Source organism: Onychostruthus taczanowskii, unplaced genomic scaffold (assembly GCF_017590055.1).
Source record: "Onychostruthus taczanowskii isolate IOZ18803 unplaced genomic scaffold, ASM1759005v1 scaffold35, whole genome shotgun sequence".
Taxonomy (NCBI): Eukaryota; Metazoa; Chordata; class Aves; order Passeriformes; family Passeridae; genus Onychostruthus; species Onychostruthus taczanowskii.
The window spans coordinates 2,279,426-2,423,604 of record NW_024500905.1 but is presented as its reverse complement, the minus strand read 5'-3'; the positions used below and the strand labels follow the sequence as shown (position 1 = coordinate 2,423,604).

General features: G+C 38.2%; 1 protein-coding gene across 1 annotated transcript; it reads left to right on the top strand.

The window, feature by feature from the left end:
- The first annotated feature begins 43,699 nt into the window (after positions 1-43,699).
- Positions 43,700-131,342, top strand: LGR5 (leucine rich repeat containing G protein-coupled receptor 5). Its single transcript, XM_041411275.1, has 18 exons — positions 43,700-43,917; positions 82,161-82,232; positions 94,509-94,580; positions 96,148-96,219; positions 106,840-107,055; positions 109,410-109,481; positions 111,836-111,904; positions 114,244-114,315; positions 115,131-115,202; positions 115,309-115,377; positions 115,508-115,579; positions 118,550-118,615; positions 118,812-118,883; positions 119,754-119,825; positions 121,712-121,837; positions 126,737-126,882; positions 128,543-128,626; positions 130,252-131,342. The coding sequence occupies exons 1-18, from the start codon at positions 43,700-43,702 to the stop codon at positions 131,340-131,342; spliced, it is 2,733 nt and encodes a 910-aa protein (XP_041267209.1).
- Positions 131,343-144,179: the final 12,837 nt, after the last annotated feature.

Sequence of the window (144,179 nt, the reverse complement as noted above, 5' to 3'; positions counted from 1 at the left end):
TTTCCCTAGTACAGCAAAATTATAATTGCTTGGTGAGAAATCAGAGCTGTGAATAGCTAGTTATTGTTGGCATCACACCCAAGCACCACCACATTTTTTCCCACCTACTGTGTAGCATGGCTCGCAAGTCCCTGAAAATTAATGACCTACTCAGAAACAGATATTTGGGCATTATTTTGTGAAGGCTGGAATGGTCTTTACTGCTAATATTGAGGGATAAGCAGGTATACAGAACCAAGAGAACTCCAGGAAAGACTATGTAAGTGGAACCATCAATCCACTCCATCTTTCCTTGTCCCCAGCATAGAGTCAGTCACTGACTCATGACTTCCAATGTGAGTTACTAAACTCCAGTATAAAGCTAATATTATAGTAAAACTTAAATCAAATTTCTGGTGAAAAGTGGGGGGAAAGAAGCCTAAAGGGCCTTTTTTAAGTTATGTTTGCTCACTTTTGTGTGTTTTTCTCTTACTATATCCAGAATATTTTTTTTTTTCACACAAACAGATCCTGAGAGTAGAAAATGCTCTTTAGCAAGGCATCAAAATTCTCTTTTTCTGGCAGAGCTATGTTCAGGAACTTGTGCTGGTTATAGTACAATGCATTAATATTGCACAATATTGCACAATGGTATTAACCTGTCCAACATTCTTTGTGTGAATAGAATGGCTGCCTTTGGTTACAAAACTCTTCACAGGAACTGTAGTGGCACAGAAATTGAGCAGACAGATCTCTCTAAAAAGAGAGTGAAATAAAGAAATTACCTTCTTTCGAGGGAAATTGTTCCTATTAACATCTCTACATTGAACATTTGCAGAAAAACTGCATTAGACGGTAGTATCATGGAAAGAACTTAACTGGAAATTTAAGTATTCGGGTCTCATATCCTGGTAAAAATATTTCAAATTCATTGTAACAGAGGGTCTATGCAAATCAGAATCTGTTAATTTACCTAATACACCTCCTTACCTCTGTAAAGCTGTAAATTACTCTATTGGGTACCAGGAAGAGGGGACCCAGGTCTGAAAATTAAATACAGAAACATGTGAAAGTATATGCACACCCTGAAACATTTTCAAATTTTCTGAAATCTAATGAGTTCAAATAATTATGGGCTTGAGAAGCAAATTATCAATCTGTTTTCTATCAGGAGGACAATTGCATCAAGAAGACTCACTTGGAGCCCAATGCTGAGTAATAACCACCCATGCAGTTTCCATTTTTGACTTTTTGCTTTTGGGGGGGTGTGTGAAATAAGCTGCAGATGACAGTCAAAAGCACAGACTTTGGTAGCTTCTTTGCAATGAATGTATTTTCCTGGACACTTGCTGTTCTGGATTTTTACAGTGCAAAAGTAAAAAGAAACAGTTGTGCAGTTTAACTGAGACTTCATTTGAAGGAATTGCATGATGGTTTCATTACTGAGATGGCAAGTACAGCTCAATCTAGTCAATATGGAATTTCCTTTTTCCATTCTCTGGATATAACAGGATACAACAGGCAGTGAAATAGGCACTTAGTCACTGGAGTTTTTTACAAATCTTTTAAATTCCCTTATTGCCCAATCTTGAAGCTGTTGTGAACTTGCCAACATTTTTCTTGACATAATTCCTGCAAAAGCAGGTCCTTAAATGTGAATTATAATTAAAATAAATTTCAGCTTCTATCTGTGGACTGCCAACCATAAATACTAGAAATAGTATATATATATATATATATAATGTGACATTTCTTTAAAGACATCATCTAATAGGCTAACTAAATCTGATAACTGTCGACCTGGTCCATGACATTACATCATTTTACTCCCCAGAAGTCCTACCACCACAAGAAAGTGCCATTGACAAGATGTGTTTTCCTCTACCCAACACAGGCTTTAAGTACTGCAGGAACTAACTTTTTAGTACTCTCTGAGGGGTATTAAGAAGTCTGGTCATAATTTCCAAGAAAATGCAGAAGCAATGAAATTTGCAGCCATAGGCTTAACTCTGGCTGCATAGAGATAATTATATGGAATTTGATTTAGAGTCTTGGAGTTACCTTCTTAGTGACTGAACATCTACTGTGCATAGTCAGGTCCACACACCTGTGTCTTAGGAATGGATATCTGTCTCACCTTTCCCCTTCTCTGAAGAAATCTCACTTTTTATGCCTGGCTTTTTACAAGTTCTTTCACATCCTCTCTTTGGAGTTAAGTCCACTGAGGTTTTTGTCTTTGTACTTAGCTCTTTCCTGACCTTATGTAAATTTACATTCGGATGAACTCCAAACTACTAGTTTTATGAATAATAAATACTGATGATGAATAACAGGATGAAAAAGAAATATAAACACTTAAGAAAAGACTGCAAAATTACTATACAGAAATTTTCTATTGGTTATTTTGCAACCTTTTCTAATGCTGTGGAAACAGAACAGACCAAAGCCAACCAGGGGGAAAAAAATGGTTATTTTTCCAAGTAAAACAAGCAGAATTTGATTGGTAACATTCAAACATGAGCAATATCAATGGTATTGTATGAAATTAATGATTTGTATCAGAAATAATGTGGCCAGTAGAACTAGGCAAGTGATCATGTCCCTGTACTCAGCACTGGTGAGGTTGCAGTTTGAGTCCTGTGTTCAGTTTTGGTCCTCACGCTGCAGGAAAGGAATTGAGGTGCTGGAGCCAGTCCAGAGAAGGGCAACAGAGCTGATAAAGCGTCTGCAGTCCAAGTCTGCTGATGAGTAGGTGAGGAAGCTGTGTGAAGAGTTTAGTGTGAAGAAAACGAGGCTCAGGGAAGACCTTATTGCCCTCTACACCTACCTAAAAGGAGCTTGTGTGAGGTGGGAATCAGTCTCTACTCCCAGATAAGAAGCGACAGGATGAGAAGAAATGGCCCCATATTGCACAAGGGGGGGTTTACATTAGATATTAGGAAAAATTGCTTCATGGAAATGGTTTTCAAGCATTGGAACAGGTTTTCCAAGGAAATGGTTGAGTCACCATTCCTGCAAGTGCTCAAAAAACATGTGGATATGGCACTTGAGGACATGGTTTAGTGGTGAACATGGTGGTGGTGTTAGATGACCTTATAGGTCTTTTCTAACCTTAAGAATTCTAAAATTCTATTTTTCTTTCTTTCCTGAAAAAAGACAGTCATCTCTTGAAGTTATTGGGAAATTGCATTGTGTGAGCTGGTACTGGATCCACAATGAAATATAATTACCAAATATAATTTTTTTCAAAATAGGTGATATAGACTTTCATTAATGATGTCACCAGTGTCTAGAGCTTGATTTCTTATTAAAGCTTCCATCCAATTTCTTCAGTACTGTTCCATGCCTTTCATCCTTGATGATTTGACTATCTTTTAAACATCCTATTTCCTCTGAGGATGAAAAAAATAGGGAAAAGAATCCTCATGCAAGAAGAAACAAGACCTCATTTCTGTTTGTTCCAGATTGTTCCCCCTTTTATATCCCTGTGCTGTACTGCACTTTCTCAGGAACTTTTATAAGTTCACTTAACAGTCTATTAAAATCTGTACATTCAATGAAATTGTACAAACACATTGCATCCATTACTTGCTCTTTTCACACCCATGTCAATGATCAGCAAGAGCTTCATCAGGATTGCAAAAGTCTCTAAATCAAAAGCAGTATTTAATGCTTATACACTTTTTAGGCCATTCTTTTTACCCATGGCAAGTTTATGTATGTTTGATTCTAAAGACAGATAATGTACGTGAGGATTCAGACAGGCTTTGCACACTCCAAATACATTCTGAAAAATAGAGTATGGAATGTTTTCCTCTTTCACTTGCCTGCAATCCCCTCTTCTTCATACATTTTTTATTAGTGCTGTAATTTAAATATAAAATGAGCTTACCATTCACCTAGGCTAATCAGATGTGACTACATATAAATGATATTTGGGATTTATGCCCTGCATGAGGACATTCACTAACTCCCTGAGGTCATAATTTTACTGTTGAGGCTTATGATTAGGAAGACTAATCAGTCTTGTGATGCAGAGTTCAGGATTTCACTATTATGAGAATAAGTTTTTTCTCCAACTGTTGAAAGAAACTAGAAGTACAGCTGACTGTTTTATATCCATTTGATGGATTATCTCATATTTATTTTTCCTTACTCTACTTTAGGAACCAAAAGTGAGTTCTAAGAAAAGAAAGAAGAAAAAAATGTTAAAGATTTTATGAAGTGTAGAAAGTGCTCCAGCCTCTTTAATCGTGTGACATGCGCATAAGACAAGAGCATAAGCCCACAAAATTTCACAATGGTAGCACACAAGAATCTTCAACAGGAGGTGAAGTGGGACAGTTGCCTTGCCTGGCTACATTCTCAGGTGACCTACATTTAGAAATACTTGAAAAATCAAATTCTTTTCAAGATCCCTGAAGTCCATAGATTTCATCCATGTAGTCAGATGCACAGTTTTGGAAAGAAGAAGCAAACAGCTTGCATTTTCTTTCCATACTCAGTGGTTGGTCTCAATTTGCCTAACAAATATATTTTCCTTTGTTATCATGAGCCCAGTGTCCTCTTTCTCCAACTTTTCCAGTGGAAAATATATTTATTGCATAATGCCCTGTGGGTAAAGGGCCTGAATTGATAGTGCATTTTACATCCTATTATTTTAATGGCTTTTAAGCATAGAAAGACCCCATGGCAGTGAAGTTCTGAAGTCATGCTGACTTTTAAGCAGATATCTGGTATTACAGCTTAGCACAACACATAACTATGCACTGAAGCATATATTGGACTGGTTCCTAGCAGTGACATGCTATACATGCTTGAAGTGCAGTCTGCTCACATGCCTTGCTAAACCTCATTTACTTATCTTTAGGGAAAAAAATACTATTTCAGGGTGCCACCTGAAGCCTCACTGGCAAAGAAAAGTAAGGTATTTAGCATATGTGAGCAAACATGGCATATCTTCTCAGGGAGTAGAATGCATTAAAAAGTCCCACTTATATTAACTTAACAAATAGGAACCCTAGCCATGGATCATGTCTGTAGTGCAACAGAAACAGGTTCTCTTCTCCAAAGACCTTACTGTAAAAGAATGAGAAAAGTGATAGAGATTTAAAAAAGGCTTGAAAATATTTCCGATGGTGATAAGAAGTGAAATCAATCTTCGCCTGCCGCACAGTTGTAGCTGCTCCCCAGCAGTCTACCCACTGATGGTTTTTGCAGGCATCGTTTTGAAGAGAGCTGTGAAAGAGAAAACACTAAGTGGCTTGGCTTTGCAAGCTTTACAGGGTGCTCTTCCCAATTGTATCCTGCAGCATCACTTGACAAACTTTGATTAGAAACTTTAACAACTGCAAAAGCCCTTTGCAGTGAAATTACATAGGATGACCATCAGGTACTCTGTTTCTTGGTTAGCTATTAGTGCTGATAGCCAGCTCTATACAAGACTTAAATTTATTACAATCATGAGGGAAATCATCAGAGAGGAAGAAATAATTTATAAAATTCACATTGCCACTGGGTAATTTTTTGTGTTTTTCCTGAATCTTTCAGTAACTTCCCTAACATTTTCCTCATTTGATCATTTTTATTAACCTTTCATTCCCTCTGTAGACTCAAGTAAAAAAATCTTAAGTTCTACTTCTAATCAAGTAAACAATTTAGCATTTATTTTGTTTTCAGTATTTTTAAGTGTAACTCAGCATGGGGTTTCTTGTACAAAAATTTACAGAAGCTGTCTATAGAACTTTTATTCTTCAATATTCAAATAATTTAGCAGAAAAAAATTGTTTCCTTCTGGGCCTGTTAATACAGGCTGAATTCAGTGGGAGAAAGCAAGCAGCTAAAATTTACTTCGATATATGAAATATTTACAGTAAAAAAACAGCACTCTTTGTTAGTTCCAGAAGTAAAAATAAAAGTTTTCTTCATCCACATTTTTAATTACAAACTGGTATCTTATTCTAAAAAATATTTTAAAACTGCAGTCATCTGTATTTGAAATATCTCTAAGTTTATATTATGAAACACAGCTTGGCAGATTGTTTTCTTTGATATATATGACTTACAAATATGCCACACCAGCTCCGTGCTCCTTGTTTTAAAATTATTTCTAGTTTTATAGCTCGTACTTACAATGTTATGCCAATAGAAATGGCTTTCACCAAAGGGTTTAATCCTTTCCATGCTTAGCATAAAAGTCAGTAAAAGATGGAAAAGCTCAATGGTTCCTCACATTTATGTACGTAAAGTCATTGAATATGCAAGTGTTACTCACTTGAAAGGTGTTCCATAAAATTAGTGTACAGAAAGGATGCATAACAGGTCCCTGTTTTGTTCCTCTGTCAGTCAGATCTGTAGTCTGTGGTGTCATGTCCAGCAGCTTTATTTGATTTGAATGTGATTCATGCACATGTAAATATGAAGTTTGATAATTCCAGGGTTTATTCTGAAGTGTTCAATTGGATTTTGCTTCAATAAGAAAGATGGCAGATAAAAATCAAGAATATCAAGAGTTGGCACAAGAACTGCATATGCAAAACTACAAGTACGATTGAAAGGCTGGATTCAAGCTCTTTTGAGCAGCAAAGCAGTTTAATCTGGAGGAATCTTGATCACATAATGGCAACTAATTTGAAAACTCATTCACTCCTAAGGATTATGGTAGAGGAAATTATTTGGGGCCAAGGGATATTAGAGTGTGTGAGATTTTATCACCATCAGTACATATTATCCTCATATTAGTAAGAGCAGCAGGATTTAGCAAAATAAAAAGATCTCTTACAACAATTTCTTAGCAAAATGTGGTACTTTTTAAAGGGAAAAAAGAAAAAAGCTTTGGGTACCCAGGCAGTTTTGGAGATAGTAATCCCCATCCCAAACTCAACTCCCAAAGTACATGGAAAGATGGAATGCAGAAGCTGACAGAAAAGATTTAGAAGTTCAAACACAAAAGTAAATGAAGCAGTGCAAGAAAAGCAAAGCAATTTCCACTGACTGATCACCACAGCCTAATTAGAGCACCAGCATTGTATCCAGCTCCCTCACCTAACAGCCACTGAGGCATAACGACATAAAAGAAATCATCGAGAGAGCAGGAAAGCAACATGCAGTGGAAAGTTCCATGGAGTGTTCCTGCTGCAGATGGCTTACAGGGATGCTCAGAAGTGGACACTTCACATGTATTTTCTCATAAATACATTGCTCAGAAGATCTGAATTAGAGAAAATGACATCTGTATTGAATGACTTTGACAGTAATGAACTGTTTAGTATTTTTACCTTTAACATAGAAAAATATTTCCAAATAAGTTTTTGGACACCAGCTCAAAACCTTTTTAATTGTCTAACTAAGGTATATGTCTCACAGTGCAAAATGCCAGTTTTTTTGAAGTTAAGTCTTTGTTGTGACTGTTTCCCATTTTAATGACATGGAAAAGTTTGATTGTTTTTCCAAGAATCTGTTGCTTGGCATAAGAGATAGTAAGTTACTCAATCATGCATTACATTTCTAAAAATGAGGGGTGTAACTCACATCATGACTTATAGCTCCAATTTGGTGTCCTAAAGAGTAGCATATTTTATTAGTCTAACCTTGTAATGGTCATTCATGGTGATAGAATGTGACATATTTAGGAGAAATGTATCAGTGCTGAACCACAGACGCAGACAGTGGCATTTGGCTTACAGGCATTTGGTTAGCTGTGCCTCCTTGTCCACTGTGTAACAGGAGCACCTCGTTCTCACTTCCATGTGACAATCTTTTGTTCTCCATTTGCCCTTTTAATGCTTGTCTTCCCCTTTTTTTGGTATAACTGTTGTATCTTTTGTCTGAGTTGATGTTGCTTGCAGGAAAAATGTTAGGCTTAGGCACAGATCATGTAGGTTGCTGGACATGGCATGAGTTTCAGGGAGTGGAAGAACAGTGGCAGCCTTATTCTTCACTTTTTCTGTTTTCCTGGGAGGAATTGGGGCGCTCAGAAATATCTGGGCAGAGAAAACCACGTTATTTCCTGTGCCAGCAAGGAGACCTAGAAAAGGTCAATGGCTGCCTGGCCTAGGTCACTTCCACTTCCCTTTGGAGCAGCAAACAGCAAAGGTGTCCACTTTCCAGGGGTACTCTGGGCAGTGCAGCAAAAGGCTTTTCAAGCCAATTCTTGCCTTGTTATGATGTTAATTCTATTTCAGCATCCTCTCATTTTCAATTTCATCTGTCTCCAGAGCCTTTAATTTGTGATTAGTTTCTGGGCACTGGACTAAATGTGTCAGAGCCAGCCTAGAGCTATGGTTTACAGAGAAGTGTTGTTCAGGTAGCAGCAGCTTTCATGTGACTTCTTGTTCCACTGCCATACAGCAAAACAGATTTTAAAATCATAGAAGTATATAGGATTTCATTTTGAAGGCAAGATTTCTGTTTCTGCATGGTGTATAGTTCTTGCTATTCTAGCTTTAACATCAGTTTATAATAACTTACCCTATTTTTAAAATTCATGTAGGATCAACTTACTGGGCTTACTTTTTTAAGGACCTATTAATTAATCTTATTATTGAGGCTTATAATTTTTAATACTAGGAATTTGCTAATAAACACGATCCAAATCTCTTAATCTTGGTGCTTTATAATGGGGGTATCTATGAAGACTTACACACATCAACACTGTATTTTAATTATCTATGCATAAAATATGTAAAGACATAGCCATGTATGTCCTCCACATATATATGTGTACATACACATACAAAAGACACTGAAATATATATATAATTTGTTCATTGTCCTGGTTTAGGACAAATTAGGGGAAATCTCCAAAAGGGAGCTCCCTAAAAAAAAAACCTCCAACCACCCCTCCCCCAATACCGGGTTCGGGAAGGAATTCCTCGGAGGAGCACAGTGGAAAACAAAACCTATTTATTAACAAATAACAAAAGAACACTCCCCAACACAAGAAAAGAAAAGCAACCAGGCAGTGCTGTGGAGGGCGCTGAGCTTCTCTCGCAGACTCCGGGGGTCCTGGACGCCGGGGGTCCTGGACGTCCCAGGTCAGGTCCGGAGCCGGTCCAATATCTTCGGGGGAGGGGAAGAAAGAGGGAACGAAAGAAAAAGGAAAAAAAAAAAAAAAAACAGCGGAGAAAGAAGAAAGCGGCAAAAAAGAAGCTAGCAGCCGGGGCAGGAGCAAGCAAGCAAGCAAGCCAGCCAAGCCAAGCAGCCAAAAGCAAAAGCCAAGGTGCCTGGTCACACTCCTCCCTCCCCGCCCCGCCGCGGCAAGACGGCCGGGGGAGGAAAAAGAAACCAGGCAGTGCTGTGGAGGGCGCTGAGCTTCTCTCGCAGACTCCGGGGGTCCTGGACGTCCCAGGTCAGGTCTGAAGCCGGTCCAATGTCTTCAGGGGAGGGTAAGAAAGAGGGAACGAAAGAAAAAGGAAAAAAAAACAGCGTAGAAAGCAGAAAGCGGCAAAAAAGCAGCTAGCAGCCGGGGCAGGAGCAAGCAAGCAAGCAAGCCAGCCAAGCCAAGCAGCCAAAAGCAAAAGCCAAGGTGCCTGGTCACACTCCTCCCTCCCCGCCCCGCCGCGGCAAGACGGCCGGGGGAGGAGAAGGCGCAGCTGCCAGACACAACACACGATATTGGGATAAAGGCTGTCACCCCACGACATTCATAAAGATATGAACAATTTTGGATCCTTACTTTGTCACTAGTACAGTCAATTTTTAACAAAACCAAGGAAAATCCCTTTTTATCTAAGCTGGCATTTTATTTTCACATCTTATTACAAATAACCTTCCATTTAGTACAGGAATAACATGGAGGAGTAGGGTCAAACCATCTCTACAGGCTGATCTTTATTGCTTCATAAATAAACAAGTTGTTTAGTATGACTAAATACAAAGAGAGAGATATGAGGAATGAAGACAGAAAGTCAAATTGAAAAGAACAAGGTTACTATCCCAAACCACAGCATCACTGGAAAATTTGTCAAAATCATGATTATTGACTAATGAATGTTTCCAGTGCATTGTATACAGAGAAAATAGTCCTTGAATAGAGGGATGTATAACCATGTCAGGAGTGGTAATTTCTGAGTAAAACTGCATTAATTAGATCATTGCTGAAACACACTGCTGTCTGCACTTCTAAAGGAATCTTGGTGGAAGGGTGTCAGACAAGAACTACAAGAATAGAAAATAGTCTGGGCATAGTTTATTTGCAGTGAGAGTGGCAGAAGCTCTATTCATTTAGTTAATTAAGAAAGTGAATGGATCATATTCTACAAATATCCATGTAGGGAAGAGATTTTTGATAAAAAATCAATTTTTAGTACAACAAAGGAAGGCATAATAAGACCCAAAGGTTATATTGAAAATGCTGAATGGAGTCTTCCATCCGTCTAGTATTTTGATAAAAAGAAACCAGGCTTCTCCTAATCTCCATTTCCAACTGATGACTTCTCAGCTTACAACAACAATTTATATTTTCTCTGTAGTACCTTTCTGAAATGCTTTGCAGCTCTTACTGCTGAATGTCCTATGTAGTTCCCTGGGTTCTCAAGGCAAAGCAGTTATTTTCATTGGCTATCCTGATTATCTAAGCTTCCCAATACTATACTATCAGAATACTCCATTCCCACTTTTCTTTTATGACTCTCAGGGAAAAGATTTCTCTTAATACAGACGGTTTCTTTTCAATAGTTTCCTAAATCACCTATCATGGTCATCTCACAGTTGTGCTCTTAAATTCCACTTTCTCCAAGCAAGTAAGCAGTTTTCTTTTCAGCAGCGTAATGAGTGCATTGTAAAAGACATACAGAATACGCCCCCTTTATTTCCTTTCTCTAGAAAATGAAGTAATTCTATTTAAAAGAAAAGAAAAAAAAAAAAAAAAAAAGAAAGAAAGCAGAATAGAACAGATTAAGTTATTTTGGCACATCCTGCTTTGGTAAACCAATATTCCACTTCCCTTTTACCTGTAGCTTTAATGGTCTTTCCCTTCAAAACCTGTTTTAAAACTACATGCATTACTGAGCCAGACTGACACATCTGCAGTTGCACACAGCAGCTTCCTCTTCTTAAACACAGGCAAAGCTCTTGTCTTTGGACCTTGTACTATCACTAATTCAGTAAGCTCGATTTATAATAGTTACTACTAGATCTGTATTTTGGTGCAAATTCTCTAACAAGACAACCAGGGCTGTATTTGTTGCCCTTTTTGCAAAATCACCTGTAATTTTTTTTTTTTTTATTTCTGTTATAGTTATTTACATTATTTCAATCCCATTTATACTTCATTTCTCTCCTGTTGCCAGTAATCGTCAACTTACTGAAAAGCAGAGCAAATTACTCTTTTGTTTTGTGTCAGTAGCTATGGTTTCTTTAACCTCTTTACCATCCAGCTAGTTATTTTAGGATTTTAGCTTTTCTTCATCCCTAGGTGTCTCTATCCTTCTGTTTAGTGCATGAACACAGTGAAGAATTGCTGTAAAGTAATCATCTTTTTAACCTATAGTTTGTCCACTGCTTCTCTGTGGTCATCTATGCCCATCTGGTGGTTAAATGCAAGGCAGCTGATTACTTTCAGTGAGGCTTGAGCTAGTGTGTTTTTTCATGACTGAAGAATGTTTATGGATAATTTCTGTGCTTCAGATGACAGGTGGTCACTTGTATAGCTGTTGCTGTTCACTAAAGGTATGTTCTGTACCCACAACATACCAAACTCCGGCCTTTTGAAATACTAATTCCACGTAAAGGTCTAAATCTCTGCATCCTTCTAACTACTTTTCCAATTCCCCAGTCTAAAGTTATTTTTTATCATGCCTTCCTTAAATGCAAACTGCTCCAACTACTTATAAGTTTATTAACTTTTTCAAATGCTCTCCAGTTGTGCCAGATGTAACTCTGTCTTCAGACTGGTATTTTCTAAAATACAAGTAAATGAAATGTAAAATGAAAGTTTGTCATAATGACATATTCTCACCAAAATTTCTTTCTCTAGTATATGCAATGAACCAGATTATTTGAGAAAGCAATATTTTTCTGCAAGTAAGAGTAATAAAACCCATGATTCCTTGCATTTTTATTTAAAATTATGGGAATTATGAAAAAGCTCTCAGACTTTTGGGGAAATGATTGACTTACATTCAGTTTTCTAAATGTTTTGACCCCAGCAGTATCCAGGAGGTATCACATTGCACCAAATAAAGAACACAAGCCATAATCTAGTCTAGAAGCTGGCTCCTTTTAGTAAATACTTCTTTTTGTCACCTTTGCATGCTTGTATGTGGAGTCTGCAGAACCCAAAACTCTGAAGTTTTGAACTAAAATTCCTTGTGATCTCCTCTTGTGATCTCTCCCTGCCTTTTATTTAAGTGAAGTGATTCCAGAACAAAAGTCAGCCGAACATTCTGCACTTTTTGACGGTGGAAGTTGAAGCATACTTTGGGCATAATAACCTTGATACTGGCTCCTGTTTATTTCCAGAACTAAAAGAACATCTAAGAAGATTAACTATAAAACTTTATTAGTTGCCTCTCAGTTATTGACTAATACTCTCCCCAGGCATGCATTTTTTCATACTTTGACAAAAGTACCTACCTGAGTGAAACCATGGTCCTTTTGATGTCAAAGGCAAAAGTCAATTTCATGACTGGATTTTAGCCTCTGGTTATATTTTCAAAATATACACTTCAAGAGTATAAAATGTCCTGTAAATCCCATGCCAACACAACCAGCACCCCAAATAGTAGGACATTTTTACATTGGCATGAATAACCCTGGCACCACCCTTCCTGTGGGTTTGCTTTTTCTGTACATAGGCATTTAGTTTTAAATTTTGGGAGGAAATGTTATTTATAATTCTATCTACATCAGTAGAAACAACACTGGTAATAAATAACAATACAATTATGTTTGGTTTGCTTTTCACATTGCTTTTATGTTTGCCCTAACCAGTGCTATATTGATTTTACATTTCTTAAGTGTTTTTCTATTTTAAAGTCCTCTGCAGTGCAGGCCTCTATTACAGCAGAGTGGCTCTTGACCCTCATCATAATGGGCATGTTCTCAGTACCAGCAGCCTTTCCAGCACTCTCACGGGAGTGGAGTGCTCATGATGCATTCACTGCAGTGTGGTGAGTAATACACATTTAGAATTTGGCTTACTCCATTATATTTCACATCCCTGTAAAACCCACCAGAAATAAGTAAAGTACTTTTTAATGGACAATGAATTGTTTCTAGAATGTACATCCTTGAGAAAAGACTGTTTCTTTTCTCTGTTAGACTGAAGGGTTCCTTTTGATCACAGTTCACTCTTGATTTGACTGACTGCAGACTCCTACTTACCAAAAATTCTCATGGGCTTGGCTCACCACGATATCAGAGAACACAAGCATTCTTCAATGCATTAAAGATGCAGTAACCAAGGAATAATAAAATGTAATTCAGAGAGGAAAAATTACAGGTTTTAACACAAGGATCACATAAAGATAGACCCAGAGAATCAGGGATGATGGGCCAGTGCTCTTTCTCCAGTCTTTTTTTTTTTTTTTTTTTTACAGAATCCTTCTACTTAGCAACAGCAATACACATTTCATGAAAACAAACCAAAAAAAGCTTATATTCTATCAGAAGGATTTATTTTCATAAATGTAAGTTGAATAACAGGTAACTATGTTTCTTAAAGAAAAAAACAGCATTTGAAAATTATTCTAAAATAACCTCCTGTGGTAAAAGACACTCATAAAACTAGACATGAACCACAGGCACAAGAGCTTTTGGCATGGATAGAACATACTTATAGGAACAGCACTGAAAGGATTACTTGGCTTTTGGGAAAACTTGTTCCTTGCAAGCATAGGTAATCCTCACCAGACTTGAATAATAGAAAATTTTATTTAACATGCAATCCATGGTTCTTATGTGTAGAGATGTTACTTTTTTTTACAGATCACCTTGTGTAACTATGAATATATGGAAAACATAGATGGAAAATATAAAAACTGAAATGGAAGATCAAACTCATCCAGTTTTTATAACAAACAAACAAATAAACAAAAATTGTACATGGGGTTTAAACAGATGTCTTACATGTGGAGACTGCTCATATTTTCCCACTCCCTGTAGTGTTTCTGTATGCAGTTGTGCTGCATGATATACAATTGTAATATGCCAGAGAACTGTCATAGACTACTCTTGTTTTCATTAGGTGAACAGCCTATGCCAGAACCCCTTGCTCAAACACCATTCAACAGTCACACAAAATTCTATTAAACAGAACAGAAAAAACTTTGCTATCAACACTCACACTTACTATAAATATTATCTTCTTACTCAACTGATCTGTTTCCCGTCCGATTATTAGGTTGGTATCAACTGACTTTATTGACATAAAAATCTTTCCTTAATTTTATTTCTATATGCCCCACAAACGTAGAAAGTGCTTATTACTACATTTACATACATTTTTGCAAAACTAAAGAGGTGTTTGTTTGTTCTAATCAGACTCAGGTTTTTCAATTCCATTAAGAAAATGAATTAAATGGAAATCACCAAGACACTAACTTATCCACTTTTTTATAACTGGTCAGAAAATGCAGTCAAGAAAGATCTCATTTTCATTGTTTGCTCTCCCAATTTGCAGTTTGGCAGTTTACACAACACTTTTTTTTATTTTATAAACTGAGCTCTTTTATTTTTGGACTGTTGAGACTCAGCAAACATGAAACATAAGGATATCAGTTTTATTCACTTTTCAGATTAAAAGTAAGCTTTAACTGTTCTTGAAAATCCATTCCCAATCCTATGGTTCATGAAGCACAAACTGCCCCACCATGTGAGCTGTGCCTTCCTGCACACCTGACCTACTCCAGTTTCCTGGCCTATCTTCAGAGCTCAAAGAGAAAAGAAGATAAGTTCTGATGCAGTCGAGTGGCTACAGGGTACTGAAAGCAGCACTAAATAAATGAACTATTGTTAGCTATCAGTTTGACTCTCTGCCAACCCGCTAAATGAATCACTCTGAAAAATTAAACAAAAAGAGGTTTAATTTGACATGACTGTTGTTTGACTTTCCGCCTTTTTGTTTTAGTGGGGACCCAAGGCTGATGCCATGCCATGCTAGGCAGAGAATAAGTACCACATATTTGTCCATTACCAACCCATAACTAATGTATTAAACCCTCTTATTTTTCACTTCTATTGTTTGCTATTAGAAATCTGTAGTGCAGACTCAAAAGTCTACCACAAAGCCCCTGGATATTTTTCAATTAAAATTTCTCTATCCTTTTAAAATATTTAGCTGGTTTTCTTTGCTCTTTATGTAGTGACTAAGTCTGTAGGGATACTGAATACAGATAGCTAAACAATTTTGGGTCTTTTAGCAGTTTATGCGTGCCCTTCAGTCTCTTAAAAAAGGCAAAGGGCAGGAGGCAATAAAATGTTTTACACAGAGAATTTGGCTTGGTTGCATAAAATGCTAATGTTGGAGTAAACCACCAGTTTGGCAAATAAAGTTAGCGTGAGGCCTTTTGCCTGGCCATTTACAGTTTTGTGTTTCTTCTCTTCAATAGGTTTATTTTCCTTGTTGCTACTTACAATAAACACTCTTGGCCAAATTTTCCACCCTGCTGCAGCATGTGACCACACTGGCACTAATGCAGTAACACTGGTGTAACCAAGGCAGAAGAATTTGCTCTTCACATTTATAGTCTCCCTTTCATCTGAGCATATCAAAGAACAATCCTGACCAAAATCAGGTTCCAAGACCTAAACCCTCCAAAGCTTTGTGAGAGTGTAGAGCCACCCTTTGCAGTCAGATCCATTTCTAATCCATATTTAAGGTACTTCTGCCTTGATCTGAGAGAGGTGATTAGCTACAACACTCCATACACAGAATGGGAACCTGAAGGAAACATTGAGAATTATTAAAACCTGTGGCTTATTTCAAAATCAGCTTCTTGTTTAGAGACATAATTGTGGTTCTAGAGGGCATAAGCCCAAAACAGGTTTGAATATTTTATTTTCTGCTTAGTGCAAACTCAATTGCATGAATAGTTTTCCCTGAAAGGAAAAAAAAAAGCCTATCTAAGGAATTTGAAAATTAAGTTCCAAGCTGCCTGCAGAAAGAATTACACAAAATAAACTGTTACTATGAAACACATTACTCCATGCCTTCTAATCAAAACAGCAGAAAATCAATTCAGTTCCTTCAGACAATCAATCAATTCAGTCAGTGCGATACATTTCCTGCAATGTTGAGAAACTAAAAAGTTAAAAATACAGAAGTGTCATCACTACAGAAGAGAAATAATTCATAATTATAAAAGAACCTGCAGTAGGGGTCATTTGGATTGAGTTGGCTTCCATTATGAGGGTTTCCTTAAAACATGCCCTGTCCTGCTTAGGGACCCTGGCTTTGCCAGATACAGAATTCACCTGGGCAGATGGCTGGGCTGATCACAGCCTGTTTCAACTTGTGAGGATGGAAGTAACAGACATAACTCTTTCTCCCTCCTTGCAGAGGAAGCCAGGAAGGTCCGTGAAGTTTCCTGTGACCATGTTCATGAGCAGACACTAAACTCACAATTTTTTCAAGCTACTATAAATAGCATTTATTGGGAAAAAAAAAAAAAAAGGAAATTGTAAAGATGAACATAAGCTGGGAAATGACTTAGTAGAAGTAAATCTTGAACTGAATTAATGGCCTTTAATTTTTCTCACTGATTTCTAAAAGCTGGGACGCACAGAGGATGGGGGGGAGGAAGGGAAAAATAATTGCGAGAAAATACACAGCTAAGAAATTTAAATACCCCAGCCTTAGCATGGCACAACACCCCTTCTCTACAGCGAATTCAGCTGTGGGGCAGATGAAAGCAAAACAACATTTTTAAAAGCTGTAAGTCTGCTTATGCTGTTCTAAAGTATGACCAGAATGCTAATGGGGCAGAGCCAGGCTCTGTTTCATGGACCTCCCACTGAGTTTATGCTTCACGCACCACACAGAAGGACAACTTTTGCATGTTAGACCAAAATTAACTCTTCCTTTTCCTCTCTCTAAATGAAGGAAAGCATCACTATGCATGATGCTGCTGTGGGCCGGGGAATCCAGTGCCCCCAGCTGCTCCCAGCACCACCAGCCAGCCTGTGAGGAGCAGCACAGAAATCAGCAGCAGCTTCTCTGCCCTCAGTGCTGCAAGCTAGGCAGTGCTTCCAGCAAAAACATTTCCAGTCACAGGATTTCTATCTGCCTTATCACCCCTGTGAGCTGCTGGAAAGAGATTATTTCTTTGGCACAGGTTTTTATGGATATACAACAGGCAAGTCCTCTTGACAGAGGACTTAATTCACACGAAAGTGAATTTTCATTTTGAGTTACAAATGAATGGATGCAAACCAACAAAAGTATCACACACAGTCCTCTCTCAGAATGGGTGACTGAAAAAAAGTACCTATCTTTTTGCAGTCTTTTCTATGACTTAAATATCTGTTCCTTTACTACTTGTATTTTACAGGCTGAAATTTCTCACTGAATAATTGCCAACAGCCAACAGCTACCCTTTTATTTTCTGTGTTTTATAAAATGATCCAGAGTTGTAAGCTCTTAAACCCAAATCAGCTACTTTCACAGTTTTAGTGTTTAGAATTTGAGAGCAACCTAAAAGGTTGGTGATAACTGTCTAATGATTTAGTGCTCCTGACAGATTAACTGCAGGTTCTTTGCTTTGAAAGGTGGGAGAAATTTAAAGGAAGTTTTAGGAGCAAGAATATTTTTTTCAAGTTACTGAATGTAATACATTTTCCATTTTAGTATAGATACATATAATTTTGAATAGTAGTGATATAATTGTTACTTGAAGTTTCCTCTGAGAAAGTACAGAACTATTGTATTCACCTTTTAGAGCATTTCTTCTAACAAAAGAAATATGTGTACACAGCTTCTAGGTCAATAGTATTCAAAAGAAGGTCCCTGTGTATTTTTGTAACAACTGCCCTCTCTTTTCACTTCATTCACTCTACAAATCTCAGGTTAGTAAATGCTAAGAAGTGAGGATTTTGTGGTATTTGTAATCAGATTAATTAGCTCTGACAAATAAAATTTACATGCACAAAAACACATATTATATGCTCTTTTAACTTATACCTTACTTCACAAAAGCAATAATGAGACCTGAACAAAATCACATTGGAGAAACCAAAGACCTCCAAACTCTTTCTTCGGAGTAGCTGAGCCCTAAGCGTAGAGGAAGGAGAAAACTAATTACATTTGAGATCTGAACAGACCACCATAAACCAATCAGGCTTTTTTACTCAAAAGTGAAAAAGACACAACACATACCATAGTACAGAGCCTGAGCAACACTAAAGAATATCATCTTTTCCTCAGGGCCTCCATGCAAAAGCATACTAGAACAAGAGGTACTGGTGTTCTCTAAAGGAAATAGTATCCAGGAAGGATGAATACACTTAAAGCAAGGCTGAAGTTGGACCTGAGACCCTGAGACTAAAACTGGAATCCAAATAAGACTCATCAACTCTTTCATTGTTGCCTAATCTTGAAGTTGCCCAAATTTACACACATACACACACACACACACACACATATATATATATATATATATATATATATATATATATATATATATATATATATATATATATATATATATATACATATATATATATATACATATATATGACTGATTCAGTGCTTTTTCTGATATTTCCAGCCTATTTATGGTCAGGATCCAGGAAAAATTTCCTGGATCCTGACCATAATGTTCCACTAGCTTAAAACCTCTAAGTAACTAAATGTGACATTCAGAGAGACATTTAACATGTATTCATGGAACTGAGCTTTCTAGACGCAGGGGTTGTGAGACATCGTGCTTATTTTTTCTGGTATTTGCTCCTGAGGTTGAAATAAGGACAAAAATCCAGAATTATCACTGTGATGTATGTAAATAAGAGGCACACAAACAGGTTTCTTCTTGTTTATATCTTGAATGCTTTTCTGGATGCTGTCACAGCTTCAATAGTATAGGCAGGGTGTACTTTAAATGCATTTTGTGGGAAGTAAGAAATTATCGTTTCCTGCCCTTGGTTATATGGAACTCTTGACTCTCAGTAAATTCTTTCTCACATTAACAACCCAAAGTGGAACAAACTGCAGTGCTACACAATCACCTCCATGTCCCCCGGCAGAACAAATCTGATGAGTTTGGTGAACTCAAAGCCTCTGTGTGTGATGGCCAAGTTCCTGATGAGATCACAAAGAGACCAAGGGTGCAATGTTCACTTCAGAGTCCACTTGCCTGCATGCAGATTTGCCCCTCAAGACAATGGCCGTGATTTCAACTCTTTCAAGTCCTCAGATTGTTAGTCCTTAAACTGTCATCCAATTAAGAGAAGCAGATGGCTGTCACACTATCAATAAATGAGTAATCAAATATGCTGAAATTTGAAGGTCTTTCATGAAAAGAGTCCTAGACAGGCATCCAAGGTTACAAATATAAACCCTTTGAAGCTGTAAGCCAGATTTGTTCCTTCAGAAGAAAATTAAGATTCCTAATGTTTCTTTCTGGCCCTCTGCAGAAAGCTGCCTGTGCAGGCCTCTTGCAGATGTTTTTTTGGTTTATCCCTTCTCCCTGTGCTTAGCGCAGCTAACCCCAGCACTTAGCATAGGATGTGGGATATAGTCTAGAATGCCAAATTTAAAAGTGCCTAATTTTTAAGCAACTCTTAAAAGGGTTGCTTAAAAGCAACCTTAAAAGCCCTCTGTCTCTGGGCTGAACCAATTATTAACTCTTATGAAAGTATAAGTGTGTTCAAAGACTGTCTTAAATAAGAATCTGTGAATAAATTCTATACTCTTCTGTTTTGGCTTGGCTAGGTAGTGTCCACAGTACCCTGTGAGACTTATAGAAAAAGCTTTGAAAACCTTGCCATTTCAGGTCAGTAAGTCAGGAACCTATCCAATACTTAAACTAAGGGAAATATCCTCACAGAGTTCTTAACTGAAATCTATTTTAAAATTTAAGTTAAACCAATGCAACTTGTTTCTACAAGCTCAGGGCACACTGCCCTGCATTTATTCTGCATATACAGACTTCTCCAAAGGGAGCACAGGGCATAAGATCCCAGGTTTGAGAACAGTCCATTCCATATAATCCCAAATTGACTTGCAAAAAGGCCAGCCAGTGTTGGCTAATGCCATTCTGGCTATGGGTTTAGTACATACTGTTCCTTCTAATCCTTCATTGCTCTACATTCTTAATTCACTTGAGCATGGTGCAACAATCCGTTTTGGTGCAACATATTTCACCTATCGTGCAAAATTCCCCTGCCATCACTAGCAGGCCCACCACAAAATCTGGAGATATTATAGCCCTCATTCATCGTCCTAAAGAAAGATAGCTTGGTTTATTGCCCTGTCCCTATCAAAGTCTTTACATTGAAAGCCATTATGTGCCAGAAAGCAGGCATAAAGTGAACTGCCTTTATTTCACCAAAGAATAGGTGGCTATATCAGAAGGGAGCTAAGGTGGATATAGCAAGGCATACATCCTCTTCTGCGTGTCAGCAGTTGTCACTTGCATGGTCTGAAACCCAAATTTTAAGAAAGAATTAAAAAAAAAATAGAAATAAAAAATCTGCTCACTTTTTAACTGAAACTAAACTCAAGTTTCATGTGTGGAATTAGGAGACTTTCATAAAACTTTGTCTGGCCTTGGATGATTTTGAGGTATTTTTGTTGGGCCCCAAACTCTATAAACTAGTCACTACTAACAGCTTCCTTCTGTGAAAGGCTCTGGTTCAAACTACAGCAAAACTCAAAGGCTAAGTCCAAAATAAACAGTTCCTGTAAAAGTAAATTGATAAATAGCTCCCCTGTAATCATGTAATTAGTGGTACAATGTGCTAACCGCTTTTGTGAAAGCAATTTTAATGCTTGCCATTCACATTGTCAAAAATATCATTGACCCAGTTGCTTAAAAACAATTGCTGAAATGAATGTTGGTCTCTGCTGTGGTTATTAATGCTGGGGCAGATCTTGCTGTATACAGACAGCAACAGATCCTTCACTGGTACACATTCATGCTGTGGTTTTTTTATTATTGCCTAGGAAAATTTGGAGATTGAGGCAGGGTGGCAAGGATCCACATCTGGCCCACTCCCTTATCCCCAGTCACAGGATCCACTAGCCAAACAACCTACATACTGAGGGTCAGTAGCTGGTAGGAAAAATCATGCTACAACAAATTCAAAACTTTTGATAACTAAAGCTTCAGTTATACAATCATACTTCATCAAACATTGATGTGACCCCTCCCTAAAGGCTTTCTTATCATAGACTCCTACATTTGCAAATCAGGTAAAAGGGTAACAAGAGGGACTTAAAGGAAATTTTGCACCCCTTACTGGGAAGTAGAGATCAAGATGTTTAGAGCTATGTACAATTAGTTCTAAATAAATGTTGGAGTTCAATCAACAGAACTCGTTTTAACTTTATCCAAGATCACCATCAAGACTGCAAAAACGTCATCAAGTCTGCAAAATGTTTTATCTTTGTAAAAGCTCTAGTCCTTATGTGTGAAAAGAGTTTTTCACTTGCCTACCATTAAGTCAGTAACCATAGAACAACACTTCTCATGATGTAAACCATTCCTTAGGAAATAGACTAACTTTCGTGGGCAACTTTCCTAACAGAGGCTGGAAGCCATTATTAAAAATCAAGGCTCTAACTCTTGTGGTTGCGATAGGTGCCTGCAAAAAAAGGGAGCAATTGAGTCAGAAGGATGTACCTTCAGCTCTTACTCCTAGACATGCACTAAATCCACCAAACGCAAGAGGTTCTAATGCCAGTACTGCTCACTATTTCACTACTAATGCAAGTAAAAAGGAAAAAGTGCCTTAGAAGGAATTCTTAACCGGGTGATTTGGAGTGTAAACAGTAAAAAAATGGTATATAATAAGGAAAAAACAGAATATACATATGCTAAGGTGTTTGAAGTAAAAAGCTCATGAAAAAGCAATGGGATCAATTGATTTCACTTTGAAAATGAGCTCAGCTTTTAAACTACTGAGAAGTACTGTTACAGGAAGATGTAAAGATTTTACAGTAACAACAGATGCCCAAATAGCAACAAAGACCTACACACAAACCTCCTGACTTGCAAGTAAACAGCTGTGCAGCCCTTGCCTATTACTTTCAACTCTCAATTTTCAACTCCCTGTCTCCTGAGCTTAAAAGAAAATTCTTTACTAACAAACCAATAAACCTACCTATAAATATTATCTTCCATTCAAACCATCATTTGACCCAGATAAGTGATTCCCAGTCTTTCTTTATCAGCACACCTAATTTCAGGACAATAAACCCAGTTCTGGCAGATCACTCCCCATGAATGATACAGCTTCCCTGTCTGGGAAACACTAACCTTGATTGTAAGACTTATAGAAGAATGAGCAGAAGTGTCACCACCTTCAGAAATAGGTGTGTAGTTAATATATCTTTGAGTTCTCAGTATAAATAAAGACACACTTAATTTCATACGCAGGTACTCAAGTGTTCATTCGGCCAATCTGTAAAGCAAGGACCTTTTTTCCTACAAGTAAAGGTAAGGAAAAGGAAAAGGAAAAAAGGAGAAGCTTATATTATTACAGATATTTTTATTTATAAATACTCAGGAAGAACTTTGATACTTCAGTAATGGGCTAGATGGACTGTAGAAATAATTGTGCAAAAAAATCATATCCAGGGCAACAGCATCAGGGTTTGATGCCTAAATAAAACTGTATTCTGGCACGTGCAGCTCCTGTGATGGACTTGGAAGAAGACAAACCAAATTTCAAAGGAATAGCAAGCCAAACCTATTAAATACAAACATGGTGTTGAAGACAGTCATTCAGTCCTCTCTAGCTCAAATGTTCTTCCATACTGATGGGGCTTGGAACCCAAATAATGGCAAACAAAGCCATTTAGCATCAGTGGTGGAAATAAGGAAAATTAAGACTGGAGCTGTAAAAGCAAATGGAAATATGTGATGGAGGATCAGGGTTGTCATGTGCTGTTTGTTGTGGAAAATACCTCGAAATTAACTTTGTCTATAAAATGGACAGTATATAAACTTTTACAAGAAAGACACTAAAAAAATAGTTTTAAATCAACTGGAAACACTGACAAGGCTGGAATTTGGATTCGTATTCAGCCCTTCAATGAGTTCCATTCTACAACTGCTCTTATTCAGAACGACTCCTTTTCTACACGTCCATACTATTAAAAAGCACAATGACTTCCAAAGACCATCACCTGGAGGCTGGGTGTCAGCTCCACTCACAGATCATAACATGCAAACACTGTAATTTTCATCCAGTCTCGAGAAATGCAGCTCAGCACAGACCTAGGAATAGATGCTAAACACAAAACCAACACACTGTTACATTAAGCAGGTAGTATTTTTTCTCGTTTGCTTTCTACTCCTTTTCTCACTTTGAGCACATATTGCCTTTTAAAAAAGTAGAATTAGAACCTACTCAGTCTTCATCTTTCTGTACTTTTAAAAGAAAACAAGAGTTAAATCCCTTCATGATACAGCTGTGTGGAACAGAGTAGAAGAAAACTTGATCATGTTGGGGAAGGCATGGGGAGAAGAGGAGGCAATAGTCTTTCATTGCTTTGTTCCGGACATGCAAGAAGAAAGACAAGATGCAAGGGATGTGGTTTATTTTGGCTGCAGCTTTATTAACTCAGCTCCTCTGGGAAGTACCATCAATAACTTGTACAGTACAGGTCGTCAGTCTTTCCGTAATCATTCCCACCTGCTGGGCAGCTGCAGTTGGCCTCCTTTCTACCATCACTCCTCCCCTCACTCCTCCCACCCCCACCTCCACAGCTGGCCACCAGCTCACCACTGACCACCGTATCCCCCCAAAAGAGAGTAAAGGGGCTGGAAGAGACAATGGATTCCTTGCTGTTACAGACTAAAGCAATTCTTAGTCTCAGTTTTTACCTTTCTCCAGCTCTTCCTTCAGTTCCATTTTATCACAGATTCACATCTTCATGGAACAATTGCCTATATTGTACATCTGCCTTATGGAGGAGACAGCAACTAGCTTGGCTGAGCTTGTCCACCCCTCCGTCCTGTTTCCCAGAAAGTTAACAGTGTAGATTTGTGGCTAAGCATAAAGCTGCTATCACACTCTGTGTATACAGACACAGCAAAGTGCCTCAAATAGAAATAAATGCCTTTTATCCGAAATTCTGGTTATCATGACATTCACAATTACTGTAACAATTTGAAAATACCATTTTAAATAGCAACGGAAGTGGGTTTTTACACTGCTCAGTGAAAGTGAGAAGCAGAGAACAATCCAGTTTCCAAGTTTTTTATATACACATCAGAAGATCTTCACTTGCACATAGTCTTTGGCTGTAAGAATGGATATGATACCTGCAAAGAGGGAGACCAGAGGGCTTGGAATGAGAGAGACAGTGTGCTACACAAGCATCAAGACTGCCTCTAAGGGGGGATGTACCTGCTGACTGTCTGCACACACAATCAATCCCTTGGGCTGTTCACACATCAAGCTTATATGAAATGTGTGTCTGCATGTAGACCTGCTCCCCACGTTTCCTGGCAGGAAGATGGGCCCAATGTGCGCGAATTCTGTGTGGAGCAATGAAGGATGAACAAATGCAGCAAGAATTATACTCCTACCAAATGTCTGTCTTTTAAGAAAATAGCAAATATACAATCAAAAGCACACAGAGAAAAGGTTTTCTGATACAATGCCAGCCATTTATCAGGTAAAAGCCACAAAAGTGTCTATGGAAAATTCCATCTGGTATTCCAATGTTATGACTGCTGCGTCTTAAAAAGCAATCAGTCTATTTTTGTACTTCTGTTCGTCTAAGATTTTTTTTATTTGTTTTGGCAGTGTATCTACATTTTCTATGAATTATCAGTGAATGTGGGAAAGGCTTTCTAGGACCTTCAGTGCAACAAATGTGTTTGGAAATACTTATATTTCTTAAGCCATTAAAATGCATTTGTAAGCAGTAGCTATGCTATCACTGCCATGTCATTTTAGATAATTATCTCCTTTCTACAAATAACAGCTAGTGCAGACCCACTGACCCTTCTCCCTTCTGAACTAATTCTCTTTTCTCCTCTCTTACTGCTTCAGTAACCAAATTGAAATAATTAAATGCTATACCAGCTTTAGAGGCAATCTAAGACAAGAAATGGATCTATTCCCATTGACTTTAGAGAAAATGGGACATCAGTATGCATGATGCTGGCTCCAGGAATACAAAAGCAGAAGGACTTTGCATTTCATATATACATAAATATGCTTTCATATTTATTTATTTTTCACACAAAATTTATTAGTAAAATCAACTGCATAAAGAAAAAATGCGTTAATAAAAATGGAACACATTTTCATGTGGGTTTTATGTTTTCTAAATTGATTCCCTTGAAAATGAAATACATAACTGAAACAGAAATTATATATTTATTGCTCACAAAAATATAACATGTGCGAGATGTTGAATGTTGAACTACTTAGAATGTTGAACTCCTTTGCATTTTTCACATGAAGTTGCATTATGGGAACTGATGGATCTTTTCTGGAATCAAGGACATTTGTCTCTGTTCCCAAATGCAGAAGAATGGAAATATCGTATTCTATCATTATGCTGTGCTTGGTCCAGGTCCATTCAATTTTTTTCCTCATGTTTTGGAAACATACAGACATGAAAACCAATGTCTGCCTGGCTCAGCAGGAGATAGTAAAATGCTTCACAAACACCAGATGGGAGTTTAACAATGTAGGTAAAACATAAAACGCTTGAAGCATTCTCTACAAACCAAAAAACTGAGCATGTTTCATCTCATTATAAGTCTTTTTTTCACCTAGTGGATTTTTTAACATTTTTATTATAAGACTGACATTAACAGATCTCTGATGTTTAAAAGAGACCTAAAAATCAATTACTTTGGAAACTAATATTGATACAGATACTTATGCGATGTCACTAGTGTAAATACTATGTAATCTTTATAATGTGACATGCATGGTCTCAATGCTGGAAAAAGAAAACAGGCTGTATTTTTGTTTCATTCTTCTATTAAATAACAAAGGCATTTGTGGGTTTCAAGATACTGTATTATGTTTATGTTTCTAACCATCAGATAACATTTTAAAAGTACAAAAGTAGACTGCCTATCCATCATCACATCAGAAGAAATAATAATGAGCTCCTACTCCTCCAGGACTAGGAATGCTGCTGAATGGAAAATTTAAGAAAGCTGCTTTTACCACAAGATACAAAATTATTTAAACTGAAATTGTCTGGGGGAGATGAGCCAAAGGCACTGAATTTCTTATTAAAAAAGGAAAACATTTCAAAAGTATTGAGAATAGTTATTTAGACTATTTTCTAATTTTCTGTTAGTTCAGTCTTCCTTTCACAGCTATCACCTTAAAATGTATGGCAGCAACAGCTGAAATACTATCCTTTAAAATGGAACTATATATTTAGAAACAATCAAAAAGAACAATTCATGTCAAAGTAATAGTTAAGTTCACAACCATTCTGAAATTTCACCATAGTGCCCTAATAATGGATGAACAGAACCATCACAATCTTGAAAGTCTTCCAAGAATGGAAAATAATTTTGAGCTATATGAAACAATTAAGTTAATTTTCATGAAATATCATATCATATCATATCATATTATATCATATCATTCTCTAAAAGGAGAGACAACTTGTTCTCTTAAACTCAAACATAATCTGAATTAACAGAATAATTGAGAGCATGCTGTACAGAAGTATTCTTATTTCTCTTGCTAAACATTTCTTTGCCAAACAAAGGATATGTGGCTCTTGTATAGTCTGACAATTTGCTGCCTCCATCAGACAAAGCAGTTATCCCAAGCCTAGATGTGCTGCTAGCATTAATCGCTGTGAGCTCTCCTGAGCAAGGGGACCTGGTCTCCCCAGCTTGGCAAGCTACAAAGCCATGCTCTATGGTTCCTCTTGGATGTAATCTCTTGCATCCCCAGGAGCACTGCCAGGGGAAGTGACAGCCAGTGACTCCTGAGTGACAGCCAGCTCCAGAGAGCCTGGAGCTCCTGTTTCTCACCTCCTGGCAGAATACTGTGAGCAAACAGGAGAGTAGCACTGGCGTTGCTCTAGAGGACAAGAGGCCAGGGTGTGACCACTGAGTGTAAATGGAATGGTGGCTTTGTACGAGGCAGGAATTCCAAAGGCCTGCCAGCCAGCAGAATGGGGCAAACTCCCACCCACCCTGGGAGGCACTTCTGCATGGGCCTGCTGGCAACTTCAAGGACAATCAGGGTCACACTGAAGAAGAATTAAGCACCACAAGATGTAATGGTGGGAAATAGCTTTTTTTGGCTGCTTCTTCAGGAGCTAGACACATCATTTAATGCAGTTTCAGCAATCTTCAGCTTAGGGAACTAAGTGGTGGTAATGCAAAATAGCTTAGTTTAGAAATATTTAGTTCCAGAAACGCCTACTGCCATCTGAAGGTACTTAGGAGAGTGTGGCAGTCTAGATATTTTTGCATCAGGTTTACCAGATCCTCTCAGTTGCAATTTATATTTATCATATAATTTTAAAGATGTGTCAAAGGAATTGTGGCCCCTAGAATATGTCCCTTTTAGTTGTGACTCTTGGATGACTTTATGCATAAAAGGGCAGGGTGTTGAATGAAGTAAAGCCACAAATGAGTAATACATGGTCATCTTTAAACCAGAAGTGCCTTTAAGTATTTAGTGCCTTTAAGTTTCCCTATCCCTTTGCACTGCAGGCCAGATTTTCATAAGGTGAAGCTTGATAGCCATATATTTTATGAGCCTAGCTTTTGCATCAGAAAACACTACAATTGCATCCTTAAACAGCTTTATTTTGAGAAAACACATGGATATTTGTGTGACTGAAGAACTAGCGAGGTCTTACTGAATTCAGTATGAACATTTCCACCAACTTCAGTAGGATTAATGTCAACAGTAAAATCATATTTTCATTAAGAAATGAAAGATTTCTGTAGACAGTTGCATAAAACAAACAACAAAAGGCTGGAGTCAGATATGTCAGGATGTCTGGCTTGCTTTGTGAAAATCCTACACTGAAGGTCATCCAAGAATGACTTCAGGAGAGGCAGTGCTGGCATAACATTTTTGTTATGTTTTTTGTAGAGTTGGTTGTTCTATTAATTTAATAGCAGATCTGGCTATAGCAACTGAAATGTTATGAATTATTAATTGGTTATTTTCATTTTCTTTTCCTGTGGTGCATTATTGTATTTCTGAGGGTTCCATGTGAAGTGCAGTTTGTGCATTTTGGTTAAACATTTTTAAACCAGTAACACTATCAGGATAAAGGAAAGCCAAAGTAAATTCTACTCATGAAAATTTTATTTTGGTTAAGTTATATATATATATATATAATATATGCACACATGCTACACATTTGGCTGCATCCATTTACAGACAAAATCTGCCTTCATAGAAATTTATCTGCTGAAGCAAGGGACAAGCATTAAAAGCTAGAACACTTCAATAGAGATCTTTTTATAACAATCCTATAATTTGAGTTACTCAGTTCCACATGTGGCACTCCCTTGACAATTACAGCAATTGTGAGTATACAGTCACGGAATTAGGGATAGGGCATATACTCCTTAGTGATAAAGATATAAACAGTCAGTGTCCTGAAGGAACTCACAGGACAAAACATATCTCACTATGCAATCCTTTGCTAAAATACTCCCTGTAAAACTCTGGTCTTTGAGTGTTTTTATTTCACAAAGACCTTGAAGATTCTGTATCAATTTTATTCCGTTTACAAGTTAAAATATGTTTGTGCTTCCTTTTGTAAATGGCACCCCTCCAAACTAGGCCTGAAGTGTAAAAGTCAAAATAGATTTTCTCAAGTTTATACTCATCAGTATCACCAGTAGAAGATGCTTGTAGAAGATGCTTCACAGCTGAAGCTCCATTAGAAATGTTATTGTGCAAGACTGAAAATCAAATCCCTCTCACTAAATTTGTTGACTCTTCAGAAAAAAAAAAAAAAAAAAAAAAAAAAAAAAAGAAAAGAAAAGAAAAAAAATGCAGCTAAAATATACTAGCAAGGGCTGTGCTACCTTTGGAACAGCTGCAAGCATCGCTGCTCACATATGGCTGTAGCAGGATCTGCTGCAGGCTGTTTACCAGGGCCTGCCTGGTGATGCCTCAGCTTGTATTCTGCCCTGCTCTGGCTTGCTTTGTGTGTCATTTTAGGCTGCAGGATTCCTTAATCGGTGACTCCCTGCCTTCACAAACCCTGAAGAAGTCCATAACTATAGAGCATGAGTGTTGTGGCCCTCTGGCTCACATGAGAATGACCCTCTAAGTACCACACTCATCCTTAACGTCAGCACAGCAAGCTGGCAAAGCTCAGCAGATAATAGAGGCAAACAATCGGAGGAAAAATGAATCATTTTTAGTGCACAATTACTGCAAATTTGAGTTTATTCACAGTCATTTTCCTCAGAATTGCTTACATGCAGAGAAGTAGGCTCTGAATTCCAGTGGAAAATGGAAAGCTGTGTCTCCCTTTGCCTCCTTTGAAAACAGCTCTCTTTACATTAGTTTTGATGCATTAGTTTTGAAGCTTGAAAGAACTTATTTTTTCCAATTTCTTTTTGGCCATAGATTACTGTCGATTACTTTTGCTGCGTGTGTATGCGTCCAGATGCTGCTTTTCAAATAACACATCCTACCCAAGCTCCACATTATGACTCCATCCATGCCTAGAGCTTTCAACTGTACTAAATTCTCATTCCTGCCTTCCCTTTCTCATCCAAAAGAGAGTATGAGGCTGCATGAGTCCTGAACTACATCACTTTTAATGAACCCAAATGCTAACTGCCCTTTCTGAATTTAAAAATTTACATCTGGAAACAATAATAAAGTAACTTTGTAAGTAACTCTATCCATGCTACTTACAACTTAAAGAACATTTTATTTGCATTTCTATTTAAATAATTTGAGTAAGGTATCTCTGAGAAACTGGCTGGTTCTCCTTGTCTTGGCTGAAGGATGCGGTGCACACTTTCAACCTCCAAATGTGGTCTTTCTGTCTTTTCTGAAAGAAGTTACTTAGGAAAGCCAGTGGTGTTGGTTCACCTGCTTCTTCCCTAAAACCTATTATTCATAATTTGAAACACCTACTTGATGACTGTAAAGGCACAAGCTACTGGCTGGGATTCAGTACATTTCAGCAAACATCATTCCATGTTAATATTACACAATGTGCAAAAGAAATTATTTCAAAAGAATTTATGATTGCAAAGCAGATACACCTAATATTAAATGAAGCTAGGAAAAAAACCCTAGATTTCACAGGATATAGACTGTATTCTAATGAACAGTGCATGATTCTCACAGGATTTTTTTCCCCAAGGCAGCATATGGAATATTTTTTCTTTTGCATTTTGTGATAGGATCAAACACGTTAAAACAGAGATAGAACTGAGAGTAGGGTAATCATATTCATGTTTTTACAACACATCTTGAAAACCCAGGACTCATGTCAACAGAGTATGGTGTTCTCCAGTACATCAAAAACGTGCCAGAAAATATAAAGCCAAATAAATCTAATGGCTGAAGCTGTGCTCCTTTACTTGTTTCAGAAAGCATGGTGTTTGATTCTTCAAGTGCATCTCTAATCTGCAGAACTATTTAATGCGGCCACTTGGCAAATTGCAAAACTTGTGGATGTGGTGCTTAGGGACATCATTTAGTGGGACTTGGCAGTGTTAGGTTAATGGTTAGACTCAATGACTTTAAGAGTATTTTGCAATCTAAATGATTCTATGATTCTATGGTATGAGCTAGCTCAGTTTTGCATTTGTCCTGAAAGATATATCTGCTCAAAGCCAGCTCAAGTATTTCAATAGAGAAATATAGATGCATGTAAAGACCCCTATTCTGTGTCATAATACAGCCCTTGTGAGTTAAAATTTCCACAGACATAAATTAAAATTACCGTAATAGAGTATGGCCTGAAAGATTGATACCTACAGTTACAGAGTTAAGAAAACTATGGAAGGAAATGATTCCCTGAACTTATATTCTTCTCAATGTGAGCTCTACCATTCATAACTAAATCCCACGTCAATTATTAGATTTTTTCCTTTGGTGACAGAAAAACAAAACCTTGAAACCTCACCCTTGCCAGTATCTTCCATCATGTGTCTCAAAGCCAGGTATAATGGCAGAGAAGTACCTAAGGTGAGGGTGCTTTCAAAGCAGGTTTTTTTTCTCCATTCATTGCCTGCATAGAGCTTGGAGTGGTAAATGGTGCCTCAAGGGCTTGAATGTAAGAGAACCATGCAGAGCTATCTAATAAATGCTGCCTATATGGGAAGCTTCTGAGGTAATCACATAACAGCAGTGAGTTCTAAAAATCTCCAGTTTATTAAATCCATATATACATGTAAGAAATATGCAGACTAACTATATCTATATTCTGTTGTCCTGGCAACATCTGGGTGCCTGCTGAGATACTGAAGATGCAGGTGGTTTGTAAACCTGAAGTATTCTCTGGTTTCTGTGTACTATCAACTGCTATTATGCCAATTTAAGTATCAAAAGGATAAAAAATTTACAGATGTGCTATTATAACTAAAATGATTTTTAGTGCATTTACATTACACTACAAAGTCAATCTAAGAACTGTTGTGGCAGGTGTTACAACAGCATCTGGAAATGGTAACATCAGCTGCACACCTTTCTTCACTCTCCTGACAGGCTCCATTTGGGGCCAGAACTACCACAAATCCCGTGGACTACATTGTAGGTTCAGCATTTTCAGCAAGTATCCCTGAACAAAGCAACCTGTAAAACAAACTGACTTCAAAGCCAGCCTTACAAATGACATTTGCAATGCCAGTTCCTCCAGGTAAATAGAGGAGTAACTTGCAAAAATAATCTCATGAGGTTTCTCCAAGTTACCTCTGTAGCTTCTGATTGTGATTTTTTTCTATTTTCTGAAAAAACAGTAAAATCAAAGGTATTGTGACCAGGCTATCTGAGGATACAGTGCTCTCATCAGGACTATCATCATAGAACTACCAGAGTGTTTTCTAACCTTCCTTCTCATATCTGCTTACCTTCTAGCTGGGTTCATCACTACTAATATGGGACAGATTAGTCACCCAGTTTCTTAAAAAGTTCAGAGAGTTCCTTCAGAATTGCCCCTTGTAGACTGGGCTTTAGTAACTCCTCAAAAAAACTCATCTTGAAATATATCTCATAATAACTCTGGCATCATGTTTGCAAAGAAAGTTTTCCAGAAGATCAGTTTAAAAAGCATGTGCTTTCTTTGACAGTTACCCTTAATGGAAATCACAGCACAGGCCCAAACACACCTCTAACCTGACATGTCCATGGAGGATGATGGGAATCTGTTGTGTCAAGATGATCTCACTGCTTTTTCACATATAATTCAAACTCATTAGGTGAAAGAAAAACTCCATCTCCACCCATGGCCTGAAGAAATGAGAAAATCACACTGGACACTGGAGTGAGAGAAGGGAAGGAAACATTCCCAAGGGTTACGTTTAGCCTTCAAAGACCAGACTTTCAAACTAACTCCATTGTTAATAGAAGAAGGTAAGCTGTACTGGAAGGAAATATCAAGAAAGCCTAGATAACAGCTTATACTCTGTACCATCTTCTCACTCTTGGTGTATTCTACATTGCCCTGCTTTCCTCTGACACCGGAAACTTCTCTTTCAAACAAATTATGTACTTCTGTTCACTATTTTGGGAGAGTAAGGAGAGTTCACATTCATCTGCTCTCTCTCCCATGCTGTGAACAGTTGTGTTGAGCAGCTCTCTGATGACTGTTAAAACCATTCCCTGTCATCTGACTGTGATGCCTTTGCTCAGTGTAGAGGCATGTCAGAGACCACTACTTAACTTCTCTGTCTGAGAGATGATGTGCAAGATTGTTTTTGAAATGAGCTGTATGTGGTTTTCCACAGCTTTATTAATAGATGGTAGTCAGTACAGGGGACATGCAGCCATTTTCCTTAATGCTCAGGAAGATGCCCAATCTGCAGCCTTGCCCTCTGCACCTGTATCACACCTCTCCTCTAGGAAAGGCCTGCCGGTATGTAAAGGGTCAAAGTGCAGAAAGGGGACCTGGGCTTCTCTCTTTTGTTTAGCAGAATACCATTTTTTACCCTGGAATCTGAAATGCCTTTCAAGATGAACATGATGATGATGAGTTAAAAACTATATTATCCAAACTCTTTTCCAAAAGTTTAATCTTTCTCTCACATATAGAACAGAAACACAGAGCAATGTGTGCTGGAAGAATTTAAAGAGGTTATCTTGTTTAATCTCCAGCTCAAGGACCAAATTTATATTAGGTCTGTTATAGCTTATTCAGTTGAGATCTAAAAAAAAAAATCAATGAATCTTGAGATAAATTATGCCCAGAATTTAGAGGTGGCTAAAAATAAGTGAGAGAGCAAATATTAGTTTACTGCTGAGTTTCACAAAAAAACTAGGATTAGTTAATCTGCATCCTCACTTCTCCACTTCTCGCTCCTCTTTTTTAGTACCTGAAATCACAGAAAGCAAAAACTTGTTTCTGTCTAATATTTGATTTTCTGGTCTATCTGATGCTCTTTCACCATAACACTACTGTTACTTCAGAGTGCCTGAGCATTTCAAATGCAAGTTTTATACTTCTGATGCATTTTGAAGATTATATCTAACCATCTATTTTAACAGACACTTGATTGCATTTTTGCTTCAAAGTGTAATTGGTTGAAATAAGCTGCAACTCGTGTCTTTTCAATTCTACAGCCCGGAACGCCTGCAGGCGAGGGGCTCAGAGCTCCGGCAGCATCCAGGAGAGGGAGCTCCTGCTTTTGGCTTGGTCTTGTCTCGCTGCCGGCGGGAGCAGGGCGAAAAGGCAACACCCAGCGTGCAGATTCCGTACAGATAAACTCAAGTTTTGATAAGACATGGTAGCCAAATTACTTTTTAATTCAAGCAGAAGTATCTATCTCTTGGGTGTGTGTGATTTTGGCAAAACAATAAATAAAATCCACAGCTTCTAGTAATAAGCAGTTTAAAAAATTGATTGGTATGAATACACAAACATATGGGAAACCATTCAATTTCTTCAAGGATAAGCTTGGGGATATGGTTGGAATCTATTAATTAGCCCTTGGCCTCATATGCCTTTTCATCTGTCACTTTTTCAAAAGTCAAACTAATGACTTCAGCTACTGCTTCATCTTCTTCAGTTCAACCACAGCTGTAGACTCCAGTGCTGCAAGCAAATCTGTGCACTTATATTGTCCGTATGAGGACTCCCAAAGAAGTTATACAATGTACAAGAAATAGATTTATTAGATATACCTGCAACTTTCCCAAAAACTAGTTCATCCTTGTAATGTGTTACTGAAATCGAATTGCTTGTGCTGTTTGATTTTAAGTTGATTTGGTTGTTTGTTTTTTTTTTTTAAATACCCCTTTTGCAGCACAGTCTTTGTATGAAAGCAACACTAAACATACTTCTCATGTATTATGGGTATGCTTTTACAGAGATTTCTCTGAACAGTTTCAATTCACTTAAACACAATTCTAAATTTTCTAGGTTTTACTCTGGCAAGGTACTGAGATAGAAAGAATACCTTTGCCCACCAAATGCTATGGCACTACCACAAAAGCCTCTTTAATTTAGACAGACTACAGTAAATAGTAAGTTGTATTCGAGAAGCATCTATGTACCTGTTATAATATTTTCTTTGTATCTGTCAACTCAAAGCAGCTGCAAGAGATGAAATAACTCAGTTTCACCACATTACTCCAAACTTCTACACATCAAAATAATTTGATGATAAAATTAACTTGATGTTAAATTTAATGCAGTCCCTTAGATACATATTCTCAAAAAAATCTATATTAAGAGTTCTTACTGCATAGAAGAAGCTTCTCTTTTAAAATGTTTTTGGAAAAACTTTGATGATATACTGCTGGACAACTGTAAAACAGGAATAAATTCCAAACATTAAAGCTCCAAAATAAAATATATCAATTTAATTCAATCAGTGAAGTAAATCTGAAAACAGGATTTCAAAATACCTTTACTTAGTCTAATTTTTGAAACTCTTTTTAAGTTGTTCTCAATTTTTAGCTAAGTTGTTCAGAGTTAGAAAGCAAAAACCGCTTGTGTCAAAATTAGCAGTTAGATTTTAAAAGTGCAAAGAAATAGAAATACCACACTCTGAAGATTTCTGAGCACAAATGAGCATTACTAAAGAGCGGTGTCTGATTTGAAACCTGTATTCACCTCTAAATTCACCTGTAAATAATATGCTTCAGCCCTAAATAAAGTTTAATACAAAGTTAATAAATATACATATTATAATGCATAATCAGACAATTTATCCTTAACCTCTGACAATGTATAGAAGGGGCAAATTTTGCTGTCTGTTACAAATGGGTTAAGCTGTAAGCTGTTCAGGGAACAGAAGTCTCAAGCAAAACAATAGGACAGTTGAATTCTGTTGCATGGCCACAAAAAACACAACACCCCTTCTGCAGTCTTCCTCTCCTTCCAAATAATTTCAATTGTAATAAGTGCCCATGTCCAAATAAATAATCCCTAAGATCATTAGCCAACAGACCTGACATTTCTTACTTTTTCTGTAACAAGATTTACTAATATTCTGGATGAGTACTAGTAGTAGTAGTGGTAGTTGTTGTTGTTGTTGTTGTCATTATCATTAAGCGCATTAAATGTGTGTTTGTTTTACACATAAAGATGTGCTTCCTGAAAAAGAAAACTCAGAAAGGAAATGAAAGTGAAAACATATAAATACATTGCTTTTGACTTGCTATATTCGAAATCCATTCCAAGGGGCCAAAGTGAAAAGCAATTATTTTTCAATACCATGCATTGCTCTCTTCTTTTGTCATTTTCTTTCTTTTCTTCAATTCTCAATTCCATCTGTTTTTACCATAGTTCACAGAAATATTTCACAGAAAAATTAAACTTGACCAACTGCTCCTTTCTACATCACTGCTGCTCCTGCCAGATTCCAAGTGGCATTAAACCAAAATGATAACTACTGATTTACTTTCAATCTTCTATTTCACCAATCTCAGGGCTCATATATTGAGCCAAATGCAGATCAAAAAAATTGCTTAAACAGAACATACTAAACCTGAGCTTTTCATATTAGTCCTTCTTTGTAAGTGTTTCATGTATGTACTCCTCAGGGTTCTGATCTATTGCAGCAGTAACACTAATTGTAATCATTGCCAGGATACTTTTGCATGGTGATTTAACTATCCACAAATACATGAAATCATTAATGTAGGTGCTTTGAACCACTTTCTGGAGAGTCTATTACACTTAATCAGCTTCAGAAAGATGCCTGGGAGATTAAACTTGGGTGGTACAAACATTTTCTCCTCATATCCTTCTGTCTCCATTAATTGCTAACGAAATGTAGCCAAACCCTCAGAGGCCCAAGTTGTTAACAGTAATAAATACACTGGCTTCCGTGGTCCAGGTCTATATAAATTTGGATTTCTTCCAGGCAGTCTTTTAAAGCAAAACTCCTGCAGCAAGTTGGCATTACGAAATTTCAGTTCTTGTGACAACAATTGGAGAGATATCTGAACCATCCAGCATAGGACACTGTAATAGCCTTGAAGAGGCTCTAAGGTTCCCTGGGAGATCTCAATGGACAGAGAAAAGGGTTCTCCAAGCTTGAAGCCAGAAGGCAGAAACTGCCTTGAGCAGGTACCTCTTTGTCTTCAGTGATGACAGATTAAGACAAATGAAGCCACATCCTGCTCTCTGTTTTGTGGAGATGTTCGTGTCATGGGTCTGTGCTGGCTCTCTGTTGAGATGGGATTTATAAATATAAAACTCTCTCAAATAAGTAGCTTGCTTCAAAGACAAACACCTCCCAAAATAAATGTGCCTGCCCTGAAGTCAGCTAATCAACCTTGCCAAGGAACAGAAGAGCAACGCAATGCAAAGCATGTTACAAACATGTTGATGTTATGTAAGGCCCTGGTTCTGACATTCAGTCCAGAAATATATCTCTATATCTTTCAAAAAAGTTTAGCCCACATACATAGCAATTCATAGAGTAGTAACACTATTGGGGTAGTGTTTGTAGAAGAAAGAGCACAGAAACTTGAGAGTTGTGTATTTCAGCTGACTGAATTTACTAACAAGGCCTCTTGCCTCTTTCTCTTGCAAGTTTTTCAAGGTGGGCCACCTTCCATCCTCTCCTCTGTAAAGACCTCCCTGTCATTCCCTTGCTCTAAAACTCCTGTTTGCTCCAAATGTCCCCATTCTCTTTTTTCCAAATACAGGGGTACATCCAACTCACTCTCATCTTCCTATAAACATCTGTGCTGCAATCATTCTTCCTCCCTTTGCTTCATGCCCTCCTTCATAAGGCTCCTTCTCTCTTCAGCTCCTTGTCAGCTGTAGAAATCCCACTTTTCCTTTCTGATGGTTGGTCTATTCAGATTCTGGACCAGTTCCCTTCCTCCACCTACAGTGAGGGCTGTGCATGATTGCCAGCCATGCAGAAGAAATAGCATTTCTTGTACATACATGTAATTCCAGCAGGCACTGGTGGAGCCTTTGTGGATGTGCTGAAGGTCACAGATCTGTATTTTGCTCCTTCCCTCCCTTTGTGTCATTTTACACTACCGCAGATGGGACTGGGTCAGCTTCAGAGACTCAGCAGAGGCGGATCTGGCATCCTGACAGTTTATCACCATCGTACAAGTGTGGTTGAAGCACGTGAGCCACAGAAACAAAGACACTTCAACAACTGTTCTGATTAACTATAAAGCTTTCAGAATTAATTTTGCATGGGCAATATGCAAATAGTTTTCAAAAATTCCTTGAAAAATTGAGTCCCATAAGGCACTTCCCATCTGATTTATTCCAAATTTCCAGTCAATGATAGAAAAAGCTCTGCTGCAAAGAGGACAGAGATGTTTGAAATCCTTTGGTCTTACTCATAAAAAAAAATCTTGGCTTCCCTCTCTACAAAGAAATTTGCTTTTTCTATGCTTACACCTCAGAGAAAGAAATAAAAATACAGGCTTCTCCCTCCTTCTGGAGCAAAATTTGCAGGAAAACACAGTATTACACCACATCTAAAGCCTTCTGACAATTTGTCACAATTAGGTGATTTTTTTCCTACATATATTTATTCCTTTTGCAAGGCAACTGATCCCAGAATGACTAAAGCTATTACAACCACCACAAAAAAGAAAAATAAGTACAAAAAATATTTTTGTGACCTCCTTGAAACAACTACAAAACAATGTAATCACTCATTATACAGTATCATGCAAATACACTCCAAAACCACAGGAACCCCAGGGTGTTTGCCACACAGACACAGAGGGAGAAGGAGGAAAGGATTGGACAGAATTTCTGTAGGTGCTGCTAAATTTAAAAATTTCACTATTCATGCACGTGTACTCTTGTCTTTCACCCAGAGCAGAGTGCAGATGAACACAGCACATAGAGGACACAGAAATACATCATGCCTCTCCACACACACACATATTCAAAGTTTTGACACTGTACAGTGTTTAGGGAAAACAAAAACAATCCTGCAACCTGTGTGAACTGGAGTTAACTTCCTCACAAAAGTGGAGGGATTGACTTTCCATGGGGGTGACAAACTTTTGCTGCATTAAGTGAGCAACACTTTGAAGACCTCCCTCAAAGTCTGGCTGACAAACACCACAGAATGCAGAGCTCTCTACAGAACTTCACTACAGTGCTAAAATGCACAGTAGTGCATTTCTAAATGTTTGGTTCTGACACCTGCTATTATAAGGAACAGGTAGTTATTGATTACCTTTGTGGGGTGAGACCCAAGACTATGCAATTCAGGAAACAGTCATTGTTTGGGACTACAAGTGAGACAAACTTTGAATGGGCAGTTAGATATATCTTGAGAAAATAACATTTAGTGAGCCAAAAAGGGAGCTGTTGTTTGTTTTCAAAGATTAGTTGTTCTGGTAAAAATCTTACTTAATGCCTACCATTCTTCATGCATCGCTAGACACAACTTACATGTTGTCCTCTTTCTTCTTCTGGCTTTACCTGAGACATACAAGGATAAGGTAACAAGCCAGTAAGTGTTAGAGTTTAAAAGCTTCATTCAAAGTAAAGTTTAAAGCACATAGTTTCTGTGTTGGTGAAATACTCATTTAATGATTTTGCAGCCTGGCTGTGATTCTCTGAATGATGTCACATCCACCCCAACTAAAAATAATAGGAGGTTCTTTTCATATACCTTATTTTCATATTTTCACCTTAACACACAGATTTTACTTGCTAAACAGAGAATTACTGTAACAATCACCTTTTGTTTCCTCAAAAAAACATTCAGTAAGTCTGCAACCTTCATATTTACATTTTCCCCTTGCTTCTTTCCCAAATTTCTAACGATTAAAATGTGCCTGGGAAATCCTGACTTTTGCACTAATGTTGCCAACTTTACTATCAGATATTTTCAGACTAAAAATAATGTTCATGCCAGCATTTGCTTCAAATTTATACATGTAAGACAGCTGTCACCATATGAATTGTAACGGTAAAAATACCTTTTTTCTAGTTTTGTCCTTTATTCCCATTAAAAACTTGACTATTGAAGCATATTTCAGATGCATCCAAGTAAATCTTTGCTGTCAGATGTTTCACCTCAGTTCTCCCACCACACTGAGTACAGAAGTGCTGAGGGAAGTGTGCAGCTAGATGGCAGTGTGCCAAATTAAAGAATCAATATGAAATTGATTATTTCTAATAAGCTATGACATAGCATTTCTTAAATAGCATGAAAACCTAAAAAGTCAAATCCATAATGATAAAATAAAACCATCCATAATATTATTGTGACTGAAAAGCTGTAGCCAGGTGGTATATTGAGCCAGGGTAATTAAAAATCCTGTATTTCACTCTGGTTCAAAGAGTTATTCTACCCTAACCACCCTACATTTCAGGTACCAGCTCTTATCACTATGTAAAACAGAAACAGTGCCATCTGCCTTGGTTTGAAGAGCATTGTATGGCTTAATAAAGGGATGTAAATACTTGTGTTAGTTCAAGGTCCTCCACGAAACAGGACAGATAATGGGATGCAAATGAACAGGACCATACACCAATAGGTAAATATGGGACCAAGTGAACACAGCACATAAATACCCTTCTGCAGTATGTATAAAAAGCCTCTACAGCAATAAAACTTAAAGCATGCCCCATTCTCCAAGGCTAGCAGGAATAAATGGACAAAGGAGGTGTTCTGCAAGGAGAAAAGGATCTTTCTGCTCAGATCACTGGGTAGTTGCTGCACTGTTCTCCAGCAGAACAGCCTCAGGGCTGTGGAGCTGCACAGTTGCCCACTGAACCCTTTCAATATAAGGATCTCAATACACTCAATGAAAAATTTCTTATCCCAATAGGCAGGAAAAGAATTCCCACCCCGCACAGGATTTTTGTTTTCTCCACACAGTTGTACTTTCTGCCTTTTAGGAACCTACCCTTCATCCATAGGCAGGAAAGGAAAAAACATGCTGCAGTCAGCTATAAACTATTGTTTTCTCTGCTGCTGTGCTTTTTACTTTTGCTCTGTATTGGACTTGCCTTAATATTTAAACTAGCTGCTAGCTTTGTTAGTGCAAGATCTGTTAACGCTTCTGATATAAATTCCATTCTGGCTGGGACAACCAATCATTTCAGGATTAAGCATAATTTTCCATTGTCAAATATTTTAGCCATGCTTTTAAAAAATAATTTTATTACTTTTACAATATGGAAGTAGCAGGGAGTAGTTTAGATGGACAGTTTTCTTTTTACAGTTCTATATTTTAAACCCAAATTTCACATAAAGTCTAAAATCTGTCACGCTGTAAGTAATGATGTTAAAATATATATATACACAAATTATATATATATATATATATATATCTAGATATATATATATATATATATATATCTGCTGTGCATTCTTAACGCATGAATTGTTACTTTTTGTGTGCTAAGAATATACAACACAACATATAATTTTGTTTACTTGTAGGTAATATTTCCTAAAGTGTCTGATACTTTTTATACTGGTAAACCTTATGCTAGAGCATCATCACATCTTATACCATATTTAAAAGATCAGAGGTTTTGTCTGAGTACCAGGAAGACTGGTTCAAGAGAACATTATGCTGAGATCCCTGAGGGATTTTGTTTGCTGCCTTGAGGAAAGCCGAAGACCATTGATGTCACTTCGAGTGACCAGGACATTATGGTGAGATGTTGGAACCTGCAGGAAATCTTACAGTCCCAATGGCCTTTTGGAACAGTATCAGCACCTCCCAGAGACATCACCAAACAGACTCTTGTTTCCCTTTTTCCCTTCGTGGGGAACCAGAGACCTGTGAGAAATACGGAAAGGAAAAAACTGTACAGCCTAGTTTATATGTACAAAGGTAGGAATTATCCATATCTGTTCCTACAAAATCCTTCTTTTAATCTTCAAGCTACTTTACTATCAAAAAATCTGTAAGTAAACCTGTATAGAAGTACATTGAGTATTTTTTTAAAAGCTACTAGGTCAACAGATATATTTATGCAAAATGACATACAGAGGATGACTTTTATAGTTGAACCCTCACTACTAATTAATGTATGTCTGCCTAACTTCAGGTATCTTGTGCCACCTGATAAATCCACAACAGAAAATGAAGAAACAATATACTCTTGTCTGTCTAAAACAAAAAAAGAGGTCTCCTGGACACATACCATGACAGAATGAAAAATCCTCTTCCTGGAGATTTTTTCTCTTTGAGCACTTCTCACAGACACTTTACGCTTTCAACCACTGTTTTAATTATCTTAGGACAAGGTGATGCTTGGAGAAAAGTTTCACAGCAGCCCCATAGGCCAAAACATTCTGGCATGTCTAACTAGACAGACAGCAGATTCTTTTTCTATTATTTCAAATAAAACACTTGAGTTCCAGTACAAGATCATTCTTCAACTCAGATTATACCAGATTATGGTGACAGGTGAAAACAGGTGTTATAAACTGAGTAAAATATAAAAGCATGTATTTTGCTAGCCTTTTCATTAGGCTCTTATTTCAGACTTAATTGTAAATTCAAAGAGAGTGTAGCAGAAAACCTTTAACTATTGTTCTCCAAAGCACATTGAGTTGCCTGACCAACAACTTAGTTACCAGTCTAAACAGGAATTGGGCTGGGACTCCATTCTAGCACTCACAGCTAGTCTCAAATTTGGAGTTTGTGGCTAACTTTGTTCACACTGAAAAGTGATTTGGAGGAAAAATGTTTTAAAAACCTTGCTATCGTCACTCAGCCACAGACACGTAGCACAAAGGCTAGTCTGAGCACTACTTGCCTGAGTCTGAGCACTACTATTACCTGAGGAGAACCTCTGGCAAGTAGCTGGATGAGGGTCATCTCAAGAGCTTTCAACAGCAGCCACACTGTGAACTCAATTTCCCTCAGCAGCCTTTAGAAAATGGTTGCCTGTTGGCAAGCCTATGATTTAACCATGTGGTGAGGGGAGAGAGTGGATCTCCATCATTTATCAGGACCTGGTGGTCTGCATGGGACTACCAACCAACTAAACAAGGTCTTAGAGGTTAGATCTCCCTATGAGATCTAGCCCACCAGAGCACCCAATTCTTTGTCCCATCACCCCAGATGCCCACCCCTCACCCCACAGCCTCAGGACCACAGTCCCACTTCCACAACCCCTGTGTTCCAACCGTCTAGAATTGTCCACCACGTGCATCCCTTCCCTGACGGAGGAGTGCCCCTCAAGAAGAAAGGACTGAGAGGGCACCTCATAAACGTGTATAAACACCCAATGGGCAGGAGAGAGTGCCAAGAAAGTGAAGGCAGGCTTTTCTCACTGGTGCCAACCACTAGGACACAAGGCAACAGGCAGAAGTTGGACAATGCTCTCATGCACTGTGTGATTCTTGGGGTGTCTTGTGCAAGGCCAGAATTCGGCCTCAATGATCCCGATAGATCCCTTCCAACTCAGTTATTCTGTGGTTCTATGACTGTATGATGCACAGGAAGTTCACCTGATTACGAGGAAGAACTTTACTGGGCAGATCACTCATTGGAACAGGTTGTGGAGTGTCCCTCACTGGATGTACTCAGGGACTGCCTGGGTGCAATCCTGCGCCATGTGCTCCGGGATGACTGCTTGGGCAGGGTGATCCACTGCGGCGCCCTGCGGCCTGACCCGCTCTGCCAACGCGAGCTGACGGTCCGAGGCGCGGAGGGCAGGCGGAGGGCGGCGTTCCCCGCTCCCTCCTCCCGCCCGCCCGCCGGGCCCGCGGCCGCCCCCGCCCGCCCGCTGTCTCGCACGGCGGCGCGGGCAGGGCCCGCTGCGCTGCGGCGGGCAAGGCCGGGGCGGCGTCAGCGGGCGCGCAGTGCCGGCTCCAGGGCTTTAAAGCAGCGTGTAAGCTGAGATGCTACCACAGACAGCGGCGCGGCGGCGGCGGCCGCAGGAGCTCCTCGAGCCCAGACGGGCGCCCGCCTTTCGCCCCCGCCGCGCCCCGGGGCATGAGAGCGGCCGCCCCGTGGCTCTAGGTACCCCTCGGGCCCCATGGCGACGACCCGCGCTGCCCGCGCCCTCCTGCTGCTGCCGCTGCTGCTGCTGTGGCCGCCGGGGCTGCGGCGGGGGGCGCGGGGCGGCGGGCAGCGCCCGCGGGGCTGTCCGGCGCCGTGCCGCTGCGAGCTGGACGGAGCGCTGCTCCGCGCCGACTGCTCCGACCGCGGCCTCACCGCCGTGCCCGCCAACCTCAGCGTCTTCACCTCCTACCTGTAAGTGCGGGCGGGCCGGCCAGGGCGCAGCGGCGGCGGCGGGAGGGCTCGGGCCGGCCTCGGGCGCTGACAGGAGGCGCTCCGTGCCCGGAGAGAACGCCCGACTTCAAATAAGTTTCTAATCGCTTTTTAATCAGCGGGCGCGTTGTAAAGCGTTTATAGTTGTCTGGCTATCGCGGTGCCCGATCCGGCGCCCGGAGGATCGCTGTGTGATGTGCCGTTTGGAGGGTAATTAAAAGCGATTGCAACAGCAGAAATTCGATGCGATCCTCCGGGACGTTATCTTCACCTTTGCTTCCCGGGACAGGGCTTTGAACTGCGGCCGCCGCTGATTTAATCGTTAACAGATCTCCCCTCGGCTGGAGCGAAGGCAGTGAATAAAGCGCGCTCCCGGGATGCGGGCAGGGCTCGGGGAGCGGAGTGCCGGTGTCCAGACACAGGTGCCTGTGTCCAGATGCGGGCTCCGGCCGGCGCACCCCGCCCCTCGGGAGGCTCCCCGGGCAGCCCCGCCGGCGCGGCTGCGCTGCTGCCGGGCTGCGCTGCGTCCCGGGCGCGCCGAGTTACAGCGTGTAGGGACAGAGCCGGCGAGAACGGAGAAACTCTGTGTTAGCAAAAAACCCACCCAAAACCGTGCTGAAACTGTCTTTGTTTCCTTATTTTGGGCTCAGTGTTCGTCGTTTAGCCTCTCGTGGTGTCGTGTGTTGAAAGTGCTGATGCTCTAAGTGTTCCTTTGGTGTTCTCCTTACTGATTCCATAGTTTTTTGTGGTTGCATGACCAGTAGGTTGTTAATTTACAGCTTATATCTTGGTACCCAGCATAAGTATGTCTGGTTTTGAACGTGCTTGTCCGGTCTCCGTATTTTGACATGCTGTTAACATGCTTGCTACTATAGTTACTGTGGAGATGGTTTCACAGCGTTATGTGTCTGGGGTACTAAAGTGATCACTCTGGGTGCACTTCTCATGGTTAGTACCACTTCAAAGGACATAAAACACATCTTACATCTGAAAAATAGAATAAAGTAAGCCAGAAATTGATTTCTATGCAAAGTATAAACATGAAAACATAGACAAGGTGGAAATTAAGTGCAACCAACCAAATCTAAGTATATATTAGGGGAAAGCCTAATTTAAAGAAAATAACATACATTTATAAAGTGGGTGATCAGCTGAAAGACCTTTTTTATATATACTGTGAGTGTAAATACTACTCTGAAATTTTTCTTAAGATCAGTTTTAGCTGATTTCATCAGAAATGTTTCAAAATCAAAGCTATTGATAATGTCAGGAGGCAGGAGTCAGCAGTCAACATTACTGAACGACCACTTACAGTAGAGCAAAATTTTGGCCATGTGTGATAAAGAGTGATAAAGATACAGTCCTTAAGATACATACAAGGTCTGCCACTAGTTCCAGAAGTATCAGGACCCGATTTTGGGTACAGATAAGATACAATGTTTTCTGGTGCTTTGGAAAATCATAAGCAGAAAAGTGGATAGTGATGTTCTAGAGGCATATATAAGCTGTACACATCCTGTGTTAAGAAGTAGAGACCCTAAATTCCTCACTGCTTGGAGGAATGCTAAAACCAGAAAAACAGGAGAGAATCTACTCTTTGACTGTTTTATGAAGAAAAAGAGAGCATATGTGTGGTGATGTCAAAATACCATTGCCAGGGTTCTGCCTCTGGTAACCTGTATGGGGGGATTGTGATCTAGTCTGCCCTTTTGTCTTTAAATCCTTCTGTCCTTCAGAAGGAATGTCTTTCTCCAGTCAAAAATCCTCTGTTGTTCAGTAACATACTCCCTGAAATGAAAAAAATGTTATTTGGACAGGCAGACTTTTAAATGATCAGGACTGCATGCAGGCAGTATAAAGTATGAAAGAGTAGTTCATACACATAGGCAGCTACACTTACTGTTTTCCAAATTTGCAAGGCTGCTATCCTTGGATTGATTAATTATTGCCTAATTATGCAGAATGGCAGCTCCTGCCTGCCTTCCCTAAGGAGCTGTCAGGTCTCATTGTCTGTAGATGGCTAAGCAATGGCAAATTTTAAAACATGCCTGCTTGTTATAGGCATGTTTGCCTCCCTGAGCTTGGTAATGGCCAATCAGCTGCTTCTTGATTATTATTCTTCTTTCTGGTTTGGTTTTTTTTCCCCAAAAACCCAAAAATGTCTTTTTCTGCTGTGACAATTTCTACCTCAGATCAAAGCAAGAGATTAGAATTGTGTACTCACCATTAATCTCTTTCAAGAAAAAAATAATCTTCTTCAGTCAATTCTGTTCTTGCACCATAGATATATCTGACCAAACCCAGTGTTTAATACTACCTTGGATTAAGTTTGAGCTTTTAAAGTTTTGGGTTGTTTATTTTGTTGTTTGTTTTTTGGAGTTTTTTTTTTATTTCTAAACTTTTTATCTTAGTTTAACACTCACATAGGAGAAAAAGGTTTTCTTGGTCTGCACTGGAGATGGTGAGAGAAGCTGAAATGCTGAGGCCATTAAAGATTTGTTTTATTTTGAGGCAGATGTCTATAGAGCATGATATATTATGGTGACTGAATTTTGCATGTACCATCATTTTTTTATGATGGTGTTCTTGCAGCAGAGCTAAATGTACTCTACAGATGGACTTTCTACAATTTTCTCCATTCTCATTTATAATCCCAGGCAGCAATTCTTTCCTCTCATCAAAAATATTTTTATTTATGATTATGTGTCTGCTGCCATGAACTGTTAGACTTTTTAAGAGCAGGCAAGGAGAATCCATGAGTTTCTTTCCACTCCTTTTTCTTCATTTACTTTTAGGCTAAGTAATGTATTTGGTGTATTCAATGCAACTCCTGTTGACATAAATGAGAATTCCATGTGCTGATGAAGGGCAGGACTGAGTCTCTGTTTCAAATTAAGAACAGGTCACTTTCCTATCAGTTCACAGTGGAAAGAAGAAGACAGAATGTACAGGTCTTTTGCACACGGGACCCTCATTAATTCTCAAACCAAACCCATGAGTTAGTGAAATATTGTTACCATTTGCTGTGATGTGGAAAATTGAAGTGGAGAAGGGCCTGTCCAAAGTTAGAGGTAAAGTTTATGACAAAGCCAGCCATTAAAGAAATCCTAACTCCATTGTTTAACCACAGGCTTGTCCTACTTTACTTAAATAATTACTCTTTAAAAATTGTGTGAAATCTGGAAACTCCTGTTCAAGAATATTTAATATTCTAATTATATGTAATAATATGTAATATTCTAATCTAGTAATGAAAATAAATTTTCTTTTCAATCTCATGTGATGACAATATAGAAGACAGCATTTATAGATTTTTAGGTTCTTTGTTTTGGGCCTGGACAATACAAAAAAGTAAATTTATTATAACTGCCAGGGCTGTCTAACAATTTGTATACTATGTTTGTGATCAAAACCTGTCAATGATAATGTTTGCAGAATGTTTGCAAAATGTTAACATCATAGATTGACAGAGACATGCATGAATACAAATATAAATATTGCAGCATGTTGCCTTTTACATTATAGTTTACTTTAAAAGTTTAAATTTAGGTACATTGTAAATATGTGTGCTAACACTTGGTGAAATATGAATCATATAATTTTTAATTTTTCATAGAAATAATTTATTAAGAAAAAAATACTTCTCAAAACTTTGATAACACTGATATTATTACAGTAGAGATGAAGAAGATATCAGTGCATATTATAAGGTTTCAAATCTATCAATCTTCAGGTAAATTTTGTTCTTCCACTTCATTCATTGCTATGCTATGGTATTTGATGGTTACTGTAGAGCACAGTCAAAAAAATACTCTGAAAGTGTTTAAGACTACTAAACATAAATAATGAAAAGAAAAAAGAATGCAATAAACCTGAATGAAAAGATTCCTTACTGTTTTGAAGGTGAAGAAGTATGTTCCCAGAAATTAACAATGCTTCTGACATAAGAAATATAATCATTTCTGTGTCAGGAATACCCAAAATCATTAAGAACAATCCTTTGGGGTAAATTTGCATGGTTTTAGTCATTCTGATCTCACAGTGCAAATTCAGGTCTTGTCTGTGTCTGTATCAAAAGTATTTTGGGAATGACCATGGTTTTTCAAAGAGATCAAACAGCAGCATGAGTTATAAAGTCTCTCACACCTTCCAGATTCCTTGACAAGATTTAGGAGTTATATATTTCATAAAATGTCTGTCTTTTCTTAGGAAATACTTCTTTACACAGCTACAAACTTTATAGACCTTAAATTCATTAATTGTCATGTGGTTTCAGTTAGTAATCTGAATCTTGTCCTTATTGAGGATGAAGGTGAATCCGGGTTCTGGATTTAGAATTTAGTGCTGAATCTCCCTTTTGGAAGGAAACGTAACATTTCCTCTCTACTCGTGGCAATGGCGCATATGCTAGGTGAAATATACCTGTTGATAAATTAGAGGTAAATAAAAAACTGAAGAAGTAACAAACTACGCAAAGTATCATGTTTGCCAGTTTTCTAGAGATTTGCTTTAAATTTCAAAACGTAGTGTGTCAAGTCAAAGTCAGCTTATTTGAGAAAAATTTCCATTGAAAATGTATTTTGAAATCTTCTTCTCACTTGAGAATACAGTGTTAAAAATAACTCTTTACACTGCTTCCTAAAGAGCCTTTTGCTGCTCTGGAAGAAAAAAAGGGCTCTCACACATTACCTCTCCCCTTTAGCATTTGCTCTGTGGAAACACTGCATAAATTGGCAGGGAAAAGGAAGCTGTGTTTAAATGGTGAGAGTACAAGGCACCACTGACAGAGGGAAGGCACCTTCGCTTTGGTTGGTGTCCGAAGCACATGGGACAGTCGGCCGGGCAGAGGGAGCCCGGCTCCAGCTGAGAACGCGTGCACTGCGCTGACCTCCCCAGTCAGCGTGCCAGCAGAGATTACACTTCCCTCAAGTGCTCCTTGTTAACCCAGCCTTTGCTGCAATGTCATTTGTCTTTCAGATGCTTGAAGTTGCTACCAATCTTTCAGTAGTCCAGATCACTTTCTTTTATTATCTGTGTGTTGGCCAAGATAATATTTCATCTGCGTGCACCGCTTTCTTAATTCTCTGTTGGCTATTTAAATGGTCATGATTAATACAATTGATGGTGTTTTTCCTGATTTCTGTACTTGAACTGTCCAGCAGATCTGCTTCTTTTCCCAGTAAAAATCATGGTAAATAAGGTGTGGTTCCTTTAGCTTTGAGTAAACTGATTGAAGGCAGAACATGATGTGGTGTTTTTGACATACCAAAACAGCTTTAGACTTTGGTTAGAAGAAAATACCCTAACATCTTTTAAAAAAATATGATGTGATCAAAGCATGCTTACTCCTCAGAGATTTAGCAATTCATGTGGCAAATCCATATGCTTTATTCTCTGTGCTGTTTGCTGAGAAAACCTGAGAATGTCCTGTAAAATTTTACTGATCAGATGTGAGAAATTTATCGCCTGGAGAACCATAAAAGAAATAAATGTGGTTGGGGAGGGGTAGGACCTGAAAAGGTGTTGCTGACACTTGCTGAAGGAGTGCTGTCTTCTTCTATCTCTCAGAATTGAGGTTTAAATTTAAAAAAGTACAAAGATAGTGAACTGTTGCAATTGTATAGGGTGGCAACTCACGGAACCCTTGACTTAGTCCTAGTGCTTTTTTTTTTTTCCTGAAAGGCTACAGGCAATGTCTGGTAATTTTTGAATTCGAGAACTTAGAATGAGTATTAAAGAAGCAGCAGCACCCAAGTAGAAATATTGTTCTGGAATGTCTTTGCCATTTAGATGAAAAAGACCCCCAGCCAGCGCATATTATACTAAGCACCAGCAATCCCTGGATCTCTAAGCAGTAATGAAATGGGATTGCAGTGCAAGTTCCCAGGAACTGGTGCAGTTTTATCCGGCTTTGCTCACACAGTGCATTCTGTATCACCTTCCAGATTTATTATTTTGCTGTGTTTTACTAATTTTTAGCTATGAGCTTTGGGTTTTAGGGGCTGTGGCTACAGCACTGAGGTCATTCGCTGAAAGGACAAGTTATATTTTCATGTCTAGTCACTGCTGCAAAAAATAATTCATCTGAAGTGTAGTGTTATCCAACAATGATAATTATAATAATCAGCCACTCCCAAACTGGGACTTTATTGGTAACAAATGGGCTCTTAGTTTGGGTCCAATTGTATGATTTGGCTTCGGTCCTGCAAATACTTATCCAGATACTTAACTTCAGTGTCAGGAATGGTTCCACTGAAATCACATGTGCAAATGTTTGTTGATCAAGGCCTTTAGTAATTCTAAAACAATCATCCCTTTCCCATGTATCAGCCCATTTGTGGGGAATAGCTTCATTAAGCTGTTCTCCATCACTGTCTCATTGCACAGCCTAAAGCATTATGTGTATCATAAATCATTTAATACCATTATTTTTCAAACATTTTCAAACTCTTGGACTGATTTGAATATTTAGTTTTATCTGGAATGCACCATCCTCCAACAGTATTAAATTATGTAGCTACAGTGAAATAATTTTAAGGACATATTTTGATTAAAAATTGCTGAAACTTTGTGCATTATACTTCAGGAGTATAGTTGGCTTTGTACAGGTGATACAATATTGTGTGCATGGAGATGTCTGTGCATAGACAGATGTCAGACAAATTTTTAAAAGCATCTATCAGTCTAAAGCAGCACAAACAACTATAATTCCCACCAAAAAAAATCTCTCCCCATTTTTGATGACACTTGATTAAATGTTTTCTATTTTGTTGAGAGTAGTGAGAGTAGCCATGCTTAGTGAAATTACTAAACTTAAGCACTAATTTCTTAAGTAATGCAGAAGTATTTTTGGGGTTGGGACTTAATGATTGTGAATAAATTTAACCCTTTTTTTTATGCTTGTGCCATACAGATTTTCCCATTAAAAGTGTACAATAATTTGATGCTGTTATTTCTGAAGGGGAGGCAGGAGGTAGAAAAGTGAAGCTGGTGTTTGGTACTGCTACTTTTTTTCTTTTTTTTCTTTTCTTTTTTTTCTTTTTTTCTTTTTTTCTTTTTTTTTTTTTTTTTTTTTTTTTGTTCTGTTAGTTTCTTCACCTAACACTTCAGCCTGTTTTGCTCGAGGATAGAACAGTTAAAGCACTGATATTACACAGAAATAGGACTTTCCTAGTCCTCGTTTCTGCAGCAGTAGGCATCTTATGATGCCAGTTGTACCATGCCTTCTGGATCCTGTGATAATGAAAATGCTAGTGTAAGTGAATGAAAGAAGAGATGTGAGATGATGTCAGCATCAAGGGAAGTGTAGCTGCACTGATTTGGCATTCACTGAGTTTGTAAATGAGTCTCTGTGTACCCTGAGGGGAGAAGGTCACAGCTGGCAAAGGAAGCAAGTAAGATAAGACAAAGTTCTCTCTCATCCACGATTGAAAATTACGTTTTGCGAGCCACCTTGATGAGTAACTTGCCTTTGAGTTGATCCTTAATCAGCTTGGTGTGGAGGCTGCCTCAGAAATTAAATATTTCTCCTGTTGGTCTCACACATGATGAGGCTGCATTTATGTTTGTAGTGGAGGGTGAGACCAAGTTTTCCAGTGTCCAGAAATAAGATTTATCCTTATGAAGAGACAGAAACCAAAGTTTCTTAAACACCCTAATTCAAAGAGATTGTCATTTTGGAAGCATGAGAAGACAGAAACTGCTTCTGGGAACAGGGACTATGATCAATTAGCCATAACTGGGATTCAGATAGAGAGACCTTTAAGTTTTTCTGCTCCTGGATATGGTTATTTATGGATTCAAGTAAATCATGCAACTTTTCTCTAGTCTTACTCCATATATGTGATGCCTGGGACAACTACCTACATCTGAATTAGACTAATTTGGTGGTGGCTGAAAAAAGCTGGAGATCTGTAGATTAAGGTCCTTAATTAGGTGCTAATTGTGAGTATGACATGGTAAAATAAGGGAGATCCCAAGGAATTTTCTTCTCTTCTAAAGGGTGTATGTCTGCCTTTCAGTTTTGCTCCTGGCTGTCTATGTGACCTGAATTCTGTGATATATAAGTTTTTTATTGGAATAAGTAATGTCTGTGCAGCCATCTGAGAGTAATATTTGACCTGCTGACAAGGAAATACAGGATCCATTTGGTTGGTGCAATATGGAAGTATTGCCTGCACTTGTGCTGAAGTTGTGCAAAGATAAGGAATTGGAAGCAGTCCAAAAGACAGCTTTTCCAAAAGACTTCAACTTCGTGACCTGACAAGGGTCTCAGGGAGTACATTCCTGTCCTAGAGTGTTCCTGCATAAAGCCTCACTGTATTGGCTGTAACCTGCAACAGGCACACAGGAATTACAGGAAGCTTAACAGAGCAACAAAAAGTACATGGGGAACAGAGAGACAGCAGGTTGCTTGGGAATCTGCCTGTGTCGGTGCCGTAGAGCAGTGACATGTACCTCTTGTTATGTTTGCCCAATTATCCAATCACAAATAAAAGGCCAAACAAAATTAAATATAACAATAATTTTAATAAAATTTAAATGAAATAGTTACATTCAATAAATTGGCAGTATAATTTGGTTATAATAAAATATATTTTGGTTCGGGTAATGACATATAAGCAAAATTACCGCGGGGTACGGAGTGCGAGGGCCTTGGGACCCCTGCCACCTCACGTACAAGCTTGCCAAGCTCAAAATTCCCCCCTTTATACTGTCTATTATCAGCATCCCCTCCTATTTTCGATTCATCACACTGGTGTCTCCACCCTCATCTTCATCTTCACCGCGCATGCGCCACCATCTTTTTTTTGGGGGTCGCACCACTCTTTGGGGGTCGTCCAGATGAAGGCCGCTCCTCTTCCTCAGGTGTCCTTTATTTCACCTTTTGGGTTACACATGCGCACCAAGCTAATATCATATATGCCAAACCAAAGTTATATAAGCCAATATAATAAATCTTGTAAATTAACATATTTCTGATTTCTACCCAAGTTTTCCCTCTTTCAGTTAATTTTAGCAAGCTTTATCTGACTCCTTTTCCTGCCTTGAACATCTGCAAAAGATAATGGGGGGGGCGGACCTTTCCCCTCTGCTTTCCTAGCTTTTTACCATTTAACCATTTTGTTTTCTCCAAATATTGATTACTATATCCACATTAATTACTGTTTCAATTTTATCAGCACGAATCACACCTATTTATCACACTCTCATCAGGCAGCTCAACCAATTTTAAACATTTTAAACTCTCTGGAGAAGTGGCACTCTGGTCTAGCACTAAATTCTAAATTCCCAGTTCACATTTGTGCATTATGTATGCAGTAAGACTTTGTAGTGTACAGTTCCTGTGGCAGAGTTATTATCAGAAACGTTTGTTTCCTTAGTGGAGATAAGACCTGAGGGTATAGTTGTGGTGGGGTGAAGAGTAACGGTGTGCAGTGCTGTTGATGATAGGTGTTTTTAAAACTTGAGTGTGAGGCACTGTGGAAGAGTATTTGGCAGCAGGAAGAGGGTTTCATGTGGTCTTGTCTAGGCCTAGCACTGGAAAGGGACAATGTGGAAGCTCTTGATCAGAGAATAGCATCTGGGAAGACTGTTCCTCAGCACATGGAGGCTTCACTTTGTCTCATACCTGCACATATCTAAAGTAGTGTGAACTGTCAAGTGCCAGAACAATACTTCCTTCTGACCAAGACAGAAGATGTGAAAAGAAAGACCAGGACAACCTCTTTGGAATATCCTAACTACCTGAAGGCCAGAGACAGTACAGAACATAGTTAAACACATTCTTGGAATCTTGAGGTACATGTTTTTAGAATAAAAAAATGTTTACTGAATGTGCACTATGATCTCAGAAATGTTTGTTATCCCACAGCCTTGATGAACAGCACCTGGGCTAACCTCCTTTTTTTCTCATCAGAAACCCTGTCTGCTCCCAGGAAGTAGTTCTGTCTAATGAGCTCCTGTTTTTTAATGAGCAGCCATGGAAACTTATTTTTCTTGCTTGAATGACAATTCAAGTGGAACAACATTTTTGCTATCAAACTTTCAAAGAAAGTTTCCAACCCGAATTGTGACCACGATTGAAAATTACTAAAACCAACTAAAGTGACTAAAGCCAGCTCCCTTATGACCCTATAAACAGCAGTCCTAAGTGAGACCCTTTGAGCTCTCCACATTCACAGCAGACTCTGACCAGGAGTCTCCCTCTGTGTGAGACACCTCTCAGAGCCAGCGAACTCTCAAGTTTGCTATACTTGGAGGATCACTGCCAAATGCCACCCATAAAACCTGGGTCAATATCCCCACTCCTTGAGGCTCAGAGCTTCACCTGTAGAGAAGATGCAAAGGCATCTGATATGAGTACTGCACTTAAACAGGAATTTTTCACAGATCTATACCTTGTACATACTCCTTTAGGTGTTTGTGTGAGTGTGACTATGCTATAGCAAATGTGCTGTGAATGTTTCTCCCTTTGATTTTTAAGTGAGTTATGTTCATAAGGTAGCTCTATAAATGAATTGCTATTGCACTTATAGGAAATTCTATTGAATCTTTTAACAAATTGTTTAAATTAGGCTATTAAGTGCTGCTAAATTTAAATGTGGTTAAAATCTTTAGGTGCAAGCCATTGGTCAAGTCTAGGGAGGGCTAAGTTTGGCAGGCAGATTTGCTCTAAACTTTGGGACTAAGAGTAAGAGTCTCTCTTACTCCTTTTAATCCTTACCCTTTTTTTCATCCTCAGCCTCCACAGAGATTTTTGTTAATTTTTAGATTTTAGTCTGATTTTTCTCTGTGTGCTTTAACCATCTCGTTAGCAGTAGAGTGAGCCTTGCCAATATGCTTTGTCATGCTTTCATTTTAATATTAAACCTGCTTTTGCCAGTGATTCTTTGAACAACCTAAGACACCCACTAGTGACACTGATTTTTGTGTGCCATTCCATGTAGGTAAATTAGTAGATTTATGCCAAGGAAGACTTCATGTAGTTTCTGCTGTGCTTATACTAATGGAACTAAGTTAATTGTGTGGAATTGGTACTGCTAAAATAAATTGAATTTGAAAATTTTGAAGATTTTGAAAAGTATTAATTAATATAATTAAATTTAAACCTTTGTTTTGGTTTTAAAGTACCAAGTCTTGACAGAAAAGCTTCTGTTGTATCATTTTATCCATCATTTTGTCCATCTTTTTGAAATAAACAAAAGTCAGTGTTTTCTTTTGAAAAAAAAAAGATTTTAAGGCATACCATTGAGTGATCATCATTATTGCCTTGTTTGCATCAGGATGCAGTCTCTGGCCAGTGAGTTGTGTTGTGTCAGGGAGTTGTGTCAACTGTACAAATTTTGCAGGAGTTTCAGGAAGGAAGGAATTTCTTTTGTTTTTCAGTCCTTTTGTGGCCATTGTTGATAGCATTAAGTGAACAGAGCAACAGGTTTTTTGGAGGATGTTTACACAGTGCCGTAGTACATTCATTGCACTCATAGGTAGAAACAACTGTCATACCAAATAGAGTTATCAGAATCACACTTCTGTACATATTGGTGCCTCGGCTGTTCTGCCTTCAATGGCTGTCTCTGGTCAATTTGTGAAGAATCCCATAAACCTGAATCCAGATGTGGTCTGTTTTCTACATTTGTCATCAATCATGGATACGGCGTCTTGTAGTCATGCAGCTCTATGCTCCTGCCTGTCTTTCCATAAAGCAGTGCTGGAAGAGCATCAGATTTCACAAGGAATTTGTAATATCCAGATTTACTGGATGGTACTATTTGCAGTCTTGTATCTCTGTGTGGGAAGTCTATAAGGAAATGCTCCCTGCTCTCAATGTGCTGCTGGTTTAATCCCTTCTGATAAGGGTTTGAAAACTAATGAGGAGCCAGTTTGGTCCCCAGTGAAGCTGGAGCTGAAACTCCTTTCAATAATGTGGATGGAACCCCTGGTATGTCACAGTTAGTTTTATTGTAGAGGATTCTGTTGGGATGTGATGAGTCTAATCTGAGGGAAATTACTCACTCTTTATCAAATATCTCCGTGTGTTGAGTACACAAGCAGGTTTTTTTTAGAATTTAGTGAATGAGTAATTACCAGAGTAGTAATTAATTGTTAATGACATTCATTAGTGGTTTTGATTATCTTCGCATGGAAAGCTTCCATTAAGTTGTGTTCACAGTTTTTATAGAGCATTATTAAGGTGTTTGTTCAATAACAACCAAATGAAAATAAGAAATCTGTGAATCATCATTTAACAATATGATTTTGGTAAATGGATGGTCCCAGCCACAGCAGAATTATAACAGAAGGACATAAAATACACCTTACCAGCAAAGGATTATGTCTATGTTCTTTCATTTAGTAATATCACTACTAGTGTTATATATATTTTTTTCTCTACCTGTAAATGGCTTGTCAGAAAAAGTTCCAGAAATTAAAGGACTTTGTAATTTAACATTTATTAGCAGGTTTAGATATTAACTGAGTGTTCCTCTATGCTGCTGAGTCTGTTCATAATGAAATGCCTTGGGCCACCGCTAATCAAGAGGACACTTTAGAAGATGGGTCTAAGGAGTGGACAAAGCAGCTAGTGTATCTGTACACTGTTTAACTCTCAGAGCAGCTCCTGGATCTTTGGGCAAACTGAAGTCTTCAAGCAGAGTGACAAGCAAATGCCCGAGTCAGTCCCCTCAGGTGCAATTAGAGCAAGCCTGTTGCTCCTGTAGTGACCCTGGGTGCACTTTGGGAATGCACAGTCCAAGTCCACTGTGCAAGCTGACCCGAAATAAACAGGGCTGCACCAAGTGGAAGAATGACAGAGGACAAAGGGAGTTCAGATTTTTTCTTCATACACTATGGCACAGTTATTGATGAAGATGAAATATGAGCTGGAATTTTTCAGTACTTTGAGTATGAGATAGAAGCTTTGAAGTTGCATCATAAGATGATTCTGCAGTGCTGCTTCAGAGCATACAATTCTTAAGTTGGTATTTTAATCATGTACTACATGTATCTCTTCAGTTCTAGTTAAAAAAGATATATTGAATATTTTGTTCTGTGGCAGGGCAAGTATAAAGAAAGAAGTACCGGGATTGATTTCAGTAATACTTGCTCTTAAAAGTGTAGAAAGAAACCCCAACATTAGTTTATGTTCTCTTTTATATCATTCACCAAAATAGATAATGCAGACCATTAAAATCAAGAGTTTTATTTCCTGTGAATATTGGTTTCATTTCTTTTTTCTTAATATTCTTGTTCATGCAGTTGTCTCTGCCAGTTTTAGTAAAAAATGCGTAATTAAATATTTTGATAGGCAAGATAATTGTTATATTTACTCATGGCATGACATCATAAACTAACTTCAAAATTATTGTCAAGCACTCAGAGAATAAATTAACATAATACTTTGAGTATTAACGTATAAATTAACGTGAGACACAATATTGAATGGACGCATATTCAAACTGGACAAATGAAAGTGCATGTTAGACCAATGGAATAATATCTTCAAACGTATGACATTAAACAGATATGCAGTTTTCTGTGAATAAATTAATAAAATACGAGATTCCTGCTGTAGAGGAACAAGTCCGGGATATCACTGGGTAAGTATATACATAAGGCTGAGTGATACTAAAATGAATAAAAGGTTGATTACCAGTTTGAATACCTGTTCTGTCTCTCATGCTACTCTATCAGTATTTCACAGAGCATGTGGTGCCATTGACTGCGCTACTTACAAAGAAGAATGCAACAAGGGATGCTGGAGTAGAGTTTATGCTGCTTCTAAAATTCAGGAGCAGAGGTGGCTGGAGGTGTATTTTACTATTTTAAAATATTTTCCTTCGTAGGTTACTTAAGACAGCAACACAGCTCACAAAGAAAGGCCTTACACTGCTTCTTAGAAAAGCAGTCAGCTCATGTATAGATAGGGAATTGTTCCACCAATCAGAACTGTCAAACAGAGAATTGGAAATGTCTGTCTGGCTTCTGAGGAGGTTTGCCATATACTACTGCCTCATCCCCCGGGGGCTGGAGGCGGATGAGGGCTGATCCACTCCTGCTCAGTTCTGTTAAAAATGATGGTCTGTCGGAACAGTACATTTAGTTCAGCCGTTCAAGTCATTGGCTATTCTTGGATCTTAAAAAAATCTATGTTCTTAACTATCACATGCAGAAGACATGACAATATAACTACAAGCTTTGCTAGCTCTAACTAAAGCTCACCAGTAAAATTATTTGATTTGTTATACATACTATGTTTTCTGGAGACACAAGTGTAGGCTAATGCCAATGTGTGCATCTTCAGGGTAATGATTTCAGCTGCAGTGTTTCTCTGTAGTGCCTCCACACACTCTTTAAGTCCTATCTTTCAACTGTAAAATATATTAAGATACAAAAATTAGTGTATTTTTCTCAGTATCTGAATCCTTCATTCTGTCAAAGTGGAAATACTGCTCAGCTGTACATTAAATTTTTCCTTGGATCCAAAGGTATCCTGTGTTCACGGGAGCCTGGCAGTGACATTATTTTGGACACAGCTGTTGACCTAGCTGGTTTGTCTGGAAGGAAAGATGGATTGTGCTGTAACTGGGGTGACATCAGGTGATCAGCTGTGGAAACTATTGCCCCCATATCTTCTGCTCCCTTCCTAGTACATCTCTTTGCCCTTTGCGTCTCTCAGGTGCCTACACAGATTTTATGACCTTTATTCTTAAAATTTTTAATGCCTTACACCAGAAAATAAAGCTGAGAAGCTTTTTCAAGCTTCTCAGATTGCTACTCCAGCTCTAGGAAGAGACTTTTCTGAAGATTTTTGTAGCTATTGAATCTGAATTAGATGTCTTATTTTTTAGGCATTATCTGATAAGATAAAGAAGACTATTTCCTTTCCAAGTTGCACTTGATGGAATACATAGAGATATTGTGTGTGCCTATATAAAGGTTGGGAAAGAGCTTCTTGGCATATGTTTAAGGCTTATAATATTTCTTTTGTTGTATGCTTTTACAGTAAATTGGGATTTTTAAAATTCTTTTAAATTAAAGTTCTCAAAATAAATAGTGAGTGTCTAGTGAATACATTTTTAAAAAAATTATTTACTGACCAAAAGGAAAAAAATACAGAGTAATTGAAATCAATGCCATCATTGCAGAGACTACCTTTGAGAGCCAGTTTGTTCTTTGCTCTAATTACTCTGCCTGAGAGAACAACAGAGTGAAGACATTGAGGCCATGTAGGGTTCAGTCCAAAGATTGTAATTGAGGGTATGTAGTGAAATCTTACAGCGTTAGTGCTTTAGTGAAAGATATGAGAAAGAGAGAATGAAAAAGGTGATTTGTATGCTTTATTTTGTGATATGTTTAATCTATACACTTTCACTTTGGTCCCACAAGCACAGAATTTAATCTTTCAAAAGCAGAAGAAACGAAAATGGACTCTTTCTCCAAGCTGTGAAAGGAAACAGATTTAGGACTGGCTAGATCTGTGGGGAGAAAAAACTAAGAAAAAGTAGACCACCAAAAATGAACTTCCAAGGTGCCAGCATGTGTGCTGACTCCTGAGAGTCCTGGCTCAAATGCAGTTGATGATTTTGCTTAGCAGGGTAGGGTACTGGGAAAAGAACTTGCTTTCTGCAGCAGAATTCCCTGTGTAGGAGTTATTTGTCTTTGCTAGTTAAGTTTCTGAATTCACAGAATTGGAAGAAGACAGTGCTCAAAGTTTTCTGAAAGATTGGAGTTGGAAGAGGAAACTCAGGAAAAAATGTGCTTCCATATTAAGAGTCCCTCTGAAACAAAGACATGTTTAGACATTCATGTTGGCCTTCCCCTCCCCTTGGAGCCTGTTGTTCCCCCACTCCTGCTCTGGGCTCCATTCAGCTGTGCTGACTCAGCTGTTTGTTGGACTGTGCTCCTAAACAGTTCTGTGAAATAGTCTAGTTTAAAAAGAAACACATTTCTGGTTGAAAAGTATGTATCTCATTTCACTGATGCACTTTAGAATGTAGCCACAGAAACAGCCAGACCAGCGGAGCTGAATGGACAGAGAACATTTTGGGAGTTCAGAGAGCAGGTGAAGGGGATCAGAAAACTTTTCAAGTGCCCTTGCAGTGGTTCAGGTTCCTATGCAAAAATGACACTACAGAAAACCATAAGGACAGGATTTTCTTATCTTTGATTTAGTTTTAGTCATTTGATCACTAGCAAAAGTCTTTTCCCTTGATTAATTTGGTATAGTTAATGAACAGTTCTTTTGTAAAAATGTCATTGGCGATGCTTATAACAGACACAAATATAAATTCTTCAGAGTATTCCAGATAAATCTAGAATTTAGCAAAACTGAGCAGACAAACACTCTCAGAGGATCTGAGTTCATTTACAGGGCTTCAATTATTAGTCAACCAAGACAAAAATTTTCAACCAGACATGTCTCTAAAAGTCACAGTTCTTGAATTTGTGAGTCTAGTAAATGTGAAGTATATACACCAAATTTCAGATATATACACACAGATAATTTCAAAATAATGACTGGGTAAAAAGCTTTTTCCTTAAATAAGGAAAGAATTCCTTTTTATTCCATATTGGAGTATTGGCTAAACATTTTTGTCTGCCTAGTGGCAAACTTCACCCTAGACATATATATCATGAGCTTATAGAGCACACAAGGCCACATTTAAGAAAGTGAAAGATTCATCAGATAGGACCTTACCATTGAAAATGTCACCTCACTCTCAAAAAGCCATTAAATATGTCATCCAGAACAAATTATTAACATGGATATTAGTTATTAACCCTATAGAAAGAAGTATAGCTTATATGTATATACTGGATATCTTGCTACAAAAATAATTCTATTCCTTTGGATACCATAGCACTATTATGATACAATAACAGAACAAAAGCATTGTAAGAAGTGATTGCATCATCTAATTTCAAATATATTTGCTGAGTTTACCATATTCCATATGCAGAAAGGCAATATTCTCTTCTGTCTTCCAGCTGCCATTGTTTGCTGTGAAAATCAACGAACCAAATTCTGTATCCACAACCAATGCTCGACAAGTAAAACAGATAAAATTACAGCAATCAACCAAATTAATAGGTTATCTTCTCATAGTAACCCTTTACCAAAAAAAAAAAAAAGCAAACTTTTTTTTTTTTTTTTACAAAAATCCCCTAAATCTTTCAATTTTATGTTTTGCTTTTCTAAAATTCCAGAATGTAAGAAATGGTACTCTTGGGACACTAAAGAACATTTACCTTTATAACTGAATTATCTCAATATGAGTCTCTTACAGTAGTCAGAAACTGCACTGTACATGAGAGATACAGCATGACAGCATTCGTCAGAACTTACTTTTGTTGCTAAGATTTGTATTTTAACATTTTCAAGGCAGTTCTGTATTTCTGGATTATCAAATATCAAAACCCTCAGATACATTTTAGAATCATCAGTCTCTATATGTACTTAACATTATAAGAAACTATATTAAATGCATAACCAGGTAAGTACAGCTGTGTGTTTCTCTTATGTGGTGTTTAAGGCAAAAAAAAACCCCTTATATATGCTTCTGTAAAAAGTGTTTATTAAAACTGACTTTGTTTTACAGTTTAGCAAACTCTGCAGGTAGCCTAAAGAGCCTGCTCAATTCATTATCATTAAATCAACAACCAGATCTTCTTTCTGCCACTCCCTGGCAGGATTAATGGATTTGGGCATAATTTGTGTATTTAACGGTGAAAGCTCATGCTGGGTAAGCTAGCAAGCTTGACTAATTCTCAGTTGTGCTAACTTCATAAACCTATTTTAAGGTTTTAACTTTGACTAAAGATTAAAGATAGTGACACATGCTACTACCTTTGAATGAATCTGACATGATTATGGTTAATAAGTGTAACTAAAACATCAAATATGTATTGTATGGTATGTGTGATTATGTGTATGATACAGGTATTTTTCAATATTTCGGGGTTTAAAATGAGATTCCACAAAACAATTGATGTATTAATATTAATTAATATATATAAGTGCATATATCTAAGTGCTTAAAATATTAAATGATACTTTTTAATTACAGAATTACTAAACTCTGTAACAGAAACAGATAATTTCTATTTCAAAACAACTTACATCTGAATCAGAAAAGTGAGCAATTATTTTATTTGATTTAAAGCCTGCTTTCTCAGCAAACCCATTTTAACTCATCAAGCATTCTATAGTTTCTATAGTTTTTTTCAGCTTTTCAGACAATCCTAGAATCAGTATTTAGAAAAGCTTGAAGAAAGGAGAAAAGAGAGAAAAAAATATTTTCAGCCTGTCTGACAAGACTACATAAAAAGCTTGTGATCAAAGGATCTTAAATACACGTTACTGGTGTGACAAACAACATTTTTGTCCTTTTATTAGATTTATTTTCGTTCTGAAAACTGGAATGGCCAGAGTATAGTTCGTGAAAGAAAGCTGGCAAGGTTGTATTCTTTGATTCCTAATTAACACCTTCAGTCTCAAAAGAGAACTAACAGAAATACCATAAAATGTTGCAGCTGCATTGTTATTCCGCTTGGTTGGTTTGTTAAAAGTCGGCTGGGCATTGGCAGCTGCAATAAAGGAGAAGCTCAATGGATGTTTTGTATTGTGCCCACTGAAGTGAAAGAAGGCAACCATTTTATTTTCAAATGGGCAGCTGCATAGTGATGTTTAAATGGAGCTAAATGTGAGATTTACTGTTAATTTATAGTAATTGGTTATAAATAAAGTGGCCATATAGCTTGGCTTTTATCTGTTAAAGCCATAGAACACAAACTGAAGGGGGAATGAGTTATGAAGGGTAAAAAGTGAAGAGTAAAATACTAGAGTGATGAAAAATGCAGTTACTTAGAAGGAGCAGTGGTATTCAGTTTTGCAATGTGATGCAGCAGTCACCTTGGAAGCAAGCCTTCTTTAGATAGTGCTTTGAGAAGTAAAGGTAGGCATCCCTTTGTCCCAGCGTAGAGGAAACCAATGTTTTAATGCTGGGGTTAGAACCAAGTTCAGCTCTGCCTGGAAAGCCCAGGCTTGTATTTTCAGTAGTATAATAAAGGGGATGTTGAACTCTGGTCAGATAAATCTCACTCAAATTCAAAAAAAGCAGTTAGGGAAATATGTAAATCTAGATGTTTCATCAAATGCTAGCTAAGGGGTTACCAGTTCTTTCCTTGCACAATGACTGAACTAAAGAACTTCAGTGTCTGTAAGAACCATTGTCCCAGCCCCAGAGCCTGTTGGAAACCGAGTCCAGACTGGTCGTGGGAAATACCTACATATTTGACACAGGCCCCATTTCTGAGAGAAAAGGGGGTGGAATAGAAAGTATGGAGATTTTACTGTTGCATTCTAATCAGCCATGATCTGCCTAATTTGCTTTGATCAGGAAGATAAACTAATTTTCCTATAGGCTAGATAGAAGTAATTAGCAATCCAATGCTTTCATGCTTTTCTAAAGGGTAAAGAAAAGAATAGCAGAAATTGTAATGGTGAGAGCAAAGTACCCCTTTTTGGCTCATCTGAAAACATTGTTAATTGAAAATAGGATGGTGCCATAGGAGAGAGGCCCTGGTTAAGGTGCTTTTTTGGGCTGGGATATCATTGTTCACCATGATCTATAATGTTACTCAGCTATATGTTTCTGAAGATTAATTTCATGTGAGTTTTAGTATATTTAGCTTCTGTTCTCTTTTATGGAAAAAGCATATTCCATGTAAAGAGTACATTTGACATTCTGAGTATGGTGTTTGATTTCACAAGGCATTTTAATATATTTTTCCACAATTGCATTAGAATAATTCAGTGGTTCATTAATTTCTAGATCTGCTGCTGCCATAAGACTTCAAAATGAGGGTTTCTGAGGCCATAATAGTGAAATAAAAAACTTTGTAGCCATAGCCAAAGCCAAATTACTGGATATCCAGTCTCCTGATTCTGTTAGGTAACAATTGCATGGTTCTGTGAGCCTGAACTGTGACTGTTAGCCTGACACATGTGCTGTGATGTAGTATGCCTCAGCTGAGTTTCCTGGGAGCTGTCACTTCTGCTTGGCTTTGGCCATTCTACTTGAGTATAAATCAAAATGTCTTGCAAAAGTTTCACAGTAAACCCCTTAATATGCAGACATAATGGCATGCTATCTTTATCCTGGCAAACTGCTCATTCAGATCTTACTGAATTCCATAGGCTGCAGAATCCCTCGTTTTTATATCTGTCTTCCCTACATTTCCTTGTCTTTATATGAATTGATTAATTCAACAGGCAGTTACAACCAGCTTGCTTAATAATTCTGTCCACCTACCTCTTTGTATTTCCAAAGTTTTATTTAAAAAGTTAGATAAGCTTAAGGACTCTATTTATTTATCATTTATGTTACAGTTGTATTGCAGTTCACAACCATAACTGGGATTGTGGATCCACTATGTCAGGAATAGCTGAAGTATAGGGGCAGGCTCTATAAAAGCTTTCATGGGGAAAAAAAAAAGAAAAGCAGCTATTGGTGATGAATGGGAAAAACATTTTATGGTGTGGATAGAGAAACAGGGGCATGTGTTCTATCTCAAAGACGCTCCTATTAAAAAAATAATATCCTTTAAAGATCGAGTTTGGAAAATTAATTTCCCCTGCCAGCAAGATGCATTGAATAGTATTTGGAGGGAAAATAAAAGCTCCGCTCCTGTATGATAGCAGGCTTAAACTGAAATGTATAACAAATTTTTCTGTTGTTTTTCTACATCCTAAAATACATTGACATTGTGATAATCTGCAGTGTTTGTATTCCAACATATGTTGGCAAAAGCTATGTTAGTTTCCATGTGAAAACATGTAGTAACAAACATTAAAACTGATGTAAGAGTTATAAAAAAGTAGAAGCGTTCATTGAAGTAGCACTGAGAGTTGTGTTTAGCCTGGGAATATTTATTTGTTTTGCTTAAGGAGGCAGCAACCCCTCACAGATAAAGCATTAATTTGATATTCAAACCTATATTTTCATTTCCTTATTGCATTGCTTACTGCCACAGCAAAATTGTCTCCCACTCTATAGTATCCTCAACTCTTACTTAGTAGTTAAATCTTTATGTTATTCCTTGAATATTGAATTGAATGTTGCTGTACAAAAAGTGCAGGAGGGAAAAGACAGCAAGCACGTAATTCCCCCCACCTGTTGGCAATAAACATCCTTCTTGCATATGGGTGGGCAGAAGTTGCTCCCCTGGCCCTCTCAAGAGGAGACATAGCAATTCTGTTTCAGACTTTTGAATTACATCACTTTTTCTGTGGGATGTGAGCTACAGTTTAGATTCCTACAGCTGTTATTCTCAAACTGAGGAAGGACTGGAGATTGCTTTTGTGCCTCTTTTTCAGGTCACAGAAATATTAGTTTCTTAAATTCTTAGAGTTTTTTGACGTGAAAAGCATGAGGAAATCAGATTATCTGTAGCTCTTAGGGGAGGAAAACACTAACTCTAGTTATGAATGTCCTTTTTCCATAGTGTTCTGTTTGTTGTGAGGCTGAGCTATTACCACTTTCTTGTGCTGATGTGGAAATAGACAATTGTCAAAATGGTGCAGAAAAACAGTTTTACAAGTTTCACAGTTTTGCAATATCACTCCTAGTCCTAAAGAGCTCAACACATGTATGAAGTCAGATCTATGTAGACTTTTTTAGGAAGATATGTGTGAGCTCTGCCCTTGTTCTGAGCCATCTGGAAACCATCAGCAAAGCACTGAGCCTGACCTTACCTGAGCACTAACCTTACCAAAAAGGATGGTTTTTATCTGGAGACACCTAAGAAACTGCATGGGAGAAAAACTTGTTCCACCTCATTGAGCCTAAAGGAGTCTGAACACAAGATAGAAAACTGCATGAAACTGGACTCTCTAAGCTCTGCTTTCAGGAAACACATTCTGATTTACAGAGATGAAAGATTTCAAAACTGTTTTAATTGTTTTTACAGCCTAAATCAGATTCACCTTCGTTAGGGTTTTACTCATTTTTAGTAAGTCCTCCTTTCTATGTTTTCTGTATTTCTAAAAAGATCTACCTATTTATATTTTATAAAAGAATGCCCAACAAACAAGCCGCAAGTCTTAAAATGTCCTGACAAAAGTAAAGACAGCTTCTCACTTTTCCACATAAAGAAAACTAGTTTCTTTCACTAAAAGAAAAGCTTGAATAACCAACCAGGCATGACAGTATACTTCTAATGTCAGAAAACCTGTATTGGTGCAGATTAGGAATCATGTTTCTTCATTTATTTTCCTTGTTCTACCACTAGTATAAATACTTATGTGTGAGCTCTGCCCTTGTTCTGAGCCATCTGGAAACCATCAGCAAAGCACTGAGCCTGACCTTACCTGAGCACTAACCTTACCAAAAAGGATGGTTTTTATCTGGAGACACCTAAGAAACTGCATGGGAGAAAAACTTGTTCCACCTCATTGAGCCTAAAGGAGTCTGAACACAAGATAGAAAACTGCATGAAACTGGACTCTCTAAGCTCTGCTTTCAGGAAACACATTCTGATTTACAGAGATGAAAGATTTCAAAACTGTTTTAATTGTTTTTACAGCCTAAATCAGATTCACCTTCGTTAGGGTTTTACTCATTTTTAGTAAGTCCTCCTTTCTATGTTTTCTGTATTTCTAAAAAGATCTACCTATTTATATTTTATAAAAGAATGCCCAACAAACAAGCCGCAAGTCTTAAAATGTCCTGACAAAAGTAAAGACAGCTTCTCACTTTTCCACATAAAGAAAACTAGTTTCTTTCACTAAAAGAAAAGCTTGAATAACCAACCAGGCATGACAGTATACTTCTAATGTCAGAAAACCTGTATTGGTGGAAACATGATTAGGAATCATGTTTCTTCATTTATTTTCCTTGTTCTACCACTAGTATAAATACTGTGGATACATTCTAATTCAGTTGGTCACCCATACCTGCCTTATGGCATTTAAGACACTCCAGGTTATTTGGGGTGTCTCCATAGGGATGTATATGGTATGGGCTCTACAGGAAGTGCATCCTCTACTGTGCAAACAGCATTGGTTGGGAGCCAGGCAAGTGATCTCAAGTGATGAACCACAGCTAAGACAATCTGGCAGTTTAGTTTACTTTTAGTCAGCCCAGAGCCATGGCATGGTTCCCCCTGAAATTTTAAAGACACACAGAGAATTACAGTATTGTTAACACAGTAACCTGTGTGAAGGGGAAGATTTGGAGTAGAAAACAACTTTTTCAATTTGTGTGAAAGGCTTCATATGAGGTTTACAGTGAGCTGGGCTGAGTGTGGATGATCTGTTATGCCATCCAAGCTGCAGAAAGTTTTCAAATTTAAATTACGAGGTTTCCTCCTTTGATAGTAAAAAAAGTGTGGGACATTCAGGGAGGGAGGGAGGGAGGGAAGGAGGGANNNNAAGGAAGGAAGGAAGGAAGGAAGGAAGGAAGGAAGGAAGGAAGGACTTGACTAAGCTTCTCCTTTCCAAAAGCACTAGTGGGAAGGATAATCTTTGTGTATCCTGGTGAGGGTTTTCCAGTGATCCCCAGGCTATTTGACCTTGACATTCACAGTAAATTTTCTAAAATGGTGGAAAGGTCTTTTTGTTCAAACAATGTGATCTGTCTGGATTGGGGGATATTTGACCAGGGCCTGAATTTTTTTTCTTTTAATATAAATAATTTTGACTAGCATTGCATTACTGGCATCTCAAACTTTGCCTAGGGTCTCCAGTGTGTGATGTGGTTCTGTTTTTCTTCTTTTCTTTCGTGCCTAAACCTTTTGACTGTACTATTTCAATAATAATAATAATAATAATAATAATAATAATAATAATAATAATAATAATAATAATAATAAATGCCTTATGCCTGTCAAAGTAGCTCATTCCTTGGCTCTGGTTTAAGGTATTGGATACAAAATGCCAAAAAAAAAAAATTTACCTGGGATTTAAGAGAAGCCTAAAAAATGTTTGTGTGTGCAAAGAGCACAGGTTTTGAGGGATTAAAGCCTGTACATTAGCTTTATTTGGAAAAAGTTACATTCAAATTGTATTGTCCTAAAATAAACACAAAGCTCTATGTAACATGTTAGAAATTATTAAACCTTTGAAGTATACTTTTAAGTATATAAAGTTTTTTATAAAATATAATAAATTATGAATGTTTAATAAGGATTAATATCAATTTCTTGTCTATACTTTAAATATACAACAGACAAAAAACTTCTGACATCTGCTTAAGGGAAATTTTGGACTGTTTCATTAGATGAAGCAATCAGGTTTTGCTTTAATCAGTTTCTTTGTTGAATTAGAAGAAACATACCTTCCAGTCTTAAAATAGTAACATAACTGTAAAGTTGTCAGTCTACGGTTTCTGTTTGAACTGATTACACTTGATAAAAATAACAAACCATGACAAATAGTGGGGGCTAGGTTTCAGTAATTCACTGAAGAATGTCTCTACCAAGTCTTTGTGGCAAAAATGTCTTGTTTGCAGGACAAATGCAGAGTTGAAATAACAACACATGAATACCACTGGTGAAATGGCTATGTACACAAGGTGAATGCTAAAGTTTTCCCTTCTGAATGGACCTTTTAATCCAGGCATTATCTAGGCTCTGAAAAAGTCTTCAGTGGCCTTACGTACAGATTAATGAGAAAATCTGAGACTCGGAGTTGGGCTATTTGCAGAAACAGTTTTCAAGATTTACTGATGGTTGACAAATGCCATTTAAGTTTTCAAGGCCATCAATATGCTATTGAAAGGGATTTAGAGGGAAATCCTCCCACTATAGAGAACGAGGACTTTGAAGGATCTCGGTGGAAGCCCTTGGTCTCGCCACCCCTTGAAACCTTTCACTGGCTTCCCTCAGCATATAGAGCCCTGAAACGCGTGGCTATGGGAAAGGGGGGGTGGCCCCTTTGAAAGGCGTTTGTATGTAACTGAATGTGCCAATCTGCTTTTGTTCAGGCATGAGAACTGAATAGAAGTGTTTCCAGAAAAAGTCTCTTGTGCTCATGATCAGTTTTTCAATGGGCTTTCTGCTAATAGATTTTTAATATGGGAGCTGGAAATGGTGAAATACGAGTTCAAAAATTCTAGTGAATTGAAAAATTGCCCAAGAAAGTCTCTCTGCCCTATAGCATTTGTTAGCCATGCAACCATATCCTTCTCTAAAAGTGGCTTTCAAAGAAAAGGAACTTCATACATTATACATGTGACAAGACAAATCACCTGAGTTTAATTTTTTGAAGTAATGTTCTGTATTCCACAGACATTCTAAAACCTGTTATTTCTTTTCTTTGGTTATTTAAAAACTCATTTTCAAACCATATGTTTTTATTTAAAAATATCCATCATGGCATTGAGTTAGGCAAAAATTATTATGAACCTTAGATGATCATGGGGTTTTTTAGTTAAAGGCGCTTTAATTTAAGATCAGGATGGCTTGAAGTCCTTGCTTTTGCCCATGCTGTTCAGAATCAGCAGGATTCAAGTTGAAAATTCTGAAGAGCTTAATAAAATTGTACAAATGAAAAAGTGGCAGAACCTGCTGCACAGTTCTGGAAAAAGGGATCTCTGGTGGATTATGCAAGGATATACTGGGGCTTTATTCCTGAAGTTCCTGGGAGATTTGTGGTTTTCAGTCAGAACAAATGCCCACAAAATCCCCTCTGTGTTCCTTTTAATAGCAACAGTATTTATGCATGTAAAACCGTGTGGTGCTGTCTTCCAGCCTGTCACAAGTATGTGAAAGTTGAGATTGAAATGCCAAGGCCATGACTGAGAGGGCATCCTTCACCTCTAATCTTGACATCACTCCCCACATGGGACAGGAGAACAAAGCCAGGATGTGAGCTGCTGTAGTCTCTTCATACCCAGTGTGTGGTGTGAAGAACATCATTGTGCATCCCACCAACTCCAAACTCCTCATGAAGGGAAAGCAAGGCTGACTGGATTTTGCAGAATGTGGAAAACAGGACAATACATCTCAGCAGAAGACCTGCTTCTGCTAAGTGAGTGCTTTGACATCTGTCCAATATTTCATTTCTATCTGCACCATTTTCATGCTGGCATCGATTTTGCCACCATCTGGGGAAGGAGAGCAGCAGTAACAGTGTGTGGCATGTACTGTCTTGAGAGAGGAGACCAGTGGTCATAAGAAGCCAATGTCATGTAGCGGTTGGGTGTTGTGGAGTTCATCTGTGTTACTTGTTCATTGCAAAGCAAATGAAGCCTATAGGAGAGCTTCCTGATTGTCTAAGACTTCTAGTTCTTAAAAAAGGATGGTGCATCTTCACCCAGAAAGAGCCATCTGTAACGCCCCACTTCTCTCCACAGGTTAAGGGAAATGTTTGATTCACTCCCAGTGATGTGCAGGAGAAAACAAAATTCTCGGGATATTCGGTACCAAACTTTTACTTGCAAACTTTAGAACATTTAGGTAGAATAAGGTATTGGGCAAATTTTAAATAAACTTAGGCAACTTGAACTTATCTAGATATGGATAAGAGGCACTCATAAGGCATTGGCTGGAATTTTTTGTCTAGCTTACAATATATTTTTAGAAGAAGTTAGAAGAAGAAAGAGATAAAGAAGGGATAAGAGTAGAAAGATATTATCACGTGTGGATCCGCAATGAAACTTGATTGTTGCAATTTAGATGTCTACTGATCAAAGTGATGGTCACAGTCTTGGTCTGCCAGGGGAGGAGGAAGCCCATGAAACACAAAGTTCAATGGACTAAGAAATTGTGAGGTTCAAGTGGGAATGCCCAGGTACCTCCTCTGGCAGGTGGCACTTAATTCTGCACTGTGGGATGCAACACTGTGGATCATGTGCAGTCTTCTGGTGGAAGGACCTAGAAATGAGTCTGGGGGTGCGTCGGGGGTCTTTGATGGTTTATGACAACTAAGACATAACAATTGCCTCTCATTAGAGTAGTTGAGCCAAGTATGCCCCTTCAGAGGAGATAAACACCTTCAGACCTACATGTGAATGCCCCAGCATCCCTCGCCCAGAGGGAAGTTTACACCTGAGCCAGTTATATAAAGGAGGACATGATAAAAAGCACTACCCCACCTCCCAGGATCTGCTGCTTATCAGCCTCTCCCTGGCTCAAACTCCAGCTTCTTGCTAAACAAAAGTTGATTTGTGGTGGTCATTCCCTGGTGCTCACACCCGCTGCACCTGGGCTGTTACCTTGCACACTGTCAGCAAAACACCCACTGCTTTTTGCAAATGGCCAATTGTTTGAGCCTTTCACCATTAACATTTCAATCTCTCTCACTCCATCACAATGTACATTATTCTGAGTAATCCTTCTGGTTTTCTAATGGAGCTGACTGGAAACTTGAACTTGATGTTAAAGCAAAATTGAGCGAAGACTTGGGAAAAGCGAGGGTGAGAAAGGAAAAATTATCAGAATCAGCTCATCACTTTGAAAAAACAGCAGGAATGAAAAGTTAAGTACAAAAAAAAAAATTGGATCAGGCATGACAACCAAATAGAAAACAATGAATGGCTGTAGCAGCTGAAAATGTTACACTGTCCACTCCATAGTGACCTACAGGACATCTTGCCTTTAGCTCAACAGATTTTAGAAATCATAAAGTGTCTGAAAAAATACATTGAAAAATTCCCTGTGAATCTATGAGTTCTACATGCACTATTTCAGACAAGCCAGTGTACTATTGCATAATTTCCACAACTATGAAATGCTGCCTGTTGGGAGCTGGTAGGCCTGGGATGATGTCTTCCATCCATGGGAGTCACTGGGGGTGTTGCTGCCAGCATCAGTGGAGCCAGGTGTTTACCCCCAGGCACTGTTCTAGTGCTGACATTGACTTGCTGTATTAGAGGTTTTAAGACTTGTAAATAACAGGGCAACTGATTGTTTTCAACATTTTTATAATTTTGAATAGAAGAAGAGACCTTGGAAAGTTCATTTTGTGAGCAAAATAGGCAAACCAGGCAGGTGCAGTAAGGACACACTATTTCACATGTGCACACAGGTGCAGTACAGTTGGCAGCAATAGTTTACATTTGATAAAGGTTTGTTTTGGCTACTGATGTTTTGTGATATTGTCTCCAGGAAGATCCAAAACTCCTGTTTGAAGCCTGAATCAGAGACAGGGCAGAGGATTTGGCTGAACAGCAGCAGTTAGTTGCTTGCCCTAAAAAGATCTTCTGTTGATCATCGTAACAATCACAAGAAGTGTGGGTCATTGCCCTCAAAATGAGGTTGCCAAACAGTGGACTATGTAAACTCCGCAAATAAAAGGAAGGAAACAGGGATCATTTTTTTGGATCAGAGTGCTGCCTCTGCTCCTGCTAAATACTGGCTTCTCCACTGAACAGCCCAGCTGAGCTCAGTAGAAATAGTTCTGAAGTATTTTGCCTCAACATATTAATTGTAAAGATTTGACCCCATTAATTTAAGTCGAAAAAGGAATTAATTTCTCAAAAGAGAACACGTTTTTTGTACTAAAAAGAGTGCAGCTCTTTCTAGTATGATTATGCTGGTATAAGCACATGAAAAATATGTGCCAGCCCAATACAAAACATGAAGTCTCTCTGCTAGAGATTTTTCCTTGTTAGGGTGGCTTAGAGCATCTCAGCCCTGCTCCTTGACTTAAATTGTTTAAAGCTACCTCATGTATTTCAGTAGTCTGCCTATATGAAGGGCAGCTGATCAGTTACAAGCAAAGAAAATGTGTGGAGACTAGATACAAGTAATGTCAGTATAAGATAAAGGATCTGGTATTTATGTATATTAAGACTGTTCTATACCAGTCCATGTGAAGGTATCTCGTGATGAAAGTGAATTTTGATTACTTAAGAAAAAATAAATCATTACTTGATTGAGAAATACAGTGGTTTTAAGTGCACTATCATTGTAAGAATCAAGCTATATATTTCTTGGCACTTACTGTTGCAGAAATGTGGATGTTCAGCCAGTCAGGGAAAGATCTGACAGCTTTGTCATTCCTCTGAGCTCTGTAGGAAGTGTTGGAAGAGACTGTCAGCCAGCCAGGAGCTGGCAGATCTAAATGTCTGTTGTGTTTTAGCAAACAGGCTCTGTCAGATGTAAAGGGAAGATGTGCATATAAAAAAGAATCCACAACTTCCTATATCTGAGGAATGTTTACAATATTTAGGTCCTAGGTATAACATTAGCCTGCATTAGTCCAAGCCAAAACTGCCAAGTGAAATAAACCAGTTCTGCTTCACCTTTCTTATGTTTCTCCTCTGTATTTGCGCCTCTGGAGGCACAAACACCAAGGTAGTGATTCAAGTAACTGATTTCAATTAAAACCGTTTTTTTTTTCCTGCTGGATATTTTTTTTAAATATAGATCAGTTAACAACTCTGGTTAAACAGCATCTTTACAAGGAATGAGCAATTCTGGATTAGGGGAGAGATCAGGAGAAATTATTTTGGTAGCAACATTGAATGAAACTGAGCATGTTGATGATATGACATCCATTGGGTTGTCCATGCAATAAAGAGAAGATTCTGCAGATAATTATTTCAGCTAAGCAACAGCACAAAAATGATCAAAAAAAAGTTCTAAATGATCAAAAAAGTTCTAAAAGTAGAGCTCTAGTAGGTGTAATATGTAGCACAGCATCATTTTCTTTGCTGGAACTCTTAATTGCTGTTCAACAGCACAAGGTACAACTAAGCAGTTGTAAAAGTAGAAGTGACAGTGCTCTGCTAAAATGATTGGACATGATAATATTAATGGTGTTTTCCAGCCTAAACAGTTCTATAATTCTGAGTCTGTGATTCAGCACCAATGCATAGGAAAATGGAAACTTGTAGGATAAGAGTAGCAAAGAAACTTACCAGCATTTTACTGCTAAATCATCTGACAAAAATAAAAAAAAAATCAGTTGAGATTAAAGGCATGGACTCATAGTGACTTTTATTTTTGCCATCTCCTTTACTAGACAAGAATTTCACCCAGAGTATGTGCATTTTGGGAATAGCCAGTATATATATCTACAACACCTGCTACATTATGTCACAAAAAGTGGCATTGTGCAGAGATCCGGTGTTGTGGAATTGGAACAGCCCCAGCATCATCCTGCTGTACCTGGGATAATTAGTCTCTCTGAAGGTACCTGATGTGGTAATGCATCTTCCAGCTCTGGACCCAGCTCACTGATCTGTACCTTGGGGACCTATGCACTGTGCAGAGCAGGAGATGTATTTCCTGCTCTAAATGCACAGATCTGTTGTGCAGGGATCTCCAGGTACTCATGCTTACACCATCACTGTTGAAATGTGTTTATAGTAGATGCTCTCAAAGCTCTTTGGGTTTAATTCTTCAAATCTGTGCTGTGGAATTGAGTTGAGACAAGTTAAGATGCACAGAATAAATTACTTACACTGTATCTTGTTATGAATGAAATCAGGCTAATCATGATAAATTTTCACCCTCCGCAGGCTCACAGTAGTTATCTTGGGTCTTCTGGTGAAGATGAGTTTTAAAATTGGCTTGTGTAACATATAATCTGTGCTGTAAATAATTTATGGTTAGATATTCAGACCAATTCACTACTGGTGAGACATAATAGTTAATTTAGAAATTTGCACTTTATAACTTCAGGGTCGTATTTTGAATATTTACACTCAGATATATTTTGAATTAGTTTCTGCTGTAGACAAGGTGTAGCATGTCAATAATTAAACTATGCTGTGCTTTTTGTACATGTTGTCCTCTCATATAAATAACCATAATTTAGAAACAGCCTAATTTAAACCAGAAGGATGAAATTATAGAAATGGAAGAAAATTGGGCCCCCAATGTCCAGTCATTCAGGAGAAGAAAAAAACCCAAAAAAATAATAATAAGGAAAAAAATGTATTTTTGTTATTTATGTAACAAATAGTTGTAAAAATAAGCAACATCTGGAGTGGCAGAGAATGTTCTGAAACCAAGGGTTTATTTTTCCCAGATTTGGTCACATATCTCTTGTCCATTTAACTCTGCTATTCTTTATCAAAGTAAGATAAACAGTACTTGATAAACAAATAATGAAAAACACAATAAACAGTAGTAGTCTAAACAGTAATAAACGGTAGTTGTCTTCATAAATTACAATAAAAACTGATATTATTTTCCTGTTGTATATTGTTTCAGTATTTGAACAAGATTAATCATGTATGCAGTACTCATATGATCTGTTTGAACTAGTGCAGCAGAAACAAGCAGTAACTCACAAAGTAAAAATGTGCTAATACAATCTGTGGGCATGGGTGGAAGAGGAATTCCATCCAATCCTCTTTTAACTGCCTCTACTGGCTTCTGTATTATGAAATACTCCTTTAGTTATTTAAGTTTTTAATATGTGAGTTAAGTACAGCAAATGATTGACATGTTGGAATGTTTTTGTGAATTACCCTGGTAATTATTCCTTAGCAAACTGAGTCTTCAACCTCAAATGAACAGCCATGAAACAGCTTTGAAAGGAAATTAATTTTATCTGGTGAGCATCATGAATTTGTTAGTAAATTTAAAAAAAAAAAAAAAAAAAACAGAGAGCCAGAATCTTTTTACCTAAAATGATATGTCAGATACTTGTCAGATTAATTCAGCACTGGGTGCGTTTGGTCTGATCTTTGATCTTTACTTTCTTTTTTTTGACCCTAATTGTTTGCTCTGACCTGCTCCCTCTGCTGGAGTCTTGGATAAACTGAATGGCAAAATTGTTTCCTGAAAAGATTAATCATGCACATACTGTTTGCTTTACAAATGTTCTGCAGTCCAGTATAAGAAAGACTTTGATGGTTGTTTATATGGAAGAATTGCCTGTGTTCAGGAATACTGCATGGCGTTTAAAATCACTCTGTTACAGAGCTTCTGCAGTAATAAGTCAAATTTTGCTGTCTGTGACATCAGAGGAACACAGTGGCAGGTGCTGGGAGTGCAAAAGTCTGGCCAAAGCATTTTGTTACTTTGTGTTGAATCCAGATGTGACCTATCAGCCTGGTTTGCCAGGATCCAGTATTGTATGGGCCGATACACAGCAGCGCAGAAGAGATGTAGACAGAGCCCTCCTGACCTTACTGGATCACATTTGAGGTTTCCCTAAATTGAAGGCTTGACCCTTACCATAGATATCTATTTACAATTGTGATGTCTGGAACAAGCACCACTGGTGTGACTAGGAAAGGTGTGAGAGGGACAGAGTACTGTCCATTTACAGGCATGAAACTCTGTGAGGTGTGCAGGCACACAGGCTCTCTGCACATGGCCACTTGCTTGTTGCAGGGCATGTTTCAATACAAAGGAGTTGGGTCTCTGGAAAGAGTGAGCTTCAATGTCAAGTAACGATAATTTTCTGTAACAAATGTGTAACAAGCAATCAATCCTCTTTTAGCCTTACACCCCTTCCATGTAAATCTGTAGCATGGGATCTGTTGCTGTCAATTTGCTACTGCAAAAAATATTACATAGGGTAATGGATTTTTAAATACTTAGTAATGACATTTGCATTATCAATATACAGGAGGGTAGAAATATCCATGCTAGTGTCACTTGTCATTTACCTTGAATACCTCGATTGTGAGATTTCCTACTCTGTGTAATGTCTATAAAGGCTCTCTCTCCTGCTGCTTCCTACTAATGTGCTACTTCTTCTTCCAGAAGATTTTTCCAAATACAAAGATGTACTCTTCAAATGCGAATCATTTAGTGAAAATTCATATCTTAATCATAGTTTGCTATAGCATCCTTCAAAGAATCACAGATGAAGTTTGAAGCTACTTGTGAAAAGAACTGCTGTGGTTTAATTGTCAGAAAACATTTAAACTGCTTATTTATGCATGCTCATACTCTGCCCTGTGCTGCTCTGCATGGGTGTATTAAACATGCAAATACATGACTAGCAATTTTCATGTTGACTTTGAAAGATAATGTAATCTAGGAACATTAAAATGAAAACATGGTCTTTTTCTCTTAGTCTATTGACAGCTTATGCATTGAACTTTGGTAAATTGGTGTAAATACCATGATTGGACAGTGTGATCTAATGCAAACAGGACAACTCATCATCAGTGTAATTTTCCTCTGTTGTATAAACATCCATTTGACTTTGAACATGTCACTTAGCATTAGGTGTCTTCGTTTCCTTTCTGCAAAATGATGGTAATTATTGTTCTATTTATTTATTAATATTCTCAAATCAAAACATCCATAGCAATTTATTTGTAAGAAACAGGAACTTCTGTTACTGCAGTGTTGGCAAATAGATCTATCTCCTTAACGTAGCTGTAGCATAGGAAGATATTTTCCATAAAGGATGAAGCATTTGCATTAGTAGCTGGCATGCAGTCAATAGCCAATGTGCTCTTCCATCGTACCGTGGATATTATCTATATCCTGCACTACTAGAAACAGGAGTGCTGTGTTAAAAGGATAGACAGAGCAGGGGAAGAGCAGAAGTAAGATTCACCTGTTTTCATTATTTTGTGTTACTACATGTAAGCTAGTGTCAAATTTTGCTCTAAATGAATTAAGGACATTGTGTTAGTGTAGAAACCGTTCTCAGCTGGTAACAACTAAGGGACTGCATTCAGCCTATTGGCAGCATTTTATGAGAGTGCTTTATCTTTCAAAAACTTCCATAAAAAGAATTGTTAATACATCCTGGATATGGCAAGCTTAGAATAATCAAAATTAATAATAATTCTTGATTTTTTTTAATCAATCAGGATGCAACTGTTTAAATAAATTGGCTACAAAATTAATTATCTTTAATATTGAATTATTGTATTAGACCTGGATTGGATAGACAGGTTTGTACCATTCAGTATAATAGACTTTTAGCCTAGTAGAAGTTTAGCATGTATCCCTAGGCATACTTTTGTTTTCCTTTAAAAGTCATAAATATAATGTGAAAAACCAATCTTCCATGATGAATAGTCACTGAAACATCTCTTGTAATAACAGTTAATAAAAGCTTAGTAATGTGGCCTGCAGACTCATCTATTATATGTTAAGAACTAGTTCACTTAACTTGTTTTACTGGCTTTCTGGAATTTATTGTGAACTACTCACTTTTAAGATGGTAACTGGATGTTTTTTCAGTGTGTTTGTTCATGGACAATAAAACTGGAGGGAACAAAGGCCTGTCGTATTTGCCTTCTTAGATGCTGTTTTGCAAATGCTCAGAATTTACTCATCCACTCACCCAGAAAAAAAGCAGGTAGATGCATGGTGCAGTTTTCAATATTTTCTGGTTTTCAAAGATTTAATCAGAGCTAGGATTCCTTTAACAAGTCACCAGAGACACTGCACAGTGATTGATTGGTACAGAGTATAAATAAGATATCATTATAGTGAGCCATGTTGCCAAAGCAGTCACTAAAGCAAAGCTCCTTATCTTTTGAAAAGATGAAAGTTTCATTTGCTGGTATCTTGCTTTTATAGTCAGCAGCTGGAACAGGCTGCAGGAATGCTGATGAGAGAAGGGACAATGCATTCATCTCACTGTTCAAAATAGCACATTACCTTTTCAGTGCAATATGGCAGCTCATGGTGGTTTTCACCAAAGTGGGGCTGTGGCTTTCTCTATTCAGAGCATTTGTAAATTTAGGGTATACTCTTACCATATTGCTCCTGCTGTCATCAATGGGATTTCTGTGTGCTGTGGTGCCAGGAGATGGGTGTAGTTCTGTTGCAATGAGTTATTTAAAGGCTTTCAGTATTCAAATACTTCCAAGTTTTTCATCACTGTAGTTTGTAAGAGTCTGCCAAAATTTGATACAAAATCAGAACCATTCCACTGAGGATAGGTGAAGTTCCAGTACCTTGATTTTAATATTTTTAAGCATTACATTGCAAATGCTGATGTGCAAGCCCACTTTCATGCCCTTCTCTTTCCTAGAGAAAGAAAATTGCTAATTTTTGAGGCCAGAACTGAAAGGAGAAATTAGAAAACCCATTTGAAGGAAAGAAACCATCGTATGTGCAGGACATAAGACATATCCTCTTCAATTGTTACTGGTTTTCATAGTAATTATATGTAACCCTAGAGTTCACCACCTAGCTGTTTCTGGCTGTTAGCTGTGCTTGATCTAGCTAATGGCTGTAAATCCCATCCTAGCCTTGTCTACTTGGCAGGTTCAAAATGCTAGCAAACCAAAATGCTGAGAACCTCCTTTATTTGTCTCTAGAGCACTGTGAGGAATTTCTGTTCAGAAGCCCAAATTTTGCAGTATTGTTCACACGAGACCCAGTGACTGATTGCATTGCATTAACTCTTTTTGTTTGTCTCTGAACTTCTCTGAACATCCCCCCAGAAGTAACTTTGTGCCATGGCACTTCTCTCCCCTAGTCATTCCAGTGAACAAAAATTTGATTAAATGCATTCATGGTGATTCTGAAACAAAAGAATATTCTGAATCGAAAAACTGTGAGCACAGACAAACTACTGCTTTGGCAGTGTAAGGGATGTGTGATTTTTTTAGGGAGAAATAATGTCACCTATTTAGCCAACTGGTACAGCTGGAAGTAGAGAGCTTTGATTTCTGTGCCTGAAAGTTTCTCCGTTTTTCCAACTGTGTCAGCTAGCCTCATCAAATATATTACCTCTCACTACCATAGTCAGCCTTATATTCTTAAACCATTACAGCTGCCCATTACAGCTACAAGAATAGCACATTGCCAACGTAGACTGTAATGTCCTGTGTATTAGTTACTGGTGTCTTAACAGCTACTTTAAAAAGAGATTATTGAGCAAGCTTGGGGAATAATTCCTGTTACCTCCACCATCCCTGGAAATATTTAAAAGATACATAGATGTGGCACTTAGGGACATGGTTTAGTGATGGTTTAGTGACACGGCAGTGCTTGGTTGAAGATTGGACTGGATGACCTGAAGGGACTTTTCCAACCCAAACCATTCCATGATTCTGTGAAATATGCATAGTATTTAGTAGTTCTGTTGCACAAAAACACCTTTGTATGTTATGTTCCAAGAAAAGAATCATGTGGGGAAAAAAAATAACCAATCTAACAGAAGGAAATTATTTAACTGGTAGGTTTAAAACGAGTTAGAAATTGCTGCAGTGCACACTGGGAAAAAGAGGTTCTCCGTCACATAGTGGAGTCTGAAAAGGAGAATGGGTCGTAGCAGCTCACTGTTGGCAAATCCACCCTTGGGGTCTAAAGATTTTATTAAGGAAAATGCACTTATTGTTGATTTTCTCCTTGGTCATCAAAGCACATAATGAAAGCCACCTTCTCTTGTTCTAATCCTCTTAAGATATTAGGCTCTGGGTAGACTGCTTCTGACTGGTTCGTCGTGGGGTCCTCTGGGTGATACAAGCACACAAGTATTGCCTGTTAGTAATAGAAGTTAATATGCTAGAAAAGCAGACTTCAGGTTTGTCTCATCAGCCAGAGCACTGCTAAATGCTGGGTTTTGAGAATGCCCTAAATACGTGTGTGTCTGAAGACAAATCATTCCCATCTTCCACCAGGGCTGGCTTTTTAAGTCTAAAATGTGATTTGGCATATTTTCAAAAACCCATTATGACGTGTTGAAAATATCATAATCAAAATGATCTTGTTAAAATACTGGGTTTATCTTAATATTCAGTAGTATATAATTCACTACCTGGATGAGTTTTACTTTTGCCAAATAAATCCATGTTTTTGTTCCTTTGCCAGAATAAATCCTTTGAGCCTTTATCAAAGTGAAAGGGCAATAACCTGCTACACAGTTATGAAAGAATTAGGTGATAAAGTGTTACAATAAAAAATGAATTTAATAAGTACACATTTCTCAAATTATACTTAGATTTTGAAGTAAATGCAGAAACCTTACTCAATATTGATTTGATAATTGCTGTAAAGTATTAGCACATTTCCTTTATTTTAAAATCTCTATGTGAAGTATGTTTTTAAATTATACATTTTAAAATTCACCAAAAGATCAAACATCTAAATTAACTATGCTGACTAAAAGCATATATTCTGTAATGTGAAACAGACTGTGAGTAATAAGAACTAGATGGAGTAGGAATAGGATGCCTACCCACCAAAGTACAGATAACTTATTTACCTTGTAAGCGCCCAACAGCTGGAAGAAATAAAGTTGTCTAAATAGTACCCAAAGTAGCTGGAAACTATAAGCACTGCTACAAATGCATAGATATGTTTAAATAGTGGGGAGTTTTAAATTACTGTATATTGCTTGCATAAAATATGCAGGTCACTCCTAATTCTATTTGAAGAATCTACAGAAATTTTGACACAGTTGTGTAAGTTGTATCTTCCACACAGAATTTTATTATGCAATTTGTTTACATTGGCCCTCAATGAAAAGCAATTATAATGGTACTGTAGGGCATGGGGAAGACAGTGGAAAACAATGAAAAGACAAGTTAAGAATAAAAGGGTATTATATGAAATTTAGTCTAAAACATAACTTGAATGAGCTCTGACAGAGCTGATATTGCTGATAGTTTCCTGTACCAGGAACTACCATGGAACCCCACCAGGAAGTGTGTTACAGAGCAGGATCACATTACACCCTTGTTTTATGGTTCATTTCACTTATTTAATGCAATTTGAGTACCTGTAACAAAAGAGCACTCAAAAAGGGAATGTTTATTATTTGAAAATATGTCATTTCTATAAGTCAAGTTGGGTTTTGGGGACACCTGATGTGCCTGTGTGAGGCAAGGCAGATCAGTATGACCATGCAACAGGCTGTATGGCAAAAGCAAAGCATTTCCATATTCATGAAATTTTAAGGATGATGCAGATACTTTGTATCTGTTTGCTTTTGCCTGTCTACTTTAGTAAACCAAGTGTACTACAGTGCTGCAAAAACAACAAAAATCATAGTAATTTTCCTTTACTACTCCAAGTACATTTTAATACAGTACAGTGGTTTATTAAAATTATGTTGACTAAAAGTGTTATTTAGTGTTCTAGCTGATTTATAGAGCGTGATAAAACATTCCAAAATCTCTGGAAATGAGGAACATGCTACAGCCTGTATTGGTTTGACAAATCTGTGTTCATATGAAAAAGGAATGTTTAATGTACTAAGTAGATAATGATTCATCAATTCTGGCAGAGGAACTAATTTTTATTAATGCAGTACTTAAAAATGTGTGGAATGAACAGCTGGATGCCACAGTTGTGGCATGCCATATTAAGTCTCTGTCTGTTTTCCCCTACAGTGATCTCAGTATGAACAACATTACTAAGCTGCCCTCAAACCCTGTGCACAATCTCCGCTTCCTGGAAGAGCTGTAAGTATCATTGTATCCTTGATGGGCCTAGTCAGCACTAGACACATTCCTGTGTTTGTCTCTCATGCTTACTGTGGGAACCAGATAAAACAGGAAAGCTGTCAACCTGACACTTTTGGCACATGCGGAAACACTTAGTTGAAAAAAAAACAATTGCTGTGATTCTGGAAGTGAACTTATAAAAAAGTTACCATGAGGCTACAACTTCTCTAAGGAGAGACAGAGCCAAACAAATTAAAATTTTTAAACAAGGACTGTTTAAAAGAACTGGATTGCTTTTTGGAAATAGTTAAGCAGCAGGATATTAAAAGTTTGAATACTGGCTCATGTTTATTAAAATCCCAAGTAAAGCTGTAATCAAAACCAAAACCTGCTGCCTTGTTCTGCCAGTGTCAAGGACAATTGAGTCCACATTTCATAGTATGGAGTCTTCTTGTCCTAATCACTTTTAATTACTGTTTCCTTACACTTATAAGAACTTAGCATCCCTGAAGGCTGACCGTGGAGTGCAGTCCTGCAAAAAGCTTAGTTACGCTATCTACTACATTCACCGTGGGGGAAAAGTGCATTGCAAAAACAAGCACAACATCAAAAGAGGAATGTTGGCTTGAAGTGATTGTGACTAACCAAAAGTGAAAAGTATTGTGCATTCATGAGACCTGGATTTGGCAGTGACTCTAGTTATAACGGCCCAGGCTTAAAAGAAAATTTAGGTTTCTGAGGAGTGGTGGAGACTCTATAACTGATGCACCATAGATCTTGTGAAAAAAAGCTGGCACCTGTGTTTACATGAGTACCTCTAAATATTGATTAAAAGCCTTTTATGAAATGTGGCTTTTAAGTTTTTAGAACTGAAAATCTGCTTTTTTTAGCTCACTTAGCTGATAACATGCCATGAAATCCATGTAACATGTGTGCAAATTCATGGTGCTACCCTTTTTGCAAAGATATGGTCTGTTTTAAGCTATGAAATGTGTACAGTCCTCTGCAATTTAGGTGGGTATTGCACTGACAACTTTCAGTGTCCTTGCTAACTCTCAATTGAATTTTGCCACCTGGTCTTTCCAGCCAACATCTACAAAAAAACCCAAAATCCTCCCCCCCAAAAAATAACCATAAAAACAACAACCAACCAGACCAAACCAAACCAAGCCAAAAAAATTGAAACCATTTTGTATGCTAACTTCAGACACTACCCTATTTGCAAGCAGGTTTTCCTTTCTTGTCTTATTTTTTTACTCTCAGCACTTCTATTTGGAAAGCTTTATTTAATTTTATTCTGTCTCTCTTCCTTTACTTACTCCTTTTCTTTGGTTATCAATATCTGTCTTGCCATTAGTGCAACTTTCAAATAATGTAACAAACAGGAACATAACACAGAGGGATGTCACACACCGAGTGTTGCCAATACTAAGTGCATGTGAAGTGAATCATGCCTCAAAGCCCCTGCTTGTGGAGTTCTTCATCACGTTCATGTTTGCATGTCCAATCTCCTGTCAGTTGTAATAACCCTACTAAAACCTGCCAACCCAATTGCTTTCTGGCCATTAAAGGAAATAATTTAAACAAAAGTTTGGGCTTTTCCTGGAAGGAAATTCTAATACATCCAGGTTAGCTTCACTCTTTCATTTTATGATTAGATCACAGAATCACAGTCAGTGGGGTTGGAAAAGACCTTTGAGATCATCAAGTCCCACCTATGACCTAACACCACCTTATAAACTAAACCATGGCACTGAGTGCCACATGCATTATTTTCTTAAACACCTCCAGAGTCAGTGACTCCACCTCCCTGGGCAGCTAAATGGCCCAAATTGTAAGACTGAAGTCACTGCCTTGGAAACTGTTCTGTGATGTATATCATCTTCCTGATCAAGACCTTTGAAGTGTTCTTGCCTTCTCCTTGTGCTGGGCCTACCTTTTTCACTGGAAATATTTAACCTTTATTCTTACAAGCCTGTGCTCCAAATTAAGTCATTCCAGTCTTTCTTTGCTGGTAATACCTGCAAGGTATTTATTTTTTTACTATGTTTTGTTCTACGTATACATAATCAACTCCTCCATTTGTTTCACACCAGCCAATCACTTCTATTTCTCATTAGGCTAGTGCAGTTTTATGAAATCCTTCCAGTTTTTATTAACTTTTAAAATAAGCTTAAAAAACTGAAGCCTTTAAAAACGTGAGATCATTGATGTGAGGCATCTTCTCATTGTGCTGAGGGATTGTTTGATGTTCAGAGGCATGCAAGGCAATTCAGCCTAGTATTACATAGAAAATGTATAGACAATGGAAAGGGAATTTTTGATTTTATTCAGTTTTGAAGTGGGGGAGAGTTGCCATTGTAGTTCTCATGCTCCCCTGTATTAATTTTTGAGCAGTGATTATACATATGAATTTTTTTTTTCCCATCCACATGTTTTTTTTTTCTAGTTTACCTGAGAAATCTGTGTTTTGTTTGTGTGGCTCAGTTAAAAGGCACTCTGGAGAAACATAACTTAGCCCATAATTCAGACATTGTTAAAGTAAGATTTTATAAGATCTTTACTAAAGCAATGTTTCATAAAATTAAAATCCATCTTAGAAATGTCTATCTGATCTTTGAAGTACACAACAGCAAGAGCTTGAAATGGAGCTTTTAGGGTTTTTCTCTTGCTGAAAAAAAGTCTTACTAATGCCTTTATTACTGTTCTGGTTCAAACATCTGATAAAACTCATGATTGAACCACTGAATTTTAGCTTAGTTGTTACATCCTCACTGCCTGGTTTGGCAATACTATTAAGTGATTATCTTGAAAGAACTGAGATTTTGTTAAAGCAGTTAAACTAATTGTTTTGATTCCAAAGCAGTGGCATATAAGACAGGTCTGTTTAGCCCGTTCTGACCTTCCAGGCTGAATCTGATCTGCTTTTACAGCCAAGGTTAGACATCTCTACATGCAGCATTCTTGCAAACCTGATGATCATGACTGGTACTTGTTCTTAACCAAAGACTATGGTCACAGAAGTAAAACATATTGAAAGTGTTTTTTGGGTGCATGTTCCTCTGAAACGTTTGGAAAACATTGAAGTGCTTGAGACTTTCTAACTCTCAAAATAATGAATTCTGAGTGAAATCTTCTATTTGTGAAATCAGATTTAATTTTCTCTTAAAGCATATATGACAGAACTCCCACCAAGAAAGAAGCATGTTTCGGCTGTTTGATTATCAGCAAGTTGCTCTGCATGAACTTGTACAACACTATTAAGTCAAATTCTTCATTATAAATTCAAAATAACTGCAGATATTTATCAGTCTGACCGAATCCAAGACTCACTCTCATGTGCATTATTTCTAGACATATGTCATTATACAGGATGTGTAGAATGCCTGTTCTAATAGAGCAGTGAATTAGAGTGAATGGAAAAAAGATTTTTTTAAAAATCTAAAGGGTGGGACTCTTAACAGTTTTAGAGGCAACTACATCTGAGTGCAGACCTAATATTTTCTGATTAGTTGCACTTCAAAGCAGTGCCTGAAACTATTTTATTTTAGAAATTAATGTCTCAGTGAAATGTGAGGAAGAAAGCCAATAATAATTTAAAACTATTTGAATCAGACCTACCTACAAAATCTCTCCAACTGGATATATATCCACATGTAAATATATATGCATACATATATGCACAGACACCCACACATGCACATATATATAAAGCTTTAATTTTAATTTTAAACTCAGGAACATTCCACGGATAAGCAAAGGTTCAAGTGATACTTAGTAAATTGCTATTTTTCAGCAATTTAAATTGGGTGTTTTAGTAAAAGAGCAACAAAAGGCTGTTGTATTACAATTATTTGACTACAGAGCAGGATGGTCCCAAATAACCTCTTTTCTTCAAAATCAAGCAATGAAGTCACCCCAAATAATTTGCAATCTACATACAAACACAATAATGTTTTCTGACACACATGGTTATTTTAAAATAATCTTGAAAACAAATAAATATATCTACAAAGTTTTTAGCTTGATCTTGGCATTATTATAGTGATTTCTCAGGCAAAAGTGCCTTTAAGAGTACAATATACTCTAATACAGAAGTGCAAAATTGCAGATACAGTACGTAAGAGATGTATTATGTGAATCTTACCATGATTTGTGTTGAAATCCCTCTACACTTCAAAAGTGGTCAAGAAGCCACTGTATATGTGAAAATAAAGTCCTAAATTACCAGGCATGATCCATTATGAGTTAGTTGGTTTTTGTTTTTTCTTTATACTTCTCCCTCCATTTGCTCTTTCTTGCTGCAAAGAGGTTTTCAAAGGTTAATGGGAACTAGGTGTTCTTTTCCCCACTGACTCTGAGTCGTGGGACTGAGATCTCTGGTCATCTACATTTTTTAAAACTGGAAGCATTTGCTCTTGGGGTCCTGTACAGCCTTTCATTTTGTTCTGATGTAGGCATATTAAGACTAGCATTGAAAAGAGATTCTGTACTTTTAACTATAGTGTAAGCTGGTAGAAAACATGAAAGTGCTGCAGCCATAGTCCAAAACCTTTTTCAGAGAGTAGGGGAATCATGGAACTTACTTCAACAATCTTGGAACATTAACATGAAATACTAAAATATTTCCTAAAGGTTAATCTGCATACATTTAAAAACCCCTAAGGCAAAGGTAAAAATGCTGGCAACTGACAGGCAGAACTAAAATAAATATAGAGTATCATCTAGTGGTCTCAAACTATCCACACATTCCAATGTCACTTCAATACCAGTTTTACAGTTCTTGTACAGCAGGGTTTAGCAGAGCTGGTCCTGGTGAAAATTGGTTTGTGTCACCTCCATCAGCTAAAGTTTCAAGAACTGTCACTGCTAAATGACTTGTGATCCCCTAGATAATTTCACAGCCACGCACAATCTAACACCTAAGTTGTGAATTCAGCTTCTTCATATAAATTGCAATTTTGGTTTCTTCATTTAATGTGTGCATCATGCAGATCAGACTGTGTCACTGTGTTCAAGACGTGGTGTTTGTCAGTGAGAAATATCTGTCACCAGCCCAGCAAATGGCCCATGGCACTGTAAATTCTGTTGCTGCAAGACAGTTTTTGTTGATACCTGAGGACTGTGGTTTCCCAGCTTTGCTTTAATATAGAGCTGCATTCAGTGTCCTGACAGAGGGAAGTGCACCAGTTGTCTTGAAATAAGTTGGTAAAAACACTAACAGAAGTTTACCTAGTTAATCAGTTGGAAACAACGACAAGTTTTCTACCCTAGTTTTGGCATGCACAGTTTAGGTTTACTAAAAAAGAACAAACCCAAGCAGAGAAGATGCTTAGTGTATGAGCTAACAACTTGTAACCTTTACATCCCCAAAGCAAGGGCCCTGGTGTTCTGGAGCTCTCGCTGCCTTTGATGCCATCCCTTTGATGACACCAAAGCAAGTAACAAAGAACTCGCCCATATGGATGTGTCAGCCTGACATCCTCCAAACTGCCCTTTTTACCATCTTATCAAGAATAATAAGATGAAGATCAGGAAAAAAAAAAAAAAAAAAAAAGAGGGAGAGAGAAAAACAACAGAGCAAATGCCTTACTAAATCAGAGCTGCTTGCATTGCTTATTGTATAGCTTGTGCATTCTGGAAATGTTAATGCAAATTGCACAGAGCAACCTTGACACTGAAACTGTTCAGCATCTGTGGGATAAAGGGGAATAAGGGGAGATGGTGGGGTAGGAAAAAGATAAAAGGAAACTGAAAACATTCAGATATGCTTGCAAGCAGAAGCAATAAATGTTCTAGGTTGGTACCCAAGAAACCTTGTCAGTGCTGCTGTGTTACTCTTAATGAGTGTTGAAGTTTGGTTTTGGCTTGTAGCTTATAAATGCTTTCTGGTACTTGTAATTTATTATCCAGCAATATTCATTAGGAGCTAGTTTAGAACATCAAAAAGAGTTATTGGAAGTGCTTTTTGTGTTTTGCGATCAATACAGATAGTGACATTACACTTAATTAAACTAGGGTGAAGCGTGCTACATATCTGTAGATCCTGGGGCAGGATTTTAATTTAAGTCTTACACATTCTGTGTGTGCTGCAGTAGCAAGTATGCAGAAATAATTTCCTTTTTTTTTGTTAGTGGAAGTTCATCCTGTTTGTAGACTGCATAATTTCAGTGCAGTGAGAACTTTTGGTACCTACATGGGTCAATTTTTTTCACTTGCTTAGGATGATGGGTAAGGAATTCAGACCACATTACATTTATATCTAATGGGTTCTCAAGCACAGTAGAACCAAATTCTTCCCTTGAAGTTGTTTATTTGAATTTCCAAGGAGGAGTAGATGTAATTCCTCCAGTAATTCATTGCTGTTGCCTCACTGAACCACTCAGGAACGAGCAGCAATCTCCAAACCTGAATCTACACAATTTGTGTTCTTTGCCTATTACACTGAAATGACTAAACAGCTAACACATTTTTCATTGTTTCCGTTTGATCATACTGCATGGTGCTGCAGTACACTTCAGGCAGTTCCTGCTATTAATGATTATTATTTCCTACCTTTTCTGATGATACTGACACTACTGGCATAAAACCAAAACCAGCATCAGAAGTGTAAATGACACTTGGGAGCCCCAGCCTAGGAAATATTATGTATATGATCCACTGTTTATTGCTCCATCTTGCTGTAGCATTTAAATACTGAGAAAGAAATTGTAACAGTTTTAAGATAGTTTGGAGAGTTGTGATTTGGTGACAGCATTCTTCAAACAAGGAAATGCTGCCTCTCTGAGAGTCAGTGTGGGATGTCCTGGCCGGTGCTGGAGTCCCTCCTGACAGTTGTCCTTGCCGTGACTGGAAGGCAGTACTTGGATACCTGTTCAGCTAGGGACAGCTTCAGAAAGGAGCAGATCAGTTGTCTTTAGCACTGATTGGATCACAACCACACCAGATGCAGAAAGGGTCTGTGCCTTTTTTAAGTGGAGAAAGAAACAGTGTGTTTTGAACCATGTTCTTAACTGACAAAAATCTATGATCTGTTCCATCAAAGCCAGTTCAAGATCAAATGCACACTGATTTCATTCCAACTGCTTTAGGTCTGTTGGAGTCATTCCAGTTTACACCTTATGAGAATTTGGCACATGCATTTTAAAAGGCAATTAGGCCCTAAAGCAAGAGCAGACTGTGTTATATTTGAATTTCCAACTAAATTATAAGTAGCAATAAACGCAACACACAGCACAATTATGACTCGCACACTCTTCTCCCCTTATTTAAGAAAAGAGAATATCTTTACATTTTATTCTTTGATCTCTCTGAGCATCAGATTTTTAATAGATCATTTGACTCTGATTTCTTTTTATATTACACTAATTTTATAGTTTTAATTAACATGACAGATTGAAATATAAAAAGATAATTAAAATACAGACTAGCATTTAAATTCCTAGGCTAGCAAAGTAACTCTTAAAAATCATTTTGAAATATGTGTTGATATAATCCGTGAATTATTAACATTATAATAAATCACCCTTTAATTCATACACTTCTATTGCATTGGCCTGAGGATAATCATTAATACATATAAAATCAAATTCTTATCACATAGTTTTAGTTGACTTTGGTTAAGTGCTATATGAATATCCATATTGTCAAAGCTTTTTTGATGTAAGCAGCAGAACGTTTCATATTACCTATTTATCAATGTATATGTAAGCTGAAGAAAATTAGAAATAAAAATATATAAATCATATATTGGCTATATATTTATATAAGTGTAGTGAATATATGTGTATTTGTGTGCTTGTGTGCCTTTAACAAAGTTTGACAGGAAACAAAATTGAGGCAAGATTCAAGATTGGTAAATTCTTCCTTGAACAAAGGCAATTTTTTTACACCAGAACAAGTTGTTCTAGAAAAAGATTTAGAAATTTATGTTTTCATGTTATACTTCCACATTGTTCCTCCCCAAATAGCCATTTCCTCCATTAGAAATTGGATTGTAGGTTTAGGATTGATATTAGTGTTCTTGGTGCCACTCCTCAGAGAGAAGGAAATTACTGGCAAACATGATACTGTGGCAGGATGCAAATGAGAGCCCCATTTCTACTTGTGTCAGCACAAATTTCTCTGCAGACTTCAATGAGACTGATATTTCACCATGGATCTTTATCAGGTATTCAGAACAATTATGGCAGCTGGAGGAGGCAGATCAGGCTTTCAGGAAAGAAGTTTCAAATTACAAAAGAGAGTTTCTTATCTGTACACAAGGTATAAAAGACACGGTCCATGATTACATTAATTTTAATGGAATTTTCTACATAGTAGTGTTTTAGCACCAAATTCAGGAAGGTACCACACACAGCAGAACAATCCCATCTTTTGGGGTTTTCGCTGTCTCAGGCCTTCTGAACTTTCCATTTACATCCACAAAAAGAAAATTCTTCCATGTGATTTCTTTTCAATTATCTGTCTGGAGAGGTTGTTAGCTGGAGCATATAATGGAGTAAATGATGAATATAGTATCTGTTTTCCAAGAAAACATATAAAACTGACTGGATTGTGACTCTGTTGCTATTAACCTAGTCATATATATAGGTATAGGTACAGAAATAGGCATATTGATATAGACCTATCCATTATAACATTGTCTTAACATGTGCAGTCCTTGCTCTCATTCCTTAAATAAAATCAGCAAACCAATTTGTGAACAGAAGTAAAATGCAGAGTCAGAGACATACAGAAACGATTTCAGTTCACAGAATTATTCTTGTAGAAATCTTTCTGTATCTTTGCACAATTGAAGAATGACTTGAGATTGCACTCACAATTCCATTCTGTATAGGATATTGCACTACATGGGAACTGATTAAATATAATGCAACATGAGTGATGCAATGACATATAACCTAATCTGTATTAAAGGGCATGCACTGGCATTAGTCTAGAAACATTGAGTCAGTCTGGTATTCATATCACAGTTTACTGGCAAATACTATGAGTCAAATATATTTATCAGAAATTTGAGTGTAATGAATTTCTACTTAATTGTATCTGTTCTGAAATACAACAGTTTCACTGCATTTTCATTTCGTAATAGTGAAGCTTGACTCCTTTTACATTGTTTATTCCCATTATATGTTGAGTCACACTGAGATCCAGTGTCATCTATTCTCCTGTGTTTCAACACCTTGCAATATTTAATAAGTAACTTGTCCCAGAAAACTCCATTGTGCTAATCCTGTTAGAACGCAGCATGAATATTGATCAGTGTAAACATATGCTTTTTCCCAAGGAAACAGTTACCTCCCTTTCATGTCTTTTCTTTAGTTTTGATACTACTAGATTTGGAAATATGCTCCACAGATGCTTGATCAGCATTTGCTGGAGTAGATCTTTCTTAAGCAGAGATGGAAAGCAGCCACTACCGATATTGTACTGTCAATGTCTTCTGCAGACTGAGAAGTAGCTGGGTTAGATTTCCCACAGGTTCCTTCTACAGTTAGTGGAAATGTGATGTCATTATTAAATGTCACAGTTTTTTATCTGTAGAGAAGACTTTGTACTGTTTCAAGTTCACCTTCATCCCAGTTATAGAGGAGATGCTTGGTACTAGGTAAAGTTTGTCCTGGTGCAGAAAACATCCACACAAAAAGCTGTTAGAGTTGGCAAAGAAAAATTATTGTACTAGAAATGCAAAGATCACTGTTCTCAGTCACAACTCATATTTATTTGCTTCCTTCTGATGAATGAAGGTTTTCTTTTCAGACAATCAAAGGAAAACAAGAACAAAGTTTCTGATAATTTTTGGAGCTTTAGTTCTCTTGTCTGGGAATATTCTTTTGTCTGGATGATCACCATTTCTCAGAACTATGACCCTGCAGGAGAGGTCAGAATATGTCAAAGGGCTCAACAGATGGGGAGCACTCAAAGGAGAACCAGACACTCCTTTTCTTAGATCTGACCATGGGCCATGAACATGAACATGACCTCCAGCACTACAACTGTTCCAACAGTGAGCACTGATTGCCAGTGCAGCTCAGTGGCATTGAAAGATATTTTATAAACTATTACCATTTAAAAATGCGGAGGCCACCTGCTTTTCTCTCGGCTCATTTACTTTGCATCTTTTATGAAGAAACTTGCAGTAGTGTAAGAACTATGCCTAAGCCAAAAGTATCCTGACTCCAAGCATAGCAAGTAACAGGTACTGAGGGAGATATGTGGTGGCTCTTCTATGTAAACTTCTCCAGCCTCCATTAATTTTCAAGATTATTCAAAGCAGTGCAAGTAAAATCTAAATCTGAAACAACATAATTCAAAAAACAGGATCCTCTTTGATTACTTTTTCATTAAGGAGATGTGATATATTTAAGCCTGGATGTACTTAATGGGATATCTCTAATATGAGAGATTTTTTAACTAATGTCAGATATGCTTAAAATAAAAGAACTTTTTAAAATGGATATTCAGAATTGTTCAAACAATAAAAATCAACCATTTGGATATGTAAGTCTAAAAACAGCCCAGTTCATCCCTGCTCTCAGAAATTATTAACTAAGTACTCAGCTATAGAAACAGGTACTGTGGTCCATTTTCATTTGTTCAGGGAAAATTATACTTACCCATTCAGACTAAAATTACTATCCAAAGTGCATCCAAAATTCAGTAAAATACTGTGTAGCTTCCCTGAAGTAATTTAGGTAATGGAAAACAAAATACCTGCAGTGGAGAAGAGTGAACCCTGGTAGACACTTGATACATACTACAAGGCTAAAACAAGGTGTGCACAGGACCCTGTAGTTAGCTCAGGGAAAACTCAACCCCAAAAGAAGACAGCATTTAAGGACCAGTCAATGCTGGATCTTTGGGACTCCAGTCAAAAGTACTTGGCCTTTTCCATGAACAGTATTGACAAATCTGGTGCCTATTTCAGCACTGTAGGTTCCTCTCTGGCAGCTTGGTACCTAAGGAACTTCCTGGAACTAGTCCTGTGTTCTTTCCTAAGGGGCCAGAGGCTGAATGAGATGTCAGCTCTGGTATCACATCAGCTGGGCTCTGCAATCCTGGTGTGCAATATCTAGGCTGATGGGGTGTACAATTCCACTTGGCTTAACTTGTTCTGCAAAGGGGGTTACATCATATCAATTTGTGGGTTTTGTCAGCCTAGAGTATACACTGGGGCCCTACTCTCTCAAAGTAGCTTTACTAGGAAGTTGTCCCTTACCAGTGAGATTTCCAGGTAGGACACAGGTGTCGCAGCAAATTCAGGCTGGATTGTGATGTCAGAAGGCTGAATGCAAGATCATAGAGTGAGTTGGGTTGGAAGGGGCTTTAGAGACCATCTAATTCCAGCCCCTTGCCATGAGCAGAGATACCTTCCACTACACCATGTTGCTCAATACCCATCCAACTTGGCTTTGAGTAATTTCCAGGATCCTCTGGCGTTGGACTGATGGGGAACATGGAAATACCATTACTTCATATCAAATAGATTCTCTCTTTCTTAGACACAAACCTTACAAAATGATGCTGTCTTCTTCTTCTTGTTTGTTTGGGTTTTTTTTTTTGTCAGAGTAACATGCTTTACAGTATTTGATGTACTTACCTAGGTGTGTAAAATACCTTCAGGCAATCTGAGAGCAAGGTGCAGTAGAAATAGGGGGGGAAAAAAGCCCTACAAATTTTAACAAATGCACTTTTTGCCAACCTATTATGCATCTGTTCACAAGGAAGACTATTATTCCACCAGTACAGCAGTTTTACATGTAATTGTTTCAGAATGAACTCACATTGCTATGTGGATATATTTTTATATTTGTGCAAATGAGTGAAATGTTCACAGAAATCATACATGCACAATTCCAGAAGTTCATGCCTGTAAATTCTATGATGCCAATGGTTATCACTATGTCTGTATTTTTGTTGCTGGGTTTGTTCTAAACCCTGAAAAGAATATGAATAATTCAATGTACATTCTGAACAGTAAGCCCAATTTGCAATGAAATGAAATGTTTTTCTCTGCAGTCCAGCTCTCAGTGAATCAACGGTGCAGTTACAGAATTCTCTTTTTTGTTGTTGTCTTTTTGGAGTTTTTTTGTTTTCTTTTCTTTTTGTTTTGTTGGTTTTGGGGGGTTTTTGTTGGGTTTTTTTAAGTGTATTAATGACAAAACTAGGCTCGTAAACTACTGCCTCTGGCATCAGCCACTCAAACATAGCTGTGTTGCACTTTTTAGCAACCAAATTAATTCCACATGAAGAGAAAAGCTATTCACTCTTTTCCTTTTTCAAACTTTGCAGACGTCTTGCAGGAAATGGCTTGACATACATTCCTAAGGGAGCGTTTGCTGGCCTTTTCAGTCTTAAAGTGCTGTAAGTAAACTGTGTGTTGTTTGATATATTTCTGATTTCCTAAATGCTCTAGGGAACTAATTAACCAGTGAAGTTTTGATCAAGTAAATTACATATTTTGATCAGCTCATTTTGAACAATTCAATTGAAGATGCATGTGAACATCATTAAATCTTTGTTTTTTCACATAGAAAGTATCCTAAACAAAAGTTGGAAAACATTAATAGTCTTCTAAAAACAACTTACTCATCAAGTAAATGTCTCTGTACAATATCAAAGGTAAAAATGTATTCAGTTAATAGTTTCTGTAATGATCTCAAAAGTCCTGATTCCAGCTGAAATTTTCATGATCACACAAAATTGAGGGTTCCCTTTTCTTGAGAGACATGGGGGAAAAAGCATTATTGTATACAACACAATGTAATTTAAAACACAGTTGACATTTCATATCTTGTTCTTTGCAATATAATGACTGTTAAATTATTAAAAATACTACCAAATTGTATCATTTGGAGTAATAAGACAGTACACATACTTACTAAAATTACTAGCAGGCTACATCTCGCTGTGTTTACACTAGAGGGGATCTTTGCCTATGTAAAATTCACAGAAACTGTATTATTAGCAAGAGCACCAACCTCCTAGGCAGTGTCAAGCCAGGCCTGGTGCTACTGTACAAATCTCTACTGAAAAAACACTTAGCAGGAAAAGAAGTATGAAAAGATTCCCACTCCATCTACTTCTAAGTTGGCAAGCTGTAGCTCTTATTGGCCCAAGCAGATTTAAGCCTGCCAGAAATTATTTCATTTACAATGTTCCATTGAATATGCCTCTTTTGAAGGCAGCAAGTACTACTTCAGATTGATCCACATAGAATATTTATATATGTAGGAGTTGGCCCAGACAAGGGTGTTAGGTAGTATGAATGAAACAGTATTCAAAAGGAGGAAAATATTCTTTAGGAGTGGAAAGAGATTTTTCAATCTTTGCAAGGTAAATGATGTGATAGTTGAGAAAAATGATTTGTCAAGTCATTGCTAGCAACCTTTGGTTTGAGAACATTTATTTCACTGAAAAAAAAATTAGCAGCTTATTTATAGAGACAAAATTTTATTCCAATTAAATCGTAAATGTCTCACACGGTTAAGAGTTGATTTGCCATTGTTGCATTTTCCTGAGCAAGGATTTCAAGAGTCAGTCCTTCACAGCTTTATCAGAATAGAATCTCTTCAGAAGGAGAACAATATCAGTGCATGAGAATGAAAAGTTCAGAATCACTGGAGGCAATTAGGAAGTTACAAACCCTACTGAAAGCAAATCAGATTTATTATTTTGGCTTCCTTAGCTGCTTTGAAAATCCTGCTCAAAGCTGATGTCTAGCTGTTAACAAAGTAATATGCTACAGATATTTCTTTGCCTTGGAGGAGCAGGCCTTTGACAGGGGCAGGGGAGCGGACAGCTTGTGTAACTTTCTTTGTAATCTTGAAGTAGGACTAGTACAGAGAAGGTGAGCTTGGAAGGAAATTTGCAGTAGAAAGAAATTATCTTTACTGTGTTGATTCTGGCTTTTTTGCTACTCAAAATGCAGGATGCTGCAGAATAACCAGCTACGCCAGGTTCCTACCGAAGCGCTCCAGAACCTGCGCAGCCTGCAGTCCCTGTGAGTATACCTGATCAATCAACGTGCAACCTTGCATGAGCACTAATATGCAATTACCTAACAATTGTCTGTTAATATTGCTTTGTAATGCGCTGAACCAACTTTTAATTCTCTTTGAGCTGCTATTCAAGAGAATTGTACTGTCAATTAAACATCAAAAGCAATTGATTTCATTCCAGTAATTTCATTACACTGGCAGCTTCTTTGCAGACTGGTTCAACATCTGAGATGACACTCGTTGGCCTGCAATGTTTTCTGTCAAAAACATGGCCTCTTGTTAGTATTCTTTACCAGGGAAGAGAAAGAATCCCAAATAACTCCCTTCTTTTTTTTCATTTGGTATATTTTTTTTTTCTTTTTAAGCACTCTAGAAAACACTAATAACTAATGAAACAAAGTGTACTAGAAGATACTTAATTATATTCTGTGCTTCAGGCAGGCCTCTGTATTTATAGTTCTTGACTGTCCATGCTGACTCAGTCCACGAGCTTCAGTTTTAACAGAACAGCTGCCAAAACTGCTAGACCAAGAGTGAAAATTGGCTGCTTTGTGGTATGAATGAAATTATTTTGGTGTGCTTCTGACCTATAAGAATGGTTGTACCAGGTCGTGCTAAAAGCTGACCTAGCCCAGCATCCAGCCTGCAATAACAGGTGCCAAAGGAAAACAAGAAGGTCCAGCAAAGAGTACAATACTGCTTTGGTAAACTGTTCCAGCAGCCAGAGATTTGCACTCAGGGACTCATTGAGTCTGTCGTGGCTTTGATAGCTAAAGGGTTTTCTTCTATGGGTTTGTACAATTGCAGTTTGAGCTGGTGAAACACTAATGATTTTTTGTGACAGCATGTCTGCTGATCAGCCAGCATGGTGAGGTACCTTCTGGTATGTACTTGGAACTTTTCACTGCATTTGATGTTCTCTGCAGCATCAGGAGAAAGTGGAAGCAGCAGTTCAGTACTCACGTACACCAGATTTATATACCTTTCTTTTATCTCCATTAGTCAATTTTTCAGATGTAATCTGTTAGGATTGTCTCTCATGTGGAAGCTTTTCCATTCCTCTGTCATCCTTGTCATATTGCTGAACTCTTTTTCATTTCTCTTGTATTTGATCTGAGTGATGGACAGATAAGCCCTGTACAGAATTTTTAACGTGCTTGGCACCATGGGTTTATAGAGGGTTTTTTGTTTGCTTTCCTACTAATTCAAAACCTTGTTTTGTGTAATTTTTTTAACCTTTACTGAATGCTAAGGTGCTCTTTTCGTTCTTATTGCAACTGCAGGACCTCTTTCTAGCACGTTAGTGCTAGACTCAGGAAGTCATCCTGTAAAGCTGGAATTGCTTTTCCCTCAGTGCCTCTCTTGACACCTATCTGTACTGGACTTCATCTGGCATGCTCAGGTTCGGGCACTTCGGCATCAGGAGTTTCTTCTGCTGCACTTGCAGTTCATTTTTTGAAGCCACAAAGATGTTTTTGCTGTCTCAACAGAGGATGCAGTAAATTGAGTCAGTTTCTGAACTACCCACAAAATTGTATTGTCACCTGATACAAAAAAAATCACAAAATTTTCTAAAGAAGCTACTGATTTTGAATCTGCAGCATGAAATAACTAGATGACTGAAAACAGAAAAGCATTTCTTTGCTGAGAGGAAAATGTCAAATGACTCTTCTCTACGCTTTAGTTGACCACCTGATATTGTCACAGAATTACTCTCAAATAAAATTCTTTTCCTAAAACATTACAAGATCCAAATACAGAATTCAATCTGGAAGGTCAAATAGCTCTCACAAGAAATGTTGCAACAATGTGCACTGATCACCAACATCACAAGTAAAAGTCTGACATTGGCAAGGATAGAATGAGCATCTGTACCAATCTGGTTAGAGTTGTGTTGGTTGAGAAATGTGCTTTTTTTTTTTTTTTTTTTTTTTTTTTTTTTTTGTGTGTGTGTGTAGGTAAAGAAGTTCCACCAGAAGGTTAATATATTTCATATACATTTTTTTCAGCCAAAACCTGAAGATCAGAATTAATGAAATTAGTTTATTTTCAGAAAAATCATGTCATCTATGTCTAACTTTGCACTGCACAGACACACATTATACTGTAATAGCTCCCATGTTCTTATGCCTGTCTTGAACTACATTTGCCTCCTTAATAAACAAAGCATTTGTTAAGGTTTCTAAAGGTGAAACAGCCCTAAGAATTAATTATCTTATAATTGTTATTTGGTCAGTGCTTTTTTGCTTTATTGACCAGACACAGACAGAAATATCTCAGCCATGTACTTTTGAGGTTACAGTTCTTTCCTTTGATCTTTGAAAAAGTCATGAGAAAATGCTGGTCTAGTGACTATATTAGGTTTTGTTTCTGCTAAACAAACAAAAAAATCTTGCTGAGATCACATCACTCTATACACATTCTGGACCAAAACATGATAAGCCAAGCCAACAAGAGTTCCTTTGTTACTCTGAAAGAGATTGTTGAATTTTCAGTACAGTTGCTAAACAAAATGACAGTCTCACTCAGACTTTGTTGCAAATATTTTTTTCCTTGGGTGAAGAAGTTGAAGAAGTAAACTGGAATTTGTGCAGTCTATTTAAAGGAGTGAATTAAAACAGAGGGAGAATAGGAATGGTCAGAAGTAGAAAACCTTAGACAGCTGCCTAGCAGACCAAGATGGAATGATACGGGTTTGTACAGAAAAACTACTATCACCTGAAAAACGATCACTGGCAAAAGAGACCTCTTTGAGCAAAAGAAAACTATTATTCTTTTGTTTGCTTAAAAGGGGTTGTGCCTGCCAGATAAAGGTGTGCACAGATTCAATTTCTTGTTTCATATAGTCTAGGAATTTTCTGTTCACAAGGTTGTTTTGCACTGGTTTCTGATTACAATAGGAGTTATTTCTTGAAGCCTTTGAAATAGCGGGAGTCTTTTCAAGAGTGTAATTAAGAGGTTAAAAGCCTTCTCAAAAGCAGTTTCTATAAGATAACAGCTTCTTCTATTTATTATGTTTAGGTCTGCAGGTGGCATGATTTCTCAAAGCCTCATTAACCCTTTGCTTTAGTTAGCATATATGTGGGGGGGAAAAAAAGCTGGTGATGGGACTCAAATCTCTTCCTTTTGTCGTTTTTTCTCAAGAAAGGCAGCCATGCAAAGGGGCAAACTATAGCAACTGCCTTGATACCTTAATAAATGTGAAGAGGATTATGCTGAAATCCTTTTTATAGAATTGTCTGTGCTTAATTGTGCGTGTGTGCACAATACGTACATATGCACACACTAATATTTCACATTTACTCATAATGCAAATTCGTCACAAATCCAGGGTATTTCTGGATTATATCCTCTCCCTGTTATCCAGTTCCAGGCTAAAAAATGACAGTATAGGTGTCAATATTGATAGAACCATTGATTGATGCTAAATGGCCTGTGGTACAGAGAATAAGAGCTGATGTGTTGCAGGAACAAGCAACAATTTCTTCCACTTTATTGTCCAAGTGGTACTATTGCCAGTATGTAGAATGATATTAAAATATTCTCCAATTTTGTAAAAGTCTTTGTAGTTCAGTAGTCAAAACCAGCGATGTGCTGCTTTGATTAATAAATGAGTTCAGCTTGCAGAGCTTAGGCAATATTTGCATAGGACTCTAGTTCCCTGGATGGCAGGAGGATCAAGGAAGTAACGAGTATGTGCTGATTTTGAGATGTGGTTTTGAGCAGAAGGGTATCTGTGTTACTGTATGGGCCATAATTTTCCTCTGAAATCTAGTGTGAACACAAATTATCCAGGTTGCTGGTGCTAACAATTGAAATGGCATTTATTTCTGTCAAGCACAACAGAGTGTGCAGATACCTTGATTGAAAGGGAGGAGCACACAACCACTGATGTGCCACAACTTAGTATTGGGCAGCAGGGTTCGAAGAGTCACTTGAATGCTCTCATCCCTATTAGTCACCTTGAGCAAATGTAGTTCTTTAGAACAGACTATAAGCAGGAAATCTCTGGATTTTGTGTTTCGCACATTATCAATATCTCCAGTCTGTGTTTAAATCAAGAAAACTTTTAGTGATTTTTAATATATATGTACAGTTCAAAAACTTCTCACATATGTATATTGATATGTTTTTCATGTGCCATTTTTAATTAGCGTCATATTTTCTGTCAAACTTCCTTCATTTAATGCAGGTGTTTGTTTAAATAGGTATCTTTGTTTCTCTAGTACAATCATGTTATTTTTAATTACACGCTTTATATAACAGAATTGACATATAATTTCAGTATTTTTGAACAAGCAGGGCTTGGTCAAAAACTGGCAATAACATACCAATAATTTTTTTTACTTTTTTCCCAAACATGTTAATATATTTTTGATATTATCAGCCACTGAAAAGCTGCAGATCTCCATTTTCAAATGTTGCTAAATAAAGGAGAAAAGGGTAATTGGCACTGCAGATGGAAAAGCTTCTACTATTCTTTTATTTGGATTATTGTAACACAACCCTTTGCAGGGAATACTATAGATGAAACTTCCATCCCATTTATTTTCTTGTTTAGACATCATTGTTAATGATGTCTAAACAGCTCTTACTGCTGCATTGTCAGACACACAAACAGTCAAAATTAAGAACAGGTTGGGTGCTGTCTCACTGCCCATGCCATACCAGTCATGAAGAACATTTCAAAGCAAGCATTATTTACTCTATCACTTGCTCTCATTCCTGTGACATTTAAAGGACCTTTGCTTTGATAGTGGAAAATAAGGCAGAATACAATATAGCCCACAAAGCACTTTAAACAGTTGATGGATGGAAAAAATAAACCATCTTTTCTCCCTTAACAACCTGCAAAGCTGCAATTTAGTGAAGCAAATTAATTGGACTTCACAAGCAACAGCAAAGTAGTGTCAATGAATTTTTTTAGAATTTTCCAACATAATTTGTAGACTTCTTAAACTTTATTTGTAAGGTATTTCAGTATTTGTAGACCACCTGATGGTGACACCAGATTTTACACAAAATATTATCTAGAATTAATCTCAGATGTTCTCAATAGTTGCCTGTCTGGAACAGGTCAGCAAATGGATTTTTCATCATGCCCCTACTCCCCCAGATATGTCACATTTCAAGAGAAGTTTCCATGCTTAGCCCAAAAAAGTGCTGGCAGACTTTGAGGGCGCATAGTTCTGAAACTCTTCCTGTTCCGGCTTAAAATTAAAAAGCTTTGCTTTTTTTCCTCAGAAGTTGTAAATTTGAACAATTATTTTCTAGTTTGATTCTTCTGTTAATAATCCTGATTTTTAGTTGAAAGACCAAACAACTTTGATGAAGTTACATTCTCTCCAGAGAACAGTTTTCATGAAAAGACAGGAGCCTTAGTTGTGGTTTTCCATGTCACACCCCATGATAATGAAAGCTACAGAAGGTATTATCCTTCTTAAGAAAGCTGGCACCTCAACAGGTACCCACAAACTCCCAGAGGAGGAATTTCCCACATTCATCATTTGAAATTGAGGTTGTTTGTACCCATGCAGATGTCTACACATACACAAAGATGTCTCAAAACTTGCTGTTGCAGTCTCCTTGCTTTATTGCACACCTTCACCACCCGGGCTGCTGCAGCCCCAGCAACAGCAGAGTGACTGAAACACCAAGCAGCAGTACAGGATGAGACCACCCCTCTCAGTCACAGACATTTTTCTGGATTGATAACCAAGGAGAGGAAGGTAGAGGTGCAAGTTTACCTAAAATGCATTTGCTACTGGGGTTTTTTTTTAATGTGCAGCCTCTAACTCAACCAATCAGTTGCTCTCAAAGTGAGGTTCAAAGAGACTGTATTAGACCAGCAATTCCAGGCCAGCTGGTGATGTTTTCTTTCATCCAATACAAGGTACCAGGCATCCAACTCTTTCCTGTCTTATGAGTAATCTCAGAAGAGTGGGGATTTGTCACATCTCTAAAACATACAGATTTCTCAACCTCAGAACTGCTAGCCTGAGATCATCCTGTATGGCTGAGGCCTGCCGGGGTATGTGGGAGGCAGGAAGCTGCTGTTGGAGTGTTTGGCAGCACAGGGGCTTACAGCAGATTTCCAGTCAGGTCCTGGGTCCATGCAGTGGCCCACTGGTAATCCCAAGCAGCCAAGCAGGGCACGCCATGCTTCAGAGCACTCCCAGGCTCTGGCCATGGCCACCTACCCAAGACAGGGTCCTTGGCACATTTTGACCCATGCTAAATAACATTCCCCTGAACTGGGGAATGTGTTCCTGGGGTTCATCTGCTAGATCACGTGCCCCTGGGACTGTCCCCAGCAGGTGACACCTTACTTGGGAGGCTAGGAGAGGTCACTCAAAGCCATTTGGCTGCATCAGACCCATCAAACATGTCTATTTGTGGGGTCATGATCTGAGTCTGCAGCCGGTTCCTGGGATAACCTGGATAAGCTGCTGGCCCCCACTTTTTCACAGCTGTGGAGATTGAAAGCACCCAGTATCAGAGCCAACCTTTGTATAAACATAGCAATGCAGTTGGCCTCTTGTCTGTATGCAGTGTGATAGCATCCATCATCTTGAATGCAGGTTTACCAACACCCCTGAGCAGCACATCTGAATGTGAAGGAAACACTTCAGACTGAGAAACTCCCAGGGCTGCAGAAACCTCCTCATGCAAAACTGAGCAGTGGGACAGAAACAAATGATCCTGAACTGTGATTGTGATTTGTCTTTTGTGGTCTTCTTGTTGCCATGCAGGGTTCTTTGTATCAGTCCTGGAAAACTGAGTTGTGAGAACTGCTGGACTGCTTTTTACAATAGTCCTAGCATTTTCCCCTGTGGACTGAAGGGGATATCCTGCTTAAAAGACCAGGTTTGAAAAACATGGCTTACAACAGCCCGCTCTATTTTTATTACATCCACTTTTCAAGGCTAGTTTAGATGTCACTTGCCATTACCTGAATGGTACTTTAGTCAATCCTGTGAACAAACCCCCGAGAGAGCCTGTGTGCTGACACGCTAACAAAGATGGTGGGCTGCAGGTGGCCCTCTCCTGGCCTTTATGCCCTCCCCAGACAGGCTCTGTCCACAGCCCCTGTCCACCTTTGCTCCATTCTTCATGGAGAAACTTGACTGAGGCTCCCTGCATAACAGAGCTGAGTCAGGAGAAGAGGAAGGTGATGGGAGAGGGAGAAGCACCACCTTCTTTAATTCACCATGCCCAAAATCAGTCCTCCTGCGCTCCCACTTCTCTGCCTCCCCTACCTGTTAGGTACAGGTCTTTCCTTTGCTCTTACCTCTCCTGCTTTAAGCTTAAACATCAAGAGAAACATTTTATCCTTGACTTCTTTTTGTCTTCCCTCTTCTCCAGACCTTTCATTGTGTTTTGGCCCTCATCTATTCAAAATGAGGCGATCCATGTAATTGCTGTTCATTTCAGAGGGAAAATGGCTTGGGAGAAATCTCCTTCCTGATCTTCCATCTAGCATTTGATTTAAACCTGAACAAATTAGCAAGGCACTCCAACAAGATATTAAGGAATTTCTTGGTTGTGAGATATACCCAGGTTGGAGCTGGTTTTGAGAGAAGATACAGAAAATGGGAAAAAAATATATATATATATATATATATATATATATATATATATATATATATATATTCCCTTAGAAACCTACCACTGGCACAAAACTTAGCATCCATTCATATTAAATTGAATTAAAAAAGGCAAATCAAATCTTTTTCAAACAGCTGCCTTTGTCTGTACCAGTAAATGAGGTTTTCATTCTACATGGACAATATCTTTTCATAATGTGTGCACATGGTCACAGAATTCACAGTGTGTCACAGGAAACACTAGTGGGTTACAGTCCACAGAGCTCAAGCATTTGCTTTGAAAGGTCTAGACATTTTAAGTGAGCTCACGGTGAATTTCATAGTGGCTGCTTTATTTACATGCTGCATATCAGAAGAGATCAAGTATTTCTGTTTCCCTAAATTAGCTCTCTCTGGAATATAATAGCAGCTTTCAAACTCACCACATGTTATCTACATATATTTTTCAGTTATAAATAGGGTCATGTTTGTGAGTTAATGGGTTTAGTTCTGAAAGTGCCAAAACTTTGATCAACACATGTAAAACAATTGGCTGAAAAGGGTGATTTTGATCAGTCCTTTATACATCAGTGTGCATTACCTACAGTATGACAGGAAACATAACCACTACTGAAACCTTTTAATATCTGCAAGAGGGAAAACGGTGCTTGGAAATTTAAAAAAGATTAGATAACGAAAGAGCACTTGAGGCAGTACTTCTTATAAGTACTTGCAGGATATGTAATCCAGTTGCAGAAACACAAATCATTGCAGCTTTTTTGTTTCTTCCAAGCTTCATTTAAACAATAATTCAACTATCTGGAATTTCATTTACAGTACGGCAGTTCTGTTTTTCTTTCTGTTCTGTGGGTTTTGTTTACGTAGCCAGTGGTGGGTTTATATTTGGAAACTTCACCTATTAAAAAAAAGTCAGTTCCTTGATTTGCTACGAAGTACTGGTGAGATAATACTCCTGGTCTCACTGATGACACAGAACTATTGCCATCTCAGCCACAGGGTCACATACAAACAAATAACTGTTGGCTTCTCCACACAGCCAGGCATGCCGTGGGTGACTCCCATGGAGTGGGCAGGGACATCAGGGCTGCACAGGCAGGCTTCCTATCGAGCGAGATGTTAACTGCAATACTGCAGCACATGGAGTTTGAATAAAGCCTCCATTCTTTAATCAGCGAAACTGTCAAACTAAGGCAACTGTAACTTCTTAGTTTACATACCAGCATCACCCAGGGAAGAAATTTACTTCTGACTGAACACAAAGAAATCTCATCTACTCATTCAAATTATACCTTATTTGAAAACACAGGCATAACGTGGTTGTTGCCTGAGGAAAGAAGGAAGAAAAACATGAGTATTTCTAAACATTTCCAGACTTACCCATTTGTTGACAGACCACTGAGTTATTTTGGAAGCTCTGTGTCTGCTGCCTGACATGTCAGTTATTATATTGAAAATTTAATTGTACAAGGGCTTTGACACTGAACTTTATAAATTTGTTCCAACTGACCTTGTCTCAGCTATTTGCCAGCCTGGCACAGAGCCTTAGCAGTCATTATTTGTCCTCATGAAGTAGGTAGGGCCAGCATGGAACAGGAGATAGAATGGACCTGACATTTTACATGACTGTAAATGAGGAAGCAGCTTTAAATAAAGAGATTAGTATGCCCACCACAAAGAGTATTGCATTTCTCTCAAAGAGACCAAATTTGGGTTGTACAGAATTACTTCTTTGTACCCCAGGTGTGGCTGTTTGTTCTGTAGTATTTTCAAACATCTATTTAAATTTATTTCTGTTTTACCATTCACTTAATTACGCCTCTCTAAACATTTCATGAAAATTTTTAGAGCACAGCTTTCATGTTATGGAAAAGGTATAAGTCACTGCAATACATTAAAAGTAGAAAAAGTTTATCAGGGCCCATATCCCCAGCTGGGTGTTTCATAAATTTTCAGACATCTGAAGTGCCCTTTTAAATCTTTCCCTGAAAGAATCACAATGAGAAAGCAAAACACAGCAAAAACAAAAGCCAGTGAATAGATGGTGTTATATTTGTAGCACCACACCTAAAAAGGTTTTCTGGCTTTAATCCTTAATTACTCAAGTGTAAGAACAAAGCATCACCTGCAGACTCTGCAAAGGTACAACATGCAGTTGAGCTCCCTCTGTTGGCTCTGCAGCAGCTGAAGTGCATTTAGTAACTTCTTTTTCAACACAAATACATCACATTGGCAATACTAATCTCTAGGTAAAAAACATTATGTTCTGCTACTAAAAAAATGTGAACTTCAGTTCTCATTAGAATCATTAGGATAAACACTATTTGCAGTGAAACAGGCTCCCCAGGGAAGTGTTCACAGCAGCAAGCCTGACGGAATTCAAGAAGTGTTTGGACAATGCTCTTGGACACATGATGTGACTCTTGTGGATGGTCTTGTGCAGGGCCAGGAGTGGGACTCGATAATCCTTGAGGGCACAGCTCATTCTGTGATTCTATAACTCTGTAATATTAAAGAAAAGGTAAAGCAGAAACCTCCAGAGACTCAGAAGTGAGTTCTCCTTATGGGTCTTGGAATGGGTGTTTAGCATTTGGAAATCCAAATTACCTTGCAGCTCAGTGATTTGTAAATTCTCTGAAAGAGAATCTCTGGATGAGTTTCTTGCACTTTTTTGTTTTATGGTTTCAAACAAATGGGAAAGGAAACAAAGTAATACCTCATCTTTAGAGAGACTCTGCTCAAAAATGATCAGTGTGTGCTCTCAGTGAGTTGATGGCTCCAAAGAAGAGCTGTTTCTGCAGAGCCAGCTGGCAAGCAGATATTTAAACATGATTTTAGATCTCAAGGATGAGGCTGCAAGCAAGATGAGAATGTAGAATCTCCAGGCAATGAAAACTGGAAGTGGCAACCCATGCCCATCCTTTGGGGTTGTGTTCATGGTGATAACTTCTTATAGCCATTGTGCAAAGACACTTTTCTTTTCCTGAAGTCAATTTTCTCTGTTTCTTCTTCTCCTAGGCGTCTGGATGCCAACCACATCAACTATGTACCCCCCAACTGCTTCAATGGCTTGGTCTCCCTTAGACACCTGTGGCTAGACGATAATTCCTTGACAGAAATTCCCGTCCAAGCTTTTAGGAGTTTACCAGCACTTCAGGCAATGACATTGGCACTGAATAAAATTCATTACATACCGGACTATGCCTTTGGAAACCTCTCCAGTTTGGTAGTTCTGTAAGTTTTATTGATTGCTTTTTATACACAATGTCTTCTTGCAGGGCTTTGGCCTCTTGGAGAAACAGATTTTTTTGGATCTTTGTACAGTTTGATTAGCATTTGCTAACCACTTGTTTTGATCTAGCTTCAAAGTTTCCATATCAATAAAAATATTGAAAGTAATTAAAAATCACCCTATCTGATCAGCAAAACAAACAGGAAGGGGTGCATTGTGTGCTGTCTAAGACTGAAAAAGGGAAGATTAGAAACAGGAAACAAATGGAAATCTTTCTGGGGAACTTGGAAAGAATGCCATCCAGTAGAAAAAATATGCATTTCCTGTCATAGAAAGTGTATGTAGTTTTGTATTTGGTTACGTTTGCATACTGGTTCAGCTAACTGAAACATGCACGGCTGGCATCAAAATCTGGAAGGCGTACTATGAATCATGGTTTCAGCTTCTTATCTTCTAGGAATGCACCAAGTGGAAAAAATCTAAACTGGCTGGAGAAACTTAATGAACAAGTAGTTTCAGGATGCTTTGGAGAACGTCAGCATTATTAAAGAGAGAATTACATAGTCAAGCTGTACAGGCTGTCAGAAACCATGGTCTTATGTGAGACACTTAGCATGCTGTAGCATACTCTAGCCCCAGGGTTGGCATTGAACCTGGCACACATCAGGGTTCTTCACTGACAGCTATAGTCACTATCTCTGCCTCCATGGGGCCACAAAATTTGGCATAAACATCTGACTTGTGCTACAAAGCCTTTGCTTTCTCTTTACATTAAATATCAATCCCATTCAAGTAAAAGAATGGGATTCTAGACTTATAAGTCTTCTAGATGTATATCAGCAATGGAAAAGACAAGAGGCTATCTTGAACATTGTTCTCTAGACCCCTACCAGAAATGTAGTGGTAAGAGGACAGTTAAGAAATGCAGGAGAAAATAATTTCTTTTCATGCCATTCTTGCTTCTGCTCAGTTAGGTTTCCCTATTTAAGCTCTGCCTTGCTTATTTCTAATCATCTGGGCTTTATAGTGATTAGTAATTGAATCATTCCTCACAACCTTCAATAGTTGATCTTTTTGGCTCATCAAAATCTTTGTGTGTGGTTCTGCTTTCATTGGGTTGCTACTCTATACAGTATGGCAAATTCTCATCACAGTGGAAAAGTGCACGGTCAGTTGGAGCAAGTCAAAACCTTTATAATCAAAGATCCAAACATAATTGGAATTTGAAGATGCATTCATCATGCTAACTAAAGCATTAAAGGTCAGAGTAGTCATTAAAAATATAGAGTTGATTATGTTTCTTCCTAGAAAAAAAAAATCCACAGAACATTTTTATTTTGCTGTCAGAATCCCTGTCTTTGATGGACAGGTAGACTCAAATTCTCTAGGTTGCAGAGCATTCAGAGAGCCCCTGATCTTTAACAATATTTTCAGAGTATAATGAAGGGCCTGGCAGCCACTCATTCACAGCCATTCTTTTCTCTTAAAGCCCTTCTCCTTTAGTTTCCCTCTACTACAGGGGTAGAATTTTGAGGACAAAATAAAAGGAAAAATCTGGGGAAAAGGCATTCTTTTTAAATTAAATGGCCTGAAGTGGCTACAAGATGAATCTACTCACATTAATTAGCTTTACTCAGAATGTTTTTTTCCATGTCAGTCTAAAAGACAGAAGTAGGTAGAACTCAGAGTCTTGAGATGGGTGGCAGGGAGGAAGGGATAGAATTGGTTAAAATATATAAAAATTACTTTCAAGTGCTAAATATTTTAGGAAGTATTTACTGATTTTCATAATTTCAAAGAACGGCAAGTTACAGCACTTCTAAGATTACTTGCTTTACTCATTTAAGGGAAGCTACAACTTTTTGTGTTATGGCTTTGTGTCTTTCTGCATTCTGCAAGCCTAATGCCCCTTACCTGTCTGCTGTGTTATCCATCTCCTCCATGGCTGCTCTTTTGGGCCATACCCTCTAACACTTTCTGAATATACACCTTCCAAACATACACCTCACACCCCACACACAGTTTTTCAGGCGTGTTACTCAACTAATTAGCTATCATTTAGGATATGTCTATTCATTATGCAAACCCCAGCCTGGAACTACAGGATATAACACTTTTGAACAATCTAGGTGGTTTTAAAACAGATCCATTCTGTGAAACCAAATGGAGAGGTATTGGGAGAATGGGTGGCAGGCAGTAGATGTGTCACCTATACATGCTCCTGCAAAAGCATGATTGCATATAATCAATGCATGCCTGAAAATCAGTTAATTTTGATTTAACAGTCAAAATGTTTTGCTTTAGTGCACTGTGTGCAGTGTACTTTCCTGACTGTGTGCTTAATGTTCCCCTGCAGACATCTCCATAACAATAGAATCTATTCCCTGGGAAAGAAATGCTTTGATGGGCTCCACAGCCTAGAGACATTGTGAGTTGACCTCTTATTTGTTTCTCTTTTTTTTAGAGTGTTTTCATTAATATTCTGAAAGAATAAAAATAGCCCAAAAGCCAAATGGGGGTTTTGGCTTGCCTGATCGCTACAGGATCTAAGTGATAGTTCACAATGACTCTATATAGTAAATCCTATTTTTGACTGTAAAATTAGTTTGCCTTTTTAATAAGCATTGTCAATTGATAAATCATTTGAAAGGCAGTTGAAAACTGTGTTGAGCAAAGAAAAAGGAGTGACTATTCATAAACTTATGGTTGCCTAGTTTAGTACTATTTATTTGTCTTGTTCAATCAATAAAGCTAATAGCTGGATTGGGAAATTGTCCAAGTGAAAAGCTTTAACATTAAGAAACTACCTTACCACAGAGGAGAGTTATAAAATTAGATTAGATGGGGGTTTTTTTATACCTGGAAAAAGCAAAAATTCTAGGTAGTCAAATTATGCATGTGCTTTACAAGTGGGCGAAATGTTTCAGTTGTATCCAAGTTTTCATCTTTAGAGAGCTTTGATAAAGAATAGCACTGGTAAAGACTGAAGCTTCCTCAAGTTTTCACTGTATTCTGTTTCAGCCAATTCAAATTTTCTTGAGTTTTCCAGAAAAACCATAATCTACATAAAATACCAAACAGGAATGTAGTGCTAATAGTTAGCAGAAATTATTTTGCTACAGTTAGTCATATACAGATGTTATCTGCTGGAGTCACCCAGACCCCAGAAATGCCACAGGGACAGTAAAAATCTGCATGTGCTTCCTCCCACACCTGCTGCAGTCAGCTGCATCATTTTCAGTGATTTTGGATGTTTTATCCAATCAGGACAGAGGTTAAAAAACCCAGTTATGAGAAACAAATTGTTTCAGACATGGATATTTCTGGTCTAAAGGTGACTATTTGCTTTCCCATCCAGAAACCTGTTTACTGCCCACTTTCATCTGTCATTGAGATTAAGAAGCAAGGAGGTTTGGGCTTCTTGGGGTTTTTTATCACCAGTTTGATTGCATTGATCCCTCAGTATTGAAATGCAGTTTTACAATTTGGACTTCTAGCCTGTGAGTTGAGAGGAAGTCCCTTAGTGTAGCACCGGAAAGGGGGACGGGAAAGGAAGAGGGAAAATGTAGTGGTTTGTTTTGTTTATTTAAGTGATATTCACATAGCACTTGGTCACAAATGGGGAAAAACAGAACAATGGAATAAGTAATTGCAAACCCAGTCCCAGCCACCTGGCACGAGAGAGATGAAAACACAGAGAACAGTCACAAACCCGGGAATAAATGTAGGTGCAGCCACTTCCCTGCAGCAGGACAGTGTAGCACTTGCCTCAAGCACAGTAATTGCATAATGTATAGACCAGTTCCCAGATAGTCTCAAGATAATCTGAAGAGATCTTCGTGTAAATGATGGACGCCAGCTTTAAGATCATTTGTTTGCATTGAGGCATAGGTCTGGAAATCACATATCACTGGAGGGCAAAACCAAGCCCTACATGCCTGTAATCTCTTTTTGTCAATAAGCAGGAGAGATTTACATGCAGGAAGGAAAGCCTTGTTGAGTTCAGACAGCAGTTTCCTGCCTGCATTACTTCAGCCTGATACTATTTCAATTTCAATCTATTGTAAATTGTGGCTTGGGTTTTGCCTGCCTGTTTAAAAAGGCTTTTCCTCCAGTTTTTCAGACTATTTTCCTCACAAAGCCTTCCCAGAGAGCATCACAGTAAAACTGGCATGTCTCAATTTTAGTTTCAGCCATCTCCTAAATGCTGAAGGATACACATGTCATGCTGAAGGCCGAAGTAGGATTATAATCAATTCAGCCTGCCAGAATAAAGTCTAATTACTGCTACAGTATGAGCAGTACTAACCACACAGCTTGTGTGGTTAGAACTATTCTCTTGACTGTTGTCAAGTCTTAAAATTAACAATACAGTTAGAAATATTTATAGAGAAATGTATTAGACATGTAAAGCGCAGATCACCAAAACCATTGAATATTGTTTTGAAAGAACTTTTTCCCTGTTAATACTTGAATGTAATGCTAAGGGTGGGCAATTTAGAAAATAGCAAATCCCTTAGTAGTACTCAAATTTACTTACATTTTTTATTACAAAATAGTTAAAATGTAACTAAAAATAGAATGCTGATAAAAATAGGAACGATAATGTGCTCTAAATAGACTTTGTTGGAAAATATCCATACACTTTTGAGGATTTCCTGTCTTTTTGCTGTATGTATTTATTCAATGCATAGAAGATGATAGTTCATTACAAATGCCAACAATGCTATGTTATCTGTTATGCAGTGCATAACTGAAATAATAATATCTATTTTCACACAGAGATTTAAATTACAACAGTCTGGACGAGTTCCCCACTGCTATCAGGACACTAACAAACCTAAAAGAGCTGTAAGTACAGAGCTCATATTAGAAAGAAGGATGTTTTGTCTACTGTGTGATTTCTTTTTGTAATGCTGGTGATTTTATCAGTAATCCTTAAAAACTGATATCCTAGGAAAAACTAATAAGCATGCCAACATACATAAAGAATAATTTTCAATGTTCAATTTAGACCATTCAAGTTCTGACAACTTTTACTTTTATGTTGCCTTGTGCAGTGGGTCTTTTCCAGGAACTTCCTTTCTGTAATGCAGTAAACAACAAACACAATTAATTCACTTTTAGTCCCAAACACAAGAGTTAGATTTTGCAAACTCTCCAATGTATTAGTCTTCTAGCTAAGAAAGCATGACATCTTTATTAGTCCATCAGGTTTAATTAAATTTTACCAACTTCCCTCCCTCACCTCTATTAAATTAGAGCAATTTCTTTTCAATATATATAGTCATTTCTTTGTAATGTTGTGAATAAAATGCTTTTGTATGCACAGGCATAGTTTGCATCAGGAAAATCAACAATGAAATTAAATTATGCAAATTTATTTTGAAAAATTATTTAAAATTGAAAGTAATTAAATTATGTTCATACATCATACACACAATGTACATTAATGCATTTGACTTACTTACCGTGTTAGTGGTACTATCAGCATAGATTTTTAACAAAAATAAGTAATCACATACTAGTTGGACATGGTTGCACCCCTGGTACATCACAAACTGATCTAAAGCCAATTTTAAGTAGCCACCAGAGATTTTTTCCAGAGCAGGTACCCCCAGATACGGTGGACTCCTGCTCAGCACCTCCAGTGCTGCCAAAATGCAGCTCTGCAAGAGGCAGCAGGGCTATGAGTTTCCCAGCCCAAATGTTCTCAGCTGCTGTTTATGCCATAGAATAATTGGTTTGAAATGCAGTGACCTCAAAGGATTGCCTTTTTGATGACCTCTGGAGCCAGTAGCCAAAAATGGGTGACTCAGTTTGCACCAAATGCACCAGCAAACTGCCTGATGTTCCTGAGGATGCGTACTGGCCCCCAACAGGGTTTCACCTCTGAGTATCAACTATGTGCAAGAAACATTTGGGGTCTGAAATTGCAACCTGACACCCCAAATGCAGGACAGACCATGAGATGGTTCTGTGCTTTGTGTAGCACTGGGAGCTGATCCTGTAAGGAGGGGATGAGTTCCACAGACCCTTGTGGGAGCCCAGCCCCACAGAGACCCAGCTCAATGCAGGGCCACCTTCGCAGGGCTGCTTCTGGGTGGGACCTCGTGTCTCTCTCAGAGTTTGAGCTGAAAACACAAACTGCAACCTTTTTGTGCACAGCTAGTAGCAGATATTGCTCTGGGAGGTAGTTGTGCCATTTCCTTGGGTTTTTTCTGCCATGCAAGGGATCCCGTTCAAAACCAGTCTGTTTACTGGCTCTGGATGTGATGCTCTTCTGCTCAGAGCCTGCATGCAAAGCAAGCAGGGATGTAAAGCCTTGCTCTGCAGCTCATCACCAGTAGCACAATGCCTAAACCACTAAAACCTATAATGTGGGACCTGTTCAAGTAATGGCCAAGAGTGCTTGCCTCAGTGAACAATTGGAGGCTTAGCAATGCATAAATTTAAGCTGGGAAGACTTCTTCATACCCGACTGAACTAATGGGAGTTTCCCACACAAATCATCATTGTTCTTTTGAAATCTTAGTTGTTCCTTTTGTTTTTCACAGTGGAGAATTACTCATATGAATGAAATCCAGTAATTAATGATGAGACAAAGATTTGGCTCTCTGTCCAGCAGGCACAATTACATTTTGTTTGTGTTCACATTCAAAATATCTCAACAAAAAGGTGGTTGTGGGATGATCAACATTACAATATAGCGTATAAAAGAATTTCCTTTATAAACTTGTGCCATCCAGCAAAAAAATAGTTGCGGTTTAACAAGCACAGGGGGAAACATATTGTTAGCTATTTAATTATTAATATTTAACTATTGATGGTCTTAGTTCATATACTTGTGTATATTTACATTATATCAGTATACATACATGCATATACCCTGACTTTTGAAATGCCATTTTGAAGTCTACTTCATCTGAATGGTTTTGTTAATTTAGAGAAGTGCAGAATTTCAGCAATTTTGCTCTCTTCTCTTCTCTTCTCTTCTCTTCTCTTCTCTTCTCTTCTTTCTTTCCTTTGCTTTTGCTTTTTTCAGTTCTGTCTTAATCCAGAAAACAAGGACATACCTTTACATACAGACACTCCTTACTACAAACAGAAACCATCATTGTGCATTGTGATGACAGACTGAGTCTTGACTTTTTTTTTTCCTTACCATATAAATGTTTTTTTCTTTGTAGGGGATTTCATAGCAATAACATCAAGTCAATACCTGAGCGTGCATTTGTGGGTAATCCTTCACTTATTACAATGTAAGTGATAAGAATCTTTTCAATGACTCTTTGTATTAGAGAATGTGGAACTAAGTATCATATTTGTGGCTAATTGTCAAATAGCTTTTCTTGTGAGTACACTTTGTAGCACATCACCATACAAGCAAACAAGCTTGTATCTTTCCAGATTCCTGGAAAGAATGGCAGTTTTCAAGCCCTGATTAAGGGAAGCAAGTAGTGGTCTCTGGCCTTTGACCTTTTATTTGAATGGTTACTTCTAAATCTCTTAGCATTACTGGCAACATAAAAGCTGGTAAAAATTACTCTTGATGGACTCAGTTCTGACTTCCCATCGTCTTACATGAAAATGCACTTAATGGACAACTTCAAATTAAGAAATTGCCAAATAATTGTAAGAAAAAGAATTATTCATCTTGAGTAATATTCCAAGAGCAAAAGCAGCATGACTTCAAAAGGGCAAGGGAACCTCTTCTGAATAGGGGAAGTTCTGACTTCTTTATGTGCTATCCTCACATTTGTCTCAGGTCATAACAAAATGCTTCGTATGTGAAATTTTGTCTTCGCAAACATGGGAGGAAGAGAGAATATTTTGTTGACTGGCTTCTGGCATTAAACAGGAAAACAGTGACTAATTGAATGTTCAAAATGTGATATGTGACTGATGAATATAGATTAGAGGGTGAGAAAAGCCCAGAAGGTGACTTCTGCTACAACCAGAGGGGCACAGTCTGTGATTCATCATAGAGAATTGACTCATTTGATTATAATATAAAAATGTATTTAGAATATTATAAAATATTTTTCATTGTCTTTTTATCCTTTTTTTTTTCCAGACATTTTTATGATAACCCTATCCAGCTTGTTGGAAAATCTGCTTTTCAACACTTACCAGAACTAAGAACTCTGTATGTGTTTACTTTTTATTTTAGTTTTCTTTTTCTATTGCAATAGTAGAGTTGTCCCACACTTCCATCACCATAATTTTATTGAAATTGGTTTTTTAAATTGTAGGGCTTTAAATGGTGCTTCACAGTTAACAGAGTTTCCTGATCTGACAGGGACTACAAGTCTGGAGAGTTTGTAAGTGCTAGAGAAGTATTTCTGCTTTGTTTTTTTTTTTTTTTTTTTTGTATACTGTAAAGAATGGGCTAAAAATTTTTTGGTTTTCAGTCTTCAAAAAGTAATTGTTTTTCATAAATTCTTTCAACAGGACACTCACAGGAGCACAGATCACCTCTCTCCCCAAATCAGCATGTGACCAGTTACCTAATCTCCAAGTGCTGTATGTTTCAGTAAGATTATTAACATGACAGTAATGCAAGAGATTAACAGACAAATGAAACTATTATGATTTCAAAATTACCCAATTACTGCTATTTCTGTGTATCACATTACTTCTTAGGAATTCAGCTCAGGGAGTTGGCCCCTGTGTTATTTAAAAAGTTTACAACCCACTTACCAATCAGGATTTCTCATACATTGCTGAGAAAGATAATTACTTAGCATATTTTTAGGAAAATATATAAAGGTTCTTGATTTTGCTTTAAAAGGACAGACCTACCTTGTTTTCATTCATTCTGTCTCTTCTACAGTAGTTTGGGATTTTTTTTCTCACTAAGGCAAATAATTCATTGAAGTGAATAGAAAATATAAGGACAGCAGTTTTGAGTACTTGTTATGTTCCTCTTTTAGTTTCTTTCCCAAGCAGGCATAAGTGGCTGACTGAAGTTGTAATAGACTATTCTTTGACATAGCTGGGCATGTTTGGTATACTAAATACACAGTATTATTTTAGCTTGGAAATTTCCTTGGATTTTGCTTAATCACTAACGAAAGTAATTGTTGTGTCCACTTCTTTGAGAACAAGCCAAAAGCACTTTCCTCTATGTATTACATCACTAGGAATCTATTTGGTATTAATTCTCTGGCCAACATTAAAATAACACTAATTATAATGCATTATTTGAATACCAGAGTGAATGTCAAGAACATTTCCAGAAAAAATTAAGTTTTAGTTAACGGACTCAATATAATCATTTCCAGAATGATAAAAGACAGTCTGCTGCCAGAAAAAAAAGTCTGCACACAGAATTAAGTTTAAATATGTACTGTAACATTCAAAAACAATAAGTAATCTCAAAACAGAGTGCAAACAAATAATACAGCAATTAATAACTTACAGAGTTCATAGTAGAGTAGGACTGTCCATTGGAAATTCACATTTTTTATTTTTGAGTGCTACCGTACATAATTCAAGCTGATACTTAAAAGAGGAGGGAACTGATTTATCAGCAATTTAAAGTACTCAAGAGCTGCTCTTTCCCCATTGCTGCCAGATTGGAATGAGCCTGCTGAGTCCCCATTTTGCTTTGACATCAGTTCTGGCAGTGCCATGGAGGATGTGGGTGCACTGAGCCCACCACCCATGCCTTACTTGGAGACTGCGACCTGGCAGGGGCTCCCTGGCTCAGACACACTCACAAACAAATACACCCAGCTCCCATCCAAGTGCAAGCGTTGCTTTGGAAGGCAGTTTGTGCATCCCACCGCGATGAACGTGCAGGAGGTTCCTGGCTGTGTGCTCACCTGCAGGAAAGGTCTGTGAGAGCACGGTCCCAGCAGCCCTGGAAAGGATCCCTCAGCACAGCTGGGCACAGGGAGCAAAGCCACTTGCCCTCTGCTGCTGCCAAGAGCCTGTGTATTAAGAAAGTGGGGAAAAAAAGACCTTAAAAATAAACAAGTGAAATATTTCCTGGAGTTCTGACAGAAACTGAGGGGAGAACGGTGTCACGTTCGGGGTTTTTTTTCTGTGTGTGAGGAGGGGTGTCAGTATGTACAAAATTCAAGCTGGTAACATATTTTAAGAAGACCTAAGTGATAACCCTGTGGATGACAGAATAGCCAGTGTCTGCCAGACATACAAAATATCCTTTACCTTGGCCTAAAAGCCTCTAGCTCACCTGAACCCGCCTCTGCAATGTCTGATTTGGGCCACAGTGTACCTTTTTTTGCATACACACAAAACCAAACCAAACCAAACAAACAAAAAACCCCGCACCCCAAACATATTGAGATTTGCCTTTCTACAGAGTGAAATCAGAGTAGAACACCTTAAAGACACACACAGTCATTACTTGCTTTACTCTCACTAATCAAATATAAAGTAGTGCAAATGCCCCTCTTGGAAAAATAACAGTGAAAATACAGTTCTGCTAAGGGATTAAATAGGTGGAGATGAACCAGTTTTAGAGAATTTGAGAAGTGAGAAGAATTTCACAAAGTGAAAAGTGAATCTCTTTCATGTGATAATACTGGATAACTGTGAAAAAGGTCATTTTTTCTAATTCTAGGCATAAGCTTTTTTTCTCTGTTCTTTTCACATGCAAATTTCCCATTTAGTTTTCCCTGAGCAACACACACACGCACACACACACACACACACACACACACACACACACACACACACACACACACACACACACATATATATATATATATATTGGATATGACTCTTGGGTGGTGGGGGCTGGTGTCTGGTTCCTTTTCTTTTTCCCCTTCAGTTTCTGCAACTTGCCTGGGCTTGGTTTTGATTAGTTATATTATACTGTAAATCAGTCCAGATGTTCCAGTTATTCTGTAATTTGTTGAGTTTTGGCTCAAGTCTTTTAAGGTTTTTTTTCCACCATGTAGTGATTGATTTCAAAGTTAGTTCCAATATTTTTTGACCATTTCCCTCAGTTATAAGATGTAGCAGTCTAAGGATCAGAGGCAATATTGCTTAATTAAAGTGTAGAATGGGAAGCTGATTGTGGCTCTTGTCAGAAAAATACAGGTTCTTCTCTGAAAAAATATGAATATATATACTTAGTAGATTATTTTAAATTGTTAAAGTCTTTATCAGAATTTAAACATGATAACTATGAAGTCTGTGATATAAATTCAGTTTATGGATTGAAGACACTAAGACACTCAGCAGAAATCTACACTTTAGGCAGGAAATCTTCAGACAATGCAAGGAATTTGCAAATGTGGATATGGAGTTAATAAATCTTGCCTTTTCCCCTCCTCTCTCCTCTTCAGTTAGAAATCAAAATGTGACAGATGAGAAATAAGTGAGTTTGTACATTTTGGTTCTTCTGTGACTGTGGATAAAAATAAATTATTTTTAATTAAGCATGAAGGTATACAATGAAAGCTATTTTTCTTTTAACATTCCTTTGATGTTAATACATTTGTTTCTTGTATAATTCAGGGATCTGTCTTATAACCTGCTGGAAGATTTACCCTGTTTTACTGCATGTAAAAAACTCCAAAAAATGTAAGTGTTAAACCACCCTAAAAAGCTTAAAAAGAAGCATCTATGTGTGTTTGAGTATAATTAACTTGGTTATTGCTGGCTGATTTGACATACCCCAGATACATTTTATTGAAGTGGATCATAAGCACAATCTAAAACACCCCAAAGTTCCTTCCAAGTGTCTTTGAAACTGAGGAGATGCTTATTGCTATTTCAGTGACTTGCATCACAATGAAATCGCCGAAATCAAAGCAGACACGTTTCGGCAGCTGGCTGCTCTTCGCTCCCTGTGAGTACCCCTAACAGGCATTCACACAGGCTCTCAAAAATATGGGCTCTATGATGTCTGCTCGTGATGTACCCCAAAAGATCCTTATTTCAGTTTTTCCTCACTGTGGTCTTTCACTGTGAGTTCATAACTGGGAATGGAGAGCAAACATTGTGAGGTTTAGCACCTGCAGCAATGAATTAAAATATATAAGCTTATAGCCATAAAAACTGTCACTTGGAAATGTTTCTGGTGGAAGTAGAGAGACTTACTGGGCCAGAGCTGGTATCTGTTATAATCAGATTCACATTATAATCAGCTCTAGGGAATGGGAAGTCTTTTTACAGAGAACAGCATCTTAAGATCTGGAGTCCAGTCACATGCAGGTTTCCAGTTTTCACACAGACTCATGTGCTAGAGGAGTGATTTTGTCAAGAAATTACTCATGGTTGGAATTTTTTGCATAATTGAAGCTGTACATTTTTTTGAGTTGCTTTCAGTCTCTTTGACTTTTCAGGGGCAGTGAAAATTGAGATTAGGGAGTTAAACCTATTGACCATGGGTTGCTGCTTTTAGTCACATGAGAACACTTTAGAAGACTTAGTCCATATAACCCACCCTTCTTTCTGCTGCCTTAGGAAGCTGTGAAGCAGACTGAAATGCCTTGGGCTGTGGCAGGCATTGAGACATTTTAAGTTGTCAGTTTAAAAACACCACAACTGACTAACAATAAATTTAAAAAATCCTTTGCACTATGAGAAATGCAGGAGCTTATTGAAAATATTGGCACATAATTGATACCTTTTTTATATTTAGGCCTCCTAATCAAGTGTTTGAAAACTTCCATATTCACTCAGTGGGTATGTAATTTTCTACTCACTTTTCTTGTAGGGATTTAGCTTGGAACAAAATTAAAACTATTCACCCCAATGCCTTCTCCTCTTTACCATCTCTGATCAAACTGTAAGTATTTGAATATGTTATCCATTGAATTTTTGCATTTTTCTTGCAAGTGCCCACAAAAATCTAATAACTTGGTGCCCCAGCAGAAATTGAGGATTTCTCTGTTGTAATCATCTGGCCTGTTGAATCCATATCTAAATGTCTACTTTCTTATACTTCCCCAATTCATATAGGTATTGCAGCAAAGCTGCATACGACACTGTGTAATCGTCTGGGGTCCATGAAGATTATCAGTGCATCTGCCTCTTTTCACTCAATTTATTAGCAGTTAATCTGTTGTAGCAGTGGTAAATATTTCCTGTTAGTTGTGTTTCAGGCCTCAGGAATTGGATTAAAAATCAAATAAGAAACTTTTTCATTAATTCATCTCTATTTCATTGTTCCTCATTTGATTAAACAGTTTCTCCTCTTTAGTAAGTTCAGCCAGAGCAGTTAGTGGTCAAAACATCCACAGCCAGTTTTGCAAGTCTTGTTCACAAGCATTTCTCAGTGCTTACTAATTTTTGTTTTCCTACTTCCAATTGTCACTGTAATGCTTTTTTGATATGAATCACTGAGGCATTGGTTGTATGGGGAAGATGTGACAAAAAATTCCTCTGGAGTCATCTTGCTGCATAGCTGTCACAAAAATATGATGCTGAGCATTTGCTCACAGATAATCCGGTAGCTGCTAAACCTAAATTTGGAGAGGTATTATTTTCTGTTGATGTGCAAAGCCCTCTGAATGGTGCATTGACAAATGCCCACACAGACAATTTTTTTTTTTGCCCCTTTTGGGGCCCTTCAGAACTTACCTACTTTGTGAGGTGAGCAGTAAATTGTAGCTTTGGACAATAACATACAGCAGTCAGAGGAGGTTAAAGAAAAGAGCCCTTGAATACAACAGTAGCACAGTGTGCCAGTGTTTCCTGAAATGGGAGTCTCTAACCCTGATCCACCTCAAGTCAGTGGTCATTTTTAGCATTGCAGTAGGACCTGAATTTCACCTTTGGTCTTTAGTGGTGCTGTGTGCAAGAAAGCAGACACTAAACCAGAGAGGTAGAAGCCCAGTCCATCAACAGACCTTATTTTATCCCTAGGCCTTCGGTTTCAGTGTATAGTCCAGACTTTCCTGTACCTAAAAGCATTTCAACTGCATCAGACTTTGTTTCTTCCTCCTTGACTGTTGACCATCTGAAGTATTGCAGAGTAAGATAATTGTGAGGAGGACTCGAAAGACTCATTGAATAAATGGGAGAGAGAGAGAGCAAAGTAGAAAACAGTATCTCTGGACTCCCCTTCTTTCACTACTTTGCTGTATTGTCTTGATCACGTAGCACTTTTTCATTCACCTGTTTTACCTTCCCCAAGTTACCCATCTGTGTTCATCTGCACTGTTGTGTCTTCCCTCAGCCACTCAGACAAACTTCAGCTTGGAAATGTCATCTCCCTCTGCTCCAGCCCAGACCTGTCCCTTCCTGAAATGCACATCTTCCCCACACACCTGACCTGCTCCTTGGGCAGCTTGCAGGGCGGCCACGCCCCGTAGCATCCCACTGAAACTTTTAAACTGTGGGAAGCTGTTTGGCTCCTTTGAATTCAGATAGTCTGGGGAGAAGGTTTTAAAGTAATTTGCTAGTCTCAAAGGTGTCACTATGAATACTTTAAGTCAAAATTTGGGAACAGAGACCCAACTAACCACGAGATGTTACTGTTAGCTTTCTGCTAGGCATAAAGGTGAGTATTCCTGAGCAGTGCTGCAGCTTTGCTGCATTCATTGGGGCCTCTGTTTAATACAGTCATTTTTTATTCAGTTAGAAAACTTTAACCTATTTTTTCAATGTGACACTTCTAGTGCTGAAAAAAAAATGAAAACCATAAGCTGATTTTTATTTGCTGTTACGCAGGGATGTGTCATCCAACCTTTTGTCCTCTTTTCCTGTGACGGGGCTACATGGTTTAACTCATTTAAAATTAACAGGAAATCATGCCCTACAAAGTTTGATAACATCTGAAAATTTTCCAGAACTCAAGTGAGTATATCATTAAAACTAATAAGCCACATTTGTGTTCATGTGCAATGGAAGGTGTGTCAGTGTGTAACGCATGTTACTTCGTATTGTCAGTCTTTGATCTGTGCCATTAAAACTAAAGCAAATATGATAAAAATGATAGACTTCTTTTATTATGCTCACTTTCAACTGAAGAAACTATGAAGGTTTTGAAATATTAACCCCAGTAGTTGCTTAGTACGAGCCACATCTGCTTCCTGGTGATATGTTTCAAAAGCTGTTAAAACAATCTCGCTGGCAGCTTAGTGATATGTCCTTCTTCTACTGGACTGTGCTCACAGAACTCCCATTATACATAATGAGAGCACAGCAAATACAGAGGAAGAATATACTGCTGAAAGACCTGAAAGATTTCACCTCTTATGTTTGAACATGATTTTTCTGTAATCTTTTGATTAAGATTCAGATAATATTTTCCCAGTATTAATAACACACTTCGATACTAATAATTTCTGTGGGTCCTCTCTGTGATACAGGAAGGAAGTGTCCTCTAAAGATTATTTGCAGCTCTTCCAGTCACTGGGTGACCATGGCCTGTATGGAGCTTGAACCTACGACCTTGGCATTATTAGCACAATGCTATAACCAACTAAACTAATTTCAGGGTCACGACAAAGAGGGTTTTGTCTCTGACTTCAGAATATTTGGGAGTTTCCCCTAACTCTCCTTTCATTTTTATTTTTTAATTAGATTATGGCAAGTGCAGCATCTACTTTATCATGTTTTACTGTAAAATTTTGGTATCAGAAAATATGAAACAACTAAACAGTGTGCACATAGAAAATCAGAGAGTGGTTGAGGTTGTGAGGGACCTCTGAGGCTATCTTGTCTAACCATCTGCTCAGGCAGGGGCACCTGGAGCCTGTTGCCCAGGACCACATCCAGAGAGCTTTTGAGTATCTCCAAAGATGGAGGGCCCGTCCTTAAGTTTCACTAGATTTGCCTTTTGCACTGGAAAAGGCTCAAGAGCCCGAGCAGGCAGACAGCTCAAGATGTGAGCATTAACAAAAAGGACTGGAGTGTTGGAGTTCTCAGGAAGGGAATGGTGAATAGAAGTGTGGAGCTGTGTACAGCACTGGAGGGATCCACCCTAGAACACTTCTGTGATGGTATGTTAACACAAACTGAGATAAGAGCTGCAAAAAATGGTTCCAAGGTTAGGGAACAATGCCTTAAAGGTCTTAATAAACCCAAAAATGGTAGTTTGTCACAGGGCAAATTAGGCAGTGACTCCATCAAGTGCATGAAACTATAACATTAACATTCAAAGTACTAGAGACCTTAAACCTCTTTTACATTAGAGATCTTGAGATAGGTCTCAGAGGCCAAGGAGCAAGTACCATAAAAATCATGATTGGTTGAGACAGAGATTATGCCATACTTTTTCTTCTCTCATTGGCTTTGCCCAAATGCTGAGGCTGGTGACAATTCTAAAATAATTGACATTTCTTTAAAGGAATGTAAACACAAGAAAAGTGATTACTCCAACCTGGCAAATATATAATGATGCATATACCTTTACCTAGAGGTATAAGAGGTGCTGCAATAGTCCTAGAATAATCCGTTATTTCCATTATTCAACTGAATTATGTATAACTAAGGTTTTTTTAAATTCTTTTCTCAAATTTCCCTTCAGCAAAATTGTGTACATTATTCAAATGAAAGCACAGTGTGTTTCATCTGGGCAAATTGTTAACAAGGATGTGTCAAACTAACTTAATTCTTTTTAAAAATGTATTCAAACAATGATATCTAGAGTTAATTAACATCCATAAGAACAAATTATATCCAGTCAGGAGAGAATAGAGTAAAATCCCGACCTACAGTCTGTGTGACTTTTACCATAAATCAAAATGAGGTCAAGATTTCAGAGAGGATCACTGCACAGAAAATGCACAAAGCACCAAACTTAAACAGAGCTCTAAAACAAAATGGAATTTCACCATTTGCAATTGTTGTAACTAGCCCGTGGTTACATTAAAGACAAATTCCTGTATAAAAACTTCCTGCTCATCTAAGTTCATCAAAACAGACACATCAAAGAGCTGAGCATCCCCTTCCCCATCATCAGCAACAACACTAGTGCACTCTGCAGAGCTGAGCCCAGCCTACTGCAGCCAGCCTTGAGGAGGCAGTCAGGCTGCCAGCCACTCCTTCCTTCTTTATCTGATGCTTTGATTCAGTGCTGAAAAGAACTCAGTGCTTTGCTCCATTCATCATAACTGTGCCTTCTGTTCACCATTAACTCCACACCTTTGTGAGGGAGAAAACGACCTTGTGTTCTCTGCTGCTTAATCTAAAAACACAAAAAAGAGGCATTCCTTGCTAGAGGAAAAAAGAATTATCAACGATACAGATATCATTAGTAAGATAAGGAGTATATAAAAATAAAGTTAGGCAGTGTTTCTAAGAGTTTAATTTGACAAAGTCCAAATCTAATCACCCACATCAAATAAGCACTAGCCATAAAAAGGACTGCCTCCAGCACTGTACACCTGAAAGTTCCTTCTTTTTTCTTTTTTCTTTTTTTTTTTTTTTTGTGTTAAATGTAGCTTTTGTGAGGAAAAAAACCAACCAACCAAACAAACAAAAAAACTCCTCCGTCACCAAGAAGATCTGATACTTATTTCCCTGCTTTGCAAAGTATGTTTTGTCCTCTGTGTTCTGGGTTGCAGCCCTTGTGTGCAGCTGGGCTTTGCACACAGATTAAACAGCATTTGCTAATTTAAAGACTATGTGTGTATCCTAATAACACAGGCTGGGGGGAAAAAAAGACATAAACTGTTCAGATTTAAGAATGGATGCTAGAAATACATACAGAGAGGATAAGAAATGGGAGTCTTGCTGTTTAAATATCATTTAAAAGCCATGGATGTTTTTTGGCTGCATCATCAAAGGAGTGGACCAGTACAATGTGAGAAATCCACATTTCCAGTGTATGACAGGCCAGCAGGCTGGGAGAAGCACAAGATCTGGAAATCTGTCATGGAGCTGTTTGAATAATCAGAGAATAGAATACATTTCTCTCAGTCTCTTGTGCTTAAAATATCCACTAACTGTTCATTCCCCCATCTATATCAATGTCCTTCCAAAGGTGTGAAGCCACAAGTTGCAGGGATCACCTCACAGAACTGTCAGTGTTACTTTTGATAATTGTTTTAGTTGTTCCAAAAGAAAGAGAATTTCTGTTTGGGGATTGGGATTGTTTTTATCCCAGATGATTAGCTATGGGTTAGTCTAGTAATCAATGGGTTTAATACTTATTTAAGTTTATTTAAGAAAGGCTTGTGGGAAATGTGTTCAAAAATGTTTAATCAAGATAATCTCCTTATGTTAAAAGATGGCATGTGTTATCACATGCAGATGAATGTATTAGAAATTAAATATTCAAATCTGCCGGCCTGAGGTTGCTTGACAGTTGGGTCTTGGTTATCTTGAACTTTTATTGAGTACCCTAAAAATTTTGTATTGGGTACAAGGGTACAGATTATTGTGATTAATTTCCAACAGAAATGTAAGGTTATAGAATCCAAATGCCCCCAAATGCACTAATTTAAAAAAATCACTTTAGAACTTAAGATTCCATTTGTTCCCCTTTGTACCAAGTTTTGGCTAGTGCACAAGTCTAAGTCCTGTTGGCACTGGGCCTGATTCAGCTTGATTTCTTTGCAGATTTTCCAGGGGGTTAGAGGTTGCTTATTACACTCATTATGTTAATTTACATGATTAAGCTGTTGAAAGCAATCTGATAGGAGGATCTAGTTTATTCCTTTTAAGTTAATTCAGAATAACTTCTAACCACCTCTTTATCTTTGAACTTTTTGGTATATTGGGCTTTTGGAATAAGGTGAGTTGTTAGGTTTTACTATGTGCTGTTGGTGAACTGTGCAAATTAAATAGCTTTGCTTCCATAGCATAAAATATCTATGGAATAGAAGTAGTATATAGAACTCAGAAAGTAGTTCTTCCATGCTCCCCTAGAATTTGCACATCCACAAAGGAATTAAATTCACAGTGTAGCAGAAATGTACAATTTTTTGGCAACAGGAGCCTTCATAATCATTGGAACTCACTGACATATATTAGTGTTAGGAATAAAAGTTATCTTAAAAGAATTAAGAATGAGTATCCTGTGTCTTGCAATGACTGTTCTCCTTTTTAAGACAATTAATAAAGTAAATTTTTTCTCTCAGTGGCATTTCACATACAGTGCCTGATTCACTCACCTTTTGGTTTAGAATACTGATTTCTTGATCTTCTGCACAAGAAACAATCTCCTTTTAGTCATCTTACTGAGAAATGAATTGAGTGTGGAGAGAGGTGAATGAAGCTTGATTTCCAAAAGGTCTCGTTCTTCCTGAAGTGGAGAAATTCAATTTGGGAAGTGTTTTGGTTTTGCCTGGTAGCAGGTTGTGATCTTTGCATGTCCTTTTTTTTAATGAAACCGTTAAGAAAGTAACTGTTGGAGAAACTGTTGATTTACACAGTAAAATCATTGAAAATCATAAAAGCAGAAATACAGTTCTGAGTAACATTGACTCAACAGCAAGACATAGATCTCCCACTTTCATGTCTCCTATGAAAAAACATAATAAAACTTCAGTATGCCTTTTCTAAAATTAGCCTAGAAACCATCTGCATTTCCAGTGAGGAATTTTATTTGTGAATCCTCATTTTGTATTATCATGACTGATTTTTACTCAGAGATGTTTTTACTTTCAGTTGTGGATATTTAAACTTTGGATAAACTGTGGCTATAAACTGTGGATATTTCCTTTGTGTTAACTGTAGAGGAGCAGTACAATCCAGTAACTCTGGTGCTTAACCACTGTCCTGGTATGCTGCCTTATTCTTCTGCAGGGTCATGGAAATGCCTTATGCCTATCAGTGCTGTGCCTTTGGAGCTTGTGAGAACCACTACAGAATCTCCAGCCAATGGAACAAAGATGATAATAGCAGCCTTGATGACTTTCATAGAAAGGATGCTGGACTGTTACAAATTCAAGGTAACCATCATCTTAGGCTTTTAAGTCTACCTGAAGGCTGTGAGCAACCTGTGCTTTTAAATAAATCCAATACTCTTTACAGTCGTAGATGTGGCCTCTCCCCTGTCTCTTGCTCAATAATATGTTATTTAAGTATTCCTTGCTTAGCAAACTCATTATTTTAGGTCTGCCATTCAAAAATCTCCCTCACTTATGCACTCATCTTTTCATCCAAATAATAGCTATAATAATGTGGTAAATTAAATCTTCCCTTTATATGAGAGACAGGGTCGTTCAGCTGGTATATAATTCCATACAAGAGCAGGCCAGCTAAGATGTAGTTTCTTGCCAGCCTCAGAATGGAACATGTCCTAGGCTTCCCCACACACTTCAGGGTGAGAAATAGCCAAAATATGTGGCTACTTTGGCATATTTTTTCATAGAACTGTAGAATCATAGAATATGCTGAATTAAAAGGGACCCACAAGGATCATCCAGTTCAACTCCTGACCCTGCACAGGGCAGCCCCAAGAATCACTCCACATGCCTGAGAGCATTGTCCAACCCACTTTCCTTTGGAGTCTGTTCCAGTGCCCAATCACGCTCTGGGTGAAGAACCTTTTCTTGATATCCAACCTAAACCTGGCTCAGCTTCATGTCATTTCCTTGAGTCCTGTCCCTGGTCATGAGAGAAAGAGTTTAGTACCTGTGCCTCTGCCTCCCCTTGTGAGGATGTTGAAGACACACTGAGGTCTCCCCTCAGTCTCCTTCAGGCTGAACAGACCAAGTGACCTCAGCTCCTCATATGGCTTCCCCTCAAGGCCCTTCACCATCCTTGTGGCCCTCCTTTGGAGGTTCTCTAATATCTTTAGCTTTATATCTTTCTTATACTGTGGCACCCAAACCTGCCCCCAGGACCTGAGGTGAGGCTGCCTCAGTGCAGTGCAGAGCAGAGCAGGACAATCCCCTCCCTGGCCCCACTGGCGATGCTGTGCCTGATGCAGCCCAGGACAGGGCTGCCCCTCCTGGCTGCCAGGGCACTGCTGACCTGTGTTCAGCTTGCCATGGACCAGGACCCCCCAGTCCCTTTCCATGGCTCTTCAGCCCCTTGTTCCCCAGTCTATGCACATAACCAGGGTCGCCAGAGAGCGCATTTGCTCTCCAGGACACGAGACTACTGCATTTTTCTTCCCCTTCAGCACTAGGTCTGTTACTGGATCTGTTATGTAGGGGCACACATACATTTGCACCACCCTGCTGCATTCTATGCTGTCTCTGCCCCTGCAAACCAGTAGGTCTCAAAGTTCAGCAAGAATAGAGCCAAGAATTTGTGCTGGTGATGACAAAAGAAACACAGAACACTTGATTAATTCTTAGTAGTATAGCACAACAGCAGAATTCATCTTTTAAACTCCTTCCTAGACAGTCATCACACTGCAAATTAGGCAATAGAGAATGTACCTGTAAGTGATTATTTTCAGAGAAGTAAAGATGCCAACTTTTAAAATAATCCTGAGTACATTAATTCAAAACCAAGTAGGCATGTCTGCTTCTGTTCACGGTTCAGCAGGGAAAGATATAACATCAGGCCTTAAATACCACAGGCATTTTTGCAACTTTTACTAAAAAAACTTTTCCTGAAAATTGCAGTAACATTTCTGGGTTTTTCTCTCCCCAATAGATGAACATGATTTTGAGGACTTTTTTCTTGATTTCGAAGAAGATTTGAAATCTCATCATTCAGTGCAATGCTCACCTTCTCCAGGTATGAAACTGCCAGACAGAGAGGAATTCAAGGGCAGTGTTAGCAGATATTCGAGATGCAGAACAAACTGTGAATCAGCTACTAGGACAGCCACATGATGTGCAGTAATTTGAGGGGTGTAATACAAATACATTGCACAATAATACACAGTTTTGCATTGAATTCCACAAAACTATTCAGCCAGTATGAGTGTAGCAAAAGTTTTGCCCAGTCACCAAGCTCTGAGCCCCTTTTCACCAGAATTGATACCCAATCAAGAAAATGAGAGAGGAAAGACTCTTCTCCTAAGATGCAGATGATAAAGGCAGCAGAATCTCTGCTCTCTCAGTCTTTTGCAAAGCTAAAGCAGTTCTTCTGAATGTCACGTGAGCAACTTGAACAACACACAATTTAGGTCTATGTCTAGGAAATACCAATCACTACTGCACTGTTGTGTGCAGTCCCTCACAAAGGACACCCAGCACTGTCATTTTCTTTGTAGAATGTAGCCAGCCATGGTCGTAAGTTTTGATATTTTGATTGAGCAAACATTTTCACTAGCCATTCTTTCATTCTGAAACATGAACCAAAAAACCCTAAGTGACAACTTGCACTTCAGCAGTAATTTTAAGCCATGATTCTTGTTTGCAACAGCAACTAATAGTAAATTTTTTAAAGTTATATAAAGAGGAATAGAAAAGGCAGGAAGTCAAAGAATAGTTATTTGGCTGTCACATATTCTCCAGTGGCCTAAAGATAAGTTCTGAGTTCATTAAAACATTGCTGCCTTCAAGGTAAGTTATTGGCAGTCCTGAGAGGAATTTAACTTGGATTTTTCAAATAGTATCTTAGAAAAACTTGCAAACTGACACAATAGATCCTTATGCTTACTTAATGGCAACAGCCATAGTCATAGGGAGGTAATTTCAGCTGCAGGGTTTATGTCTTCATGGAAAAGCACAGGCCACTATGAGGGGCTTGCCTTGCTGGTTTGTGCGAAGACACGTAATGTTTCTCTGACTGCAGAGCACTCAGCTTCAACTGCACAGCATATGCACTCAGTATATAGAGAATACTTCAAGTATTCAGCAAACTTCACTCATAATGACCTGACTTCAGACACAGGAGATCCAAAAAGGCAGCACTCCCAAATGCAAAGAGACACAATTTTCTTGGACTGAGTAATGACATGTTATAAGGTAGCCAAAGTATATCTGTCCATATCCATTACATCACCAGGACTCATTAGAAACCTGTTTTAATTTAGTTAGAGGTAACATTTTCAGCTTTTTTCACACACTGACAAATATCACAGCATTTCTTGAAACTACAAGCGTTGGCATTCACACTGCAGTAGTACTACAAGAGTTGACATTCACAAAAAGAAACCCATAGACTACTTGTGATGAAGGCAAAGACTCATGTGCACCTATGCAATATGAGGCATCACACATTTAGCAGCATGTTGTCAGGGTCTCAGATTATTCCAGAGAAAGAGCAAATTTTCAGCTCCCTTTTTATACTAAAATTCACTCTTTGGCTGTGCTGAGAATCTGCAAGAAGCATGAACTTTAGTGTCTTAGAAAGCACAAGGGGTTTTTTTGTCTACATGGGCTTCCCTTACCCTTTTCATTTTGGCATTTCAGGTCCCTTCAAACCATGTGACCATCTGTTTGGTAGCTGGCTGATCAGAATTGGAGTGTGGACCATAGTGGGTTTGACCTTTATTTGCAACGTGCTGGTGTCTGCTGCAGTTTTCAGATCTCCATTGTATATGTCCTCCATAAAACTTTTGATTGGTTTGATGGCCATTGTAAATGCCCTGATGGGCCTGGCCAGCGGAGTACTGGCTAGCGTGGATGCATCCACTTTTGGTAGCTTTGCTGAGTACGGAGCTCAATGGGAAAGTGGAATTGGTTGCCAAATAACTGGCCTTCTTTCCATTTTTGCTTCAGAGGCTTCCATATTCCTCCTTACCCTCGCTGCACTGGAACGTGCGTTCTCTGTAAAGCATGCTGCGAAGTTTGAAACAAAATCCTCCACTGCTAGCATAAAAGTTGCCGTTTCCTTTTGCTTTGTGTTGGCACTAATCATTGCAGTGATACCCCTTCTCACGGGAAGCGAATATGGGGTTTCTCCGCTTTGTTTGCCACTCCCCTTTGGAGAGCCCACTGCCATGGGCTACATGGTAGCCCTGGTATTGCTGAACTCCCTTTGCTTTCTGGTAATGACTGTTGCTTATACAAAGCTCTACTGTAGTTTAGAAAAGGGAGAACTAGACAATGTTTGGGATTGCTCTATGGTCAAACATATAGCCTTGCTTCTTTTTACTAATTGCATTCTTTATTGCCCTGTGGCCTTCTTATCTTTTTCCTCCTTACTAAACCTCACTTTTATCAGCCCAGAAGTGATTAAGTCAATACTTCTAGTGATTGTCCCACTGCCAGCATGCCTAAACCCACTGCTTTATATACTTTTCAATCCACATTTTAAGGAGGATTTGGGAAGTCTGCGAAAGCAAACTTTGATATGGAGGAGATCAAAACATGCCAGTCTGATCTCTGTGAATTCAGAAGACATAGAAAAACAATCTTGTGACTCAACGCAGGCATTGGTAACCTTCACAAGTGCCAGCATATCATATGATATGCCCACCAGCAGTTCCCTAATGCCACCCTCTTATCAAATGACAGAAGGCTGCAATCTTTCGTCAGTCGCATTTGTTCCCTGTCGCTAGTTGCAGAAACAGTACAGAAAATACCTCTGTTTAGAAAATTTTTAATCCCAAAAGTAAGTGTGAATGTGTGCATACGAGTGTAGAGTGCCTCTATGCACCTCAGAAAACAGACAGTGACAGAACTTGCAGCAGGCTGAAAATCCAGTACTTGAGCCTGCTCAGCCTGCTCCCAAAATGCTGGGATGAAGGGAGGGAAAGAAAGCTGCTGAAGTTTGTGCAGTTGTATCAGCTGCTCTCTTTTAAAGTAGCACTACTCAGAAAGGCCATCAGTTGGTCAAGAACAAAAATAGCATATTAAAGTTGTAATATTTTTTCAAAGTATCAGCTGATGTTTTCAGGGGTTGGGTTATTTTTTTCCTGTGTATTGCAATTTGGTTTTAATAATAGTTTTTCAGTGCCATGATTGTTTTTTCTAAGCATCTCTGTACGGCCTTTGTTCAGCAAGGTATCTAAAGGGAAGGGTGGCCCTGTTCAAGTCCTAGAGGTTTCTGCAGAAGACCCTTTAATGAAGTTCCATGTCTGATAAAGCTGATTAAATGGTTTAACTGGCACTGGGTTTGGATTTTGGAAGTCATCTAACTTGACAAAACATTTTTAATTATCAGCAAAAGCTAAAAAATTAACATGATGTGAAAGAAGTTTATCAAAATCCTCTCAAGCATTTAAAATGCAATTGTAAATGGCAATTGTCACATGGGTATTTTTCTAATGAGGTTCTGCACAGTTTGGTCCTGAATTGCTTTCACGTCAGTAGAATTACTCCCAGAATTATTGACGATAAAATTGATGACTTGTTTAATCTGAAGGTGGAAAATACTACATAGAAAGTCATCAATATAAAAAAATTGGCATGCTGAGAACTATTAAAGGACACCAAAGGCACTCAGACAGAAACGTTAATTTAAGGTAATTTGTCTAGGAGCAAAAACCGTAATCCTGCTCATGGCATGACCTCTGTCTCACGAAATAGTGATTCTAGAAAGCTGCTAGTTTTTAGTCACTAGCCAGTCGAAGGTTTAGAGGTCACTGTGTCCTTTTGGATAAGGACAGCCAGTATCCTTAGCCAAGGCAATATCAAGGAGGAGTGAAGAGGCTCTGTGATCTGTGTTCTTAGCACTGATGCAAGTACTCCCAGGATATTTCAAACACTTATTGCATTCGCATGTTGTAAAGAACATAGTGAAATTGGAAAGCATATGAATGTCATAAATGTAAAAGAACTTAAGAAATAAGTGATTTTATCACAGTTTATAAGTAACTGCTTCTGGGATACAGAAGTTTGAAGGCAGAGGACTACTCATCTGAGAGAAGAATCTGGTATGCTTAACTGGAAATTGACATTAGGGATATGCAGCATAGAAATAAAGGTGAAAATTGTTGATAGAGATGGTCATTAGCTAGTGAAATTACTGTCACCAAAAATCTCTAAATTCATATTGGATGTGTTGCCAAAAAAGATACTGGAGCAGCTGTTGAAATTCAGGGACTTCTGATGGCTTTAGTTTAGGAAAAGACTTGATCAGGTTAACACAGTTCTCTGACTTTAAATCTGTTAATACTTTGCTGAATCAAGGCATGTATGTTTACATATCAGAAGGATCCTAGTTAGAAAGAAGAGACTTCAGTCCTTGCCAAGTCTACTGTTAAAATATCTCAGACAACAGAGCCACCAAGAACATAATTCTTTGATCCCAAGCCATCAGGGGATATCCCAATATTCTTTTCTCAGAGCTGGCAGCTTTTGCTTAAGTAAGCTGATAATTTGAGATAGAAAAATGCACAAATTTACCTGGTTTTGTTGTTGTTAAAGAGAGTTCCCTAAGGAGTAACATTTAATGGCCCAGTATTCGCTGCTCAGTTAATGGCCACTCAGCCTCCAGGTGAATGAGACTAATTTTTTAACTTTAGGAAGCTTAGGCTAGGCCCAGCAATTAAGGTAATCCGTTACAGATGATCTCTGTTGTTCATCTGTTCCTGTATCTAAAACTTCCTGGGACTCCAAGATGGATTTTCGCAATGAAGAATTTGCTGCCAACAATGCATATGCCTTCATTTTCTTGTCCATTCACACTGGCATATTTTTAGTTTTGCAGTTACAGATGGCATCAGTTGACTTTGGCTGATATGTTCCTCCTTCAGGGAAAAGAAAATGAACCAATTCTGAAATTATGTATGATAAAGTCAGCTGGGTACTTATCGTAATCCTTTATCTCTTGTGGCTTTTGAAGCAGTGCAGCACACAGCTGCAGAAATGATGCCTGAAACCACTTTGGATTAAACAGAGGATCAGTCAACCATTGCACAATACCTATTACCATGTTTACTTAGCTTTAATTTAACTGGGGTCCATCTGTGCTGCTCTGCTTAATGTCAGTGAGGTTCCTTTCAGCTTGCTATATTTAAGAAGTTTGTAAAGAAATTTGAGAAGCAAACAATGTTATAATTCTGAAGGCTAGTTTAAAAAAGCTTCTTTTATCAGAACTTTTTTAGCTTGCAGAAGGTCCTAAAGGCTTTGTGACTTATTTTTGTAAGCTTGTTTGAAATATTTTGATCAGATATTTTTAACTTGAAATTGTTAAAATTCATTTAACATATTTTTAAAGTAAAATGTGTAAATATAGAACTGTATTTATTATTACAGTGAAATGCAACTACAGTAAAGGACATGAGATTAAGCCCTGTACAGTTTCATATTGATATTTGCTATATTTTCTGCTCATATATGTTACTAGATCCATTATCTGTAAATAATATAATGTAAATGTGTAGTGATTGTAAATAGGTGACATGCTTTCTTTTCTATCAGTGTTCTGAACATATGTAAGTTGTAATAAAATGTGACTACACAGTAAAGAGCATTTAATCATGACCTAACACCTCACAAAATGGTGTGCATTCTCAATTAATCCTTTCCAATTTATTGCAATACTTACACTAACCTCCCTAGGTGTCTGAAGTTCTTGACAAAATATAAGCTACAGGTTGTGTGCTGTAAAAAAAAAAAAAAGTGTAGAAAAAAAGAAAAAGAATATTAGTGTTTCATTTCAACACAGACTGAATCTTTTACCAAGACTTCACTCACAGACCCTTATGAAGAGATCCCACTCCCTGTGCACACTGCTGAACTTGATGACCTCTCACAATTGCCACAGGTGACACCAGCCCCTGCAGCTGTGTGACCAGGGTGTGCATCAGGTCAGGCACAAGTTACCCACAACCTGCAGACCATACACGAGACAGGGTCGATTCAGCTGCACTTCTAACTCTGCTGCTTCTAATAGAAGACAGTGAATTCTCCCACATCATTCCTTATTTTCTCTCCGACCCCTGATCTGGCAGAAGAAGCCAGTGGGGGGATAACCATCATCTGATATGTGGCAGAAGGGCAGCAGCACCAGCAGGTGTGAAATGGATGCAGGTGCTGAGGGCACATGAAAGGTGGGGCTTAAAAGTGGTTGCTTAGGCTGCACCAGAACTTCCAGCTCCATTGAATTAAAGGCAGGCAGCAGCTAAGCACAGCTTGTTGTCATTTTGTAGGCAACAAGAACAGGTGAAACAGTCCATGCATTCTTGTTAAGAGAGACTACAGCACAGAACAGTTATACCTGTTTGGTTTTTTGGAGATGATAATTGTAGGTCATTCCTATGAAGTATTTGAAAGAAAGAAGTAAAATGCCAATGAAGCAAAAACTCTCAGAAAGCAATTGTTTAGTCAGGAATTCATATGGCAAGTAATGAATTACAAAGATTTTTTTAAAAGAAAGTAGAATTGTCCTGTTTAAAAAATCCATTTAAATGGATTTTAGAATAGCATGCAGGTTCTCAGGATAGATGAGGCTACTCTGGGGAAGGTCATTTCAGCCAGAAGGACCTGTGCAGAAGAACTAAGTTTGTTGGGTGAGTTTTAGAATAGTCTTATTAGGATAGGACAGGACCAGTGGAGAATGGGAATAAGAAAGTCATTAATTATCTTTAGGAGTAAAAAACCAGAAGTATGGCAAAGCATAGGGGAGTGCATAGCTCAGGGAGGACAGAGGCCTTCAGGAGACAGGATGCAAATGGGTGGAATTTTATGAGATGTTAATGAATATTTATGACATTTTAAGAAGCATGATGGAGTTCTGTGAAGGATGGGGAGCTCAGAGTGGATACAAAAAGATGGAAGTGTTGTGATGGCTAAGAACATTGAAATGGTGAGAAAACAAGCAAGTAAAGATGAATTCACATGCATGCGTGCACCAGACAGTGTAAGCAATATTAGAGCCGGGAACCATAAGGAAGAAAAATGAAATTGCATTCTTTTAGGAGGAGGATAGTACAACTTGAGTAATGAAGGGAAAGAGAATACCTACAAAGGAAGAATGAGCTGGTTGGTGAAAGCCTTGATGCAGAAGGGAAAAACAGCCACCGGGGGTACACATCTCGATATGTGGAAGAAAGACTTTATTATTAATTATGTACCAAATAGTGAGCAGTAGTGCCTGAGGTCACAACATCAGTGTTCTGGGCAATGACCTAGCACACATGCACAGGGGACTTCTCTCTGAAGGCACTTGTGCCACAGACTTGTAGTGTTGTCTGCAGTAACAACTGGAGGAGAGTTTATTGCAGGTTTGTGCAATGGGTTATTTAGGGAGGCCAGACAGAGCATGCCTCTACTCGGGCTCACCAGATACATTACCGAGTTTTATTTGGGAACTCAGTCCTCAGAGAAGTTGCAGATGGCCAAGAGAAAAGAGCTAGTCAGAGACACAGTGAAAGCCATAAAGAAGATGGGATCACCTGTAAAATAATGGATGGGGATAAAGGCCAAGCCTTGGCAGACACTAGCAGAGAAGGACCGAGAATGACACCACATCAGCAATGCTGTACCAGGTGGGCATGCAGCTTCAGTATCTGTCCCCAAAGAGAAGAGAACATCCCTGACTAATCTGGTGATTGTAATTATCTCAGCTGGAGAGCAGTCACTTGTGCAGTCCTTGCTGGTGCTGCTGCTCCATATTTGCTTCCTCTCTCTGTGACCTACATGTACTAGACAGTAGAGTGACCTATATATACTAGACAGTGAGAAAGCTGCTACCATGTAAAGTACCAATCTATCTCCTATCCAAATCATCTGTAATAGGAATTTCAGCTTATCAGGGGCACCTCTTTTTTCCTCTGACTGTTGTGTAAAACTGTAATGAAAATATAATCAGACATTTCTCTGTCGTAGTTTAGGTTGCTGTATGAAAGGTAAGATGCTGAAAATTTCATTGATTGATCACTTAAGAAGGGCTTAAATAATTAAAAATGTAGCAAAAGTAATGTTTTCCTTAGGAAAACACAAAGACAAGGTAGTGGAGACAGAAGAGAAAGAATATGGATACAAAAAGCTAACAGTATAAAAACAGAAGTAGGATCACAACAGCAGCAGCAAGTGTCAGAAAATTCTTTCCAGATCAATGAAGAACAGTAATTGTGCAGATGCTCAGGTGCTGCAGAAGACAGCTCTCAAACTCCAGGAGAGCTCTACTGCTTCAACCAAGGGAGGGAAGGGAGGGACCAGGATCTCCACCAGCCATAATAAGCACCTCATGTTCTCTTTCATGAACATGCGCCAAACAAGGGATAAGTCTGTCCTTCTGCAACAATGTTATTGTGAAAAATAATGTGGAACTAAGCCTAGAAAACTGATTGAACTCTTTATATGTCTTTGCTTGAACAGAATCCCAGGCTACATGCGATTAGAAATTTTAAAGAAAAATGCAAATTTACCCATGCTAAATAAAGCAAAAGAGATTCCATGTGTTGTACCTAACCCTGGCAAATATACTGGAAAGAAAAGGCAGTATCGACATTAGGAACATCTTGTTCATATAATGAGAATCGCAGACTTGTGCTCCAGTGACTCTGGAGACACAGGAAACATGAGTATGTTCTCTCCATAAAAAAATTTGTTGTGGCATTTTCAAAATTATCTAAAGATCCAATCTCAGTCATAAGAAAAAACAAACATTAAGAATATTCCTCTTGAGAGCTGGCTCATAGCCAGGATTTCTAAAAACCTTAGTTACAGACAAAGAGTCCACTCAAAATCCCTATTTAGTTTTTTCACAGGTGGCAACTTGTCACCTTTTCTTCCACTTGTCAAGTAAAAAAATATGCTTTGTTTACAAGAGGAAAACTGTCCATCTGTGAATCTGAATACTTCCACTAAGCTTTATGCATGCACATACCAGATTCTTCTGCAGGCAGCCTTGAAGGTCTCAGGACTCCAAAACTAATTCTTGAAGGAAGTTTCAAACATCTCCTTCTGCATCTGGTGTCATTCACTGTTTTGACAGGTGTCTGCAGTTATTAATTCAGTTCCATACATAACAACAGCTTCTCAGGACTATCTATAGAGGTCACTGCAGTTATTCTTAGCATTTCCCATTCATGAACTAACCCATTCCTGGAGGAAGCACCTCTCCCAGCCTTCTAAGAAAAAAGTAATAGGGGAGATTGTTCTACTCAAAACAGGTGTTTCATCTCTCATAGGAAGTACCACAGCCCTCTGGGAAGTCCTTCTAGGTCTCTTTACTGGTTAGTTATGAAAATGAACTCCAGAGAGCTTTGTGTGGCCAGAGAATGAATTCTAGAATATGAAATCAGGGCTTCAGAGTGAGACACTGAATGCTGGTGGAGAATGGCTCAAACAATTGGCCATTTGCAAAAGCAGCAGGTGCTTTGCTGACAACCGCATGCAAGGGAAGAGCCCAGGTGCAGAGGAGGTGCACACCTTCCACCAGAGGCTACAAACAGGGGTTTGAGCCACATGAGGGAAGAGAAGAAACAGATCTTGGGAGATGGGATAGTACTTTTTATCATCCCAGAATCCTACATTACATAACTGGCTCAGGTGTAAAACTTCCCTCTGAGGGAGATACTGGGACATTTGCAGGTAGGTCTGAAGGTTCATCCCTTGTGATGGGGAATAATTGGCTCAACTGTGCTGATGTGAGAGGCAGCTGTCATGTCTTAGAAGGTGTCATAAACCATCAAAAACCCCCAAAATGCCATGTGATCCAAAGTGTTGCATCATACAGTGTAAAACTGCCCTGTCAGAGGAGGTAGCTGAGCGTTCCCACCGAGCCTGAGCATATATTAACACACTGGACTTTGTGTTTCATGGGCTTCCCCAGCCCTGACAGATCAAGACTGCCACCATCACTTCGACCAGCAGACATCTAAATTGCAAGAATCAAGTCTCATCACTGCATCCAAGGATGGTGACTGTATACCTTTCTCCCTCCTTTCTCTTTCTCTCTACTTTCTCTTTTTCTCTCTTTCTTCTCCTAAGTTCTTCTTCTCAAAATCTATTGTAAGTCAGACTACAAACTTCTAGTCAGTGCCTCAGTAAGTGCCTTTTTATGTCTGGATAAGTTAAAGGTGGCTACACATAAGTTTGTGAAGCTAAACTTTGTGAAGTTCATTACTTTTTCTGGATCTGGTTTTAAAATACCTTACACAAGTACCTTAGTCTGCCTTAATGTTCTAAAGTTTTCAAGCAAATGCTTGTAATTCAACCTCCTGAGAATTTTTTTGTTTCTTCTGTGTACCATCCAGAGTGAATCCAACAACATTCCCCTAAACCCATGGAGTGGATTGCAGCATAACATTTTAATGCATAAAGTGGGAAAAGAGTTTCCTGACATAACTGAATGCCTTACTGTGAACACAAAGTATGAAGAAATTTGTTTTATTTTATATACATTTGTCCCAGTATACAGATAGTCCTCCAAACTATTGGAATTTCCCATGGGTTTTTTGTTAGGGTTTTTTTTTTCTGGGGTTTGTGTTTTTTTCCAAGGTTTTTTGGTAGGTTTGGGCAACAGGACATATTCTGGAAAAGCCTCTACTTCTGTGGAAATCCAGTCCTGCTCAACCTGGTAACCCAGGAGACCTTCTCCATCCTATTCTGGAGGATTTGGAGAGCTAAAGACACCAAGCCCTAAGACATTGAAGACTGTCTCTAAGAGGACAGTGACATTCTTGCTGAGCTGAAATAAGGCAATAAAGCACACGGGATGGAAGCTAGGAACACTGATAGCAGGGTTTGGCATGTGTTCATTGCCACAAAGACAAGGAGTCAGTGTGCTCTGTCAGAGAAAAATATACTTTCTCTTGGCAGAGAGGTAAAGTCAGAGCAGGCTGGAAACTCTGGAGGATCACCATGGGTCAGAAAGCTTGTGCAGTTACCTTAGAAAAAATAGAGATTTCAGAAAAATATTCTTTTTGGAGTTTCTTCAGATTAAGTGCCCCAGCTCTCCAGCCCAAGCTCTCCAGTAAGAGGTTTCTGTCTGTGCAGTGAGGGGTGCCAAAACATCTGCCTCAGGAAATGCCACCTCTGGAACTGAAAGCAGCCTCCTCCGTGGCTTCCTGGAAAAAGCTGCTTTGCAACTGACAGTCATGAGCCCTCCTTGCTCTGGGCTGAAAAGTACCACAAGCAAAACATGTTTGCCCATCTCTAGGAGAGCATAGAGAGGTTGTATAGAGATTGAGTTTCTTTTTGTGGGGAAAAAAAAAAGACACAAGGAAAGACTTTAAAGATGCTGGAGCAAAAGCACTTAAAAAAAACCTCATAGACATGAAGTTTCTCATTCAAAAAAGCAGCAAAGAGAAACCAAAATGACAGTGGGCAGACTGTGTATGGCCCCACAAGCTGGACACAGGGGAGGATTGTACTATACCTTTTATTGGTATAACAGAAACGGTAGGGAAAAAAAAAACAATAAATAATTGTGTTTTATTGGGTTCATCAAGTGCTAAGTTTGGTGAACTGACAGACTATTCAAAATTCAAATAGCTTTACATTTCTATTCACTCACTTAAATAGGAATAGGTAATACTAGCTTGGACAGAAATTAAATTCAGGTCAAATTAAAATATCAGTATTTATAATTTCATTTCTATCTCTGAATACTGCTTTTCTACTTACAAAAAACTGATTGGTTTTTCCTTCAAAAAATTATCTCTCTTTTTCCTATTCTCTTGGCACTATTCTTTGTACGAGACTGTGGGTGTATGTTGACTATGGGTGTATGTAGGACTTTCCAGATCTTTAAGCAATTTCCCCCCACCCCCCAGAGGATTTAACAGTAAGAAATCCATTTTGTGAACCATAGATGAACTGTTCTCAGCATCAGTTCCTCTCTACTTTTATTATTATATGTGTTAGGAGAGCCCTTTGGAGCTTTGGTCTCAGACCAGAATCTGACTGCTCTAAGCACTGCAAAAACACAAAAAGCAAAAGCCTAGTTGGAAGCACTCAGAGCTATATCCTGAACACAAGTGAGCATAAAGAGAAAGAAGAAAAATGGGTAAAAAACCCCACAGACCTTTGCAGCATAGAATTCAGAAGATTTCCAAGGGATTTCTAGACTTCTGTGGATTTCAGCAAGTTTATTCCCTTACCAAATATTCCTATTTGCACAGTGGAATTTCTCACGTTTATAGGCAGTGAACTACAGCATTGTCCTAAAAACTGTTGCTTTATGGTAGAGTGAAGCACTTCTCATCAAATATGGGCCCTCATAAATAAAACATATACTCTGATTTTTAATTTTTTAAAATAAATGACAGACAATAGAGCTATTGTCCACTAAGTACCATTCTTACACCAAGAGCCTTTCATAATGACAGCAGCACCTTAAAAGTGCTTTGATCTATGAAGGATCAAATATCTTTGTTTCCTATTAACATAGCTCTCTTTCCCAACAGAGCACAGAGCATTTCTGATAATGGCACTCTTATTACAATAATTAGAAAAAGATTGTTCAGCTCTATTTCCCCTTTAGAGCTCCCTGGCAAATTTCTCCTTTTGTGTCATTCAGATTTCCTACTCCAAATACCTCTGTCATAAGGAAAAAATTTTAAAGTTTCACTTTTTATGGCTCAGAAGTTTAGGCTGCCAACGTGATGTTAACCAGCCATTAAAAGATTCAGAAAAAGGATCCAAACCAAAAAGTAAGCCATCACCTTCTAAAAAGAATGTATTTTTAAAATGTGAGTGAGATTTTCAATAAATGTCATAGATCTTTTAATAAGGTAGCAGAAATGTGCCCTGGCTTTATTTGCAAGGGAGACATGAGAAAACACTCCAGAAAAAGCTTCCCCAAGGGATTTGAGGGTGTAATATGACCAGAAGCAGAATTTGCAGGACAGATGACAGACAGAGGAAGACACTTGCTAAGAGAGTATTCCCAGACATCCTATGGGAAGCTTAGATTTCTTACTCTGTGTTGCTCTGCAATCTGCAATACTCAGCCTTTTGCCTCTTCCATCAGGGCTGTAGCTCTGAGGTCGCAGGCAGTCAGGGCTGGATGGAGAACGTCAGCCTTTTTTTGCCAGGCACTTAGTGCCACCATGTGCCCGAGCGTGCCTCACTGCCGCTGGGAAATGCCTCTACAGCTTCTGGTTCAGCAAGTCCTCCCTTTTCTGAAAGGCTCAGAGGGACAGTTTGAGAAAACTCCCCGTGCAAATTTGAGGAATTCTGGCAGCAGGCACCTTTCCAGCCTCTCCAGCCTTGGTGGTGGTGGTGGAGATGGACAAAAGGCTGGCAACAGAAGCCCTTTGGCTTCTATGGTTTTCCAGTCTGAAAGAGCATCCTTGATCAGCAAGGTGGTTGCAAGTCACAGCAAAACATTTTGCATGCAGGAGGGGAACAATCAAAGAATAGATCAACTGATAAACTGATTAAAGAACTCCAGCATTATAAGAGAAAAGGATCTCATCAACAGCACGAGGAAAATTACATCAGGAAAGTCAAAGGCAAAGAAAACAGACCCCAGCCAAGCAGATCTGGGAAAACAGTGACAAGGAATCATGTGCAGAGGACTCCCGTGTGCAGAAGAATGGCCAGGAAATCAAGGAGACTAAGTGTATTGACACTGTTATTCATAGCTGTGTATTTATTGTTTTATGAAAGGCCCATATTCCTGTTTTCTTCAGCTATCTAAAAAGGTAAGCTTTAAATCCAGAGTATTTGGAAGGCTGAAGGTAGGACAGGGAGGTCCTGAATCTATTGATGTGTTCATAATTCCAAAATCGTACAGCTAGTGGGACATTAGAAACTGTGTTGGAGAAGCCAAGGAGGTGGTCAATACTGCAGCTGACTTTGCCCCCATGTGCACAACCTAAATACTTGCAGCCCAGCAAGTGTGCCGGTGGGCAAATCACAGTAAGGATGTATGACCACTCCTCAAAAGCAGAAATGTCCTGGAAAGTACCTCCATCTGGACACATTTGACTGCTCAGTCAAGTTGGAATCTTATTGCCATCACCACCACTACAGTTTCTATAGGCTTTATGGAAAAATAATCATCTTATTAAGTATCCCCTCTTTCATCCTGTATAACTATTTATATACTTGTTTTTAAACCCTACAGTCCTGGAAAGGTTGACATGCTAGCTCAGAGGAAGAGATGTGAGCTGCACTGCAGAGCTTCAGCAGAAAGAGAACTCACTCCAGCAGTGCCACCAGCCCAGCTGCTATTTCCAGAAAAGGCATCAGGATCCCTTCTTCAGCATTTTGTGCACTCAAGACTTCCAGGGTCCCAGTTCCATCCAGCAAAGAGCCAGGAGGCTTCAGTCAGTGTGCTTGGTTCTGTGAGCTCCTCTGCCTCCAGAGTGCCAGCACACAACTCCTGCCTCTAGACACAGTGGCTACTTCTGTACTGTGAATTAAACTGTCTGGGGATATTGCCTGCCCTCAAAGCATCGTCCAGGTGTAGCTACACACACTCACTCCAATCCCTCCTTCCCCCAAAATAGAATGGTCTTGTCCATAAACTGTCTCAGGAGCAGTGTCTGAGTTACACATTAATTCACTAGACAAAACTGGGACAGGTACTGTATGGGCCCAAACCACATCAGGGAGCAGGCTGAACTATTAGCCTCAGCTTAAGTCTGTGTCTTGCCCAATCATATTAATACAACCACTGCTTCTGGAATTTCTGGCATAAATCCAATGGTTCAGAGGGATGGAGTCCAGGGTGTAGGTATCAGTGTGTCCAGCAGAACTGGATGCAGTATATCCAAGGAAACTAAGTGTATTTCTTGACTTTGCTTAGAGACTTCCCGTCCACTCCATTGTCCCGTTGCCTGCAATCTAGGAAATACAAAACCCAGTGCTAGATGAGGCCCAGTAGGCAGCCTCATCAGTGGGTGCTTTGTGACTGGATCAAGACTTCTTGACTCCAGGTTTCTATGGATGATTGTGCAGCCATTTCTCCATATTACAGCTTAGAAGTTCCACTACATCAAAAATCAGTGTTCAGTACACAGAGTGAGCCCAGATCCTGGCATTGTACCTGCATCTTCTGTGCCCCTCTAAGTGTTAGCTGAGAAGACCAGGCTGAAACAGTTTTTATTGCTCCATTTCCACAAAAGTTTTTCATTACATAAAGCCTCTGGACTGCTTAGAAGAATTGGGCAGAAAAAGAGGCAGAAAGAAACAAAAAAATAATCAAGTCTAACCTTTGATCTCAGTTCATCTGATAAAGCCCTGGCACAAGGCCTTCAAAAATAATATAGAACTCTGAAAGGATTATGCTGAACAAGTGATAAAAGCACATGCTTTATTTTCATTGGCACTTTACAGACCCTGAGCCTCTCATGTGCTGATTTCAGACACAAAACACTTACTTTTTGCCTCCCAGATGAATTCCGCTGGTCATTTTCCTATCATGTAATTATAAAGCCATTTACATTATATATGGTGTGGCATCTTTCTCTCTCCACAATAATCTCCAGACAATCCATCAGATTATGCTGAGACTTTACAGCCAGAAAACATATGGAAGCAGGAGTTCC

Coding starts and splice junctions, on each gene's coding strand:
- LGR5 (XM_041411275.1), top strand. CDS start 43,700: ATGGCGACGACCCGCGCTGCCCGCGCCCTCCTGCTGCTGCCGCTGCTG. Junction 111,905..114,243: donor CTAACAAACCTAAAAGAGCT/GTAAGTACAGAG, acceptor TTTTCTTTGTAG/GGGATTTCATAGCAATAACA. Junction 115,580..118,549: donor TTACCTAATCTCCAAGTGCT/GTATGTTTCAGT, acceptor TGTATAATTCAG/GGATCTGTCTTATAACCTGC.